This window comes from Abramis brama (assembly GCF_963993115.1).
Source record: "Abramis brama genome assembly, chromosome: 8".
NCBI classification, from domain to species: domain Eukaryota; kingdom Metazoa; phylum Chordata; class Actinopteri; order Cypriniformes; family Leuciscidae; genus Abramis; species Abramis brama.
Window position 1 is genome coordinate 44,702,155 of NC_139970.1, and position 105,000 is coordinate 44,807,154.

General features: G+C 37.7%; 3 protein-coding genes across 4 annotated transcripts; 1 reads left to right on the forward strand and 2 right to left on the reverse strand.

The window, feature by feature from the left end:
- Window positions 1-2,813: 2,813 nt before the first annotated feature.
- mospd2 (motile sperm domain containing 2) lies at window positions 2,814-37,252 on the reverse strand. The gene is made up of 15 exons (XM_084122872.1): window positions 36,896-37,252; window positions 36,750-36,807; window positions 35,307-35,462; window positions 33,876-33,962; window positions 33,487-33,641; window positions 31,008-31,068; window positions 30,346-30,384; window positions 29,971-30,095; window positions 28,683-28,856; window positions 16,789-16,904; window positions 12,247-12,340; window positions 10,538-10,634; window positions 9,336-9,459; window positions 4,264-4,366; window positions 2,814-3,494 (listed from the first exon to the last, which is right to left on the reverse strand). Exons 1-15 carry the CDS (start codon window positions 36,926-36,928, stop codon window positions 3,354-3,356), a joined length of 1,563 nt encoding a protein of 520 aa, XP_083978998.1. The 5' UTR covers window positions 36,929-37,252; the 3' UTR covers window positions 2,814-3,353.
- Window positions 37,220-47,981, forward strand: fancb (FA complementation group B). 2 transcript variants are annotated; one of them, XM_084122871.1, is made up of 10 exons: window positions 37,220-37,324; window positions 39,187-40,106; window positions 41,752-41,907; window positions 42,855-42,947; window positions 43,743-43,871; window positions 44,689-44,867; window positions 46,070-46,428; window positions 46,574-46,802; window positions 46,899-47,289; window positions 47,668-47,981. In XM_084122871.1, exons 2-9 carry the CDS (start codon window positions 39,222-39,224, stop codon window positions 47,287-47,289), a joined length of 2,421 nt encoding a protein of 806 aa, XP_083978997.1. In that variant the 5' UTR covers window positions 37,220-37,324; window positions 39,187-39,221; the 3' UTR covers window positions 47,668-47,981. The 2 variants fall into 2 exon arrangements, with proteins under 2 accessions (XP_083978997.1, XP_083978996.1); XM_084122870.1 differs by having other exon boundaries at window positions 46,899-47,285.
- A 4,163-nt stretch (window positions 47,982-52,144) lies between these two features.
- Window positions 52,145-75,768, reverse strand: glra2 (glycine receptor, alpha 2). The gene is made up of 9 exons (XM_084122875.1): window positions 75,434-75,768; window positions 72,097-72,230; window positions 68,227-68,294; window positions 63,402-63,625; window positions 60,608-60,690; window positions 59,706-59,843; window positions 59,288-59,502; window positions 56,462-56,611; window positions 52,145-52,659 (listed from the first exon to the last, which is right to left on the reverse strand). The coding sequence occupies exons 1-9, from the start codon at window positions 75,499-75,501 to the stop codon at window positions 52,420-52,422; spliced, it is 1,320 nt and encodes a 439-aa protein (XP_083979001.1). The 5' UTR covers window positions 75,502-75,768; the 3' UTR covers window positions 52,145-52,419.
- Between the last annotated feature and the right edge of the window lie 29,232 nt (window positions 75,769-105,000).

Genomic DNA, 105,000 nt, shown 5'->3' on the forward strand with positions numbered 1-105,000 from the left:
TTGTTTCTTGAAATAAACTTTAACAGAAATAAAAATGAAATAATAATTTTTAATAATTTTAACGGAAATAACTTATTTTATTTCAGCTAGCTGCCAAGGCAACATTTATCATTTTTATTTATTTTAAAATTTGATTTACTGTAATCAAATTAAATTAAAACCAATTAGCAATATTTAAAAATAAAAACAAATAAAATGACAAAAGCATATTACGAAATTACTTAAACTAAAATTAGCATAACTAAAAATAGAAAAATAAAAGCTAATTTAAAATATTCATAAAACTAAAATAACACTGTCAATAATTAGCAAAATAGCCATTAGTGCCGTGATTTTTTTTTTTAATAACCATATTTAAAAAACTAATGAAAATAACAAAAACACAACAACATTACTAAAACTTTAAAATGAAAATATAAAAATAAAGACAAATTCAATTTTAAAGGGGTGGTATAATGCCCTTTTCACAAGATGTAAAATAAGTCTCTGATGTCCCCAGAGTGTGTGTGTGAAGTTTCAGCTCAAAATACCCCACAGATATTTTTATATAGCATGTTAAAATTGTCACTTTTTGAAGGCGAGCAAAAACGTGTGGTTTTGTGTGTGTCCCTTTAAATGCAAATGAGCTGCTGATAGAGGGCGGAGCTTCAACAGTTTGTGTGTGTGTGTGTTAGCAGCTCTGATGACCTCTTCTCAACATGGACTCCCCCCCTTTGTTGCGTGTTCCCGGGGGCGGGGTTTATGTACATTTTAGGGTTGGTGATGTCACTAACCCGGGAGGAAGCTCAGTGTAGTCTCTACCAGCCGTTTGTTGTAGTCCTTAAAAAGCGATTTCTTAACAAGCAAATATCTCCCTTTGCTTTGAACTTTGAGCGTTGTAACTTTGCAGATGTTGTTTATGCTCAAACAGCAACATTACACACTAACTAAAGTTAGAAAAGTCAAATCATAATCAACCTCACTCTTTTTTTTTTTTAACCCTTTTATAGCAGCTTCATGCATTCTTTTCCGTGTAATAGCGCCCCCTACCGTATAACAGTGAAAACACGGATCGCCGGAAAATGTCATCAGTGGCGGGAAAGGGTTAAAAAAAACTAATATCTAAAACAACACTTGTTCCCGGGAAACACGTGCTGATGTGTCGCCAGGGCAACAGCTGCTAATATGAGCCATGATTACAGGAGTCTCTCATTAACTCTCTATTGATCCGCGACTCGAGTGAATCAGTTTAATCAGAAGAACAGCAGGACTGAACAGTAATCAGCGAGGAAATCAAGAGAAGAAGAACAGCGTTATAAAACACACTGTTGTGATTATGTCTTCTGATTGGCCAATGCACTGATTCCAGTGGCGATCAACACTTTAATATTTCTGTTTAGGACTGAGAAATGATCAATCACATCCAAAATAAGTTTGTGTTTACATAATAATATATATATTTAATATATAAATATATATTTTTTATATATAAATACACACGTATGCATGTATACATTTAAGAAATATTTGCATGTATATACTGTATATATTATTTATATTATATAAATATATGTATTTTATATATAAATAAAGAAAAAACTTAAATATATACATGTGTGTGTATTTATATATACAAAATAATTATACACAGCACACACACATATATTATGTAAACAAACTTTTATTTTGGATGCGATTAATCGTTTTACAGTCCTATTATGAAGTTTTCGATCAAAGAATTGGGTTTTGGCGACCTTTTTATTTGTTAAATATTAACCCTGTAAAGTCTGACTTGAAAATAATAGTCAGAAATATATACATATATTTTTTAAACTTTTTTTAGACAAAATTGCACTTGTTATGCATCATATCAGGCTTTTATGGCTCATATAGCGAGAATATGGAGGACATTTTATTTAGAGCCTCAAGCTGAGCAAAAATAAGCTGTTTTCTGCAGAAACTGATATTAATGTGAAATGCTGATGCTTGTGATGTACATCAGGGAGATCTTTATAACAGTAAAGCAGGACTGCAGGAGATCCAGTGCAACGTTTCGATCGTTTGTGGGATGCATAGGGTTAAGAAAAACACATTTATTCCAGTGCAACCAGTGTCGTTTTATATGTGAAAATGTAGTTTGGGATTTCCAGGAGCTGCTCAAACTTGACCTCTGACCTTTTGACCCCAAACACTGCAGTCTCTGCTCTCATTGGCTCACTGTACGTGACGAATCATAACGACTCCAGATAATGAGATATAATATATTTGAACACTTTTAAAACATGTTTTATTATTATTGGGAATCAAAACACTAGTGTTCGCTTCACAGAATCAAATGATGAATCCCAGAAATGATCACTTCATGTCACAACAAAACACTTACGATCTTCAGGTTTTCCAGGTTATTAATTAAAAAAATACAATAACTACAGAAAGGATAATATCAAAACAAACTATAATTTCTTCTTCTGTAATATGAATTAATCTGACAATAATAACAGGATTTAATAGAGTTATCACACAGAAATGGCCCAGTTTAAAAAACCTTGAATATTTAGCTGATGAGAATCCATTAAATTACACTGTAAATTATTTGCCAAGAAAGTTTCTGTATTTTATTTACTGTAATTGTGCTGTAATATGATTTATTAAAAAATGTATTTGACTTTGTTCTTTATTCTACGAATGTTCTATACTTTATTATACTTCCTATAATAATAATAATAGCACATGGGCTGATGCATCATCATTCAACGTTTATCTAAATATGCTACAATTTAAAAGTAAATATATTCATTTTATCGAGGCACAAAAAGCACACAGAACAGTGACGATAAGTGTCGACAAAAAGTGTCATTTATTATTTATACAATCATACTTTTATAAAATACTATATATATATATTAAAAATCGAGTTAATTACATTTGCATGATGCTGAGAATTTTACACAACGTGTTTTATAAATTAATCTGGTGTGTTCACTGAGAGTGAGAGATAAAAACACATGATGTTGTTTTAGCTCAGTCGTTTCGGACCGGTTCTGATGACATCATCGTGGTGTTCTGGGTAAAAGCGCACAGTGACCCGATATATATAAAAAAATCAAACTGAGTTAATTACATTTGCATGATGGTGTTTTATAAATTAAACTGGTGTATTCTCTGAGAGCGAGTGATAAAAACACATGATATGATGTCATCCGGGACCGGTTCTGATGACATCGTCATGGTGGTGTTCTGGGTAAGAGCGCGCAGTGATGACATCATCATGGTGGTGTTCTGGGTAAGAGCGCGCAGTGATGACATCATCATGGTGGTGTTCTGGGTAAGAGCGCGCAGTGACCCGACGCGGTTCAGTCCTGGTCCGGCCGGCCTCACGACGTCCACAGTGAGTAGGCCGTGGTGCAGCTGAGGGCCAGGAGGAACGCCAGCAGAACCAGCAGAACCTTCTGCATCCACACACACCAGTCCAGCTTCTGCTCCAGCCGAGAGTTCGTCAGCATCAGGCGCATCAGCTGAGGACACATGCGGCGCAGGGTTAATGCTGGAGCATGGGGCATGTTAACTCTTCCTTCTCTCGGGTCGTTTTCACCACAAACTCATTAAAAAAAAAAAAAGTTACAAATGGAGTGTTCATCAGAGGGTCCAAGACTTGTGTCGCACTTGAACCACGAATAAACCAAAAAAAATTTTTTTTATGTATTCGAGGAGTTTTGTGGTTGAAATTTAAAAAAAAGTAACAAATCCTTCCCTCAGGTCAATGACCCCCTTAGGAATGAAGGAATGCGAGGAATGCTTCGGTACACATAGAAAAACAAATGTCTGCATGTGTATCTGAATGCACACTGAAGAGAACTGACTTTAGGACCCAGAGGAACAGCTCATTTGCTCCATATAGAGATATAAGCCCATCTAGAGTCATGAAATATCATGTTATATTATTATTTTCCCACAAGAGGTCAAAGACTCCCAATGTAAGATATTTAGAGCTGAATTAAGAGTTATTTTGAATTTAAGTTGAAAGAATGTGAGGATTGTGCTTAAATTACTATGTATTTATTGATCAAATCTAGTAATTTAAAGGTAAATAAATGAAAAAATCTTTTAAAAAAAATGCATAATTTTTTTTTAATCAGAATTAACTAAAATTAGCTTTCTGGAAAAAAAAAAATTGGTTTAATTTTAGGGCGAGGGAAAGATAATCAATTATTAACCAAAAAACACCCAAAATAACCTTTCGCCTTGGAGTGGCGAAGTAAATGGAGTGAGTGTTGAAGATCTCACCATCGTCTGCAGATCCTGATGCTCATTGGTGGACGTCACTGACGAACTATCAAATGAATTGCTCAGAATAGACTTGGGACTCTCGAGGACGTGACAGCGCAGCCTGTGGGAAACATGGGAAACGGCGTATTAATATAGTTGAACTTGTGGTTAAAGCAGCGAGAGCGTCACTGAACAGCGTCTCATTGCAAAAGGCCTCAATATGCATCGATAATGATATTTATGCATTTGTTCTGACATAACTGCTGCTGCATTCCCAGTCTGATCGCATCCACCCACTCAATCTCCAGTTGAAGATCGACGGGAAATATAGAGCAACTACAAACCGGGCTAAGGTGAAGCTGGCTTCGTGTGAAGGGAGCCCACTAAGCAACTGGCTCGACACATAGGCTAATTTCTTAGCGAATGTGCTGGTGTCGCCCAGCCCACAACTCTTAATCTGTCAGCGAGGCACTCGTGTCAATGCCCAGGAAGGAGCAACACTCTCTCTATGGAGGAGCTCACTACCCAGGTGGGCACGGTGCATCTTGGGAAAAACTCACCAAGATGATGGCAAGCACAAATTTGTTAGTGGGCCAACCTCTGCATAGAAACCGCCTTCCCTTCTGCTGGTTTCCGAAACAGACGAGAGCTGGAGGAGGTCCTGAGACTTTGCATTCTGTCCTGAATAACCGCAAGGGAGGAACAGAGGAAAGTCAGGGCTGGGTCCGCCTCCTCTGGGACAGCGCTTGCAGGCTCACCACCCGGTCCCGTCTTAAGGGAGAGGTCGGAGCCTTGGGCACATATCCAGGCCGGGGTCTCAATTAATGAGAGTTAGCCGGCCCGAAACCAGGCACGATTCGTTGACCAAAAATGTGTGCAGGTCCCCTACCTTCTCGATAGAGCAAGCAAGCAGGAAAACTGTTTCTTTAAAAACAGATTTTTTAACTCAGCTACCTGCAGTGCTCAGGGGAGGTCTCAGAGTGCAGTAGCACTGGAGATAGGCCCCAAGAAGGTAAGAAGATTCATCTCCTTGCACCGCTCAGGAACCCGACGATCAAGTCGTACTTCCTATAGCTCTACTGCATCCTGATGTACTTTAAGGGCAACATACATTTTGAGGGTGAAGCGGAACAGCCACGCTCCGACCCTTCTTCTGCAGGAAGGAAGCACAGTGATCGAACACTCTCGGGGTCTTCCCGTGAGAAGAACACCAACAACGAACAGGTTCTACTTTAGATCGTAAGCAAGCCTCATTTTTCTAGAGGGAGCTCTCGCAGAAGTGTTAGTATCTACATTCCTTTTAGAGGTAGATAGCTGAACCACCGCAACAGAACCTGGATTTCTCCGGTTCAGTGCGGGTGCCAACGGTGCCCCATCCATGAGAAGTCTCAGAGGAATGAGTCAGGAAGGCTGTCTGAGGAACTAAAGGCAACTAAAGAACCTGCTCCTCTGACCTGACTTAGCACAGTGATGTGCAGGAGGGCTCACTGGGGTTTTTATTAACACACTTTATGTAGACCCTGGCGTCAGCTGTGAGCCTGTGTCTCCGTGTTTAAGGGAGTAAGCGACTAACAAGGGAACAAATCAGAGCGTCTGCAACAGATGTAACTGTGCGGCCCTGAAGATATCCGGACAGCTGGACCGCCTGGGGATGGAGTCTCCACTCTCTTCGGCAACAGGCTGTCGTGAGGCCACCTGGGCGGCACTATTGAGCAGGCCAGAACCTAAGTGGAAGAAGCGACCTCAGAAGCTTCTGACTCCATAGGAGGAGGTGGCGGGTGTGTTGTGCATGCGAGGGAAGCGTATGAGCAATGGTCGCTGTACTGGGCAGTGCCCGTTATATATGGCCCTTAAGCTAGAGTTTAGTAGACACTTGTTCTAGGAGCGATTAGCCCGGAGAACAAAAAGGTCTGAACACTGCTAAAGGTTTGGCAGCAGACCGGGTGTTGTTAACACACGGCCACGGCCACCTAGGGACTCGGCCATGAAGTCAGTGCTGAAGCGGTCATCATATGGAGGAAACCATTTATATGCGGCTGCGTCTACCATATGCCCCAGGAGCCTCTCAAGTTTATTCAGTGGGACCCTTTCTCACTTCTAAGCACAGACTGGACACATTTCAATTGAGAAACATGTAAACCAAGTTCACCTCCGTAACGGAAAATAGCTCCTCAGTCCGTAGACGAGTACTCCTTTCCAGTTGCCTTGAAACCCAACTGGCTATGTAGCACTCGAAGGGAGGGACTTGTACCTAGACTTTGACCCCTCAACACAAGACTACAGGATGACCCGTGTTTGTGGAGGAGTGGATATCTGAAGTACGCGTCCTTCAGGTCCCACGCTGCAGACCATTCATAGGGATGAGCATTAGTAATGCGTACTGCGTAATAACTTGAACGGAGGCTTAAAAAAGGGCCCGAATCAAGCACACAGACCCCTAATGGTCTAACTCACTATAGTTTGAGTACAATGAAGAACAGGCCTCACTTAGAACCTATTTTCATATCGGTTGGAGGAACGGCTCGATCGCAACCTTCACCAGTAGGAAGCAATGACCGCACACACAGCAGCACAATCTGAACACAGTCTGTGCCGGACGAACTGAATCGTCTTAGCCGAGTCTGATGATTCGAGTCGGTCGGGAGCGCTTTTCAGTGCTACAACGGACCGACACAGGGAACCCAATGCATCAGAGACGTACTCAGAGTGAGGCAGCGGGTTAGAGACAGGGACCAGCTTGGAAGGCCCGAAGGCAGCCCAAAGCAGGGTCTGAGTTGTAAACACCTGTCTCAAGGTAGCGGCAGGGAGTGCGTGAGAAGGCGTGACCAGGTCCTCGAACGCACTCAATGCCAGCTAATGAAGCCGAGTCTGTAGGTACAGGAGAACCGCTGGATCAGCCAGGAGCACCGTCAAGTGCTACAACTGGCGAAGCAGCGGAACCGGAGATACCACAGACTTCAGGCAACAAACAGGGACCCAGCTCGAAAGGCCCGAAGGCGGCCCGAGACAGGGTCTGAGTGTGTAGTGCGACTCTTACCTGTCTCTAGTTGATCTCAGAGAATGCGTGAGAAGGCGATACCGGGTCCTCGAACCGCACCCAACTGCTGGCTGGTGAACAAAAGGTAGCTGAAGGTTGCAAGGCTGCCCAGGGTCACACACCAACAACTAACCTCTTTTGGACTCAGAAAACAGAGGAAACTGCTCTTTCTTTGAAAATGTAGGTTGCCGGGATGTAGGTTGTAGGTTGAAAATGCCGGGAGCCAGCGGCGGAACAGTCATACACAAACAAAGACTCCTCACGGTCCTCCACCGGGAGAAGGGAGCGGATCGGTACCATCTCCAAGAGCTCTCACTCCATCTCTGAGTGGCCCGCTTCAGGAGCGCCTGCGCTTGCGCTTACCTCCTGACTTGGTACCGTCTGCGACCGGGTCCACGCTGAGATCTGGGTGGAGGCTGATGCGATGACTCAGTGGGAGCAGAGGCGGAGGATCTGCCCCGGGCGGACGGGTGGAGGCAGCAGCGGGCCGCCGGGGCAGGATGTACCGAAGCTTCAACCTTCGTACCCTGGAGGGCAAGATCAGTTGCAGTGCAGAGCTCATCCACGAGCTCACTGTCTGAACCACCCTTGTGCATATCCATGAGTGCCTGGGCCTGGTGGACCTGCAGCAACGCCATGGCATGCACTGGCATGCAGTGAAGATGCAGCTTGCCCACAGGCTTTGTAAGCTTTGCCTGTAAGGACAGATGAAAACTTACAGGCCTTAGAGGGGAGACGAGGATCCCCCTTCCATGAGGTAGTGGTCACAGCTGGACACAGCTGCATCGCGACAGACCGCTCCACTAGAGGGATATCCTTGTAACCCTTTGCCGCACCTCCATCAAGCGTAGTGAGGGAGGAGGAACTACTAAGGCGGTTTCTGGCAGAGAAAGGTTCCGTCCACGACCTAGTAAGCTCCTCATGCACTTCAGGGAAGAAAGGAACTGGGGCAGCGGGCTCAGCCAGGCTCGCCCCGAGAAACCAATCATCCAACCGAGACGGTTCGGGACACGGTGGAGAATTCCAGACGAACCCTATCGCCTCGGCGGCCCTTTTCAGCACAGCTGACATCTCAGGATCTGGCTCAGGCAGCGTTGCCTTCCCAGAGGGGGGCAACAGAGCCGAGTCGTCATCTCCAGAGCCCAGCTCTCCCTCCGATGCTGCGATGGACATCCTGTCCTCTGGAGGGGCCCCGAATGAACCGGCTGGTCGGTCCACTACAGAGGGACCAGCACATTCCCCGGGGAGCTTCACCGGCTGCGGTGTAAGAGAGGAGGGAGGGATCCACGGGGCTTTGCCGGGCGGATTTTCCCTCACCGTAATCCTCAGATCACCCAAACCATGCGGCACTCCAGGCTTCCCCTGGGAAGTTGACCCAGCCCTACCAAACCAAATTGTGCAGCCCTAATTCTTTGAGAAGTTGTTCTGTGCATATAAATACAAACCCTTTCGCCTAATTCACTACATGTGCATTTGTTCACCTTGACATTTGTTCATGAATATGGCAAACCAAAAATTATTCAGACACCAGATATCATTTGATATTGCTTCACTAGTGTGATCAGGACACTATAGTTCATTTATGTAAGTGAGGAGAGCAAAATAAAGTAAACTGTGACATTTTATAAACAAATATTCTTCATACAGCGACTACCAGTGACATTTATAAACATGTGGGACTGTAAAAATGATTCGGACACTTTGAGCTGATCATGTTCTGCTGAAGTGTGTTTTCTTTAATTGCTAATGCTCTTTTTACACACAGACTGAACAAAATGAAGCATTGCTTGGTGATTGGTTTAGCTAAACTGGTATTATCTAATTGTGTAGTTAAATTTAACAGCTGACAGATATTCAACATAATTCATGTGTGAGACAGTCTAACAGAAGGACGGACAAAACCAGTCAAATATCAACTGAGTTCTGCTCATATTTTAGTACCATTTTCTAAACTATAGTGAATAAACTGTGATAATGTGAGAAATGTTGAAGGATTCTGAATAAAATTTTGGTTTGACTGTGTGTGTGCGTTTGTGTGTGTGTCAGACGTCACCTGTGCTCCATGATTTTGGCTTTTGAAACCTCCTTCCAGAACTGAGATAACTCTGGGACTCCGGTGCCGCTCTCCGTTTCTGCTGCCATGACCAGGAACCGGTCCTGAGGAGACGCCTGGAAGCCTGACACACACACACACACACACACACACACACACACACACACACACACACACACACACACACACACACACACACACACACACACACACACATCAATCGATGCCGCAGTAGATAAAACACTATTCAAAATGATGTCTTATTAGATTTATTTCATGCACATTGCGTTGTTAATGTGAAAAATGCTGAAGAAAACCCTCTCAGGTGGAGGCAACAATCGTGCAACGTCACACTTGACCAAACCTGCACATCGGTCAGAGCTGAGTGTGTGAGTGTGTTTCATCAGCTGGAAACACTATTAACAGAGAGCGCTCAGCATGTGAGAGTGTGTGTGTGTGTGTGTGTGTGTGTGTGAAAGCGCTCAGATCAAGCTTTGATCAAGACTTATATTTGCTTGTGCTCGCTTGCACCCTCTTGTGGACACAGGAGACAAAACAGTACTTTTATCCTCTAACATTAATGATTGTCTTTAGAATTCTAATATAATTAGAATTTTGCTAATATTTAAGAAATTCGAATTTAGCTTTTCAGCCACACTGACAGCCCTAGGGTTATGGTTAGGGTTAGGGTTATAGTTAGGGTTAGGGTTAGGGTTAGGATGGATCTCATGTTCAAGTGTTGTTAGCACACATGTCCCATTCCTCTCGCCACTCGTTTAGTAAAGATTCGGAGTCGGTGTGATGGAGTGATTTGACATTTCACTGCTTCCACATAATAGCCTCATCTGCAGCGATATCAGCATGTTCATTTCTTGATGAGACTGACCAGGGCGCATTACGACTGAAGTGGAATCCGTATGTTCGTTTGGCCGGAAGCTAGTTATTAAAAGTTTTAAATAAGAATATTTTTCTTACACAAACTCATGGTTTTGCTTCTGAAGGCCTTTATTAACCCCTCGGTGCCTGTGAAGTTCGTTTATGATGATAGATGCACGTTTATGAGCTTCGATCTGTTGGTTGCGATCCACTGCCATTATTATGCCACTAATTTTCATGTGAAAGTGAACTATCCCTTTAAGACTTCAGACTTCAGAGCGTTTCTGTAATACGCCAGAGCAGAAAGGCCGGTTGTTCATGTTCACCTCCGTGAAGAGAAACCACGATGTCCACACTGGATCCGGGCTCACAGCTGCTGTTACTGGGCTTTACTCGGTACTTCTCTGGAGCCGTGGTCCGTACCTGCACACACACATACACACACACACACAACAAATGAGACCCAATAAAGGGAACTAATAAAGCTACATGAAGCCTGTATTCTGGGAAGGGAACGCTGTCAGAATGTTGTGTAAACAAAAGCCTCTCTTGTAATAGAGCTACTCCTAAATTACACTAAACTAATAAAACAAGAACAGGCTCTGATTGCACAAACAAACACGCACACAGAGACTTATGAACTTCCAAAGAAATGTTCTGCAAAGCGCCTGAGTTTATAACAGTAGAAAAGTGTAGAGAGAGCAATCCCATCATCATCAGAAGTCGAGTCTCTTTCATTTATACAGCGCTTTAACAATAGAGATGTTTCACAGCAGCTTTACAGTGATAACAGGAGATTACAGTAACAGAGATTGTTTAGGCTTTACAGCAGATCTAGAATAAAGTTATTGTCCAGATAAAGTTAGTTTTGATTGATTCACTTCCGTTGTAAAGATCATTAGTTATTAACTTAGCGGCCGCTAACACACACCGCTCTCACAGAGAACTCTTGTGACGTCAGAAACACCAGCGATTTCAAAGCGTGTTTTTGAGACTGTCTTTGGTTCACTGCAGTTTTAAGGGGAAAATACTCAGCAATGGCGTCGACTTATGAATTTACACATGGTTTGTCTTAAAGCACATTAAAAACACCACATAGACACAAACAACATTAAACGCTGGATTTACACCACAGGGGGACTTACATTATTGAAACATTAAAGCGGTGGTATAATGGCCTTTTCACAAGATGTAAAATAAGTCTCTGATGTCCCCAGAGTGTGTGTGTGAAGTTTTAGCTCTAAATACCCCACAGATATTTTTATATAGCATGATAAAATTGTCACTTTTTGAGGTTGAGCAAAAATACACCGTTTAGTGTCTGTTCCTTTAAATGCAAATGAGCTGCTTCTCCCGGTACAGGGGGCGGAGCTACAACAGCTCGTGTCCTTTTACCTCACACACATGCACTGAACATTTCAAACCGGAGTCAGACAATGATGGAGAGACTCAAGAAGAAGAGAAACATGTAGAAGCAACAGGACATTTCTGAATGGTTAGTTGGTGAATTTATGAAACTGATGTGTAGTTATCTTCTAGTCACTGATTAGCATATTCTGTCTTGATAATCTATAAATCGTGTTCCCGGGGGCGGGGTTTATGTAAATTTTAGGGTTGGTGATGTCACTAACCCGGGAGGAATGTGGTGTAGTCTCTACCAGCCGTTTGTTGTAGTCCTTAAAAAGCGATTTCTGTAAAAGCAAATATCTCCCTTTGCTTTGAACTTTGAGCGTCGTAACTTTGCAGATGTTGTTTATGCTAAAGTTAGAAAAGTGAAATCATAATCAACCACCCCTTTAAAGTATTATGCAATCATTTAAGACATTTCTCCTTTTCTTTTAAGAGTAATGGTGTAATATTTATGAATTTGATTGTTTATTGGTTGCGAGTTCGCTTGAAGTGAGACTCCGCCCACACACTCTTCTGATTGGCTGTGATTTGTGATTGATTTAGTCGCTTCTGTTGTGGACAGACGAATTGCTAATCGCGTCATGTCTGGTCGGGATATGCTTTAAAAGTGATGATTGAGTCTCACCTTAAAGGCCACGTGGTTTTTGGTGACGTTGTTGAGGACGATCAAACACCTCTTCTCTGATTCTTTAGCACCGAAGCTGAGCTCCTCTGCTGGACTGGAGGAAAACACACACACACGATTATCAAGAACGCATACACAACCTTTACTAACGGTTAACAGAAGAAAAAAGAGTTGATTCATTTCTGTGAGTCAGTTCAAACTGTCAGTGAATTGATTCAAAACTCTGATTCATTGTCATTTGAGAAATGTTCTCTAAAGTCTCCATGTGTAATTTTTCATATATTGTAAATATTTAGGGACGCACGATATATCGGCCAGTATCGGTATCGGCCGATATCTGTTCATTTTTAATGTTATCATTATCGGCCCAATAGGAAAATTTGTCTGATATATTAAAGCCGATAAATAGTGCATTATTTCCTTCAGCTGAGACGCTTCAGATACGCACTGATCATCATGATGGGTTTGATTTGCTTGAATATGATCGGAATCACTTCAAAAAAGGAAAATACGGTTCAGTGCAACATGTGCAGCGCAAGTCTGTCATATCGGCTACATAATATTATAAGAACATCATTATAATTGTGTGTTTGGGACGTGGCTTTTACTGGTGAGACTTTTTTGGCTCAGGCTCTCAAAAATTACACAAATTTTGATTTAGATTTATCGGCCAATATATCGGTTATCGGCTTTTAAATATAAAGAATTATCGGTATCGGCCAAAACGTTCATATCGGTGCATCCCTATAAATATTGCTGTTCATGACTATTTATTGTGATATTGGTGCATATAAATGAAAATTATTAAATATGATTCTTCCTTTAGTAAAACATGCCTTGATGATTTGAAGTAGATTGTGACAGTATTTTACCTGAACACGAGCGCAGTGTGTAGAGCGCAGTGTGTAGTGTGCAGTGTGTAGAGCGCAGTGTGTAGAGCGAAGTGTGTAGAGTGCAGTGTGTAGAGCGCGGTGTGTAGAGTGCAGTGTGTAGAGTGCAGTGTGTAGAGCGCAGTGTGTAGTGTGCAGTGTGTAGAGCGCAGTGTGTAGAGCGCAGTGTGTAGAGCGCAGTGTGTAGAGCGCAGTGTGTAGAGCGCAGTGTGCGGTGTGTAGTGTGCGGTGTGTAGAGTGCGGTGTGTGGTGTGTAGTGTGCGGTGTGTAGAGTGCGGTGTGTAGAGTGCAGTGTGTGGTGTGTAGAGTGCGGTGTGTAGAGTGCGGTGTGTAGAGTGCAGTGTGTAGAGTGCAGTGTGTAGAGCGCAGTGTGTAGTGTGCAGTGTGTAGAGCGCAGTGTGTAGAGCGCAGTGTGTAGAGCGCAGTGTGTAGAGCGCAGTGTGTAGAGCGCAGTGTGCGGTGTGTAGTGTGCGGTGTGTAGAGTGCGGTGTGTGGTGTGTAGTGTGCGGTGTGTAGAGTGCGGTGTGTAGAGTGCAGTGTGTGGTGTGTAGAGTGCGGTGTGTAGAGTGCAGTGTGTAGAGTGCAGTGTGTAGAGCGCAGTGTGTAGTGTGCAGTGTGTAGAGTGCAGTGTGTGGTGTGTAGAGTGCGGTGTGTAGAGTGCGGTGTGTAGAGTGCGGTGTGTAGAGTGCAGTGTGTAGAGTGCAGTGTGTAGAGCGCAGTGTGTAGAGCGCAGTGTGCGGTGTGTAGTGTGCGGTGTGTAGAGTGCAGTGTGTAGAGTGCAGTGTGTAGAGTGCAGTGTGTGGTGTGTAGAGTGCAGTGTGTAGAGTGCAGTGTGTAGAGCGCAGTGTGTAGAGCGCAGTGTGTAGTGTGCAGTGTGTAGAGTGTAGAGTGCGGTGTGTAGAGCGCAGTGTGCGGTGTGTAGAGCGCAGTGTGCGGTGTGTAGAGCGCAGTGTGTAGTGTGTAGAGCGCAGTGTGTAGTGTGCAGTGTGTAGAGTGTAGAGTGCGGTGTGTAGAGCGCAGTGTGTAGAGTGCAGTGTGTAGAGCGCAGTGTGCGGTGTGTAGAGCGCAGTGTGTAGTGTGCAGTGTGTAGAGTGTAGAGTGCGGTGTGTAGAGCGCAGTGTGTAGAGTGCAGTGTGTAGAGCGCAGTGTGTAGTGTGCAGTGTGTAGAGTGCAGTGTGTGGTGTGTAGAGTGCGGTGTGTAGAGTGCAGTGTGTAGAGTGCAGTGTGTAGAGTGCAGTGTGTAGAGTGCAGTGTGTAGAGCGCAGTGTGTAGAGTGCAGTGTGTAGAGCGCAGTGTGTAGTGTGCAGTGTGTAGAGTGTAGAGTGCGGTGTGTAGAGTGCGGTGTGTAGAGTGCGGTGTGTAGAGTGCAGTGTGTAGAGTGCAGTGTGTAGAGCGCAGTGTGTAGAGTGCGGTGTGTAGAGCGCAGTGTGTAGAGCGCAGTGTGCGGTGTGTAGTGTGCGGTGTGCGGTGTGTAGAGTGCAGTGTGTAGAGTGCAGTGTGTGGTGTGTAGAGTGCAGTGTGTAGAGCGCAGTGTGTAGAGTGCGGTGTGTAGAGTGCAGTGTGTAGAGCGCAGTGTGTAGTGTGCAGTGTGTAGAGTGTAGAGTGCGGTGTGTAGAGCGCAGTGTGCGGTGTGTAGAGCGCAGTGTGTAGTGTGCAGTGTGTAGAGTGTAGAGTGCGGTGTGTAGAGCGCAGTGTGTAGAGTGCAGTGTGTAGAGCGCAGTGTGTAGAGTGCGGTGTGTAGAGTGCGGTGTGTAGAGTGCGGTGTGTAGAGCGCAGTGTGTAGAGTGCAGTGTGTAGAGCGCAGTGTGTAGTGTGCAGTGTGTAGAGTGCAGTGTGTGGTGTGTAGAGTGCGGTGTGTAGAGTGCGGTGTGTAGAGTGCGGTGTGTAGAGTGCAGTGTGTAGAGCGCAGTGTGTAGAGCGCAGTGTGCGGTGTGTGGTGTGCGGTGTGTAGAGTGCAGTGTGTAGAGTGCAGTGTGTAGAGTGCAGTGTGTGGTGTGTAGAGTGCAGTGTGTAGAGTGCAGTGTGTAGAGTGCAGTGTGTAGAGCGCAGTGTGTAGAGCGCAGTGTGTAGTGTGCAGTGTGTAGAGTGTAGAGTGCGGTGTGTAGAGCGCAGTGTGCGGTGTGTAGAGCGCAGTGTGCGGTGTGTAGAGCGCAGTGTGTAGTGTGCAGTGTGTAGAGTGTAGAGTGCGGTGTGTAGAGCGCAGTGTGTAGTGTGCGGTGTGTAGAGCGCAGTGTGCGGTGTGTAGAGCGCAGTGTGTAGTGTGCAGTGTGTAGTGTGCAGTGTGTAGAGTGCAGTGTGTAGAGCGCAGTGTGCGGTGTGTAGAGCGCAGTGTGTAGAGCGCAGTGTGTAGTGTGCAGTGTGCGGTGTGTAGAGGGCAGTGTGTAGTGTGCAGTGTGCGGTGTGTAGAGCGCAGTGTGTAGTGTGCAGTGTGCGGTGTGTAGAGGGCAGTGTGTAGAGTGCAGTGTGTAGAGCGCAGTGTGCGGTGTGTAGTGTGCGGTGTGTAGTGTGCGGTGTGTAGAGTGCAGTGTGTAGTGTGCAGTGTGCGGTGTGTAGAGGGCAGTGTGTAGAGTGCAGTGTGTAGAGCGCAGTGTGTAGAGCGCAGTGTGCGGTGTGTAGTGTGCAGTGTGTAGAGTGCAGTGTGTAGAGTGCAGTGTGCGGTGTGTAGAGGGCAGTGTGTAGAGTGCAGTGTGTAAAGCGCAGTGTGTAGAGCGCAGTGTGCGGTGTGTAGAGCGCAGTGTGTAGAGCGCAGTGTGTAGAGCGCAGTGTGTAGAGCGCAGTGTGCGGTGTGTAGTGTGCGGTGTGTAGAGTGCAGTGTGTAGAGTGCAGTGTGTAGAGCGCAGTGTGCGGTGTGTAGAGCGCAGTGTGTAGAGCGCAGTGTGTAGAGCGCAGTGTGTAGAGCGCAGTGTGCGGTGTGTAGAGTGCAGTGTGTAGAGTGCAGTGTGTAGAGTGCAGTGTGTGGTGTGTAGAGTGCAGTGTGTAGAGTGCAGTGTGTAGAGTGCAGTGTGTAGAGCGCAGTGTGTAGTGTGCAGTGTGTAGAGTGTAGAGTGCGGTGTGTAGAGTGTAGAGTGCGGTGTGTAGAGTGTAGAGTGCGGTGTGTAGAGTGCAGTGTGTAGAGCGCAGTGTGTAGAGCGCAGTGTGTAGTGTGCAGTGTGTAGAGTGTAGAGTGCGGTGTGTAGAGTGCGGTGTGTAGAGTGTAGAGTGCGGTGTGTAGAGTGCAGTGTGTAGAGCGCAGTGTGTAGAGCGCAGTGTGTAGTGTGCAGTGTGTAGAGTGTAGAGTGCGGTGTGTAGAGTGTAGAGTGCGGTGTGTAGAGTGCGGTGTGTAGAGTGCGGTGTGTAGTGTGCGGTGTGTAGAGCGCAGTGTGCGGTGTGTAGAGCGCAGTGTGTAGTGTGCAGTGTGTAGAGCGCAGTGTGCGGTGTGTAGAGCGCAGTGTGTAGTGTGCAGTGTGTAGAGTGTAGAGTGCGGTGTGTAGAGCGCAGTGTGTAGAGTGCAGTGTGTAGAGCGCAGTGTGTAGAGTGCGGTGTGTAGAGTGCAGTGTGTGGTGTGTAGAGCGCAGTGTGTAGAGTGCAGTGTGTAGAGCGCAGTGTGTAGTGTGCAGTGTGTAGAGTGCAGTGTGTGGTGTGTAGAGTGCGGTGTGTAGAGTGCAGTGTGTACCTGATGTGAAGTAATGTGCCCTTGAAAGTGGTTGTGGGTTTTCTCGCCCCTCTCAGTCGTCCAGGTTCTCCTCGGTCGAGATCATCTGACCTTTGACCGTCTTCAATGAAGTTCACCTGCGAAACACACAGAACATGATGACACTGTATTTTCAGAATGTGATGATAATAATGCATGACATCAGGTCCGATTTTTGGTGCATGAATGTGTTCAAATGTGCAAAAAAATCAACAAATTGATGAACTTTAACATTTTACAATCAAGAAATTATACAAAAGGAAGACACTGAAAGAGAGGCTTACAATAAAGATAACTATATATATATATATAATATTTTTTTGAAATAGATAAATAAATAGCTTTTCATTTTTAATGAAAGTTATGGCAACAAAGATGCAACAAAGTTGAACATGTCACAACTTTATACAAATTAACAGTTATGCAACAAGTAAATAGTGAGATCAATGATCAATGCATCACTAAAGTCAAACATTATGCTAATTTCAATGGTTTTATGATTTTATATTATGGTATGCATTATTTTTTATCATTAATGTTTTATACATTAAACTGTGCAATTCATTTGTCAAACATGTTGATCTTAAATATATAATTTGAGTAGCAACATTTATGCAATTAATGACGTCCGTCTTCACCCTTCATTCAAATATTGTTATAGATTTTGTAGTCAAATTGCGTAGTTGTGTTTGGAGTCGATTGTTTTATTAGTGATGAAACGAGACACATTTTTGGCACATGCAAAAATAAGAGAGAACCAACCAAATATTAATAACTGATTATGTAACAGTATTGTTTGCTTTTTCCTGTCAGCTTTTTTTTTCTGTGCTTTTTTTTTTTTTGCATAGTAAAATAAAGCAAAATGTATAATTTTTAATGAGTTATGGCGAGTAAATGAAATGCAACAGAGTTAAACAGGCCACAACTTTACACACATAACGCAACGTGATTCCCAATAGGATCAATGGCATCAGCAACACAAAGCTGAAATCAGAACAAAGGGCCAATGTGAACACGAGGGTCATGTGACTTCACACACACACACACACACACACACACACCACCTAACCCTTGCAGGAACACGGGCCCTCATGTCATGTGACTTCACACACACACACACACACACACACACCACTTAACCCTTGCAGGAACATGGGCCCTCATGTCATGTGACTTCACACACACACACACACAGAGACACAGACACAGACACACACAAACACACACACTGACACACACAGAGACACACACACACAGACACAGACACACACACACACACACATGTGGGAGAAGCGAAACTGCTGAACACACACTTTCTTTGTGCTCGTGCTGCAGAAGTGTGTGAAACAAAGTTGAAGCAAAACACGGCGTGACCGAACCACAGATGCAGTGTGTCGGGGGTTAAAGGGTCAAAGGTCACATCGATTAAACAGGCAGGTTTGATCTGAAATGTTCTGGACTTTATTCAGTGTTTGATTGAAAATGTAAAGAATTAAACAGCTGAAATAATTACATGAAATGTTTTTCACACAAGATCACATCTTACAGTACGTCAGTAAATCAACCAATCATCATTTTATGGGTAACTCTTTTACAATAAGCTCCCATTAGTTAATGCATTGGTTACAGTGTTTAGTTAAAACACTCAAGCTGATCATAGTTAGTTCATTAAACAATATTAACAGACACAACTCTTGATTTTAATAAAATATTCATCAATTTTGGAATTAACATGTGGAATTGCTAGTTCATATTAACTAATGTGAACCTAAAGTGTTACCAGTTAATTGATCATTAGTGATGAAATGATTATATTGTATTATATATAGATATATATATATATATATCCATCTCTGGCAAACAATTGATTGAATCACAGAATCGATCAGAGAAATCACTCATAATAAGAACAAACATTTTCTAAATAAAAACAAAGATCTGATATATGAAATGTTAAAAATGTGGAAAAGTCACATTCAGCTTCATTTGGACGGAGTGTAAGTGCAAAACTGAACCGATCAGTGGGTGTATAATAACAGTAACTGGAGACACAGATGTTAATTATCATAACGATACAGTAATGAAGAAGGCAGTCACATGACAGTGGTGCGCTCTCAGGGCTCCGACACACTCGTGCGCTCGATCGAGTCGCATCAGCTGCGTTTCTGAAAGCACGGGATATGTCCCACAAAACCCTTTACGGCCTTGGAATCGACTGATTCACTGTTTCTGACAGTCAGACTCAGGAAATTTAACCATAATTGTGTTTGAGGAACCAGAATTATGCTTTTAGAATATTTTTTAACAAGCATTAATTGCTTTTTACTGTATTCTATTTTTTAAGCATTACTTATTAAAACAAATCTTTGCTCTGAGTATCTTTAACTACATGCGTTCATAAGAAGAATCGGTAACTACACTGATTTAGGTCTTTTGAGTCTTAAAGTGTTCACTTTAAATAAAAATACAGATATTTTGTGTTCCACAGATGAAAGAAAGTAGTAGTTAATCGAATCATTCATTCAAGAGATTCGTTCAAAAACTCTGATTCATCCAGTAGTGAAACAAGTATTTGAGTGAGTCATTGAATCATTCAAGAGATTCGTTCAAAAACACTGATTCATCCAGTAGTGAAACAAGTATTTGAGTGAGTCATTGAATCATTCAAGAGATTCGTTCAAAAACACTGATTCATCTAGTAATGAAACAAGTGAAGTCTTCATGAATGAGTCATTGAATCATTCATTCAAGAGATTTGTTCAAAAAACACTGATTCATCTAGTAATGAAACAAGTATTTGAGTGAGTCATTGAATCATTCAAGAGATTCGTTCAAAAACACTGATTCATCTAGTAATGAAACAAGTGAAGTCTTCATGAGTGAGTCATTGAATCATTCATTCAAGAGATTTGTTCAAAAAACGCTGATTCATCTAGTAATGAAACAAGTATTTGAGTGAGTCATTGAATCATTCAAGAGATTCGTTCAAAAACACTGATTCATCTAGTAATGAAACAAGTGAAGTCTTCATGAATGAGTCATTGAATCATTCATTCAAGAGATTTGTTTAAAAAACACTGATTCATCTAGTAATGAAACAAGTATTTGAGTGAGTCATTGAATCATTCAAGAGATTCGTTCAAAAACACTGATTCATCTAGTAATGAAACAAGTGAAGTCTTCATGAATGAGTCATTGAATCATTCATTCAAGAGATTTGTTCAAAAAACGCTGATTCATCTACTAATGAAACAAGTATTTGAGTCATTGAATCATTCAAGAGATTTGTTCAAAAACACTGATTCATCTAGTAATGAAACAAGTGAAGTCTTCATGAATGAGTCATTGAATCATTCATTCAAGATATTTGTTCAAAAAACGCTGATTCATCTAGTAATGAAACAAGTATTTGAGTGAGTCATTGAATCATTCATTCAAATTAATTAAACATTTTCTAAATGACTAGCAATAAACATTTTGTCAGAACCTCTAGTAAATTACATGTTATTTTGTTTAGTTGTCTGTTCAGAATCGTGGGAGAATCACATCAAATTCGTGATTCTCAATTTATCCAGGATTGTGCAGGATCTCTTTTTACACATTTGATTCAGACTCGCATCTCAGATAAAACATTTTCATTTTCTGTGACGTTGCAGATCGAAATGAATCTAAATGGTTTCATAATTAACTAATTTTGCAAGATATTTTCGCTGTAGAAATAAAGCTGACTTGATTTGTAGATTCAGAAACGCAGACGCTCAAGAACCGGTTCTCGATCTCCGACAACAGCAAACTTTAGTGTGTTTGAGCCCTTACGAGTTTAACATCAGCACACAAAAATAACAATGTAAAACTGCAACAAAAAAAACTTCATTTAGCTTTGATTGATCAAACCGAACAAACCCCGTAACCAGACGGTAGTTTGTTAAAGAGAAATCAATGGAAGTGATTAAAATCATGTGCAATGCCTCTGAAATGCTTTAAAACATCTGAAACGTGAGCGTGGAACAAACACGAGCGTCTTGAATGGAGTTGAAATGGGATGGACGGATGAATCTGGTTTCGCTCTGGAAACTTCAGGCACTTGAGGGTGTAGAAACATCTACAATGTCTTACCAGTCCTTGTTTTAGACACACAGACAGAGAGGGACATCAGAAAAACATGCTCGAGGATAACGCAGCGCATTGAGGAATCCTCCAAATTCTTAGGGAAACAAGAGTTAAAAGCTGGGAATCAAATCAAACATGAACCTTTGATTCGAAGCAAAATATAATGTTAGGAAACTTGCAGTCGAGAATCAGTTGCTCTGTGGAGAATGACGGGGATTTTACATCGGAGTCGATTAGAGCTGCGCGATACTGGGGAAAACTGACTTTGCGATGTTTTGCTTTTCTGCGATTATATATTGCGAAATGAATATACAGGAATGATGACAATTGTGACTTTATATCTCGCTATTCTGACTTTTATAACTCGCAATTGCGACTTTATATCTCACAATTCTGACTTTATATCACGCAATTCTGACTTTATAACTTGCAATTGCGACTATTTCACGTAATTCTGACTATCACGCAATTCTGACTTTTATAACTCACAATTGCGACTTTATATCACACTATCACCCAATTCTGACTATAACTCGCAATTGTGACTATCACGCAATTCTGACTTTATAACACGCAATTCTGACTTTCACACAATTGTGACTTTACAACACGCAATTCTGACTTTATATTTCGCTATTCTGACTTTACAACACGCAATTGCGACTATCACGCAATTGACTTTTATAACTCGCAATTGCGACTTTATATCTCACAATTCTGACTTTATATCACGCAATTCTGACTTTATAACTTGCAATTGCGACTATTTCACGTAATTCTGACTATCACGCAATTGACTTTTATAACTCGCAATTGCGACTTTATATCTCACAATTCTGACTTTATATCACGCAATTCTGACTTTATAACTTGCAATTGCGACTATTTCACGTAATTCTGACTATCACGCAATTCTGACTTTTATAACTCACAATTGCGACTTTATATCACCCAATTCTGACTATAACTCGCAATTCTGACTTTCACGCAATTCTGACTTTATATCACGCAATTCTGACTTTCACGCAATTCTGACTTTATATCACGCAATTCTGACTTTATAACTTGCAATTGCGACTATTTCACGTAATTCTGACTATCACGCAATTCTGACTTTTATAACTCACAATTGCGACTTTATATCACACTATCACCCAATTCTGACTATAACTCGCAATTCTGACTATCACGCAATTCTGACTTTATCACGCAATTCTGACTTTATAACACGCAATTCTGACTTTCACGCAATTCTGACTTTATATCACGCAATTCTGACTTTATATCACGCAATTCTGACTTTACAACACGCAATTGCGACTATCACGCAATTGACTTTTATAACTCGCAATTGAGACTTTATATCTCACAATTCTGACTTTATATCACGCAATTCTGACTTTATAACCTGCAATTGCGACTATTTCACGTAATTCTGACTATCACGCAATTCTGACTTTTATAACTCACAATTGCGACTTTATATCACACTATCACCTATAACTCGCAATTGTGACTATCACGCAATTCTGACTTTATCACGCAATTCTGACTTTATAACACGCAATTCTGACTTTCACGCAATTCTGACTTTCATGCAATTCTGACATTATAACACGCAATTCTGACTTTATAACACGCAATTCTGACTTTAGATCTCACAATTCTGACTTTATATCATGCAATTCTGACTTTATAACACGCAATTGTGACTTTATATCTCACAATTCTGACTTTATATCATGCAATTCTGACTTTAACACGCAATTGCGACTATATCACGCAATTCTGACTTTATAACTCACAATTGCGACTTTATATCACGCAATTCTGACTTTATAACACGCAATTTTGACTTTCACGCAATTCTGACTTTATATCACGCAATTCTGACTTTATAACTTGCAATTGCGACTATTTCACGTAATTCTGACTATCACGCAATTCTGACTTTTATAACTCACAATTGCGACTTTATATCACCCAATTCTGACTATAACTCGCAATTCTGACTTTCACGCAATTCTGACTTTATATCACGCAATTCTGACTTTCACGCAATTCTGACTTTATAACACGCAATTCTGACTTTATAACTTGCAATTGCGACTATTTCACGTAATTCTGACTATCACGCAATTCTGACTTTTATAACTCACAATTGCGACTTTATATCACACTATCACCCAATTCTGACTATAACTCGCAATTCTGACTATCACGCAATTCTGACTATCACGCAATTCTGACTATCACGCAATTCTGACTTTACAACACGCAATTGCGACTATCACGCAATTGACTTTTATAACTCGCAATTGAGACTTTATATCTCACAATTCTGACTTTATATCACGGAATTCTGACTTTATAACTTGCAATTGCGACTATTTCACGTAATTCTGACTATCACGCAATTCTGACTTTTATAACTCACAATTGCGACTTTATATCACACTATCACCTATAACTCGCAATTCTGACTATCACGCAATTCTGACTTTATAACACGCAATTCTGACTTTCACGCAATTCTGACTTTATAACACGCAATTCTGACTTTCATGCAATTCTGACTTTATAACACGCAATTCTGACTTTATAACACGCAATTCTGACTTTAGATCTCACAATTCTGACTTTATATCATGCAATTCTGACTTTATAACACGCAATTGTGACTTTATATCTCACAATTCTGACTTTATATCATGCAATTCTGACTTTAACACGCAATTGCGACTATATCACGCAATTCTGACTTTATAACACGCAATTTTGACTTTATATCATGCAATTCTGACTTTATAACTCACAATTGCGACTTTATATCTCACTATCACGCAATTTTGACTATAACTCGCAATTGTGACTATATCACGCAATTCTGACTTTATAACTCACAATTGCGACTTTATATCACGCAATTCTGACTTTATAACACGCAATTTTGACTTTATATCACACAATTGCGACTATATATCACGCAATTCTGACTTTATAACATGCAATTTTGACTTTATATCACACAATTGCGACTATCACACAATTGCGACTATATATCACGCAATTCTGACTTTATAACATGCAATTTTGACTTTATATCACACAATTGTGACTATATCACGCAATTCTGACTTTATAACTCACAATTGCGACTTTATATCACGCAATTCTGACTTTATATCACGCAATTCTGACTTTACAACACGCAATTGCGACTATCACGCAATTGACTTTTATAACTCGCAATTGAGACTTTATATCTCACAATTCTGACTTTATATCACGCAATTCTGACTTTATAACCTGCAATTGCGACTATTTCACGTAATTCTGACTATCACGCAATTCTGACTTTTATAACTCACAATTGCGACTTTATATCACACTATCACCTATAACTCGCAATTGTGACTATCACGCAATTCTGACTTTATCACGCAATTCTGACTTTATAACACGCAATTCTGACTTTCACGCAATTCTGACTTTCATGCAATTCTGACATTATAACACGCAATTCTGACTTTATAACACGCAATTCTGACTTTAGATCTCACAATTCTGACTTTATATCATGCAATTCTGACTTTATAACACGCAATTGTGACTTTATATCTCACAATTCTGACTTTATATCATGCAATTCTGACTTTAACACGCAATTGCGACTATATCACGCAATTCTGACTTTATAACTCACAATTGCGACTTTATATCACGCAATTCTGACTTTATAACACGCAATTTTGACTTTCACGCAATTCTGACTTTATATCACGCAATTCTGACTTTATAACTTGCAATTGCGACTATTTCACGTAATTCTGACTATCACGCAATTCTGACTTTTATAACTCACAATTGCGACTTTATATCACCCAATTCTGACTATAACTCGCAATTCTGACTTTCACGCAATTCTGACTTTATATCACGCAATTCTGACTTTCACGCAATTCTGACTTTATAACACGCAATTCTGACTTTATAACTTGCAATTGCGACTATTTCACGTAATTCTGACTATCACGCAATTCTGACTTTTATAACTCACAATTGCGACTTTATATCACACTATCACCCAATTCTGACTATAACTCGCAATTCTGACTATCACGCAATTCTGACTATCACGCAATTCTGACTATCACGCAATTCTGACTTTACAACACGCAATTGCGACTATCACGCAATTGACTTTTATAACTCGCAATTGAGACTTTATATCTCACAATTCTGACTTTATATCACGGAATTCTGACTTTATAACTTGCAATTGCGACTATTTCACGTAATTCTGACTATCACGCAATTCTGACTTTTATAACTCACAATTGCGACTTTATATCACACTATCACCTATAACTCGCAATTCTGACTATCACGCAATTCTGACTTTATAACACGCAATTCTGACTTTCACGCAATTCTGACTTTATAACACGCAATTCTGACTTTCATGCAATTCTGACTTTATAACACGCAATTCTGACTTTATAACACGCAATTCTGACTTTAGATCTCACAATTCTGACTTTATATCATGCAATTCTGACTTTATAACACGCAATTGTGACTTTATATCTCACAATTCTGACTTTATATCATGCAATTCTGACTTTAACACGCAATTGCGACTATATCACGCAATTCTGACTTTATAACACGCAATTTTGACTTTATATCATGCAATTCTGACTTTATAACTCACAATTGCGACTTTATATCTCACTATCACGCAATTTTGACTATAACTCGCAATTGTGACTATATCACGCAATTCTGACTTTATAACTCACAATTGCGACTTTATATCACGCAATTCTGACTTTATAACACGCAATTTTGACTTTATATCACACAATTGCGACTATATATCACGCAATTCTGACTTTATAACATGCAATTTTGACTTTATATCACACAATTGCGACTATCACACAATTGCGACTATATATCACGCAATTCTGACTTTATAACATGCAATTTTGACTTTATATCACACAATTGTGACTATATCACGCAATTCTGACTTTATAACTCACAATTGCGACTTTATATCACGCAATTCTGACTTTATAACACGCAATTTTGACTTTATATCACATAATTGCGACTATATATCACGCAATTCTGACTTTATAACATGCAATTTTGACTTTATATCACACAATTGCGACTATCACACAATTGCGACTATATATCACGCAATTCTGACTTTATAACATGCAATTTTGACTTTATAACACACAATTGCGACTATATCACGCAATTCTGACTTTATAACACGCAATTCTGACTTTATATCACACAATTGAAACTATCACACAATTCTGACTTTATAACACGCAAATGCGACTATTACACAATTCTGACTTTATAACACGCAATTGAGACTTTATATGAGTCAAACCATTCTGAAACCGCTAACGCATATATTTACCTGGATTTGACAATCGCACAAAGCCATATCGCAATATACATATTTTCCCCAATATATCGTGCAGCCTTATGGCCTGTTCACACCCAGGACGATAACTATAACGATAAAGATACAGTTCTAAAAATAGATCATTCTAAATATGAAAAAATAGCAGAGTCCACAGTACAACAACAACGCTAACGGCACAGAGAAACGATATCGTTGGAATCATTTTCAGAAAGATTTTTTCCAGCTGATGAACGATAAAAACATTTACAGCCAATCAGAATCCATCCTGCTTTAAAAAGCTTGAGCATTTACAGAATAAACAGAACAATATCGCTAATATAGTACTGTATCGTTCTTGGTGTAAACGGGCCTTTCCACTGGAAAATGAGTGAAGATCTCAATCACAAATCAATCATCTGAACCGGTGAGCTCATGCTGAGAGTTTGAGAGAGTCACATGATGAATCTGCAGTGATCAATGAGATGTTTGAGCGCATTAGCCGTCGCTATCATAATTAGCATGTTCATTCAACGTGACGTCAATCAACACGTCTGCTAACAGATCCACTAACAGCACCGAAGATTTGATCAGATCAGGGCTGAGTGATGATGACGGATAACAGCACAATGCATCGGCTTTGAAACAGGGTTAGTATCGTAAACCTAAAGCTATTTAAAAAATGTGTTCATTTAAATAAAGCTGCAATAAAATTAAATAAAATATAAATAGTTGAAAAAATGTCAAATTAAAATAAAAATAAATAAAAATTGAGAATAATCTTACACAAGTTTAAGTTGAAGCACTAAAATTATTAACTGGAAATAAAAAAAACTAAAACATAAAAATAAATTAAACCTAAATAAAAAATGTTGCCCTGGCAATAAACTGATATGTTTAATTTGAAGTACTAAAATCATTAACTTGAAATAAATCAACTAATACTAAACTAAAACATAAAAATAAACAAAAGCATATAAAGAAAATCACAAAAATTAACTCTTTCCACACAACTGTTTAAAAAATAAAGTTGCCAGCGTTTTTGATCATTTTCTTTTGTTGTATGAATATCTGAACATGCAATAAATCAAAACAAAGAACAAAAGCCTCAGCTTTTAGACAAAAAAAATCAAAATGTTTTATTCTAGCTTCATGCATTCTTTATTTTATCAACACTTGAATGTGTGGATCAGCTGCATTATTGCTAAAGTTAAAAACAAAATGTTAAATGATTTGTTTGTGTTGTTAATTTTGTTTAATGTTTTAGTAAAAAAAAAAACCACACATGGGTAAATACTGTTATTTATCATTGAACATTTATTGAACATTGTCTAAATGCTGAAAAACATCACACATTTTATTATTATTTTTATTATAAATATTGTCCAGCCCCAGTTAGGAGTCGATTCACCTGATATTAACCTGATCACATGTGATTATCGTCTCACTGAGACAGCGAGAGATTAACAGGGAGAGTGGAGCTTCAGTACACGGTCTCGGCCGCGTTATTAAAGCTGCAGCATCAGCATGCTTTGAGTTGAACTCGCAGACGTTGTTTTGATTTAGAAGCAAATGCATGCGTTATTGCATGATTTAATCAGAAGTATGAGAAGAATGCACAGAAGTTCAAAAAGTAAGCAAATAATCACTGTTAGAAACAGCTGTAAATCAGGCATTGAGGAGTTAAATCTCAGGAAACCGATCAGGAGCATGTCTGGGCCACATTTCAAAATCAAAAGAAAATAAATCATATTTTGCATAATTTTTTTAACATAAGTTAATATGGACTAACTATGAGCAATATAGTTTACAGCATTTATTACCTTTGTTACTGTTAGTTAATAAAGATACAGCTGTTCACTGCTTGTTGATGTTAGTTCACAGTGCATTAACTAATGTTAACAGATGCAACTTTTGATTTTAATAATGTATTAGTAAATCTAGAACACAAACTAAGATTAATAAATGCTGTAGAAGTATTGTTTAACGTTAGTTCATGTTAACAAACCGCATTGTAAAGTTTCACCAGAAAATATTTTGTGCACCTTTTTTTTTTTTTTACCAAGATCAAAAAATGTGCGTTGCAAAAAAACGAAAAAAAAAAAAAAAAAAAAACGTGCAAAATATTATTTCAAGTTCATGTAAAAAAAAAAAAAAAAAAAAAAACGCATTGTAAGGTTTTGCCAGAAATTAAGTTGATATTTTTTGCACTATTTTTGCCTAATTCAAAAGATGCAAAAACGTAAAATGCATTGCAAAATAATCTTGCAAAATATAATTTCTTTGGATTTTTTGGGGAAATGTGACCTAGACGTGAGGAAACGAGGCATACCTTCTTTGGTCTGATGGATTGCTCAGCATTGAAACTGGACTCAAGGGTTTCTTTGGAGTCGGACTCTAAATCCTTGATGTCACTCTCATCCTCGCTGACGATTGGACCGTTTTCACAGATTGGAGACTGGAAGTCGTCGTCCAGGAGAGGCGGATAACTGTACTTGAATTGATCCTATCAGATAAAACAAAAGATATTACCACAAATCTTAAAGCCATATTTAACTTAAAGTCCCCCTGTGGTGTAAATCCAGCGTTTAATGTTGTTTATGTGTCTATGTGGTGTTTTTAATAGACAAACCATGTGTAAAGTCGACACCATTGCTGAGTATTTCCTCCTTAAAACTGCAGTGAACCAAAGACAGTCTCAAAAACACGCTTTGAAATCGCTGGTGTTTCTGACGTCACAAACTACCTTGTAACCAATCAGATCAACGTGTGATCGTCAACCAGTGGATCTCTGAGCTGAGTGAGTGAGTGGAGGCGGGGCTCATTTGCATATTCATAGAACCGCGCATACTAAATGAGGCAAGGGTGTCGAGTTACATTCAAGATATTTTAAGGCATTAAGAATTTTTTGTATAACAATTTTATAACAAAATTCAATAATAAATGTGTGTTTGTGTCTCTTTAATGTGTGCTGACAGATCGCTGTTGAACCGATCATCTCTTCCTCTTTACTACTAATTACAGCAGCAAATAATCATAAATAATAATCATGAATGAACATCAGAAGGAATGGTGAAAGATACAGAACAACTTACTGAAATCAATCATGTCTCGTGTAATCGCTCAATCAGTGTTTGACACACACACACACACACACACACACACACACACACACACACACACACACAAGCTCTTGAAGCTCCGCCCCCTGTGCCAGGAGCAGCAGCTCATTTGCATTTAAAGGGACACACACAAAAACAGTGTGTTTTTGCTCACCCTCAAAAAGTGACAATTTTAACATGCTATAAAAAAATATCTGTGGGGTATTTTGAGCTAAAACTTCACACACACACTCTGGGGACATCAGAGACTTATTTTACATCTTGTAAAAAGGGATTTATAGGACCCCTTTTAAAAAAACGATTCACCGAAGAATCTTTTTTTTTTTGCCCAGCCCTAATAATTAGATAGAAAAATAACTTGCAAAGTCAGATAACTAAAAAGTTTAGATAACTAAAAAAATAACTTGCAAAGTCATTGCAAGCTTGTGAACTGAAATGGAGACGTGACATGTGTGCCAAAGCCCAGTTCAAAGTAATCCTCCTCTTATATTTACGTACCGTTCCTCCCATGTACGGGGGAAGGTGTTCGGGGCCGATGTACGTCTGGATGTCACTCTTGGAGACGAACTTGAGTTTACTGATGGCATCAGGGCCGAGCCACGTCTTCACGATCTTCCAGGCGGCTGCCGCACACAAGACAAGCCCGTCACGTCACATGCATTTATACAGCGCTTTTTACAGTACAGAGTGTTTCAAAGCAGCTTTACAGAGATAACAAAGATACAGAGATAACTTAGTTGCAAAATAATGCACAAAGTTTGTTTCTAGAAGAAAATACACAGTCCAGCTTAAGCAAGTTCAGTGATGGTTCATAGTTAGGACAAATGAACATCATTACAAAGATCTGCCAGTTATCAACCAATCACAACTCACCATTCATGATCCAGGGCATCTCGTACATGATCATTTTGGCTGTGATTAAAACAGAAAATACATAAATGTTTAGACAAACCAAGTGACTGGAAAGTTATATGTAAAATGAGGACATTTTTGGAAATCTCTTTCTATAATACAGGGATTCCCAAACTTATTTCTGTCAGCCAATCCCTTTGAGCTAAAAAGTCCCCTGGGATTTTAAGTTAATATTTCGGTAACGCTTTACAGTAAGGTTCATTAGTCAGTTAACATGAACTAAGAATGAACAATACTTCTACAGCATTTATTAATCTCAATTTCAACATTTACTAATACATTATAAAAATCAAAGGTTGTATTTGTTAACATTAGTTAATGCACTGTGAACTAACATGAACAATGAACAGCTTTATTTTTATTAACTAACATTAACAAAGATTAAAAAATACAGTAACAAATGTATTGCTCATTGTTAGTTCATGTTAGTTAATACATTAATGCTAACTAATGAACCTTAAGTGTAAAGTGTTACCAATATTTCAGTAATTTATCAGCACATCGGCATCTTTTTTAATAAGTTTTATTTTGATTTGTTAAAAGTATTTATTACATTTGATGTAATTATTGGCTTTTCATCAAGTCTGCTATAACAGGAGGTTGAATAAACCGAATACACTCACAAAGAAACTTTGGATAGTACACTTTGAAGCAGTTAATGATGTATTTCACAAAGTCCATATCCTAGAAGAGAAGAACATGGGAAAGAACGTTAGACGCAGCAAGACACAGAGTCGAGAACAGCAGATTTATGTTGCCAGGCGGGATTTATAATCATAAAAAACATATTTAAGTCATAATTTAAGCTGATGGTGGCGCTAGAGAGTTTTAAGCAGAGACCCTAAATTTGGTGTGAACAATATTCAGATCCTTTGCAATAAATGTGCCAAATTTCGTGATGTTTCTCCAAACGGTTCTAGGAGTTTTACATTTTTTCATTGATTTAATGTCTATAATTTATAAATATAATATAAAACATGGATTTTGGGGGAAGGTTTAAGATAAAAAAAAAAAAAGTTTTCGTTTGTAAAGCATTTTATTCACTGGGACTGAAAAAAAAAAAAAAAGATAAATCCAAATTTATCACCAAATGAATTTAATATATCAAGCATTTCTCATTGAATTGTTGGAATGCATTTCAGTGAGAGTGTTTGTTACTGACCCACTTCATAAACCGTTGCCTCATGTTAAACTATAAAGCTGCCATTAATCTAACTGTTAAAGGTCACCATGGGGTCAAATCTAACCGCTAACCCACACAGCTCAACCAGCACTGAATACACACACTGATCAACACGACCAGTGTGTACAACCGGTTAGTCCTTCTGATCTGAACAGATTGTGCAACCCTGGTGTTTACTGAGCGCTCGAGTAACCTTTAGCTCCGTTTGTTGTTGACGCTTACATTTGCTCTCCATATTCGTTCCTGGAAGCAACAACCTTTGCATTACTGACTCTTCAATGAAAGTTTATTACAAGAACACATCAGAATGATTTTTATATGGAAGATTTATTTACTTGGCAAACAACTTCGCCTTTGTTGACTTTGGCTTTTGGCTTGCTTAGTTGAGGACATTTAATATTCAGCAATATTATTGATCTCCTGCACTGAGAACTGAACTGAGCTGGACGATGACATCACGGTTTTCTCCAGAGCAGCGATATATATAAATATATGCACTAAATTAATAACTTTTGTCAAATTTCATTTGAATTTCAACTTGGTATTTTACAGAGAAGCGTTAAACCCTAGTCACCATAATGAAGACACTTCCACACGACAGTCCTTCATATTATAAACATGCAAAACCAATTTACAGTCATATAAGATAAGCATTAATTAAAGCGCACTGTAATTCTGGCATTAGGTTTGATTAGGCTGTGGCTCTGGCTGTTTCTGCGGCAGAAACATGAGGCGAGGAGATTTGCTGTTTGACGGGAAGTTCTCTTGGATTAAGCGAGTTGGATTGACCGAAGAGATTTAAAGGCCACGTTAATCTGCGAAGTGTTAAAGCAGTGAAGGGCGTCTGTCCCTCTGCACCTTCGACTCACACAGCGTATAATCATATTTATATAATACAGATAATGACCTTAAAATGACTGCCAGAGGGTCAATAACGGCCCAAGACTAATCAGGGCAAACGCAAATGTGTTTATGTGAGAAACATCCATGCACTCCTCAGACTTTGGGAGGGAAAAAAACACTAAAACTAATTCTGAAATATTATATTGGGCGGTAACTATTATTTGTGCTTCATGTTCTTTTGAAAGAGGAATACTCTAAATATTAATGTTATTTGTAGTGCCGGGCAACGATTAATCGTGATAATTGTATCCAAAATAAAAGTTTGTTTACACAATAAAAGTTCTGTTTGTGTTTACAAAATGTACTGTGTATATTTTGTATATATAAAAACACACATATGATGTATATATTTAAGAAAAAAGTGTTATTTATATATAAAATATTTATACTTCATATAATATAAATTATTAATTAATTAATTATGTATAACTATATATACAGTACATGCAAATATTTCTTCAATATGTTCTTTTGAAAGAGGAATGCTCTTTGTAGTTCTGGGCAATGATTAATCGCTTCCAAAATAAAAGTTTGTGTTTACATGATATATGTGTGTGTGTGTGTTTATTATTATTTTGTATATATAAATACACACATATGCATGTATATATTTAAAAAAAAAGTGTTATTTATATATAAAATATTTATACTTGCGTTATATATACAGTAGTCAACATTTGTCCTAAGACGAGAACGGGTAATGTTCATAATTCATGTATAACTGTTTTGATCCACTTCAAATGTTGAATACTGTAATATAAATTATGTATAAATATATATACAGTATATACATGCAAATATTTATTTAATATATACATGCATATGTGTATATTTATATATACAAAATAATTATACACAGTACACACACATATATTATGTAAACACACACTTTTATTTTGGATTTGTTTAATCGTTGCCCAGTTATTTGAGTGCAGCATTTTCAGGATTGAAACATTTTTAGACCTGATTTTGGTCATTTTGTTTAATGAGCATGTGGAGTAAAGTGAAGAACTCACTATATTACTGAGTCCGGACTCGGACATGTCGAACACGACCGTCAGTGGCATTCCCGGCTCTCGTTTAGCGTAGCGCTCCAACCAGAACGCCACGTACCTCTTCTTATCCACCGTCGTCTTGGCATCCTTCACGTGGAGTTTCACTCTGAACCAGACTAGATTAAAAAAAAGGAAGATAAAGTTTCAAGGAAGATAAAAATATATATATATATATTGTATGTTTTTGTAGTCAAGTAGATCAAAAATTAAGTAAATCAATAAAATAAATCTATTTTCAAATAATTAAGGCATGATTTCCACAATGTTTTTCACTGAATTTCTCAAAGCTCATTTTATTGCAATTAATAACGGTGTTTATAACATGCAAAGGCGGATTAACCTCGACATACAGAGTTTGTTTCCTTCTCTGTCGTATCCGTGAAGGTAAACCGCACCGCTCTCGAACATCCAGCGGGGAATACTGCTCTCCACCAGATCTACAGGAGGAAGAGGAAAACTAACACTAAATACCATTCATTCTTCACATTTCTTCTCAGTCATCAGAACCGTGTCAGTTTAGCAGCACAGTGAACCTTTGATAAGAGGAAATCGTCGTTGTCATTGGGATCAAGAGGAAAATACTACTATAATAATAATAATAATATGATGATATGGACCAGTATTACAGGATCATTACAGCGGTCAATAATGCTTTCACTGCATCTTTTGATCATGTCCGGCTTATGTTTTCAGAAATAGTTTTTATGGACTTGGAAACTGTCATTAAAATAATTTCACACCACAAAACATCGTATTAATCCTAAAATAAGTTTCATTTTCTTTTTGGTAAATGTGGCCTGGACATGTTTTGACAAGTCGAAAAGTAAATGTTTAGTAAATGTTGAAATTGAGATTAATAAATGCTGTAGAAGTATTGTTCATTCTTAGTTTATGTTAACTGACTAATGAACCTTACTGTAAAGCGTTACCGAAATATTAACTTAAAATCTCATGGGACTTTTTAGCTCAAAGCGATTGGCTGACAGAAATAAGTTTGGGAATCCCTGTATTATAGAAAGAGATTTCCAAAAATGTCCTCATTTTACATATACATATATGTAAACTGAAAGTCATATTTATAACATCGAAAGTCGAAATTATGAATGAGTCAATTATGAGATGAAAAGTCAAAATTATGACATTCTAAGTCATATTTATAACATCGAAACATGAAATTATGACATATTCCAGAAATATTTTTATGGGGTTGGAAACTGTCATTAAAATAGTTTCACACTGCAAAAGTTCGCATTAAATAAGTTTCATTTTCTTTTTGGTAAATGTGGCCTAGACGTGTTTTGACAAGTCGAAATTATGACATACCTATCATATTTATAACATCAAAAGTCGAAATTATGAATGAGTCAATTATGAGATGAAAAGTCAAAATTATGACATTCTAAGTCATATTTATAACATCGAAAGTCGAAATTATGACATATTGAGTCAATTATGAGATGAAAAGTCTAAATTATAACATTCTAAGTCATATTTATAACATCAAAACATGAAATTATGACATATTCCAGAAATGTTTTTATGGGGTTGGAAACTGTCATTAAAATAGTTTCACACTGCAAAAGTTTGCATTAAATAAGTAGAATTGTCGTTTTGGTAAATGTGGCCTAGACGTGTTTGTTTTCACGAGATTCACGCAACAGGAACCGTTGAGCATATGAGTAACTTCCTCATTTCAGCCTGTTTCTGTGAGAAAGCATCACACACACACACACACACACACACACAAACACACAAACACACACACACACACACACACACACCGTTGAGCTGAAACTCTCTCCTCCACTGCAAGCTCTCGTCGATCATCTTCAAGGTGTCGTCCACAACGAAGTGTCTCCACGTGAGGTATCCTTCCAGCAGAGCGTCGTCTCGGAGGAGCTTCTCCACGTCTCGGCTGTCATATTTGTCTTGGGACTCTGTGAGATTGAGTGACAGCAGGGTTTCAATTAGCTGAAGTAAATACACAGACATGCATACATCTGTGTTTATGCATATATATATATATATAATTTATTTATTTTTATTTTTAAGAATGCACAATATATCATCCACCATATCGGTATCGGCCGATATATGCAGATTTTTAATGTTATCGTTATCGGCCCGATAAGAAAATTTGTCCGATATATTAAAGCTGATAAATAATGTATAATTTCCTTCAGCTGAGACGCTTCAGATGCACTGTTCAACATGATGGGTTTGAATTGCTTGAAATATGATTGGAATCACTTTGAAAATGAAAATACAGTAATGTGCAACAAGTGCAGCGCAATCCGTCATATCGGCTACATACAATTATAATGAAAAAACATCATAATAATTGTGAGCTTGGGACATTACTTTTAATCGTGAGACTTTTGTTTTTGTAATCAGGCTCTCAAAATTATAGAAAAATTTGGATTTAGATTTATCGCCCAATATATTGGTTTTCGGCTTTCGAATATAAAGAATTATCGGTTATCGGCCAAAATTTTCATATCGGTGCATCCCTATTTATTTTACACACACACGTCTGTACGCATACAGTACCGGCCAAAAGTTTGGAAACATTACTATTTTTAACGTTTTTGAAATAAGTCATTATGCTCATCAAGCCTGCATTTGTTTGATATATACAGAATACATATAAATAAATACAAATAAAAAAAATTGTATTGTGAAATATTATCACAATTTAAAATAATGGTTTTCTTTTTTAATATACTTTAAAATGTTGCTTTGCATCACAGCAATAAATTATTTTAAACACACTACTCTGACACTGCACAATACAAGTTAACCTGGTTATAAAACTATGTATGAGGAAATGTATGAGAGTAACGTTACATGAGAGTATATTTTCATACTACATCCCAGGAAATGTCATAAATAAACAATATATGCAAATACTGTAAGACTGACTTTTTGCACGTATTGCTGCTTATTCCTCACTAGTGCTACTTAAACAACAGCAAAATAAAAAATCAACATTATGATTAAAACATGAATTTTGACTTCTGACTGACAGTTGAATCCAACAGCTGTGATATCAAATATTAAACATCTGCTCTTATAATGAATGACAAGTGATCCTCAAAAGTCCTAAATGTCATTGTGGATACTTTTTCATATTTAATATCTGAATTAATAAGCAATTATGAGATCAAGACTTCAGTGATGAATGTTATTGTGAAGCTTGAGAACTTAGCGCACTGCTAACTCACCCTCAACATACTCGCTTTTAAACCTCTGTCGTGTTTCTTCGATCTTGCTCTCGATGTCCTTTTGGAGAGAGCGAAATATTATTTATAAATCCATTTCAGATGAGAATAAAACGCGAAATGCTTGTTTTGTTTAGCTGTGTGATTACCTGCTCTGATTCCGTCTGTCCTGCGTCCGCCATGATGGTGCGCACTGTCCGTCAGCAGTGGCCTGGTCTTCAGTGGAACTGACCGCAGACTCCGCGAAACTGGACGCAGGATGACGCCATGTTGGCTCGGAGATGTCAAACTAACCTTTGAACAGGCTTTTGATGCAAGATAAAGTTCCTCTGATGTGCTCTGGCAATTTAAGGCAAATGATTGCATCATTTGCGCAATCTAAAAACAGTAAAAGCCTATGACAACATCACTTATTTGTGAAACGGTGATTGAACTGTAGCACTGTTTCTTTAAGAGATACCCGGAAAACGTGACGTGCTGCAAACACGCGCGCACTTTGAGGAAGAGAAGAAGCGTTTGAGAAAAATACACACACACACATTCATTCCAGAGTAAAACAGTGTGAGAGTCATGCAGAGGTACAGTATGAAACCAGTTTTGTAACATATTATTTCCTGGATTTAATAGTGTATCATATGCGGTATCACATGGAAGCCCATTTCCGCCACATTAGGGGGAAAAGCATTATTTTGTAAACCATTATGACATAAAAAGTCTGAATTAGTGCATACTGAGTCAATTATGAGGTGAAAAGTCGAAATTGTGACATACAACGGCATATTAATAATATAGAAAGTAGAAATTAGTACATACTAAGTCCATTATGAGATGAAAATTCGAAATTGCATCGAAAGTCGAAATTATGACATACTTGGACATATTTATTAACAGAAAGTAGAAATTATGACATACTAAGTCAATTATGAGAATAAAGGTCGAAGTTATTACATACTCAGTCATATTTATAACATAGAAAGTCGAAATTGACATACTAAGCAATATTTATAACATCGAGTTTAAAATATAACATACTAAGTCAATTATGAGATGAAAAGTCGAAATTACGACAAACTAAGTCTTAATTAAAACTTTATGTCATAATTTTGACTTGGTATGTCTAATTTCGACTTTCTATGTCATAATTATGATTTATAAAAGCATGATTTTATTTTCTTATGTGGCGGAAATGGACTTCCACATTAATATTAAAGGCACAATTTTCACTATATCAGTTACAAACTAATTGAAACTAATTTGCACAATTTTTGTAGAAACGATGTATATAAACACTATTAACTGTAACTTAATAGTGCATACAGAATGTTAAATATTCTATATTTGTTATATTTTCAGTATGTAAAATTTTAAAGTCTTTTAAGTTAATTGGTTCATCGTTGCATTGCATTATATGTTAAAATTACAGAGCTTTGATCATTTTCTGACTAAGACATATTATTGATGGATATTGATTTTTATATGCAGTTTATACTATACTGTTATAAAGATCTCATTGATTTACATTACAAGCATTAGAATTTCATATAAATATCAGCATCTGCACCAAAATTGCACATTTTTGAATAAAACCGAGCTGTTTTTTTCCTTCATATTCTCACTATATGAGCCATAAAAGCCTGATATCAAATGTGACACTCAACATAAAAAAAGTGAACTTTACATGAACTCCTTTCAAGATTTCAACCAAATTATCATCATTCTCAATGTTATACTCTAGAGATGCAGCGATTTGAAAATCTTTGCCGATACCAATAACCGATAATTCTTTATATTTGAAAGCCAATAACCGATATATAGGCCGATAAATTTAAATCCAAATTTGATATAATTTTCGAGAGCCTGATTACAAAAACAAAAGTCTCACCATTAAAAGCTAGGCCTATGTCCCAAGTGCACATCTTAAGAATCTCAGTTGAAGGAAATAATACATTATTTATCGGCTTTAATATATCAGACAAATTTTCTTATCAGGCCGATAATGATAACATTAAAAATGAACTTGTATCGGCCGATACCGATATGGTGGCCGATATATCGTGCGTATCATAGAAACTGACTAACTATTTATATTGTATAAATTTTAGATTGTTCGTTGAATTTCTCAGGTTCTTATAGAGCATCTGTATTGTTCCTGCTATATAAACAGTAAATAAATCATTTTTTAGCACTTCGTAGCATTATTTGAAAATGAAACACATTATCAGCATCATTTTAAAACTATTAAAGAATGTAATTAAAATTGACCAAATTGTTGTTGTTGTTGAATATTGCAGTGTTTATTCTAAATGATTTATCGGTGCACATACATCATGCATCCCTTTTACACACAGAACGCTTTGGAAGTGTGTCGTGTTGCAGTGCATTTCCTCTCGAATGTTTTCCATGTTAAAGTTAAGTGTGTTTTCTCTTCTTCCTCCTCCAGCTGATCTCTCCAGTGGTGTTTCGACTGATGAGACGATGGCGGCGGAGCGGCTCGTCTCGACGCTCTCGTTCGGAGGAGAAGTGCTTGCGTTCCAGTGCAAGAGTTCGAGCTCAAAAACCCGAGATCATCGCAGAGGCTCAGAAGTTTCTGTCCTCCGTCTTTCCTTCGATCAAACCTCGCAGAGCTTCTCCGTTACAGATCGTAACACACACCTGATACACAAAGAGAGCTCTTCGGAGACGCACATCGCTCACTGCGCTTCTGCGTTCGACGTGCAACTGAGACAAAAAGTGCCTTGTGTTTTACTGAGAATATGCAAGAAAAGGACATCAGCTTTTAAATACATGCTTTACTCCATCGAAGGAAAGCTTCATGTTGAGTTCGCGTTACCGTACGAGATTAGAGACCATGTTTCGATACTGCAGGGTCCCACGCTGATTTGGAGTCACGAAAACTCAGTTTTCTATGTGTCGTCGCAGAGCGGCGGCGTTAAAGAAGTCCCGATTCCTTTTAAATCGATCGAGTTTATTGGCGAACTTCCTCTTCGTAAAAGAAAAATAGTGGTTCAGGGCACTACGAATGACTCCTCTGATGTGAAAAACACACTTTATTTCATCGAAGACGCCGACGAGCGCTGTGACGCCGCATGTTTCGTGCCGAACGCTTACGTCTCTGTGACGCAGTGCATGATGGTTCTCTCCGCGGAGGAAGACGGCGGGTCGTTTAAGTCACGTGTTCTGGCGGCCACGAGCACGAGACAGCTGGTCCGCTTTGAGGACGGACTCCCTCGGGACGTGTGCGCTCTTCCGTACGAGCATCCGCTGAGCGTTCAGACGGTTCACACGCGGAGGAACGAGTGTCTCTTCGTCGTGAGCTTCAGTCACGGGAACGTCTGCGCCGTGTGGAGCCACACTTTCCAGGTCAGGTTTTTTTTTGTGATTTAAAAGCATTAAAGGTGACATATTATGCCCCCTTTCACAAGATGTAATATACAGTCAAACCAAAATTTATTCAGACAATAAATTTAAATACATTTATTCATAATTCCCCCCAGATCATTTATTACAGCTTGTCAAATTTGCCCCTTTTTGTGTGTGAGCAAAAACAAGCCGTTTTTGTGTGTGTCCCTTTAAATGCAAATGAGCTTTAGCTCCGCCTCCATTCAGAAGAGGGCGGAGTCTTTACACGAGCTTCAGATACTCCGGCAATAACAGAACAGGCCAATCTCACTCATCCAGAATCCCAGAATCACCAGGAGCGAGTGCAGCCTTACGGAGAGACTCAGGAAGAGCTTCTGGATGTTAGTGGAGACATTTCTGTAGTTGTTGTGGAGTTACACTGATCATCTCATCATCATGTTGAGTCCACAGTTCCTGAGGTCTTTATAAGACAGCGGTGACATGTTCTGGTCAATAGTGTTCAGTGCTCGTCTGAGCTCAACCACAGAACAGCTTCAGGCTTTGCTGGATCTTCATCATTGCGTTAGAACTGGTCTCTGTTGTCGTGTGTGAAACCAAATGTCGGCTGGTGTGTGTAAACGTGCAGATTAAGGGCTGGTAATGTTATAATAAGATCCTCTTCATACGTCAGAAGGAGAGCGAAATCTGATCGGCTTATTTTATAACATGCTTGCAGAGAAAATATTATTTGAATTTTTGTAATTATTTTAATTCATATTACAGGATAAGGTTCTTAAAATAGTTTTTTAACCTTATTAAAATTATACAATACTAAACAAAAATATTATTATTTCTGGTACCACTGATTTTAACGGTTTATTATTATTATTATTATCATAACTTACTCTATTATTAAATAATATTTTTATACTTAAAAATAACAGATAATTCAAAATAAATAAAGTATTGTGTGATTTTATTTATTTTTTTAATGTCTATTTATTGTATTATTAATTTATTTTGTTATTTTAAGTAGTTTTTTATATTTTTTTATAACTTTTTATTATTATTATTTTGTATTTATTTTATTTTTTACTATTGATGTCGACCAATATCAGAACTTTTTAGGATTTTATTTATTTTCATGACTTGTTCAGGTCTAGAAATCACACTTCTGAAATCCCCTCATGCGTTGTCCAGGTTTTCCAAAACTGTGGAACATAAAATAAAAGACCAAAATAAAAATGTCAGTCGTTGAGGTCACAAATTAAAATAAGGAGCATGATATAATCTCGATTCTTAGCTGGTTTAGCTTTCTTTTGTCTCATTTTAAATCATTTTAAGTCTTCTTTCGGCCTTAATAAACGATAAACATGAGCAGACTGTGGCTCTGTGAGAGCTTGTCCTGTCAGTCACAGCACAGGAGTTTATACTGTACAGGATTTACTACTAAAACTTGCATTTAAAGGTTAGCGTTTCCACCGGAACATTTCAAAGCAGAGGAAAATGTCAGATTATATATTATCTGTCTCGATGCATCGCAGCGTATGCTAATCCAGGAGCTCTTTCAGGAGACGCGAGGAGCGTCTACACACAAACTGGAGTTAAACTTGTCAGTGTTATGTCTAATGTTTCAGTGTCCTGAAGTGTGTTGTGTGTGTGTCAGGTGGCGTGGTGTTGGACAGGAGTGTGTTCGCTGCTCGTCGACGACTTCGTGAGATGCGGGTCGGATCAGATGCTGCTCGTGTTCGAGGACCAGAATGCACCTGGAGATCTGCTCAGAAACTTCACGCTCACCGATCTGTGCGCCGTCACTTATTCTGTGCGTCAACGGTTTCATTCTTAAGCTTTTGCTTCATGACGCAACGTTTATATTGCACATCCAACTTGCTTAGCCTCTGTAGAGTTTGATAGAATGCACTGATATTTATTAAAGTCCCCCTGTAGTCTATCATCTTATCCCTTAAAACTCATCTTTGATCACCAAAATTACATATTTAAAAGTTTTTTTTTATTGAAAAAAAAGTCTTCGTGTCTTAAAATATCTTGACTGTAACCCGACACCCTCGCCTCATTTAGTATGCGTGGTTCTATGAATATGCAAATGAGCCCCGCCTCCACTCACTCACTCAGCTCAGAGATCCACTGGTTGACGATCACACGTTGATCTGATTGGTTACAAGGTAGTTTGTGACGTCAGAAACACCAGCGATTTCAAAGCGTGTTTTTGAGACTGTCTTTGGTTCACTGCAGTTTTAAGGAGGAAATACTCAGCAATGGTGTCGACTTATGAATTTACACATGGTTTGTCTTAAAGCAAATTAAAAACACCACATAGACACATAAGCAACATTAAACGCTGGATTTACACCACAGGGGGACTTTAAGGAAACTGTCATTTGCAATCATGATAATGAACATTCTGAAACAAATAGTAACATTTAAAAAAGTTCCATGAACAATGTATAAATAACGTTTTAACATGAGAACATTATTAAAGTCCAGATAACTGAAGGAACTTTCTAATAATGTTACTGGAAGAACATGTGTTATTAAACGGCTGCTCTGAAATCATTATTCAGCAGCATTATATGTGTAATCTAACACAAAAACAGGCAATTATGTGACTTTCTGACTCATATTGACACCAGATTGTGTCAATTTGATACAAATTAACCATGTGATAAAGTACAAGACACTGACATTTGAGTTAAATGTATTCTATTAAATGAATGAATTTGCTCTGTTGAAACTGTGAGTGTTTTGCAGAGTGGAGGATCAGACGGAGCAGTCCTGAACACATCAGACACGGCGCAGGAGAACTTCCTTCTCACAGTTCAAGCGCTAGAATCCAGACTGCAGGTGATTCAACTCCACAGACCAGATAACGCTTCAGTGGGGTTCAGTGCACAACTCTAGGGTTCTAGACTCATTTTAAAGAACCCTTTCTATACATGTTTCTAGTGATAAAGTACATTTATGAGCTGTTTAATTCATAAAATTGAATTAAAACCAAATTAACAAACTAAATGGTGGGAACCAATAAAAGGCTTTTCTTATAGACTCTTAATGAGTTTACTTTCTTCTAAAATGCAGATATTATAAGAATTGCTCAAGCAAATATGTGTTATTTCACATAATTTTGTCCATAATACAAGTGTTATAATAGTATCATAGTTTTTATTAATAGTTGCGGCAACACATTTTACAATAAAGTTGCATTAGTAAACATGAAATAAGAATAAAACATACTTCTACAGCATTTATTCATCTTAATCCTAATGTTAATTTAAAGATTTACTTGTGCATTTTTAAGACCCAAAGTTGTATCTGTTATTAGTTAATGCACTGTGAGCTAATGTGAACATGAGCATTTTATTAACATTAACACAGGTTAATAAACGCTGTAAAAAATATATTAATCATTGTTAGTTAATGCATTAACTAATGTTAAAAAATGAGAGCTTGTTGAAAATGTTATAATAGTTTTTATTGAAAAAAAATCCATTTTATTTTTGTTATTTTAGTAATTTTGTTGTGTGTTTTTGCCATTTTATTAGGTTTTGTTTTTTAATATATCTATATAGTTTTAGTAATTTTTATTTTAGTAATTTTGGTAGATCAAGTTTAACTGTTCTTGGTTTGTTCTGACTTTAGAGCGGCGTGAACTTCCTTGAAGACCTTCAGAGAGACGTGGAGGTCAAAGACAGACTCATACTACAGTCTTTAGTGGCCTTGACTGACCTGGTATCAGGACGAGAACATGTGATATTCCCTCCAGAACAGGTTCTTCAACTTTCATAGTAATATCAAAATAAAAATGGATTAAAGAGGACCTGTTATAAAGTGTTTTCAGGCTCTACTAGAACAGGTTTTCCTGCTTGAATGTTGATTATTTTCCTCATATTCTCCATTGTTGCGGCTCCTCTCTTCCCAGTCTGTCAGTAACGCTCTGTTTACTTCCTGTCTCTATGATGCCCCTCCTTCTGAAAAGCACACTGTGCTCTGATTGGTCGGCTGGAGCAGTGTGTTGTGATTGGCCGAGCGCTTCGAGTGTGTTTGGGAAATGCCCCGCCCCTTACCATAACCGCCAGTTTAACACACTACTAACTAGCTCAACCAGGCCCCGCCCCTTTATTCTGCGCATGAATTATTATAATGAGGAATATTGTGACGTGTTCGTTCCCGGAAGAAACTCAAGATACAATGGAGGCGTTTCAGGAGTTCAGAAACACTGACTCTGATATAGAGAATAACTCACTTTTTAATGCTCTAACAGCAACATTACACACTGAAGACAGATGAAAACGTTAAAAATCATAATAAGACCCCTTTAAGACTAGTGAAAGATGTCTTTAACTGGATCTTTAAGGTTGTGATGTTTGATCCACCGCTGAACATCAGAGACAGTGAAGGTTCTGGAAACCGACTTTGTTTCTTGTTGTAATGGAGGGACTTTTTGATGCTCAAACAGCAACATTACACACTGACGACAGATGGACATGAGGAGAAGCAGAATAGATGCTCTTTCAAAAGTGCTGAAATTTAAAGTCAACACTTAAACACACTTTTTATACCCGGTGTGTCTGTATCTGTGCCGTAGGAAGGGCTTGTTTCTCTGTGGGATGAAGATGATGATGCTGGAGATGAAGAGCTTGATGTCTTGGATGATGGGATGGAGACTGAATGTGCCGAAGCTCTTCTGAAGGTGGACAGAGTTTGGCAGAGAGTCATTGGACAGAGTTTGATCGTCGGTGTCGTTCTGAAACCCACGAATAACACGTATGTCACGCGGATCACGAGATTTAAGTCTTTAAGAATCAATCCTAAGATTAATAATCAAGGTGTTTTCTACAATGATTTTCACTAAAGGATGAATCAGATTTAATCTTTTTTTATTTACACTACTGTATGGGGTCGGTAAGATTTTTTCTCTTCTGCTCGACAAAGCTGCATTTATTTGATCAAAAATACAGTAAAAATTGTGAGATATTATTCCAATGTAAATCATCTGTTTTCTATGTGAATATATAGTAAAGTGTAATTTATTCCTGTGATCAAAGCTGAATTTTCAGCATCATTACTCCAGTCTTCAGTGTCACATGATCCTCCAGAAATCACTCTAATATGCCAATAATCTGATAAATTGATGATTTGCAGATTTAGGGCCCTATTTTAACGATCTAAGCTCATGGTCTAAAGCGCAGGGCCCAAGTTCACTTAGAGTGTGTCTGAATCCACTTCTGCTAGTTTAACGACGGGATAAATGGTCGGTGCTCCCGGCGCTGGTCTAAAAGGGTCGTCTCTATTCTCTTAATGAGTAATGGGTGTGTTTTGGGTGTAATGTGCGTTAAACCAATCAGAGTCTCGTCTCCCATTCCCTTTAAATGCCAGCTGCGCTCGCCCATGGAGGATTCGCTGTTTACATGACGGAATCTGATAGTGGAAAGACCGAACGCGTCTCCAGAGCGCAGACGGATCTGCTCGTGCGCGAGGTCAAAGTGCGCAAGCAGAACATCTACGGGACAAGCCGGATTCACCATATCTTTATGCACACAATAATAACATTGTAATCCTTTTATTTTAAATATTTGGCATGTTTGTGTGTTGCTGTGAGTCTGTGTGTGTGTAATAAGCAGAGTGTGTGTGTTGTGGACCCGCCTATAGGCGCACATTACTAACACACTCTTTAAATAACAAAATATATATATATATATACGCAGTCTATTTGTGTTCCTCAAAATAGCAAAGGTCCAACAATGCACCAGAACACACACTCGTTCTCAGACCAGCGGCTCATGGGCCACAAATGCGTTTGCTATTTAAACAGCGCGGCGCAGGACGTGAAAATGAAAACTGCGTCGGGCTGAAACTAGCAAAACACACTTGCGTCGCGCTTGGCGCTGCATTGCTCCGGGTGTAAGATAGGGCCCTGAATGCATCAATATCGAGACGTATAATAACAGCTTTGTCTCTTCCGTCAGGTCTGTAATGAACATGAGCGTTTCAGTCGTGGATTCTGGAGCCGCTCCCGTTATAAACACTAAGATCCTGCGGTTTCCGGAGTCAGATGTGTGTGTTGCTCACGGCCAGTTTGATGAGAAGAAGATCAGGCGCTCCGAATGTCCCGGATCAACACTTGCTCTGGTCGCCGTCACTGATTTGGCTCCTTTATTAACCTCAGGCTGCGTCAGATGTCCCATCATGCTCCATTACAGCACCAGAGAATCATCTGGGTCTTCTCGGGTTTCTCAGTTCTGCGGGCAAATCTCAGTGGATCTCAAAGATATTTCCATGGGGAAGTTTCATCCGCGTCTGTTACAGGACAGCAAACTCAACACAGGTCAGATCATTAAAGGGGTAGTTCACTTCAGAGTTAAAGTTTCCTGATCATTTACTCTCCCTCACGTCATCCAAGATGTTATATATAGTGACTTCAGTGGGGTCCAACGGGTTGAAGGTCCAAAAGTGTGTGTGTGTGTGTTCAGACGAGGCCAGAGAAGACCTGCTCAGTCTGACTGCGCTGTTGGACTCCTGGTTGTTCCTCATCGAGTGTCCGGATCACACGCTGGCGGATGTTCAGGGGTTTCTTCACGAGTCTCTGTGTGTTTCGGTGCTGGACGTCGACCCGCGGGTCATCGCTGACCCGACTGACCTCAGGCTCTTCCACTGGGACCAGAGATCCCCGTTCCAGGCGCTGTTGAGCGTCCAGTGCAGGTGAAGACATCAGTGTGTGTCCGTTCATGAACAACATACTCACGATCTTGAGAACCTCTTTGAAACAGAAATGCGATGTGTTTTCCTCCTCCACAGGGACGATCTGCGTTTGCTGCAGTTCCTGCACTCACTGTGTGACTTCCTGCCTGCGTCGCATCATATCCTGTTTCTGGAGACCCCGAGGTCACGCGGACCCGGGCCGGATCTGGGCCGGACTCTGGAGACGGAGATCAACACTGTAATGCAGGAGCTGTCGCTCGTGCTCCAGTGTGGAGAGAGAGGAATGACGGGACCGGAGGAATCAGACACAGAATCCTCAGAGCCGCTCCAGAGACGGAGGGAGGCGTGGCTTAGGGAACGGGGGCGGGGCCACATGAGGCTCTGCCCCCTGGTGGACGGCTCCGCCTACAGCAGACTCGTGGAGCGGATGATTGACAGGCAGCTGGACGCTGATGAAGTCGCTCTGATGGAAGCGGCTCGTCTGTAGGTAAAGGGACACATCGCTGTCCAGCTTTAAACTTGTAACATTAAATTGCTTTTGAAATAGGAATCGGAATCGCTAAAAATGAAACGATACCCAACCCTAGTAATGACCAATTCAGAAGCTCTACAGAAGACGTCCTTATTCAGATCAGTTCAGGTTCAGCTCTGTCGACAATTACACTTTTTTGATGTTCTTAGGGTCAATTGTAGGGGATAAAATAACAGCATACCAGTTTGAAATGATGAAAGTGTGAGTAAATGTGACAGAATTTACATTTTTAGTTGAATTATTCCTTTTAAAACAACTAGGGAAAGATGCAGGAAAAGCATGAGGAATATCACAAATAATAAAATAACCCATGTTACTTTGCATTTTCTCTAGGAAGGAAAGGAAGGACTGAAGCGGTTGTTCTGCGTGTTCCGGCTCGGTGTCGGTCCAGATTGAGTCTTCTCTTCAGACTCTAATCCTCCAACACTTCAGCTTTTCCACACGACCCCGTCGGTCCTGCAGGGAAACATGTTCAGATCATCCATACGTCTGTCCTTTACCTACAGGAAATATGTGTGTTTACTGTTCACAATAAATAAAAAGCTTTTTGTTTTCCGTTGAAGACCTTATACATGTATTCAAAGTTGTAAAGAAAGCAAATATTATTGGACTACGTTTTACCAAAATATACGGTTTTATTCTTTCTACTTCAGAATGTCTCATTTTATTCAGTGTTGCAAATTTACATATATAAATACCTGTGTGTGTGTGTGTAATATACACATATATACACACACAAACATATATGTACATACATACACACACCTATATAAACACATATATGTACATGCATAGACACCTATAAATATACACTCACAGACATATATGTACATACATACACCTATACACACATCTACATACATACCTATATACAGTATACACACACATATCTACATACATAGAGACCTATATATACATTCATACACACACATATATACATACATACACACATATATGTACATACACACACATATCTACATAGAGACCTATATATACATTCATACACACATATATACATACATACACACATATATGTACATACACACACATATCTACATAGACACCTATATATACATTCATACACACACATATATACATACATACACACATATATGTACATACACACACATATCTACATAGACACCTATATATACATTCATACACACATATCTACATACACACCTATATACAGTATATATATACACACACACACCTATACATAGACACCTATATATACACATTCATACACACACATATATATATATATATTTATTCAAACATATACATACAGATTATTGTAAGCATTACTGTTAAATGCAAACGGTTCTGACTGCAAAAAACTCTGACAGATGTCAGTGTGTTCGGTGCTACTCTGAGTTGATTGCATTAAATATTTGATTATTTTCTGTGTTTGTTTACTGTCGCTATTTCTGTCAGTAATCACCCCCGTGATGTGCTGTTTAATAACAGTCCACATGCGTTTCACTTAATCTGTGCACTTCATTTCATCTGCAGACTCTCTGACACCGACGAGATAACCCGTGTTTTCAGACAGACCACAGCAAATATTCATAATCATCCACTTCAAGTGTCCTCGCAGCTGCCAGCGTTACCATGGCAACCAGCATCCGTCTCCGCCTGGAGATCGTGTCTGAGATCCGTCAGGATGGTGAGTGTGAGGGTCTTGGAACATTTCTATTTTTTGAAGAATTTCTTTGTTGCATTTATTAGTTGAACTTTTAGTTTGACTGTTTAAAGACTATACATTAAAAACATTATATATATATATATGCAACAAAAACACACACACACACATATATATATATATCTGGGACACTATCACTTCAAAAGTTTGGGGTCATTAGTTTTTATTTATTTATTAATTAATACTTTTATTCAGCAAGGACACATAACATTGATCAAAAGTGACAGTAATTTAATTGATCCACTGTATCAAATAAATACCTATAGTTGTGTTTGCTCTCCGTATGCAGTGACGCTTTCCTTCCACGAAATGCGACATACCTCTAGTTTGGTTTATTTCAGCTGCAAAAGAGCTACTGTGTCTAAAGTGCTGGAAACAAATAGTTTCTGTTGCAACTTCGAGTTCTTCTAAGCCATCTGGTAAATAACGACTATATTATGACTGTAAATAACGACTTTATTATGACTGTAAATAACGACTATGATTTTATCACTGTATATAACGACTATCAGTTTTAGTCGACTATCAGTATCAGTTTTAATTGACTAATTAAAGAGTATGCATCAAAAATCTGTATATAATATTTTATTACTTGTATCATGTTTCCAAGATATTGTAATAAATTAAAAATGTATTCTATTTTTTTTTTTTTTTTTTTTGTGTCCTTAATATCACTTTCCATCCAAACACGCCAGAACAAAAAACAAAAAAGCCAGTTCCCTAATGACATTATCCTGCAGGAAGTGACATCATTTTGTTTGTTCGACCTGTTTAATCAAATTATGGCACGGATCAGTTTGAGATCAAAATGAAACTTTGGCTCAACATTGTTCATTTTTCTTTTCATCCTGTAAATAACCAAGTTGTAATACATAAAGTATCTAGTCTAATATATAAATGCTTGAATAATCCAGACACTTTAAACTCTTATCTTGGTGAGCTAGTTTAGCTTACACTCTTAAGAGTTAACAGTAGTTATTTCATCACTAAACTGTTGCAAACTCAGTTTCTCAGCTTGAGTCACAGGATGATGCAACATTGATCACATGATCTGAGAGGATGTAACATTGATGTTCCTCTGCTTTAGTCTGGTGAACCCCTGCTGGAAGATGCTGGAATTACACCATCTCTCTCCATTGACAGCCACTCAAAAGTTTAATTCTGATTAAATAAATTTTTTATGCAACTGCAAAACCACAAATATTTTAGCTGTTTTGAAGGCTCTTAAAAAGTTAAATGGATTAAAGGTTTTTGCAATATTTTTATTACCTAGCAATTTTTTTAAATAATAGGCTCAGTAGACTTGAAATATGAAAAGGTTCTTCAGAATATGCAGCATTTAATAGGCTATGCCATTTGATTATGCGTCACAGCCATGAGAAAACAGACAAATCTACATTGTACCGTACATTAGTGAGAGACAACGTGATAAAGATGCTTTTCATCTGCGATCTTGTGATTGTGTTCTTTAAAATACGAAGAAATTGAGATGACAGTGTGTGTGTGTGTGTGTAAAACACAATATTATATATTTAAATATTATTTTACATTTTAAAATATTAATATAGTATATATAAATATGACACTATTTTGTTTAAATATATATAATGTAATACATATTTAAAAAATCTTATATCAAATTGAAATATATATATATATCAATTTAATTTACTTTTTAAAATATATATTTAAAAAAATATTAGATTGTGAAATCTATATTAAACTATTAATATTGTACAATTTGATATAATATTAATGTATGAATAATATTATATTTAAAAAAAAAATATATATATATAATATTACACTATAATATATGTTATACAGAATATAAAATATATTCATATTAACATAATATTTTAAAATATATTTATACATTAATATATCAAATTGTACAATATTAATATTGTGTAATATAGATTTCACAATCTGATTTTTTATATATATACATATATATATATATATATATATATATATATATATAAATGGATTTTTTTAAATGTAGATAATATGTATTATATATATGTATTTAATATAGTGTAAGAATATATATATATATATATATATACAGTGCAATGCATAAGTTAATACACCCATGCTAAAGTTGACTAAAAAGAGGAATAAAAAATCATATTTTGGAAATTGAACTTAATGCCTTAATTTAAAAAATTAGGAAAAATCCAACCTTTAAGGACACCAATTTTCTTTGTGAATGAATAATGTATCGTAAATAAATAAATGTTCTTCCTTAAAATACATGGTGCATAAGTGAGTACACCCCTATGTTAAATTCCCATAGAGGCAGGCAGATTTTTATTTTTAAGTATTTTTTTATATTTTTTTTTAGGATACTATGCATCCTGATAAAGTTCCCTTGGCCTTTGGAATTAAAATAGCCCCACATCATCACATAGCCTTCACCATACCTAGAGATTGGCATGATTTTATTTCAGTTAGCCTAAAAGCTAGTTTGATTTGCATTGAGAGATGATCTTATGGAAAGTACCCCATGGCAATCTCTAGGTATGGTGAAGGCTATGTGATGATGTGGGGCTATTTTAATTCCAAAGGCCAAGGGAACTTTATCAGGATGCATAGTATCCTAATTTTTTTTTTTTTTAAATACTTAAAAATAAAAATCTGCCTGCCTCTATGGGAATTTAACATAGGGGTGTACTCACTTATGCACCATGTATTTTAAGGAAGAACATTTATTTATTTACGATACATTATTCATTCACAAAGAAAATTGGTGTCCTTAAAGGTTGGATTTTTCCTAATTTTTTTAATTAAGGCATTAAGTTCAATTTCCAAAATATGATTTTTTATTCCTCTTTTTAGTCAACTTTAGCATGGGTGTATTCACTTATGCATTGCACTGTATATATAATATTATAAATATTTATATATTTATATATAATATAGTGTATATATATAGTATATATATATATATAAATCTTATATTAAATTGTAAAATAAATATATAAATATTACAGTAATTTAAATTATTTAAAATTTGATTATATTTCCTGACTTTTCTAACATTTTATAGTAGTAGTAGTAGTAGTAATAGTATTTAATAACATATATTATAATATTTCTTTTGATTTGTGGATGACATATAACCTGAACATTGATGTGTTTAGTGAGATTTCGATATATGGTGCGTGTGTGTGTGTGTGTGTGTGTGTGTGTGTGTGTGTGTGTGTGTAGAAAGAGGAGGAGAGTGACGACTCGATTCATAAAAACTATCAAGATCCAAAAGACAATCATATAAAACAGTGTCTTTCGTATGAAACCTTTCAACAACAACAACAACAACAACAACTGATCACGTGCACATCAGATATTCACGTTAAATCGCTACAAGTCCTCGGTTTTCAGACTTTCCTGGCACTCTCGTGTCGGATGATCTTGTATGTGATCCAGTAAAAGACGTTAAAGATCAGGAACACCATCGGGAACGCGGCTCGGGAAACGGTGTCGATCCGCTTGGCTCGGTCCACAAACTTCTTCCGGTTGGGTTCCGAGTCCTTCGGGATCGACGGCTCCTGAATGGCGTTGGTCGCGGGGCTTTTGCTGTAGCCGAAGTGCAGCCGGCCATCTTGTAACTCTTCCTCCTGTGTGTTCAGGAATAAAGAGGGAATTTGTGTTATAACGGTGTGTGTGTGTGTTATCTCAGAATAAAACATTAATAATTATGGAGATCAGAGATATTGATATTTCAGATTAAACTGTTTTAAAATCGTTCCTGTTTGTATCTTATAATCCAACAGTGTATAAAACAATAGACACAAAATGGCCGCCGCTGCGTTTGTATGAAACGAGAGAGAGCGAGTCCACGATACTGGATGGCATAATTAAATAACTCTACACTAAATATTGATTCGACTGAGTTTTAATATTTTATCAGCTCACCAAACGCAAAACTTCCACGATGAAAACCCGTTCCTAGCGAGTGTGTAGCGAGTGTGTAGCGAGGGTGTAGCGAGTGTGTAGCGAGGGTGTAGCGAGTGTGTAGCGAGTGTGTAGCGAGTGTGTAGAGGGTGTGTAGCGAGTGTGTAGCGAGTGTGTAGAGGGTGTGTAGCGAGTGTGTAGCGAGGGTGTAGAGGGTGTGTAGCGAGTGTGTAGCGAGGGTGTAGCGAGGGTGTAGCGAGTGTGTAGCGAGTGTGTAGAGGGTGTGTAGCGAGTGTGTAGAGGGTGTGTAGCGAGGGTGTAGCGAGTGTGTAGCGGGTGTGTAGAGGGTGTGTAGCGAGGATGTAGCGAGGGTGTAGCGAGGGTGTAGCGAGGGTGTAGCGAGTGTGTAGCGGGTGTGTAGCGAGGGTGTAGCGATTGTGTAGCGAGTGTGTAGCGAGGGTGTAGAGGGTGTGTAGCGAGTGTGTAGCGAGGGTGTAGCGAGGGTGTAGCGAGTGTGTAGAGGGTGTGTAGCGAGTGTGTAGAGGGTGTGTAGCGAGGGTGTAGCGAGTGTGTAGCGAGTGTGTAGCGGGTGTGTAGCGAGTGTGTAGAGGGTGTGTAGCGAGTGTGTAGCGAGTGTGTAGCGAGTGTGTAGCGGGTGTGTAGCGAGTGTGTAGCGGGTGTGTAGCGAGTGTGTAGCGAGTGTGTAGAGGGTGTGTAGCGAGTGTGTAGCGAGTGTGTAGAGGGTGTGTAGCGAGTGTGTAGCGAGGGTGTAGAGGGTGTGTAGCGAGGGTGTAGCGAGTGTGTAGAGGGTGTGTAGAGGGTGTGTAGCGAGGGTGTAGCGGGTGTGTAGAGGGTGTGTAGCGAGGATGTAGCGAGTGTGTAGCGAGGGTGTAGCGAGGGTGTAGCGAGTGTGTAGCGGGTGTGTAGCGAGGGTGTAGCGATTGTGTAGCGAGTGTGTAGAGGGTGTGTAGCGAGGATGTAGCGAGTGTGTAGCGAGTGTGTAGCGAGGGTGTAGCGATTGTGTAGCGAGTGTATAGCGAGGGTGTAGCGAGTGTGTAGCGAGTGTGTAGCGGGTGTGTAGCGAGTGTGTAGCGAGTGTGTAGCGAGGGTGTAGCGAGGGTGTAGCGAGGGTGTAGCGGGTGTGTAGCGAGGGTGTAGCGATTGTGTAGCGAGGGTGTAGCGAGTGTGTAGCGGGTGTGTAGCGAGGGTGTAGCGATTGTGTAGCGATTGTGTAGCGAGTGTGTAGCGAGTGTGTAGCGAGGGTGTAGCGGGTGTGTAGCGAGTGGAGTGTGTAGCGGGTGTGTAGCGAGTGTGTAGCGAGTGTATAGCGAGTGTGTAGCGAGGGTGTAGCGGGTGTGTAGCGGGTGTGTAGCGGGTGTGTAGCGAGTGTGTAGTGAGTGTATAGCGCCGCTGACTTCAGTGACCCGGATAAGCCGGTGTTCCTGTTGTTATCTGGGAATAATACACCGCTGGATGGAGCGATCGACCAATCAGAATCGAGTATTCCACAGAGCCGTGTAATAACGAGCTGTAAAGAACAACTTTAATGAGCGCCTGTAGCGTCTTCATCTTTACTGAGTCAGCCTCAGTGTTTCCGTCAGGAACAGAACGTTTTTCTCAGACATTATTCACTGGCGTATCGTTTTTCTGAACAAGATCAGGATTATTATTGTCTTTCTCCACTGCCATGTTTAAGTCTGGTTTACTGTAATGTCTTCAGGCATTAACTATCATCAACCAGCAACGAGCAATCTACTTTTTACAGACTATCAGTTTTAACATTATTAAGAAGCCTCATATCTCTTTGCCTTGATCATAACACTATTATATGATGCTTTATGTGAGGAACAGACCAAAAGTTATGTTGTTATTCTTTGAAAATGTTTCCTTTATGATCATATATATTCAAATATGTCATATGAAAATACATTACATCAAGTTTGAGCAAGATTTTAAATATATTTATAAAATAAAAATGTATTTTTTATATATATTATGTGCTGTAATTCACAATTTTTTAAAATTGACTTTAGAAGACTAAATCATGTTAAAAAATATGAATTTACTTATTTTATTATAATACACACATATACGTACATAATATATTATCTATATATGTGTATACATACATGCATACACACAAATATATATATATAATGTTATTATATAATATAATTATGTATATAATATTATTTTATAATATATTTATTAAATAAAAAATTATGAATTTAATTCATAATTTATGTGCTGTAATTTATAATATTATAATTATAAAAATATATATTTTTAATTGTATTAAAATATGTCTATTAAATCTTATTTTTATTACAATTACAATTTAAAAAAAAATTATTTAGTTAAAATATATATTATTATTTATTTACCTAGAACATTTAGTATATTAAAGCAGCGTTTTAATTTGTTCATGAACAAATGAAACATTTTTATATACTGAATAATAACAGGTTTTGACCAATGAACATTTTAAACAAAATAAAATAAAATTTAAATAAATCCATGAATCAGTTTCTAATTAATTCACTGAAACAGAGTTTGAATTAATTCATGGAAATAAATCAAACTTACCAACTCTAATGGAGAATTTCAATCAAGTATTAGCATATTACTAATTTTAATTCGCTAATCAATATTTTACCAGCTCTAATTACCATAAATAAACAGCAGTGAAGTCCAACTTTAAAAAAACAAAACCTGAAAATGCATGAATTATCATTTATTATCACTCACACATCAGATGTTTGACTCATATGAAGTCTAATATAGTGCAATAATTTTATGATTGTTTTATGATAGTGTGTTTTTGTACATTTAACTGAAGGGAAAAGAGCTTCTTCTGACTAACATCTCGTTAGCGTTCCAGAGAGGAGTGAATGACGACAAGCTTTAATCACTGGATAAATTATTCCTTTAATGTTATTTTTGTCCCATTGGAGATTCATTTCAGCCCCAAATATGAGCAATTCTTTCACATGTTTGTGAATAATTAACGAGTAAACAAACTGACTGGACGAAACCGCCTCGAGATGTCGAAGTAAGCGGCGATTATGAAGCGTTTGAGTGATTTGTAATTGACTCTGGTGTTAATGCGCCGCTCGTTAAAGCTGGCGACCAGTGTCTTCAGTCACACACTCTTCTTACTCAGTGCAAGTTTGTCTTGTTTCCCGTCCAAATATCAAACAATTCTTAATACCATTAGATATTAAGTCTAGTTTTCTGGGGAAATAAATCAAAATGAAGTGAGTTTTTGCTTAAAACCAGCAAAATGATCCTCCAATGGGGAAAGAAAAATAATCCTAATTTAAACGGAAACAAGATTATTTTTCTTCTTGATTTAAGAATTGTTTGATATTTGGACTGGAAACAAGACTAAAATACTGAGTAAGAAAAGCATGTTTTGCATGCCGTCCTGCAGAACATGAGTGTGTGTGTCGCCTCTGCCTGCACTTGAACATGAGTGTGTGTGTCGCCTCTGCCTGCGCTTGAACATGAGTGTGTGTGTCGCACCTTGGTGTGTCGCCTCTGCCTGCGCTTGAGCCGCAGGAACTCCTTCTGTTGTCTGGAGACGAAGTTCACTCCGGCGTACTCCAGCAGGGCGGCGAACACGAACAGCAAACACACCGCCATCCAGATGTCTATCGCCTTCACATAGGACACCTGAAACACACACACACATCAGATCAGGGGGAAATAGTTATTTATTTATTCATTATAATACTTTTTTATAATATTTTATATATGATTTCAATATTATATATATATATATATATATATATTTTTTTTTTTTTTTTTGTATGTATATATAATTTAATTTTTATTTACTACTTATGCATTTTTATATATAAAATTATATATATATATATATATATTATATGTATATATAATTGTAAAATATGTATTAATATATTTTAATATGTATGTACATGTATGTGTATATACCCTAACCCTATAATTTAAAAATAATTTTTTATTTATGCATTTATATATGTATTATATACACAGTATACATTTACATATAAATACATATATTTATAAAATAATTAAATTTTATGTGTGTGTAAAATTAAATCTATATTTTAATTTTAAATAATTATTTTTTTTATGTATTTTTATATATAAGAATCCAAAAAATATAATATATATATTTCATAATGTATATTTATACAATAAATCAAATATATATATAAATGTTATTTTATTATGCTTATTTAAAAAAATTATTTGTTTTTTTAACTAGAACATTTAATATATACAGTGCAATGCATAAGTTAATACACCCATGCTAAAGTTGACTAAAAAGAGGAATAAAAAATCATATTTTGGAAATTGAACTTAATGCCTTAATTTAAAAAATTAGGAAAAATCCAACCTTTAAGGACACCAATTTTCTTTGTGAATGAATAATGTATCGTAAATAAATAAATGTTCTTCCTTAAAATACATGGTGCATAAGTGAGTACACCCCTATGTTAAATTCCCATAGAGGCAGGCAGATTTTTATTTTTAAGTATTTTTTTATATTTTTTTTTCGGATACTATGCATCCTGATAAAGTTCCCTTGGCCTTTGGAATTAAAATAGCCCCACATCATCACATAGCCTTCACCATACCTAGAGATTGGCATGGGGTACTTTCCATAAGATCATCTCTCAATGCAAATCAAACTAGCTTTTAGGCTAACTGAAATAAAATCATGCCAATCTCTAGGTATGGTGAAGGCTATGTGATGATGTGGGGCTATTTTAATTCCAAAGGCCAAGGGAACTTTATCAGGATGCATAGTATCCTAAAAAAAAATATAAAAAAATACTTAAAAATAAAAATCTGCCTGCCTCTATGGGAATTTAACATAGGGGTGTACTCACTTATGCACCATGTATTTTAAGGAAGAACATTTATTTATTTACGATACATTATTCATTCACAAAGAAAATTGGTGTCCTTAAAGGTTGGATTTTTCCTAATTTTTTAAATTAAGGCATTAAGTTCAATTTCCAAAATATGATTTTTTATTCCTCTTTTTAGTCAACTTTAGCATGGGTGTATTAACTTATGCATTGCACTGTATATATATGATGTACATTTTATTTTATTATGCTTTTTTTATTTAATTTTTAAATGATTTATGTATTTTTAAGTAGAAAATTTAATATTAAAGCAAGGTTGTTGTTATTTTGTAAATTTGAATATACTGAAATAGTAACACAGTCTCTGAAACAGTTCGATCTAATTCACAGAAATGAATCAAATTTACCAATAATGGATCATTTGAAGTTTTATTACAATGATCAATATTTTACCAGCTCTAATTCCCATGAATAAGCCGCAGAACAGTCCAACTTTAAATAAACAAAACCTGAAAATGCATGAATTATCACTTATTTCCAGGTTTACTATGAACTGCCGATGTTCAGTGTATCAGGTTAAAGTAGAGCGACACACTAAATCTCTCACTGATTTACATATCGAGTCACATGATCCTGCCGTACGTCTGGAGAAACAACAGCGCCGTCATTAGAGCAATAAAACAGGAGCAGGGATTATGGGATTATTGGCTGTCTATTAATGAGCGCTTTCATTTCCACATAATAATGCGAGTATCAGATTATCATAACTCGACGAGTTTGAAGCTGAAGTTTAAAGATGTGTTTCTGAGAGCCGCTTCTCTCAGGAAAGGTCATTTGCATTATGTGTTGTGGAACAGATAATTGTGTGATCCAGCTTTTGTTGTTGTGAATCAGGACTCTTTCCTTTTGATATTAATAGTCGCTGACGTCACGCAACTCTTGATGATGCGGTGATTCATCTCCATAAACCGGATCTCGTTTACATTACTGGAGAAACACTGATGATGTGATCCTGATGTTGAGAATAACTGGTGTTATTATTTTATTTTATTAGTATTTAATTCACCGTTTACTGAATATAACATTAGTTTTATTCATTTTAAAATATATGACAGTTATTCTGATTCAAGGATTCAAGATTATTAAAACAATAATGATGTGTAAACAATATATCAATTGTATACATCATCATTATTGTGTTAATAATGTTGAATCAGAATAAGTTCCTCTTGCAGCTTCTCTTCTCTGATGAAGTGGGCGGGGCTATAACCTGTCACTCACATGAGATCAGCCAATAGCAAACCACAACCATCCAATCAATTCCCCACAGACACAATCAAGCCCCGCCCACTTCTGATCTCGAGAGGCGTTTCACTGGGATATACGACACTATAGAGAAGTAAAGACGAGTGCAACAAATGAAACCTCTCTGTATATCGTTCCAGACCCTCATATTTCTGGCTGTGAAGTGAGTGACGGGTCTGACCTTCGGCAGCGAGGCCCGTGACCCCGAGCTCTGGGTCGTCATGGTGAGGACCGTGGTGATGCCGAGCGCGACCCGGGCCGGAGCCGCGTCCATGTTGATCCAGAAGGAGACCCAGGAGAGGATGACGATGAGGAGGCTGGGGATGTACATCTGGATCAGGTAATACCCCATCTGCCTCTCCAGGTGGAACTTCACCTCGATGCACGTGAACTTCCCTGAACACCAGCAACGGCTCACATCAGTGTTTATATCTGAACCACAACCCTTTATCCTGTGCTTCTGTGATGACGTGGATTATTGTAAGACAGAGATAACAATACTGTGTGGTTGAAAACACTGTTCAGGCTCAGATCTGAATGTTCCTGTGTTTAACAGACTCTGGTCCAGTGTGATCAGTCATGAGTGTGTGTCTTCTGACCTGTGTTATAGTGTTTGGTGCAGTAGCCCAGGTCCTTCTCGTCTCTGATGAGGAACTGTGGTAAAGTCAGACCATCAGCCACCTGAACCGGACCTTGATCCAGCCACTCGAATATCAGGTCGTTCATGGTGTATCCGACTGGAGAACAGAAACACGGATTCAGAGCCAGAATGTACATGAGTGGTGCTTGCAGTGGCAACACTCGCCACTCGGTTGCTAGGGTGTTTCTAGTGGGTTGCTAAGGTGTTCTGGGTGGTTGCTAGGGTATTCTGACTGGTTGGTATGGTGTTGCTAGATGGTTGCTAGGGTATCCTGGGTGGTTGCTAGGGTGTTGCTATGCGGTTGCTAGGGTTTTCTGGGTGGTTGCTAGGCTGTTGCTATGCGGTTGCTAGGGTTTTCTGGTGGTTGCTAGGCTGTTGCTATGCGGTTTCTAGGGTTTTCTGGGTGGTTGCTAGGGTGTTGCTACGGTGTTCTGGGTGATTGTTAAGTGGTTGCTAGGGTATTCTGGCTGGTTGGTATGGTGTTGCTAGGTGGTTGCTAGGGTATCCTGGGTGGTTGCTTGGGTGTTGCTAGGTGGTTGCTAAGGTGTTTTGGGTGGTTGCTAAGATATTCTGGGTGGTTGCTAGGGTGTTGCTAGGCTGTTGCTATGCGGTTGCTAGGGTTTCTGGGTGGTTGCTAGGGTGTTGCTAAGGTGTTCTGGGTGGTTGCTAAGGTGTTTTGGGTGGTTGCTAAGATATCCTGGGTGGTTGCTAGGGTTTTCTGGGTGGTTTCTAGGGTGTTGATATGCTAGGGTGTTGCTATGCGGTTGCTAAGGTTTTCTGGGTGGTTGCTAGGGTGTTGCTATGGTGTTCTGGGTGGTTACTAGAGAGAGAGAGAGATAAAGACACTCCTGAGGGACTCACAGCTCTCCAGCTGCATGGTACAGGTCTGGACGTCCATCGGGAAGTTCTTCAGATCCATCGGACAGGACAGGATTAACGTCAGCCTGTGAACAACGGACACAGTCAACACTGCAAAAAAGGATTTTCTTACTCAGTATTTTTGTCTTGTTTCCAGTCCAAATATCTTAAAATTCTTAAATCAAGCGGCATTTACTAGATGAGTAAAATGCCATCAGACATTATGTCTAGCATAATCTTAATGAGTGAGTTTTTGCTTAAAACAAGCTAAATGATCTGCCAATGGAGTAAGAAAAATAATCTTTTCCATGTGAATTAACATTATTTCTCTTACCGCATTGGCAGATAATATTGCTTGTTTAAAAAAAAACTCACTTTATTTAGATTTTTCCCCCAGAAAACAGTATCTTATGGCATTTTACTACTTTAGTAAATGCATCTTGATTTAAGAATGTTTGATATTTGGACTGGAAACAAGACAAACACACTGAGGAAGAAAAGCATGTTTTGCAGTGAAGGCGCTTGTATTTCTATGCAGCTTGACAGTGATGAACAGAATCAGTGATGCTGCTCTAAACAGATTCGGATCAATTAACTGATTCAATTCAGTCCAACAATTCATCAATTATGAAACGAATTTGCAAATGTTAGTTCAATGCAGTTAAAGCATTAGTTCACTTCAGAATTAAAATATCCTGATAATTTACTCTCGCTCCACGTCATCCAAGATGTTCACGTGTTTCTTTCTTCAGTGGAAAAGAAATGAAGGTTTTTGAGGAAAACGTTCCAGGAGTTTTCTCCGTACAATGGACTTCAGTGGGGTCCAACGGGCTGAAGGTCCACATGTGAGATCTATATGAAGCGTCACCTGGAAGCTGAAGCGACACTATGACTTATGCATGAATTCAGACACTGACGAGGAGCTGATGTGTGCAGATTTATATAAATAGACCATCATTTATGAAAACTAGGACAGCGTCATATCAGCTTATTTGCACAACAGAACGTAACAGAGGTTCTGTGTTTCTCCAGACGCGTGTGGATTTACAATCAGAGCGACAGAAATCTCCTGAAGAGCAGAAGAAGAAAGCGTGTTCGAGAGCTAAACCTGATGACACCAAGAAAGCTAACAGCAAGTGACACTGAATTAAAAGTGAAATTGTATTTTCTTGTAAAACACTCCTATGAAAAATAACTTTACAGTAGAGCTCAATCAGAACGATTTATGAATAGTTTATGTCAGAATTTAAAACTTTATTTTAAATACATAAAACAAAAATCATTGTAGTCCAGTGTTATTTTAGTATTATTTATAGACTATTGTAGTATTAATTAATATTTTTAATTAACATTTATTTTTTTATGTGGTATTGTCATTTTTATTCATTTTTTTTTATTGTATATTTACATCAGTTTTAGTAATTATAGTTTTTCATATAATAATTACTATATTAAAAACTATAATTTCAATGTATAATTTCTATAATTTAACTAAAAATTTTAATTCTGGTAGTTGCCATGGCAACAAAGTTTTTTTTAAATTTGAATATTTAGTGTATTCATTTTATTTCAATTGCAATTTTTGCAAAGGACAAAACTAATATATGACAGTAATATCCAGTGATGCAAACTACTTTCAGGCAAAAACTACAAATCAAATTTCATATTTTTTTTCATGTGATTCATAAATGAATGTGACGAAACAAGAAGCGTCAGACATGAATGTGTGCATGTTTTAAAATAAAATATTTTTTGCAAATAGTTACATCACAACTACAATTAGATTGTTCCATTATGGCCTTGTTTTTTCCATTTATTTCAATCATTACATTTTATGCATGTTTTACTTAATATCAGACTCTTGCATTGCTCTCACTGTGTGTGTGTGTGTGTGTGTGTGTGTGTGTGTGTGTGTGCTCTATTTTTGCGACGTGATTAATAATAATAATGTTAATTAATAATGTCTTTATATCTGATCAGTGCCGAGAGTTAAAGAATAAACCGCTTGATTATCAGTATTAGCAATGGATTTGACAAATTACGTGATATTATTTGGTTTGTGTTACTCTAAAACTTTAATATTGTTATATTGTTATATTTTATAAGTGAGGTTTACTTAATTATCCAGACACATCATTTATTAGAAAAGAGTATCAAATATGATCATCAGGCTTTTAAGGAAGATTTATTTGTTCGTCTCTCGATCATCATTGCATTGTTTTTAAACTACAGAGATTTGATCATTTAAATATCATCTGACTAAGACATATTATTACCAGATATTAATATTTATATGCATTTTATGTAACTATCAGCTATACTGTTATAAAGATCTCATTGATTTACATTACAATAGTCAGAATTTCATATAAATTTCAGCATCTGCAGAAAATTGCATATTTTTGCTCAGTTTGAGGCTCTGAATAAAACTGAGCTGTTTTATCCATATTCTCACTATATGAGCCATAAAAGCCTGATGTATCAGATATGATTATTAACAAAAACACACATGCAGACTCTTTCTTTTATACTGTATTTTGGCTCAGTAATGGGTTCCATTTCATAAAAGATTTTTTTTTTCTATTGTGTCATTTGATCAAACAAGGCGAATTACTTGATAAAATCAGAGCAGATTTAAAGACACGTGAAGCACGAGCTGAAGGAGGACGTCTGTACAATTAAAGACTTTTACCTGATAAAACAGTGTGAAGTATCAGTCAGACACAGGAGGACTGGAGAGATTGTGTGTTTTGATAATTTAAAGATCCGGTATATTCAAGCGCTGAGATCTTCATACCTGATGCTGTACAGGACGGTTCCGTCTTTAAAGATCCTCAGGAGCTTGTTGTCCGTCGTGACGTCGTGGAAATTGGCTCCTTTCTCGTTGGCGAAGAACAGGTCTGGTTTCCAGATGGAGTCCAGCATGGACGGGTCCAGATCCAGAGACGAGTCCGGATACTCGCTGTACGCCAGTCGAGGGTCGTTCCACTTCTGCCGGAGGAAGATGTTCACCCTGTAGTCCTGAGACACGTACAGCCACACCAAACATTACTCGCACACCAGATATCATTTCACTAGTGTGATCAGGACACTATAGTCCATTTCTGTAAGTGAGGAGAGCAAAATAAAGTAAACTCTGACATATTATACCCAAATATTCTTCATACAGCGACTACCAGTAAAATGTGGGACTAAAAATGATTCGGACACTTTGAGCTGATCATGTTTTGCTGAAGTGTGTTTTCTTTAATTGCTAATGCTCTTTTTACACACAGACTGAACACAATGAAGCATTGCTTGGTGATTGGTTGAGCTAAACTGGTATTATCTAATTGTGTAGTTAAATTTAACAGCTGACAGATATTCAACATAATTCATGTGTGAGACAGTCTAACAGAAGGACGGACAAAACCAGTCAAATATCAACTGAGTTCTGCTCATATTTTATTACCATTTTCTAAACTATAGCGAATAAACTGAGATAATGTTGAAGGTGTCTGAATAGATTGTGGTTTGACTGTACGTTTGCTCTGACCTTCACACACTCTTAGAAATAAAGGGTCTTTATTGGCATCAGTGAAGATCCTTTAACATCCGTGGAACCTTTTAAGAAGTGCTCACTTCTTCGGGGAACCAGAAATGGTTCTTACTGTGAAAACCCCTTTATATTTAAGAGTGCATGAAGCTGAAGGTCATTTGTGCTTATAGTGGAGGAATTAAATGATATTCAGTCTAACTAGAATGGAAGTAAATGGGGTCATTTTTAATTAGGGGCCGAGCAGCAGTTCTATTGTAATCGTTAGTGTTCCCATTATTAGTCTTCTTCCGCTCTTGAAGTCTACAGAACCGCTTGCAGGAAAGTTATGAAATTTGGCACACAGATAGAGGACAGTCTGAACTGTCACCATACCAAATTTGCAGTCTGTAACTCAATCCCTCTAGCGCCACCAACTGTCCAAATTTTGCACTCACGTTTATGCTAATAACTTTTGAACTATAAGGGCTAGAAACAAAATTCTACTTTTTCAGACTCCGCCATTTTGATTTTCTTTAATAACCTACTTTTTCAAACTCCTCCTAGACCGTTCATCTTCAAATCATGCCAGCAAAAAGTTATGGAATTCAAGTTGATTCGTCAAACCGTTCTTGAATAACACACGAACAAATTTGACGAAGAATTAACACGCAGTAATGGACGCAAGGTTATATCTCCGCAACGCTTTAGCGTATTCTGACCAAACTTGGTGTGTGTTTGGACAACCATGACCTGAAGCTACCTGCACAGTTTCGACACAGTGCCACCTAGTGGTCAGGAGATATGAAAATGGCTCTTTTTGCTTATAACTTCGAATGGGTTTGGCCAAAACTCACAAAACGGGTCTCTTTAGATTCGGTGCAGCATGCCGAGTCGAACAACGCCCAACTTTCCCATATCGACAATTTTGGGCATCGGCCATTTTTTACAATGCATTTATAAAAAATGCTATTTTATGAACATGCGATTTTTTGGCGTATCGTTACGAATCTCGGAATATGTCTTCGGCACCATGCCCTGACAGCACTCAAAACATTTTGGGACAGCGCCACCTTTTGGTCAAAAGATATAAAGAAATTTCCAAAATTATAATAACTTTTTATTAAATTGGCCTATTGTAATGAAACTGGTTTTGCCATAGTCGGCCTAACTTCCTGTCCGCCATTTTGATTTCCTCTAAAAACGTATGTTTTCGAACTCCTAGACCGTTGGTCCGATTTTCATCAAATTCGAGTCAGATTATCTTCAGATCCATGCCGGCAAAGATTTATGGATTTCGTGTCTATATAGTTTTCGTATACCAAAGACCTTTCATATACCATTTCGTATAACAAAGTTGATGGCATGATGCCAAACCAACTCTGAGGCTTTTTCTCTGCAATGATTTGGTATATTGACACCAAACTTTGCATGTGTCATTGTCACCTCATTCTGACCACAAGACATCAATTTGGTCCCAGCGCCACCTATTGGTCGGAAGTGATAAACCATTAAATCATATGACTAGTGACTGTATTTGTGATTTTTCAGCCATTCTGCCTGAAATAATCTTAATACGTATTTAATTTCTCATTATTGCAGCTGGTCTGATGCTCCCAGCTATGCTAGCATGACTTATCGTGCCTTCTTTGTGCTTGGCCCATTAACGGCTGCTTGCAGCTATATTTTCATGTTGACTTTGTGATTCAGAAAACACCCAAGAGACGCTTCATGGCTGGCATGCAGACAGAAGATCAGCAGACCTTCTGGTAAAATAAAAGCCTCTAACAGCATTTGTGAATGAGCATTTGTGCTTTCATGCACGACATTTCATAAAAGACCGCCATCAATAACAAAACATGCATTGCTAAAAATGGTCCTCTTCTCTGAACGAACGACATGATTTAAACGTGCATTGCAAAGCCATTCAGTGACTTTATAAACATTTCTGTGTTTTTGTTAAAAGTTTAGCCATAGAAATCCCTTCAAGGTTTTCATGAGATGAAGCTCTGAATGAATGAATTAGCAAGACCTTTTGTTCCACTCGAGCATATTGTAACATTACAAAAAGATTCACCCAAATTAATTAGCTGCGTATGTAATAACCAAGATAAATAATGTACTCATAAAAACATAAAACGGGTGTGTGTGTTTTAAATTACTGGTATAAATGAGTAGTTACATTTGTTTATCATTTGGATACAATAAACATTTTTTGCTCAGAAATTGCTAGGAAAAAAAGGCAAATAACACATTGAATTAAATATAACATTTTGAAGTAGAAATACTTAAGCTTACTCCAGTAATCTGTGCAAAATCATTTTTTACAGCGTAAATGCTAAAACACTTTTTTCAAAGATGTCGCTTTTGTCCGAATTCATTTTTAATTTCTCTGTACTGTTCATTAATGATTGGTTGCTGTAAAACATGTAAACAAAATTAGCATTTGATCAAAGCAGCTTCTCTCTTGTTTGTGCTTGATATCCACTTGAGACGTCGGGATTTTGGGCTGCAGTAATATTCCTTGGAAAAGAAAAATGAGGCTTGACTCCAGATTTGGGAATTGTTTACCCCTGAAGCGTCTGAATATCTCCAAACATTAAACTAATCAATCTGAATTGCAGGCCTGCTAGCGAATCGAGAGGATCGTTTGCCATTTGATTAATTAAAACAAAACAGATTGAACGGGAAACGTCTGGGGAATGATTTGGAACAAAGTTACTAGAGTCTCGATTAACCGTTTCCGTAATCTTGCTTATTTCCAAATGTAAGTGGGATTTAATTGGATTTTATCCAGTTTATTGAGAAGTACATTCTGATTAAACTTTATGAAGACAATTGCACAAAAAAAACATGTTAGTAGTAAATTGAGCGTTTAGCCATGCTTCCATCCACCTATTTTTATGTGCGTTTTGGGATATTGCATAAAAAAATTGGATGGAAAAGCATATATTCTAAAAATGTGCATAAAATAATGACTTTTTATTCAATAAGAAGACATGCGCATAAACTACGATGGAAACATATTTACTGAATAAATCCCTCAATAACCTCATGTGACTGCCCAGCGGAGGCTGTGATTGGATAGCTGGAGTAACCAGTGATATTGATATGTTCAGATATTGAGTGTTTGAGTCGTCATGTCTTCATGCCAAGCAGAGATTCATGCATTTCATAATTATCATACAAACTGTTCACACTGAACACACATTAGCCGTGTTTCCATCCAACTATTTTCATGCAAATTTGGGATATTGTTTAAAAAAGAAATGCTGGATGCACTGTAAAAAGTGTTCAGTTCACTTACTTAAAAAAAAATGTAGTAAACCCATTGCCTTAAAATTATTAAATAAATAAATGTAATGCTTAATTGAAAAAATTAAGTTATGTGAACTTGACAATTCCACATTACTTAATTTTTTTGATTAAGCATTAAGTTTATTTAGGCTACTTAATAATTATAAAGCAACAGGTTTCTTCAATTTTTTTTAAGTTAAGTGAACTGAACAGTTTTTACAGTGTGGAAAGTGCATAAATTAAAACAAAAACAAAAAACTAGAAACAATTGTTGGAAAAACATTGATCAAATAAATCCCACAATGTGCAACAATAACCCCATGTGACGATAAACTCAGCGTCAGCTGTGATTGGATAACTGGAGTAACCAGTGGACCAATGGCGTCGCAGCGTCTCTAATGTTGGTTTGGTGTTTCTGAAACGCTGGAGTGGAAGTGTGTGATGAGAATGATTTGGTGTAACTCCCTGCAGAAGCGTCTCACACACACGAGTGTGTTCCCGAACACCAGCATCCGAACGCTAGAGAACATGACAGCGTTTACTGAGTTTCGTCTGACGCTCGAGACACTCGTTTATGATGGAGGGAGAAACAGCCATTAAAGCAACTAACAGTTTATTACTGATATTTTGCAGCAGTTTCCCAGCAAGTGTCGATTTTGTTCTCTTTGTTCTTTTATGCAATATTCCAACTTATTTAAATTTGCACCTGTGGATGGAAACTGAGCTAATGCCATGTTGAGTTCAGAGGCAATACTCCTGTCCGTTTGTGTTTTTAGCAAAGTAAAGGCGTAAACCACAGATACACACTCACCATAGTCGTCTCCGTCACTGAGCCGAAGCTGTTGATGAATATATTGCATGTGACGTTCACAGGTGGACCTGCAGGAACACATGATGTTACAAACCAAAGAACTGCAACATATTAAGACAAAATTCACCATTCAAGCCTATAGCTGACATATACAACCATTCAAAATGTATCTTTTCTTGATCAAAATGTGATAAAAAATACAGTAAAAATTGTGAAATATTATTATAATGTAAATCATCTGTTTTCTATGTGAATATATAGTAAAGTGTAATTTATTCCTGTGATCAAAGCTGAATTTTCAGCATCATTACTCCAGTCTTCAGTGTCACATGATCCTTCAGAAATCACTCTAATATGAGGATTTGATGATCAAGAAACATTTATGATTATTATCAGTGTTGAAAATATTTTTTTTTATGAAAACTGCCATAAATTTAATTTTTCAGGATTCGTTGATGACTAGAAAGTTCAAAAGAACAGCATTTATTTGAAATAGAATCTTTTATAACATTATAATTGTTACATTATACTGTCACTTTTATATTTAACTCTATTCTGTGCTTCACTTTGATCTTCTGAACAGTTTGAGTTTGAGGCTTGTATTAAAGCATCTCATGTTTCTGCCTCTTTAATCAATAACTTTGTTTTATCTCTCATTTGGAAATCACATCAGATGAAAGCTTCTGATAAACAAATCAATGGAAATATTGCTCTGAATGTTTTTTTTTCTCTCAATCAGAATAAACATAATTTCAAGAGAACAATCATTAAAGTTTAATGCAAGAAATAAAACACAGTAAATATCTATTTAAAAATGATCATGATAATGTACTGTAAAAAATATTTTTGAAGTTATCGTTGGAAAATACTAGTTTTTCTACATAATTTCACATTTAAATCAAAGTGTTACTTGCTGTTTTTTTAAGTGAAAATTATTTCTACACCAAACTCTTTTCAGAGAATATCTCTCCGCTAATCTCTAGATCATATATAGCCTGTCATTCTTGTGGAAAATCATGAAAGGAGTTTATTAAAGTACTCTAGGTGCAGGTTACTAAAAATACTCCTTTAGATGCGCCTCTGAGGTATTCTGAACCTCGTGAATGTTTTCTAACAAGATTGCATTTTAATCACCCCTGGGCTTAAGCTGGACTGTGACGCTATTTTCTTCTGGAAACAGACTTTGTTGCATTATTTTCCTGTTATCTCTGTAAAGCTGCTTTGAAACACTCTGTGTTGTAGAAAGCGCTGTATAAATAAAGGTAACTTGACTCAAACATTCATCCGTGCCAAAAGAACAGAAGCGGCCGCTCGCCTGTGACAGACATAATCAGATTCAACTTTAATAGCAACAACTAAAGCCAGGTGTGTGTGTGTGTGTGAGGAAGAGTTCTGCTTCTCCTCATGTTCATCTGTGTTTAGTGTGTAATGTTGATGTTCGAGCATCAAAAAGTCCCTCCATTACAACAAGAAACAAAGTCGGTTTCCAGAACCTTCACTGTCTCTGATGTTCAGCGGTGGATCAAACATCACGACCTTAAAGATCCAGTTAAAGACATCTTTCACTAGTCTTAAAGGGTTAAAGGGGTCTTATTATGATTTTTAACGTTTTCATCTGTCTTTAGTGTGTAATGTTGCTGTTTATTCTCTATATCAGAGTCAGTGTTTCTGAACTCCTGAAACGCCTCCATTGTAGTCTTGAGTTTCTTCCGGGAACGAACACGTCACAATATTCCTCATTATAATAATTAATGCGCAGAATAAAGGGGCGGGGCCTGGTTGAGCTAGTTAGTAGTGTGTTAAACTGGCGGTTATGGTAAGGGGCGGGGCATTTCCCAAACACACTCGAAGCGCTCGACCAATCACAACACACTGCTCCAGCCGACCAATCAGAGCACAGTGTGCTTTTCAGAAGGAGGGGCTTCATAGAGACAGCAAGTGAACAGAGCGTTACTGACAGACTGGGAAGAGAGGAGCCGCAACAATGGAGAATATGAGGAGAATAATCAACATTCAAGCAGGAAAACCTGTTCTAGAGCTCAAAAACAGCATCAATATTTGTAATATCCTCTTTAAATAATACATCAGAAGAACTCCACTGTGTTCTTTAGCCTGTCCTCTGGTTTGACAGGCACCAAAAAAACATTTTATACTTTAACCAAAGTACCACCAGCTTCCAGTAACCTTCTCAATATTGCATGGGCAGATGAATGTGGAATATAGTTGTGCGGATTTCTGCAATGATGCTTTTATGTTGTTTTATGGTGTGTTTGGGAACACGTTACAATAAGGTTTCATTAATGAACAACACTTCTACAGTATTTATTAATCTTAACTCAGCATTTACTCATCTTCACCCTTTATTCAAATATTATTATAGATTATGTGGTCATATTGTGTAGTTGTGCTTGTTTTATTAGTGATAATAATGCAATGAAACATGACGAATTGTGCAACATCATTTTTGTCCAGGCAAAGAAATTATGAACATGCAAAAATGAGAGAATCAACCAAATATTAATAACTGATTATGTTGTATTCAATGTTTGCTTTTTCCTCTCGGCTTTTTGTTTCTCTGTGCATTTTTTTGCATCGTAAAATAAAACATTTATCTGTAGTTTGACTAATAATTTTGTTCACCTTCACCAAGTTTAGTGTTTGTTCTTCCCTCATATTTAAAAATATCAAATGTTTTCCTTATATTTTGATGGTTTGATCAAACTCATTAAAAAATATCCTAAATGCTTTAAAAATGTTATTTCTTATTGTTGGTTCATGTTAGTTCATGCATTAATCTGTGATAATAAACTAGACCTTTTTGTGGGTTTTCCGTTTAAAACAAAACAAATGAAAAGTGAATCTGTTAATAATCTGTCCCGGTCATATTTCACCCAAAACTAATAAATTATATTTTGCATAATGAAAGGAAGCCTTTAGTTTTTTCTGCATTGTGACATTAATTTAATCAATTATGCACATTTCATCCAAAATTCTTGTTGCTGTAATTGAACAAAAAATCAGTTTAATATGAAAAAAAGTCATTTACATTATGGTTGTATGTGTTGCACTAAATAAATCATTAAAGCAAATTAGGGAAAATATGTAAAGAAAAATATAACTATGCATTCACTTATAAGTTTATTTTTACTAACATTGAACATTCTTAAAAAATTCTTCTTTTGTGTTTCACAGAAATAAATAACAGCATATGGATTTGGAGTGACATCATGAGGGTGAGTAAATAATTACATAATTATATATTTCTATCACTATTGTTCAAAAGTTTGGGGTCAGTATTTTTATTTATTTATTCTATTCATCAAGGATGCATTAAATTGATCAAAAGTGACACTAAAGACATTTATAATGTTACAAAAGATTCTGTTTCAAATAAATGCTGTTCTTTTGAAAATTGAAATGAATTTTTCATTGAATGAAAATGAAAATCCTTTTTAAAATGTGAAAAATATGAACTGTTTTCAACACTGATAATAATCATAAATGTTTCTTGATCATCAGATCATCATATTAGAGTGATTTCTGAAGGATCATGTGACACTGAAGACTGGAGTAATGATGCTGAAAATTCAGCTTTGATCACAGGAATAAATTACACTTTACTATATATTCACATAGAAAACAGATGATTTACATTGGAATAATATTTCACAATTTTTACAGGTTTTATGTATTTTTAATCTTTTGAACAGTAGTGTGTGTGAATATATATATATGTTGGCTCTTTGACGAATGTTAAATGTATGTGTAGAAATACCTGTAAATCAGTCTGAAACTCTTGATGTCTGAAAGCAGCATCAGAATGTTTGACTGATTCACATTCAGGAGATTGTAATCCAGAACTGAACCTGCCTTTGAAGTTGGGTCGAATCCGCGCATCATATCCCGAAGTTCGGCCCATCAGTTTGTCCAGGAAATCAGAAGGCGACATCGCAGATGAAGATTCCCGAGCGAACAGTCTCTCGTTCTCTTGACCTGCCGTTATCCTGAGACACGGAGTCAGTAAACATGACTAAACATTCACTAAACATCAGTAAACATCAGTAAACATTCACTAAACATCAGTAAACATTCACAAACATTCACTAAACATCAGTAAACATTCACAAACATTCATTAAACATCAATAAACATCAGTAAACATTAGTAAACATTCACAAACATTCACTAAACATCAGTAAACATTCACAAACATTCACTAAACATCAGTAAACATTCACAAACATTCATTAAACATCAATAAACATCAGTAAACATTAGTAAACATTCACAAACATTCACTAAACATCAGTAAACATTCACAAACATTCACTAAACATCAATAAACATCAGTAAACATTAGTAAACATTCACAAACATTCACTAAACATCAGTAAACATTCACAAACATTCACTAAACATCAGTAAACATTCACAAACATTCACTAAACATCAATAAACATCAGTAAACATTAGTAAACATTCACAAACATTCATTAAACATCAGTAAACATTAGTAAACATTAGTAAACATTCACAAACATTCACTAAACATCAGTAAACATTCACAAACATTCACTAAACATCAATAAACATCAGTAAACATTAGTAAACATTCACAAACATTCACTAAACATCAGTAAACATTCACAAACATTCACTAAACATCAGTAAACATTCACAAACATTCACTAAACATCAATAAACATCAGTAAACATTAGTAAACATTCACAAACATTCATTAAACATCAGTAAACATTCACAAACATTCACTAAACATCAATAAACATCAGTAAACATTAGTAAACATTCACAAACATTCACTAAACATCCGTAAACATTCACTAAACATTCATTAAACATCAGTAAACATTCACAAACATTCATTAAACATCAATAAACATCAGTAAACATTAGTAAACATTCACAAACATTCATTAAACATCAGTAAACATTCACTAAACATCAGTAAACATTCACTAAACATCAGTAAACATTCACAAACATTCATTAAACATCAGTAAACATTCACTAAACATCAGTAAACATTCACAAACATTCATTAAACATCAGTAAACATGACTAAACATCAGTAAACATGACTAAACATCAGTAAACATGACTAAACATCAGTAAACATGACTAAACATTCATTAAACATCAGTAAACATTCACTAAACATCAGTAAACATGACTAAACATCAGTAAACATGACTAAACATTCATTAAACATCAGTAAACATGACTAAACATCAGTAAACATGACTAAACATTCACTAAATATCCGTAAACATTCACTAAACATTCATTAAACATCAGTAAACATTCACTGCTGTTCTACTGCAAACACTGTTCTGTATGTTCTGGATATAATTTATGGTTGGGGGGGGGGGGCATCACTAGAATAGAATAAAGTAGAATTCAAGAAAATATTGATATTTTTTCAATGTCATATCAAGGCACACAAATAACAGAATAAATATTCTGCATAACAGAATTAAATGAGGCTATACAGCGGGGCTAGTGGGGCTAGTTGTCACAGTGGGGCTAGTTGTCACAGCGGGGCTAGTTGTCACAGTGGGGCTAGTTGTCACAGTGGGGCTAGTTGTCACAGCGGGCGGGGCTAGTTGTCACAGCGGGGCTAGTTGTCACAGTGGGGCTAGTTGTCACAGTGGGGCTAGTTGTCACAGCGGGGCTAGTTGTCACAGCGGGGCTAGTTGTCACACTTTCAGGCAATATTTTTCAGGGAAGGTTTATTTTTGAATGTCAGTTTCTGTTTAGACACACATACATAAAAATGTCCACCGTTGTTTCCAGGAAATAAGAAACAGGCATTTAACACGGTGGGGCATGTTGTCACACTATTCACACACACACACCAAAAAAACAAAAAACATAATTAATAAAAAAAAGTGACACAACTTGACATTTTAAGAGAAATACCTCACCTTCATTAAATAGTGACAATGTATGTAAATGTAGTTTTATTTGTTTACTTATTAACCAACATATATTACAAAAATATGCTACAGAATTCACAAAAATAATAAAAATTTGCTTTGAAATAAATGTTTGAAACCAACAAACAAAAGCCCTGCTATAGAGAAAGTAAGCGTTGGTTTGACTGGACTTTTTGATATTTTCTTTGACATTCTAATTTTCCACCTTATGCTTTTTAACATAAATGTTCTTTGTTTGACATTGATTATTCCGTGAAGAACCTTTCAAATCTGTGGAACCTTTCAAATGCACAAAAGGCTCTTTATAGTGGGAAAAGGGTTCTTTAGATTATTAAAATGTAGGGAAAAAGCAGTACTATTCAATTAAAGGATCTTTACGGAACCAAAAATGTTTATTATATGTATACAGTCAAACCAAACATTACTCAGACACCAGATATAATGTTTTATATCATTTCACTAGTGTGATCAGGACACTATAGTTCATTTCTGTAAGTGAGGAGAGCAAAATAAAGTAAACTGTGACATATTATACCCAAATATTCTTCATACAGCGACTACCAGTGACATTAATAAACATTTGGGACCAGAAATGATTCGGACACTTTGAGCTGATCATGTTTTGCTGAAGTGTGTTTTCTTTAATTGCTAATGCTCTTTTTACACACAGACTGAACACAATGAAGCATTGCTTGGTGATTGGTTGAGCTAAACTGGTATTATCTAATTGTGTAGTTAAATTTAACAGCTGACAGATATTCAACATAATTCATGTGTGAGACAGTCTAACAGAAGGACGGACAAAACCAGTCAAATATCAACTGAGTTCTGCTCATATTTTATCACCATTTTCTAAACTATAGCGAATAAACTGTGATGATGTGAGAAATGTTGAAGGTGTGGGAATAAATTTTCGTTTTCTGTTGGAACCAACAAGACGATCTAGATTATGATTAGACCTGTGACAACTAGCCCCGGTCTCCTTTAACATTACAGGAACAGAATGGAATCCTCATCTCTGGTTGTAACTGTAACTTCCGATTCTTCTTTGATGTTTTCTTTGCCGTTCTCATTTTCATTCGAGCATTCTTTAATTGCCATGGCAACGCACGTCAGCATCCGCGCACAAGAGAACGAGCCGAAACGCTCTTATAAACGATATGTATACTAATATACGGCTAATGTTGACTAATATATGACTAATGTTGCTTTGACAGTCGCGTCTGGAAGTAATAACTGAAGTACATACCTGAAGTTGTGCATTCCTATCAAACACGCGAGTAAAGTTGAGAGGAGTTTCACAGAAGGGCGAGTCATTCCCGAACACCCGTCGTGTTTTCTCCAGAACTAAAGCACAGTTTTCCTCAGGTGAACCCAGAACCACTTCAGCCCAGATTCTCATGGTTTATCCGACACCGAGACGCACCGCGTCCACGAAAAAACCCGCAAAGCTCCCAAAATCATTCCGCGCTTGAAGGAAACACCATTAGAGATGACAAGAGAAATCCTGCTTGTGATGAAACGGTGTGTGTGTGTGTGTGTGTGTGTGTCGAGTGTGTCAGTGCTGGAGCATCTCTTTAAATCACAGGCGCGCGCGGGGTTCAGCACTCGGGCAGCTCCGCGCCTCTCTCTGCGCATGCGCAACTGTTTCAAAGTGGCAGATCGTGAGTGGATTTTGATCAGGGAGGGACATTGGAATATTATTAGGGTACGAATTTTGGAGGGTTTCGTTAAAGCTTGAACCAGGATCTTCATATACAAGAGATTTGCGCTTGTTTTTAATTCCCTATAGTGTCTATATCCGAGTGCTTCGCGAACAAGAACAAATGTAGGCGGAGCTTGATTATGTCTGTTGGGAATTGAATGGATGATTGGATGGTTGTGGTTTGCTATTGGTGGATCTCATGAGAGTGAGAGGTTGCCCCGCCCTCGTCATCAGCGAAGAGAAGAGATTTCACTGTTATTCTTATTCTGAAGATTATTAACACAATAATGATGTGCACCTATAAATCATTTAGAATAAACACTGCAATATTCCATAAAAAACAATTATTAATTGTTATTCAGTAATTCGCACACTGATTCGATTCACTTAAACATATGTTTTTGTACATAAAAATGAATAAATATCATATATTCTCTATTTGCAGGTAAAGTAGGCTAGTCATCTTAAAAATTAAAAATAAAATATTAAGAATATTGTGCTCAACCTCCATATTTCATTATTGTTTTCTTCTTCTTTTTTTATATCTATCAAATTAAAAAGGAAATAAACAATAGGCTCACCAGCACACACCTCTTGGGAATTTAGCGGGAACCCAGGTTGCCTTGGAAACAGATTCACTTAGCACATGATTGCAGATGCTAAAAGGTTGAGCTTGTTGCTGAGTGACAGACGGGGTCACGCCTGTGTGACCGACAGAATCACATTAGGAAAGCGGTTTCTCGTGTTTCGTCGTGCAGACACCTGTTATATCTGAGAGTCTATATGGGGAAAGTTATCAAATCTGGAGATGGATTTTTATTCGTTTGTTTGTTTGTTTGTTTGTTTTAATTGACACTGTGTTTCTGTTCATTAACCTTAAACAACCTGTTAGCTATATTACTTGGTGGAAGAATTGACTATTATCATTATCAAATATAACTTATTATGTCTTGTTTTATATCGTATTGCCGTTTTTATGTAAAAAAATAAAATAAAAAGCATTTTGTTTGTGTTGTACAGAAGAACAGCCGGTAAAATCACAGAATATGCAGCTTCTCCTGGCTTATTGCTTTATTAAATAACGTCAGATATTAAATCATTTTTTGTCACTCTTAATATAAAAAAAATAAATACAATTAAGCTGGACCAACATAAGAAAATCTAGTTTGACGATTGTAATAAAGTTAAACATACTAGAGAAAATTAATGTAACCTGAATCAAATAAATTGTGTTGACTCAACTCATTTATTTTGAATTGTGTGTAAAATTCAGTCAAATGAAGGGTAATGAATTATTATAATTTTTTTAGTGTGTGAATGTTAAGAAAACATTCCATTCGATACTTTTGCAAACATGATAATGTTATTCCATGAACGATATATAAATAATGTTTTAACATTCTGAGAACAATTGTAATAAAGATAAAAGTATAGAGTAAATGAATTTGACGTAAAACAAATAAATTGTGTTGACCCGACTAAACTAGAAGAACATTTGTCCATAACTTTGAGAGAACCTTGACAGAACATGAATCAGAATGTGTTATTAAACTTCTGCTCTCTGAAATCATTATTCAGCAGCATTATATGTGTAATCTAACACAAAAACATGCAATTATGTGACTTTCTGACTGATTGTTTCATAACTTTGAGAGAACCTTGAACATGAATCAGAATAGCTCTGATGTGTTATTCAACTTCTGCTTTCTGAAATCATTATTTCATTATGACTTTCTGACACCAGATTGTGTCAATTTGATCTAAATTAAGTATGTGATAAAGTATAAGACACTGACATTTGAGACCAGAACCGTTTAGTATCAGGTGGTTTGTATTCTATAGCCTCCAGTTTTCCAGCGGAGCTCGTTGGATATGATTTTAGTGTCGCTTCAGGCACTGAATAATATCAGTTTGCTCTGACAGTCGCTGTCACTGACGCTCCGATGCCGTCCAGACTCATTTACTTCAACAGCTTTAAACCAAACACCGTCTGACCCACAAAACTCCGTTCTCTCACTCCTGTCGTGTGTGTGTGTGTGTGTCAGTCAACAGATCATACGCTCTGTGTGTCAAAGCTTTTGTCCATGACAGAATTACAGTTCATCATTTCAAATCCATATGCCGTTATTTTATCTGGAACGTGAAAGGAGGAGTTTTCCAGGTCATTGTGAATGAATCCCAGCTCACAGAAACATGTTCAGATCATTTCCCATTACACGTTATTTATTAATATTCTCTGTTCATCTTGTCTGTTAAACTTATTTTACTAGAATAGGCCTACTTCTACTCATCTGATCCAATTTTAGTCTTAAAAAAAACTTAAACATTTTATTTAAAGAAAGAATATTCTTTAAACGTTTAAATCGTAATGTAATATTCCATTCTATTCCACAATCTTTTTTTAAACAATTTTATTACATTTTTTGATAAATAAAACTGTCTCTGAATAAATAAGAATGAATAAGAAAGAAAGAAAGAAAGAAAGAAAGAGGAAGGAAGAAACAAAAAATGGAAAGAAGAAAGAAAGAAAGAGGAAGAAGAAAGAAAGATGGAAAGAAAGAGGAAGAAAAAACAAGGAAGGAAGGAAAAAAGAAAGAAAGAAAGAAAGAAAAAACAGAAGGAAGGAAGAAAGAAACGAAGGAAGGAAGGAAAAAAGAAAGAAAGGAGGGAAGGAAGGAACAAAAAACAAAAGGAAGAAAGAAAGAAAGAGGAAGGAAGGAAGGAAGAAAGAAAGAAGGAAATAAAGAAAGGAAGAAAAAAACAGAAGGAAAAAAGAGGAAGGAAGAAAGAAGGAAATAAAGAGGAAGAAAAAACAGAAGGAAAAAAGAAAGAAACGAAGGAAGGAAAAAATAAAGAAAGAAAGAGGAAGGAAGGAAGGAAGGAAGAAGGAAAGAAAGAAAGGAAGAAAAAACAGAAGGAAGGAAGGAAGAAGGAAAGGAAGAAAAAACAGAAGGAAGGAAGGAAGAAACAAAAAACGGAAGAAAGAAAGAAAAAAGAGAAAGAAAGAAAGAAAGAAAGAAAGAAAGAAAGAAAGAAAGAAAGAAAGAATATTCTTTGAACGTTTAAATTATATTGTAACTAAATGTTTTAAGGAAACCTTCCATGTCTCATTCTTCAAACATCACCTGAACGTTCTAGAACGAGTTATACATCTACAGAAACATTAGTCCAGCTGAAACTCTTGATGAGCAGAGAGATCTCTGAATGACGGCAGATATTCACATCACTGCTGTGGTTTGACGAACTCCTCAAAGCAAAAACTGTTGCGGTAGAAATACGAGAAGAGCGACGGGTCATTAATCCTGAGCGATGACCTTTGGTCTGGAGAGGAGGGTCATTACAGACGCCTGAGATCATAAAGCCGTGGACACAGACCGGCCTTTTTAGATATTCTCAGTGGCGGTTCTACATTGAGTTACACCCTGGGCGAGACCCCCTTCGAGCGCCCCCCCCCCCCCCCCCCCCATTTAAAAAAATATATATTTCCCCAGAAAACTATCTTGTCATTTTACCACTTTGTTAAAATAACGTTATGCATCTTTATTTAAGTAAATGTTTGATATTTGGAATGGAAACAAGACAAAAATACTAAGTAAGAAAAGCATTTTTTTGCAGTGTAATAACTGAACTTGTAACAGTTTTGTTGCAAAGAACAATATTATGGTGAAATTAGATTTCGTGTTAGAGTTAAAACGAATTATTAAGCATAGCAAGAATCATAGCAAAAAGGCTAACAAATAAGAGTTATACCCACCAATTAATATTGCCCCTTCATTCATGACATGGTTACCATAATCATACAGAGAAAACATAGTTGCATACCTTTATCTTTCGCTCGTTTCTAAATTGGGCACCTGATGGCTTTGACCTTTCTTGTCCATCTCTTATTTGGCACTCGACATCGACAATCAAAAGATTTCCCCTGATCCCCCCATACCAACTGTCACTCACGAGTCACGACCAGAAGTCAAGACTAAACCAATTCACCTTGGTGGTGGTGGTGACCAAGTAATCGTTTTGTATTACCTAAATTTATTAGCCATTCAGACAATTCAGAAAAACAAAAATGTGCAGGAAATATAGAGGGCTGCATTTACAATATTATGAATGAAATGTGCGTTATTTGGAAGAAAGTCGAGGTGTGACTGACTTAGATAACTACCGGTATATGGATCCCCCCCTTTGTCCGTTCCATTTGGGAGAGACCCAGAGGTGAACTGTCATCCGCGCCCGCGCCTCCGCCTCCGCGCCCCCTCCCCTTTCCCCTTCTCAAACAAACAGCTTCTGTGGCTGTGCACGGCATCTTCTGAGCAAGCACACAGCACAGGGCGCGCAAATTTGCCAATTCCCCACACAGTGAAATGATAGATAATAGAAAACCGCTTCGCGGCGCAGATTTTTTTTTCCTGCTCGTGCCGACGGCGCCGCCCCCCCAAAAATGCCGCCCCGGGCAATTGCCCGGTTCGCCCGTGCCTAAAACCGCTACTGGATATTCTTATGCAATATTGAACTGATGCTGTCATAATCTCAGAGTCTGAAGCTGTAATGAGTGAAACATCACTGAAGGTCCGTGTGTGTGTGTGTGTGTGTGTGTCAGTCCACAGAAATAACATTTCTGCTTTAATATTGCGTGAAAGTGAAGTCGCGTCTTTTCTTCAGTAAATAGAACAAATGTACACAGTAAAAAAATAAAAATACGGTAGCAACATTTTAAGTTTTACAGACTTAACAAAAATTTACAGTAAAAAAACATATTTCATTATCTGATATAATGTTAATCTACCGATCTATTGAAGTACTAATATCTGTTTTGTAATACACTGATATCCACCAATCACAGCGGAGATGAGAGTCACATGATCAACCAAAGCTCATCACAAACAGCTTTTCCACAAGAGAGTTAATATTAATATAGAAGCTGGACAGTGTCACTCACACACACACTAAACACCATCATTCTAACACACACGGCATTATAAAAATGCAATGAATATTAATTTAACAACTTTATATGTGACATAAAACCTAATAGAATTATTATTTTTTTAGTTAAGTCTGTAAAACCTAAAATGTTGCTAACGCATTTTTTACAGTAAATTTAACAGATTTTTTTTTTAATGACAGATGCTGTGTTTCTGCTCAGTAAATCTGACTGAATCCTGATGATTTTGATGATTTAGCCATAGTTTGTGTATATTACTCATTATTAGGGTGTAAGTGTGATTGTCCTCTTTGAATGGTTCTTCAGGACGATGAAGCTCTGATGCCGCAGAAACACATGTGTGAATCAGGCCTGGAGGTCCAGCAGTCAGAACGGATTATTTTACAGTATAGGTGTGAAAAAAAAAAGTTTTATCATTCGCTCACCTGACTGACACATAGATGTTGATATGTGAAATATGCATATAGATCTGGCACACATCTGCTTATGCTAATGACTTTTCAGTGGGAACGGTCATGATAATGACAGATATTATTTCCATAGTTGATTAATCACAGTATACATTGAGACAGTTGTTTTGTATTATACGTTTTCTGAAATGTTATAATAAAGCCAGGTTCAAAATTCACGATTGGTTTTGTTGACATATTGAAGGGTATTCTGGATTTCTCTTTTTATCATATTTCAGAAACAACTGTTGACAGAAACGCTGTGTTCTGCTGCCAGGCCAGTAGATGGCGATGTCACTTTGTAAAGAAAACAGACGTGCCTATAGAATGAATATGTAATACACATGCGCATGACGCCAACGTTTCCACAAATTCACGTTTTTGTAGTTTACACCGAGACAATAACGGTATCGTTTTCAAAAACTTGCACTTTGAAACCCGTGTTCAAAAGTTTGCGTTTTCAGGCCCCAAAACGGCGTTATCGTGAACGCAAAACACGTCTAAAACGGGAAAGAGCTTTGAGATCGACTGTACAACTAGATTTGACAAGAAATGGGGTATATTTTTACAGACTGGCGAAAGCTATAGAACAGAGAAGCGAATGAATCACTGCGATGATCCAGGCAGAGAACGGTGGATTTGCAGTTATTGTGTGTCGTTTTGCTGAATTTAGCGGTAAAATCATTCCCTATATATTTTATTGTTATATATTGTATTGACAACTCATCAATTGAATATTTACCATCATATATTCTACATAATTGGATGTTTTTAAATAAACACTGACTGAAACTATACAAGTTTTCGGGCTGGACGATATGATGATATATATAACATTGATATAAGTGATCATATGGATTTAGATCTATATTGTATAACATGATTCCCGCTATATCCACGATCCCTGGATCTGTGGTGAGTTGTAAGGAACACTAGATCGAGTCCAACCTTCAGTTTAAACTGATAATCGTTTGTTTTACTGGCGTTTCCTCAGTTTCCCCTGTTAACTCCAGTCACTCAGCAGCTCCTGACACTCAGTCCGGATGAAGGAGTGTGTTCCCGCGGGAAACTGACGTCAATGCAAACCCTCTATACGACATGAGGAACGATATCGTTGGAATCTGTTTCAGAACGATTTTTTTTTAGCTGATAATAATAAAAACATTGATAGCCAATCATAATATAGTTATAGTTATCGTTATCACTCCATCACTCCATCACTCTGTCACTCTATCCCTCCATCACTCTATCCCTCCATCAATCTATCACTCCATCACTCTCACTCCATCACTCTATCCCTCCATCAATCTATCACTCCATCACTCTCACTCCATCACTCTATCACTCCATCACTCTATCCCTCCATCACTCTCACTCCATCAATCTATCACTCCATCACTCTCACTCCATCACTCTATCACTCCATCACTCTATCCCTCCATCAATCTATCACTCCATCACTCTCACTCCATCACTCTATCACTCCATCACTCTATCCCTCCATCACTCTCACTCCATCAATCTATCACTCCATCACTCTCACTCCATCACTCTATCACTCCATCACTCTATCCCTCCATCCCTCCATCAATCTAACACTCCATCACTCCATCACTCTATCACTCTATCCCTCCATCACTCTATCACTCTATCCCTCCATCACTCCATCACTCTATCCCTCCATCACTCTATCACTATCCCTCCATCACTCTATCCCTCCATCAATCTAACACTCCATCACTCCATCACTCTATCCCTCCATCCCTCCATCACTCTATCCCTCCATCACTCCATCAATCTAACACTCCATCACTCCATCAATCTAACACTCCATCACTCCATCACTCTATCCCTCCATCACTCCATCCCTCCATCACTCTATCCCTCCATCACTCCATCAATCTAACACTCCATCACTCCATCACTCTATCACTCTATCCCTGCATCACTCTCACTCCATCACTCTATCCCTCCATCACTCTATCCCTCCATCAATCTAACACTCCATCACTCCATCACTCTCACTCATCCCTCCATCCCTCCATCAATCTAACACTCCATCACTCCATCACTCTATCCCTCCATCACTCCATCACTCTAACACTCCATCACTCCATCACTCTATCCCTCCATCAATCTAACACTCCATCACTCTATCCCTCCATCACTCCATCCCTCCATCACTCTATCCCTCCATCACTCTATCACTCTATCACTCCATCACTCCATCACACTATCCCTCCATCACTCCATCACTCTATCACTCCATCACTCCATCACTCTATCCCTCCATCACTCCATCCCTCCATCACTCTATCACTCCATCACTCCATCACTCTATCCCTCCATCACTCTATCACTCCATCACTCCGTCACTCTATCCCTCCATCACTCCATCACACTATCCCTCCATCCCTCCATCACTCTATCACTCCATCACTCCATCACTCTATCACTCCATCACTCCATCACTCTATCCCTCCATCACTCCATCCCTCCATCACTCCATCACTCTATCCCTCCATCACTCCATCACTCTATGCCTCCATCACTCCATCCCTCCATCACTACATCACTCTATCCCTCCATCACTCTATCCCTCCATCACTCCATCACTCCATCACTCCATCACTCTATCACTCCGTCACTCTATCACTCCATCACTCCATCACTCCGTCACTCTATCACTCTATCACTCTATCACTCCATCACTCCGTCACTCTATCACTCTATCACTCCATCCCTCCATTTTTTTTATTTATTATTAGGATCCCCATTAGCTGATGCAACAAAATGCATCCGCTACTCTTCCTGGGGTCCACACAAAAAAAACGCACTACATAATCAATACACAAATTAACATATTACCAAACATACACAATCAATGCACAATCATCCACTGAAACAACAAATTCTCATGAAATACAAATATACATATATACATACATACACACACATATATATATATACACTTACACATACACATATATACACACAAGCACACAAATATACTCTATCTACTAATATAAGCTAACATAAAAAAATCCTTTATTTGTTTTTTAAAACCAATATTATTTTGAGTTTTAACAATATGACCTGGAAGAGAGTTCCATTCAACCATAGCTCTATACAACACTGTACGTTGTTTTGAGTTTGTTCTGGATTTTGGAATAATATATTTACCAATGACGGCATGCCTCGTGGGATATGTATGTACATTAGAACTCAGAGTAAGTTGCCTATACAGACAGTCAGGAGTTTTCCATACATTAATTTTATTTATAAAGCCAAGAAGTGATGCTTTTAACCTCCCATCAACCGTTAACCAGAAGAGTTTGCCGTGCATTTTGTTAACATTAGCCCTTATTGTACAACTAAGGGCTAAACGAGCAGCTCTATTCTGAACCCTCTGTAATTTCCCTAAATTCTTTTTTGTAGTTCCTGACCAAACCACAGAGCAATAATCTAAGTGTGATAACACTAGAGTCTGCAAAACATGTTTAGTTAAATATGGATTTAAAAACGAATAACACCTTTTAATTACAGATATATTTCTCCCCATCTTTTTCACCACTTCTTCTATATGTCTTGACCACGACAAAGTACAGTCTAAGGTTACCCCAAGAAGCTTTATTTCATGTACCTGCTCAACAGCAACATTATTTAGTGCTAAATCCAACATGGGCCTTGTTTTTAATGAACATTTAGTTCCAAATAAGATACTTTTAGTCTTGGCTAAATTTAAAACAAGTTTATTATCAGTAACCCAATTAAATACCATCTGCAACTCATTGTTGAGAGCTGCAGTAATATTTTCTAAAGCTGGTGCAGGCATATAAAGTCCATCACTCTATCACTCCATCCCTCCATCACTCTATCACTCCATCCCTCCATCACTCTATCACTCCATCCCTCCATCACTCTGTTCCTGCATCTGTGGTGAAGAGAGACGAGCAGCCGCTCAGCTTCCAGAACAGTGTTTCTCTGCCGGACTGTCCTAGTTTGAGAATGACAGAATCATCATATTAGTTTGACTGAGACATTTGATGGGCTAAGAATAGAACAGTTATTGTTAGGAATTGATCTATCTATCTATCTATCTATCTATCTATCTATCTATCTATCTGTCATCTATTCATACATCCATCCGTCTATCATTCTATCTATTGTTCTCTCCATCCATTCATCAGTAAATAACATAAAATACAGTAAAGCCGTCTCTGTGTGCAGAGAGAGTGTGTGTGCTGGTACTGTCAGAGTTCTGTCACTTCTGTCTAGTCTATATCTTGGTTTTGTGACAGAGCCTGACACTCCTGTTTTCGTCTTGTCTTGTGTTTTACACTGGCTATGTGCTTTCATGTTGTCATGTTTGGTGAGAGCACATGACTTGTCATGTGTTTCCCTGTGTCATGTGCTCTCCTGTGGATTGTCTAACCCCGTCCATCTCGTTACCTGATTATTGATTAATTTGCCTCACCTGTCCTCCCTCGTTACCTGCTTTGTTTGCTCTCCCTGTGTTTGCAGTGCTTCGCTGATTCGTCGTCGTATGTACACTGTGTGGTCAAGCCAAGCCAGTCTAGTTTTCCCCCTCGGGGAGTTTTCATGGTCTGTTTTGTTTTATTTTATTATCATTAAACACCCATTGTCCTGCACTTGAGTCCTCGCTCCTTTCACCCACCCAAAACCTGACAGGTGCTTTCTCTGCATGGATTAACAGTAAACTGTTTCTGAGATATTCTGCAGTCCTTCAGCCCTCGAGTGTTCATCTTCCTCGATCTGTCAGTGGCTTACAGGAGTCGAGGCGCTGTCAGATTCACACAGGTGCTGTCTTTGGATTGGCCATCATCACAATAGCTTTACCGTTTTTAAAAACGGCAAGATTTGTCACATGAAATAAAACAACCTGGCAAACACATCGCAATGATTGTTTTGATTTAGTTTTGAATGCGATTGAGTTGAACATCCACACCGTCTCATGTTGTTGAACACCAGAGCTTCTCTGACTGTCACTTCTTCTTTATTCCAGGAGCTGAACGTCCAGTTTTAGTGGAATACTGCAGTAAAATGGGTAAATATCTGAAATTGGTCAAATGCGACCTTCAAAACTCCTAAAAGAACAAAGAAATGAACATGTCACTCATACACTTTACAGAGATGTTACCTTAACCACAAATCACATTATTTGTGTGTCATTGCAATCAAGCAGATTCAAAATGTTTTGTGTAAGAAGTAAAAATTACTGGAAAAATGGTGTACAATGTAAAAAATGTTTTCAAAAATTGTAAATAACTCAAAGATTGCCTGAGGACATTTTACAAGAAAATACTCTGTCTTTCTACTACAAAATTGTATTACTTTATTTTTTGTGTTGTTTAACCCCCAATTCCTTGTTTTCACATGGTTTGTTAGTCTATTATGAACACAAGTTAGTTTGTTAGTTATGAACACAAGAAGAATCATTTTCATTTATATGCACCAATGCCTACTAACCTACTAAAGCATTTTAATTCATAGTCATAAACAGCAATATTTACTTACTAAAACATTTTTATATACACTACCGTTCAGTAAGATTTGTTAATGTTTTTGGCAGAAGTCTCGCCTACTTCACCAAAGCTGCATTTATTTGATCAAAAATACAGTAAAAATTGTGAAATATTATTAGAATGTAAAACAGCTGTTTTCTATGTGAATATATAGTAAAGTGTAATTTATTCCTGTGATCAAAGCTGAATTTTCAGCATCATTTACTGTGCATGCATAAACATGCAAATGCATAGGACAGCAAATGTGAGTATTTTCTGTCATCTTTGCATGACTGTGAAATGAGCAAAGTAACATATTTTAGCAACTGTGTGAATGTGAACAGCATAACAGGCACAATACCGCTATAAACATGAATATCTATGGGTTCAATATGCATAACATGGCAAAACTTACATTATTGGTTTTAAATACCTCAGTTTTGACAGTCCACACAACAACGAAAACTGCATTTTCAAATTGATCCACTTTTGGTTTTCAAAAATCTTCGTTTTCATTAATAAAAACGCTGTCTCAGTGTGATGGAAGGCCAAAACGTAGAGAAAAAGATGATTTTTCAAACGAAAACTTATTAGTGTGGACAAGAATTCTTAATTCATGGCCACAATTTACTAAAACGAGGGAACGAATTGTTTAGTCGGCAGAACGAATTAATCATTTATGGTCCTGATTTACTAAAACGAGGGAGCGAATTCTTAATTTATGGTCACGATTTACTAAAAGGAGGACCTATCTCTGAAGTGAGTGAGACTAGAGTCTTTAGGAAACTTTAAGGCCAGAAATGTCATGCCATCATCGAGACTGGGCTTCATCTTCTTGATGAAGAAGGGCCACGGGCTTCAGTGTAGATAAACAGTGTCCTGATAAACACAGTGTCCTGAACTCCTGATTCATTCTCTCAGATGCTGGAAGAGATGAAACACCGTCATCAAGTGCGCTGGAGTTTTGATGGCATAGAGTGCTGTTTTATCTCTCTATAAATAAAGGATGTGTCTTCATTTATAGCAGCCGAAGCTTTAAGAAGCATATATTTCTGAATGTGCAACCGTTCGGAATCAAACCATGTGTTCAATTATTAAGCGAAAAGCATCACTATAAACTTTCAAAAACACGAACCCGTCCACAGAAGCTCTGGGATGATATTTGCACATTCAAATGTGTGTCGTGAAGAATAATTTTATTAACGAAAAAAAATTTTTTTCAGTGAACAGTTGTGCTGAAAAGAGCTGCATAAAGAGTGTGTGTTTGACAGAAATAATAACGGGTTTAGTGTGTAATGCAGCGTTGCTTCTCTTATTTCAAGGACTTTTAGATTTTTAATTGACTAATAAGACTAACATTCATTAAGAACAGGATTGTTTTGCTGTGTAAGTTTGTTGTTTTGATCATAAATCAAATGCTTTTACTGTCATCATGGACTTTCTTTTGTTTCATTTTCCGCTTATGCAACAGTCTCAATATTACAGAATGAAATTAATATTGCAATTAAGAGACTGAAGCCTGTAATTAGAAGCATGATAAAGTAATATCAAGGCTTGCTGTGTTGTTTTTTTGCTATGGATAAATGATCTATTATCTTGATTGCTCCACATTGCTGAGAGTGAATCCCGGTAATGACTGGAAGGATCCCCGCTGTGAGTGTAATGAGGAAAATGACACGGAACACACACGGAAAAAAGATAAATGTAATTCTGTGATCGAGAACATCAGCGGAAAACAATTCTGCAATTACATGTAGTGGCCACTTTATCAGGTGCATCTATCTAATAGCTGTGGGTGGAATGATGAAAATCACAGTATGAGTCGTTATATTACAGCAACACTATATATGGCAACACTTTACAGGAAGGGTCCATTAGTTCTTAAAATATCTTATTTTGTGTCCACAGAACAAAGAATGTCATGTAGATTTTGAATGACGTATGGGAGAGTAAATAATGACAAAGTGTTATATATATATACACACGAGTAGGTGTTTTGAAACCATTATCCATATAAAACCGTCATTTCCAGAGAAAGCATTAAGAAATTACTTCAGATTCAATACATTCGCTGCTTCATCCGTCAACAGTTTTCTATGTGAACTCTTCATTACGCTGTGTCTCAGTCAAACGCTCCGAACAAACATATAATCCTGTGACGCCATTAAAATAAACCATACGCTTGTTTCTGACGCTGGGATCTTCTGAAGTCTCTACAGAGACTCAAACCAGATGTTTAAACTGGACGAACATACTTTCTTCCATTTCAGAAACTGAACACACATCTGTATCAGTGTATCAGCGTCAGTCATTATAATCTGAACACACATCTGTATCAGTGTATCAGCGTCAGTCATTATAATATGAACACACATCTGTATCAGTGTAGACAGCGTCAGTCATTATAATATGAACACACATCTGTATCAGTGTAGACAGCGTCAGTCATTATAATCTGAACACACATCTGTATCAGTGTATCAGCGTCAGTCATTATAATATGAACACACATCTGCATCAGTGTAGACGGCATCAGTCATTATAATCTGAACACACATCTGTATCAGTGTAGACGGCATCAGTCATTATAATATGAACACACATCTGTATCAGTGTAGACGGCGTCAGTCATTATAATATGAACACACATCTGTATCAGTGTAGACAGCGTCAGTCATTATAATCTGAACACACATCTGTATCAGTGTAGACAGCGTCAGTCATTATAATCTGAACACACATCTGTATCAGTGTAGACAGCATCAGTCATTATAATCTGAACACACATCTGTATCAGTGTAGACGGCATCAGTCATTATAATATGAACACACATCTGTATCAGTGTAGACGGCGTCAGTCATTATAATATGAACACACATCTGTATCAGTGTAGACAGCGTCAGTCATTATAATCTGAACACACATCTGCATCAGTGTAGACAGCATCAGTCATTATAATCTGAACACACATCTGTATCAGTGTAGACAGCATCAGTCATTATAATCTGAACACACATCTGTATCAGTGTAGACGGCATCAGTCATTATAATATGAACACACATCTGTATCAGTGTAGACAGAGTCAGTCATTATAATCTAAACACACATCTGTATCAGTGTAGACAGAGTCAGTCATTATAATCTGAACACACATCTGTATCAGTGTAGACAGCGTCAGTCATTATAATCTGAACACACATCTGTATCAGTGTAGACGGCGTCAGTCATTATAATCTGAACACACACCTGTATCAGTGTAGACAGCGTCAGTCATTATAATCTGAACACACATCTGTATCAGTGTAGACAGCGTCAGTCATTATAATATGAACACACATCTGTATCAGTGTAGACAGCGTCAGTCATTATAATCTGAACACACATCTGTATCAGTGTAGACAGCGTCAGTCATTATAATCTGAACACACATCTGTATCAGTGTAGACAGCGTCAGTCATTATAATATGAACACACATCTGTATCAGTGTAGACGGCGTCAGTCATTATAATCTGAACACACACCTGTATCAGTGTATCAGCGTCAGTCATTATAATCTGAACACACATCTGTATCAGTGTAGACAGCGTCAGTCATTATAATATGAACACACATCTGTATCAGTGTAGACAGCGTCAGTCATTATAATCTGAACACACATCTGTATCAGTGTAGACAGCGTCAGTCATTATAATCTGAACACACATCTGTATCAGTGTAGACAGCGTCAGTCATTATAATATGAACACACATCTGTATCAGTGTAGACAGCGTCAGTCATTATAATCTGAACACACATCTGTATCAGTGTAGACAGCGTCAGTCATTATAATATGAACACACATCTGTATCAGTGTAGACAGCGTCAGTCATTATAATCTGAACACACATCTGTATCAGTGTAGACAGCGTCAGTCATTATAATATGAACACACATCTGTATCAGTGTAGACAGAGTCAGTCATTATAATCTAAACACACATCTGTATCAGTGTAGACAGAGTCAGTCATTATAATCTGAACACACATCTGTATCAGTGTAGACAGCGTCAGTCATTATAATCTGAACACACATCTGTATCAGTGTAGACGGCGTCAGTCATTATAATATGAACACACATCTGTATCAGTGTAGACGGCGTCAGTCATTATAATATGAACACACATCTGTATCAGTGTAGACGGCGTCAGTCATTATAATATGAACACACATCTGTATCAGTGTAGACAGCGTCAGTCATTATAATCTGAACACACATCTGTATCAGTGTAGACAGCGTCAGTCATTATAATATGAACACACATCTGTATCAGTGTAGACAGCGTCAGTCATTATAATCTGAACACACATCTGTATCAGTGTAGACAGCGTCAGTCATTATAATCTGAACACACATCTGTATCAGTGTAGACAGCGTCAGTCATTATAATATGAACACACATCTGTATCAGTGTAGACAGCGTCAGTCATTATAATCTGAACACACATCTGTATCAGTGTAGACAGCGTCAGTCATTATAATATGAACACACATCTGTATCAGTGTAGACAGCGTCAGTCATTATAATCTGAACACACATCTGTATCAGTGTAGACAGCGTCAGTCATTATAATATGAACACACATCTGTATCAGTGTAGACAGAGTCAGTCATTATAATCTAAACACACATCTGTATCAGTGTAGACAGAGTCAGTCATTATAATCTGAACACACATCTGTATCAGTGTAGACAGCGTCAGTCATTATAATCTGAACACACATCTGTATCAGTGTAGACGGCGTCAGTCATTATAATATGAACACACATCTGTATCAGTGTAGACGGCGTCAGTCATTATAATATGAACACACATCTGTATCAGTGTAGACGGCGTCAGTCATTATAATATGAACACACATCTGTATCAGTGTAGACAGCGTCAGTCATTATAATCTGAACACACATCTGTATCAGTGTAGACAGCGTCAGTCATTATAATCTGAACACACATCTGTATCAGTGTAGACAGCATCAGTCATTATAATCTGAACACACATCTGTATCAGTGTAGACAGAGTCAGTCATTATAATCTGAACACACATCTGTATCAGTGTAGACAGCATCAGTCATTATAATATGAACACACATCTGTATCAGTGTAGACAGCGTCAGTCATTATAATCTGAACACACATCTGTATCAGTGTAGACGGCGTCAGTCATTATAATATGAACACACATCTGTATCAGTGTAGACGGCGTCAGTCATTATAATATGAACACACATCTGTATCAGTGTAGACAGCGTCAGTCATTATATGAACACACATCTGTATCAGTGTAGACAGCGTCAGTCATTATATGAACACACATCTGTATCAGTGTAGACAGCGTCAGTCATTATAATATGAACACACATCTGTATCAGTGTAGACAGCGTCAGTCATTATATGAACACACATCTGTATCAGTGTAGACGGCGTCAGTCATTATATGAACACACATCTGTATCAGTGTAGACAGAGTCAGTCATTATATGAACACACATCTGTATCAGTGTAGACAGCGTCAGTCATTATAATCTGAACACACATCTGTATCAGTGTAGACAGCGTCAGTCATAATATGAACACACATCTGTATCAGTGTAGACAGCGTCAGTCATTATAATATGAACACACATCTGTATCAGTGTAGACAGCGTCAGTCATTATATGAACACACATCTGTATCAGTGTAGACAGCGTCAGTCATTATATGAACACACATCTGTATCAGTGTAGACAGCGTCAGTCATTATAATCTGAACACACATCTGTATCAGTGTAGACGGCATCAGTCATTATAATCTGAACACACATCTGTATCAGTGTAGACAGCGTCAGTCATTATAATCTGAACACACATCTGTATCAGTGTAGACAGCGTCAGTCATTATAATCTGAACACACATCTGTATCAGTGTAGACAGCGTCAGTCATTATAATCTGAACACACATCTGTATCAGTGTAGACGGCGTCAGTCATTATAATCTGAACACACACCTGTATCAGTGTAGACAGCATCAGTCATTATAATCTGAACACACACCTGTATCAGTGTAGACAGCATCAGTCATTATAATCTGAACACACACCTGTATCAGTGTAGACAGCATCAGTCATTATAATCTGAACACACATCTGTATCAGTGTAGACAGCATCAGTCATTATAATCTGAACACACATCTGTATCAGTGTAGACAGCATCAGTCATTATAATCTGAACACACATCTGTATCAGTGTAGACAGCGTCAGTCATTATAATATCTTCTGTTTTCTTCTGACGCAACGCTCACATCCAGCAAATATCAGCCGTTAAGTGATTGAACGCCAGTGGGCGGAGCCTACGGTGTGATGATGTATAACTATTGGTCGATGTCTTGCTCTGGAGGCGGGCTTATGCAATCTGTCTAATTCTAATTCTCTGTCTTATCCGTCTAATTCTCAATTTGCTTGAGTGACGTCACAAATCCCTCAATTTCAAAACGAGCCGTTTCTAGAGCTTAATTACCGTAAATAAATGCTTTGTTTCGTAACGGAGTTCACTGAAGGCAAGTTTGTGGAGAACCCAAGTGCAGTTTAATAGTAGACAAAACAAGATCAAACATAAAACAAAAGCATGACGTGGCATGAAACTGAAGTCAAGAACATGAACATGGCTGTGGAACCTAAAACAGAGGTGCAGAAAACATGACAAACATGAAACAAGAACATGAAACCAAACCAAAACATGACATGTTTATAATGAGGAGGATATTTTAAGTTCTGAAATTTACAGGATGTTTGGTGCAGAGATCTATAATATGTCAAAAGATCAGAGAAAATGAGATTTCTCATGTCATCACCCCTTTAAACGACGTGTTTCACCACTAGCGCCAGTAAATGGACTAGCAAAAATAAAGGTGGTTTTCAAAAATGTTTACAGAATGAGATTCAAGAGCTCTGAACATATTTTAACCAGCAAAATGACACATTTCATTTTTAGAAATTTTAAAGGGGGTAATGTTGGGGTTTGGTTGCCAAAACACTTGTGAACCCTATGATTAAATAATTCATTAAAGTGGATTTTGGAGTTCATTTCATGCAAAGTATTTTTACATACACTTGACTAAACATATATATATACAGTCAAACCACAATTTATTCAGACTCCTTCAACATTTCTCACATTATCTCAGTTTATTCGCTATAGTTTAGAAAACGGTAATAAAATATGAGCAGAACTCAGTTGATATTTGACTGGTTTTGTCCGTCCTTCTGTTAGACTGTCTCACACATGAATTATGTTGAATATCTGTCAGCTGTTAAATTTAACTACACAATTAGATAATACCAGTTTAGCTCAACCAATCACCAAGCAATGCTTCATTGTGTTCAGTCTGTGTGTAAAAAGAGCATTAGCAATTAAAGAAAACACACTTCAGCAAAACATGATCAGCTCAAAGTGTCCGAATCATTTTTGCTCCCACGTTTTTATGTCACTGGTAGTCACTGTATGAAGAATATTTGGGTATAATATGTCACAGTTTACTTTATTTTGCTCTCCTCACTTACATAATGAACTATAGTGTCCTGATCACACTAGTGAAATGATATAAAACATTATATCTGGTGTGTGAATAATCTTTGGTTTGACTGTATATATATATATATACACACACACACACACACACACACGTGACGTTCCTCTTGTTTAATTTCCTCTCCCGCTGGTTGCCTTGGCAACATCCGGAGCTTGAAGTATATTGTAGATGGCATTAGACAAGCGTCTTTCATTCGCTCGCATTGAGTGTAAGCAAACAGCCGGTTTCTGTTTCTGCATCACAGTCACTTTCCTCTAACAACCGCATTCTGTCATTCATTCACACACAGCTTCCTCAGCTCGAGACTCAGTGTTCACTGAGGGGGAATACAGTAACACTGGCTCCGTTACGCTGCCGTTCGAGAGGAGAAGAGAAGAGAAGTGGAGGCCTTTTGAAGTCCTCGTCTTTCCTGCAGTTGAACAAACATAATGCCATCAGTCAGGAGATGTTCAACCCTCGGGAGCTCTTCTGTCATTTTACGTTTTCTTTTTTTAGAATTGTTTACTTCACCGGAATGGTACGAAACTTGGTAAAGGGTTTGGCACTTGCTATGTGAACAAAAAACAAAATAAATCACAGATATCGTTAAAAAGAGTTAAATGGCCCTTAAAAAATAGTCCCTCTTGTGCTCCTTGCGGAAATTAATTTCCTCTAGTAAGTAAGTAAAATGTATTTATATAGCACATTTATCACAGCAACGCTGACCAAAGCGCTGAACAAAGTCAAAGAATAACATAAAATAAACAAAACATACGATACAATAAAACAATGGAACATAGATAAAATCACAATTTTAAAATGCCTGGGAATAAAAATATGTTTTCAACTTCATTTTAAAGGTTGTGATAGACGTTGCAAGGCGAATGTCCAGTGGAAGTTGGTTCCAGAGACGGGGGCCGCAATAGAAAAAGCCCTATCACCCTTTGTCTTTAGGCGTGAACGAGGGACAACTAGGAGAGCTCTATCAGAAGATCTTAATGATCTGGGAGATGAAAAAGGAATAAGATGATCTGAGAGATAAGATGGCGCTTGACCATTGAGAGCTTTAAAAACAAACAACAACATTTTAAATTGAATTCTGAAATAGACAGGAAGCCAATGAAGAGAGGCCAAAACTGGTGTAATGTGATCTGTTTTCTTTGCCCCAGTCAACAGCCTTGCAGCAGCATTTTGTACCATCTGTAGGCGTGCAATGGATGACTGAGGAAGACCCAAATATAATGAATTGCAGTAGTCGAGGGGGGAGGTCATAAAAGCATGAATGACTTTCTCCAGATCATTAAAAGTTAAAAATGATTTCAGTCTCGAAATTATCCGTAACTGATAAAAACTGTTCTTGACAACTGTATTAATTTGTTTAGTTAAGCAAAGTTCAGAGTCCAGAATGACTCCAAGATTCCTGACCTGGGAGGAGACTGAGGGGAAGTGCTTGCCGAGCTCATTTATGAGACAACTTCTCAACTTAGAGGGGCCAAAGACGATTACTTCCGTTTTATTTTCATTTATTGTCTAAGAAAGTTGCTGGAAAGCCAATTTTTAATGTCCCCAAGGCAGGCCAATAAAGGTTGAATGGTATCACCAGCTTTCAATGGTATGTACAGCTGGGTATCATCCGCATATAAATGAAATGCAACTTTGTGTCTCCTAATAATGTCTCCCAAAGGTCGCATATATAAATTAAAAAGGAGTGGCCCTAAAATGGATCCTTGAGGCACTCCACAGATAATAGGAGCAACAGACGAAGAAAACTTACCCAACTCAACAGAAAAAAACCTGTCTCTTAAGATATGAATTAAACCACTGCAAAGCAATACCCCCAATACCAAACAAATGTTCTAACTGGCAGAGAAGAATATCATGATCAACTGTATCAAAAGCTGCTGTAAGTTCAAGAAGCAGCAGAACTGAATTTTTACCACTATCCGCTGCAAGCAAAATGTCATTGAATACTTTAAGCAAAGCAGACTCAGTGCTATGATGGGCAGAGAAACCAGATTGGAGAGGTTCTGTTAATTTAGCTGCATTCAAAAAGGAAATCAATTGTGAATATACAACTTTTTCTAAAAGTTTAGATAAAAATGAAAGCTTAGAGACAGGCCAATAATTATCAAGACAGTTTTCATCCAAACCCTGTTTCTTGAGCAAAGGTTGAACTACAGCATGTTTAAAAAATTTCGGGACTACCCCAGCACTTAGAGACGAGTTAATCACTGACTGAATGGAAGTACCAATTTCAGAAAAAGAGGCCTTAATAATCTCAGAAGGAATGACATCAAGTGAAGAGGCAGTTTTCTTCATCTTATTGACCAAATCACAAAGTTCCCTCAAAGAAACACTTTGAAAACAAGAAAAAGAAGCCGGACTGCAATCTGATGACTGCAAGGTAAAAGAGGAGCAGATAGCTAACACTTCATCTGAAACAAAACTGTAAAAAATCTTCACAAAGTTTAGTTGAGGGTTCCACATGAAACTGACAACCTGGATTAATTACTGAATTAATCGTGGAGAACAGAGTTCTAGGTCTATGAGAGTGTGTAGTAATTAAATCTGAAAAATACTTAGACCTAGCTGATTTTGCAGCTTTCTGAAAGTTAAATAAACATTCTTTAAAAAACTCACAAGACATAGTTAACGAATCCTGTTTCCATTCCTAAGAGAGCGAGCATTGTCGTCAAGCCAATAATAAGATTTATGTCTGGGTCTCTTTAACTTAAAAGGTGCAATAACATCTAAAATATTAGAACAATTTGTATAGAGAAGAGTAGTCAGTTCATCAGGCCCAGTGGAAGACTCAACAGCATTCAAAATAGATCCTTCAACAGCGTTAGCATGATAGATTTCACTAAACTGAGGAGGAATAGATGAAATTATACAACGAGAGTAATGGCCCAGATGTTTTTCCATAACTGCAGAATTCTCAGCATGGACATTAAAAACAATAGGGCTGTGATCAGAAAAGGAGACATCTTCTATGTTTACATCGTCTACAGCAGTGGTTCTCAATTCCAGTCCTCGTGACCCACTGCTCTGCACATTTTGTATGTCTCTCTTATCTGACACACTCAGTTCAGTTCATGGAGTCTCTCCTAATGAGATGATGATCTGGTTCAGGTGTGTTAAATAAGGGAGACATACAAAATGTGCAGAGCAGTGGGTCACGAGGACTGGAATTGAGAACCACTGGTCTACAGCAACACCATGTGACAAAATAAGGTCCAAAGTGTGACCATGAACATGAGTTGCTCCATTTATATGTTGCCTAAAACCAAAAGATTCCAAAACATTACCAAATTCATTGACCAAGGGTCGACCTGGGCAGCACACATGTATATTAAAATCTCCCAATAATAACAGCTGATCATACGATGGCAAGATATGAGTTACAAATTCACAAAACTCTCGTATAAAACCACTGTCAGGATTAGGTGGCCTATAAATAAGCGCACAGAACACCGCAGTGGAATCAGACGCACAATACATTGTAACTCAAATGATGCATAACTCCCGACAGAAACGGGACGTATGTTGAGGGTTTGTTTAAAAACCATGGCGACCCCACCGCCTTTGCCAGTACATCGTGGTGTACTAATAAAACTACAGTCCGGCGGACAGAGTTCTTCAAAGACAGACGACTCACCAGCAGAAGCCCACGTCTCCGTCAGGAAAAGGATATCCAAGTTGCGTCCAGTATGAAAGTCATTTAAAATAAAAGTCTTGTTGCACACGTTCCTAGCATTAACTAGGGCCATGATGAGATGAAACTGTAGTTCTGAGTTCCGATCCAGTCGAACAAAATCCAGTTGGCGAAGATTTAAATGTTCCACTCCTCTCCGGCGAAGTCGTAAACGCGGCAAAGCGGAGGTAGAAGAATCATCGAAAACGGGAAGATGAAAAGCACATATATAATCCCAGGAGCGTCACGCCAGGTTATGCCCCTCCAAATAAGTTGTATCCAGGGAAAACTGGGTTGAGAATTTTAAGGATGAAGCAATCGCCCGTCTAATTCTCACTCGAACACCACCACGACAACCTCTCTTTCTGCGGCGTTTCCGTACAGGAGGAACACAGCAGGGTAATTGGTAAACGCACTCTGGCGCAGGTTGCTTGGAAGAGGATTGAGAGCAAGAGTAGAGAACTGGGCAGTTTCTCAGGTAACCAGCTTCCATACAACATTTGATGTTAAATAGGGCTTGGCGATCGTAGGTTAGCACTGAGTCTACATGATACCAGTGCAACACCACACAGAGAACAAACAGTACAGGTAACGTTACTACAGACTGAAACACACAAGAGAGACGGCATGCCGAGTGCACTGGCGCCATCTTGGAAATACTGATACAGTACTCTAGTGGAAGCGTTTGGTACTGCAGCCCTAACAAAATATTACTGAAGGCTAATTTTTTGAGATATCAATATCAAATTTGGAAACTTTTAGATTTATGGCTTTGATTTTCTCACAGTTTTAGAGTTAAACATGTTTTGGAACATATACATTTCATAAAAAAATTAAAATAGTATTTTTATGCATATTTCATATAAATTCTTTACATCTTCTAATGTCTTTTTCATTTTTGTAAATCACTTTTTTAAACTTTTTTCACTTCTGCAATAATCTGCTGGTTTCGTCTTTAAAAAGAGACCGAACTTCAGTCTGTGATCCGAAGCGTTTGTCAAGTTTTGAGTTTCATGACATGCTTTTGTTAAATGTTTGATCACGTTTTGATTTGTAAATAAACTGGACTTCATAACGTTACAGCATTCAAGATTTACCACAGTTTAACTTGGAAATTTCATTTTCAGGTCTGTGCTCAAAAAGTGAATAAATGGTTTGTAACTACTGCAATAATATAATTTAGTAGCATGAAATCCCCTAAAAAAAACTAAATATTAAATAAAAAACATTAATGAGCCAAAATATAGTGCATTAAAATAAAACAAAATCGACAATTTCTGACCGCTATACGTGAGGTGTATAAATCAGGTGTTATAAAAGACAGAACCCTTTAAATGTTAGGATGAGGGATCTAAGAGTGAAACCCCTGCTTTAAGATGTCCATGAATCAGCCGAACTTTTATTCGTGACATCAGTTTTTGGTAACCTGATTCTGAAGTAGTCAGGTGTTTTATGAGAGCCTGGTGTTGATTGTGAAGGGGACATGACATTTCTTCATCGTTCACATTACCCAACATGCCTCTGCCATCATCGCAGTGCCATTTATAGAACACCAGCAGGCTGTAAACAGTGTTACCATGGCAACACACACACACACACACACACACACACACACTGATAAAGCAAACTGATCCTCATCTGATGACAAATAGATGTTTAAAGCTGCAGCACAACTCCTTGAGTCTCATTGCTTTGGCTTTCACACCTGAGCTTTTCATGCAGATCTGAGTCCAGTTGGTTTGATCAGTGTGAATGATCTCGGACACACTGCGTGAACACAATGGACTATTTTAAACACTGCAAAAAAAAAAAAGTTTCTAGTGCAAACATCTAAACATTCTGAAATCAAGATACATTTACTGGAGAGGAAGCAAAATGACTGACGATATTAATAATTGTTTACTGAAAAATGCATCAAAAATTAGCGAGTATAGGCTAATGCTTAAAATAAGAAAAAGTATCTGCCATGGAGTCAGAAAAATACATTTAATTCAAACGGAAAACAAGAATATTTTTCTGACCTCATTGATGGATATTTTTAGTTTATTTTAATCATAGTCTTTTTTTCTTTTCTTTTTTTTCAGAAAACAAGTCTTAATATCTTCAGTCATTTTCCTTCTCCAGTAAATGTATCTCGATTTAAGAATGTTTAGATATTTGTGGTGGAAACGAAGACAGAAACACTGAGGAACAACATCATTTTTTGTCTGTAAACAATATCCGTAATCATTTTAGTCTGATCTAAATAATCTGAACGTCACTTTTCAGATTATTTAATGAGCGTCAAAAGTGCAAAGCTTTTCAAGTTATTGAGAAATGAAGCAGATCAAAAACAGAAAAATCTGATCAAAACCTGATGAAGACTCACAAAATATTTATTATTGCTATTTAGTAGGCCTATATATATTTGTATGTTATTATCTGCGTTTCGCATTCACGCAAAATTCAAATTCACGATCGCGTTTTTACCCGCGAAAATTCACAGAACAAATTTAAATGTATCCACACCTTAAAATGATTATGAAAAATGACATTTTAGCACAAACTTTACAATTATAAGTGGACATCGGGGAAGAAAATGTCCCCGTTTAATAATCTGTAGTGGATATTTCGTATGATCGTACGAAACCATAGCTATGAATTTTATTTTATTTTTTTAGAAAAAAATTAAGCCGTCTGGTCGGGTGTGTGAGCATAAGAAAATAAATGAATGCAATAGTTTCCTACAAAGTCGCCACCAATTCGCCAAAATGTAACTGCCACGAGATTGTGTTGTATCTGTGATGTTTGACTAAACTGTCAATCAATTTTATGTGAATCCTGAAATGTAGAAGGAAAGTCAGTAATGTCAGTAAATGTTGTTCTTCCCTCACACACACTAATGGAGAGATGCGCAGTGTTTTACTGCTACTCCTGAGGCATTAATATTTCAGATCCATCAGAGGTAAGTCAAGTTATTCTTGAGAGCAGGGCTTTCAGTCTTTTACCTGCTTCGGATCATCCGAGTGATAAAGCCTGAACCCGTCCCGTTGTGAACTTTGCGCGGGAAATGTTTCCCTCATGCGAAATTACCGATGGCTTGGAGTTCCGATCGATCACATGACTGAGGGGCTGTTTACACGACACCGTTTTCAACTAAAAACGTAAAACTTTTTATGCGTTTTGCCCGTTTGTTTACACGACAACGGTGTTTTGGGTGCCTGAAAAAACAAACTTTTGAAAACGGGTTTCAAAGTGCAAGTTTTTGAAAACGGTCTCCGTGTAAACAACAAAAACACGATTCTCTGAAGAGGATGACGTCATGCACATGCGTATTACGTGTTCAGTCTATAGTGTTTCATCGCCATCTACTGGTCTGACAGTAAATGTGACCACACCTTAAAGTCCCCATAATATCAAAATCAAAGTTTTTGGGCTTTTATTATGAATATGTTAGCCTTACTGTTATCTATAAGCTAGTAGTGTGCTCCAAAACAATTACAAAATTCATATCTAGAAGATATAAACGCTCAAAACTCACAATCTCTCACTTCTGCCAATATGGATCAATGATTTTGATGACATCACTCTGCACTTCAGCTTCTCATCAGATTTTCTGTCCAATCAAATGCTCTCTAGAATCTGAAGCTCCGCCCCCTACATTATAAATCATACGCTGAATCTGTGGCTGAAATCGGTCACTTGTTCACACTATTACTATTTTCTACATGGTGAAGGGCACATAGTGCACTATATAGGGGATAGGGAACGATTCAGACAGTGTAAATATGCTTTTCATTCACATTGCATTTTCCTGCACAGAATGCTATATTCTAAAGCATATGCAGGAGATTAGGAGGAGAAACAGTTAGAGATTAGGAGGCTGAGCTGTGATATAAACTAAACACTATTGGCTAGTTTAAAGGGGGGGAGGAGCTCCTCGATATGCCCCGCCCCGTCTTCCTGTTTCAGTGGAAATTACCTCAACACATTAAATAACTCTGTGTATTTTAAGGCACTTCAGTGGAACTGCGAAGGTGAAATCAGAACAAAACATTTTTCTTGAGAAATCCTATTAGATATTTAGCTAAAAATAGCTATTTTTTTTCACTTTCGTGCATTTTCCTATGAATCACATTTGAATTATGAAATAGTGATTTTGTAAAATAGTTAGCCTTTACATTTCCATGTGAGATTGGCTCAATAAAAACAGCTACTAGAGACAAGTTGTTAAGTAAAAGTTTGAAAAGTTTTGCGTAAAACGATTGTCAGAACGATCCCGTTCACAGGGATTCACAAAAACGATTAAAACCGAACAACCTGATTACATCTATGGCTCATCATTTCTGTGTTTTTTTTTCTCTGTTTATTTTTTTTCTTTGTTCTTCTTTCTATTCTTTTTTATTGATTGTTTTTATTTTTTGTCTTTCATTTAATTTTGTTCAATTATTTTTCTCTTGCATTTTTTTTCTATTTATTTATTTATTTTTCTTTGCTTTTTCCCTTTATTTCTATTTACTTATTTAGTTATTTATTTATTTAATTGACATTCTCGGTATGCAGATTAAAATGCATTTATTTTTAGCTTGGTATAAAACAAGACATGCCGTGCAATATCACTCACCCAATGCCTTCATTTCTGTTTACACAGTCATACAAAAAAAACCCAACTTTTTAAAATGAATTTCACTTATAAAGCTATACTCATTTTTTAATAATTGTAAACATGTTCAGATATCTTGAATTATGTGTATATATGGCTACACAGACAGAAACATTATTCAGGTATTTTAATCCGAGGCTTACAACAAATGATGTTTGAATCTTTCATCTGTTTCCAAACACAGACTGCAGGGAGAGTTATTATTATTATTTCAGGATTCAGGGATTCGTCTCTCGGGACGTTTCTTGTGTCTCGTGTGTTTCGACTCTCAGTCTGAGCGAGACGTTCATCGGTGAGTTTTTCATGATCTCTAAACAATCACACGCTGAGAGCTGTCTATACAGGGATGAAGACTCACATGTTCTGACTCCATCCTGACAGATCTGAATAGTTTGAAAGTTTGAAGGTTGAAAGCTAATAGTTTGAAGGTTAGACAGTGTTGTGAGTGACTGAAGGAGAGTTTCTATGCAGTTTTATGCATAGAAACCATGTTATTACAGTTTTTCTCCATTGGTTTGGCTCATTTCTTGAAACAGAAATGACATTCTCAAAACAACATGGACAAACCTCCAAACCACTTGGCAATTGTTCACAACAGAATTGAATTTCTCATTAATTTCATCAAATTGCAAATGTCTAAGTACATGTCTCAATGTCTCAGTACATCTTTGCAAATGATCAAGTACAGGTAGCCTACATTTAGCACAATTTCCAAGTGAATAGATCTTGTTGATCTAAACTGATTGTTGATTCTCAGTCTAATGGTTGTTCGCTCCAAAACGTGTCAGCGTCATTTCATTGTATAAGTCATCACATGCACAATAGTCTGTTCAATTGTCAAAATTAGTCAAGAACATAATACCATGAATATTATGCTCAAACACTCTCCATCTCCAAGAGAGTGTATATAATCCAAGTCCAAGAGAGAATATATAATATTATTGGCCACCGGGCCACGGTGGATGTCCCAGGCCAGAGAGGGGGCAATATAACTATGTGTGCTGCCATATTTGAGAATGCTGTGGCCACTCACATCCCCAGTCTTGGCCCATACAATACACAGAAGCTCCTCATCTTCTTGGACCGCCTTCATTTTGATTTGATCCCTGAAAATGAGAGAGGTCTCGTAGGGCTACCACTATATGTCATTATATGGGACAATGTGAATTTCCACCGTGGCCCGCTCATCAGGGCCTGGTTCACTATTCATCCAAGGATGGTCATGGTGTTCCTACCACCTTACTCTCCTTTCCTCAGTCCTGTTGAGGAGTATTTCTCCGCTTGGAGGTGGAGAGTGTATGAGCATCGGGCTCAAGATCAGAGGTCCCTGCTCCATGCAATGGACGCTGCGTGTGAGGATATTACAGGAGATCAGTGTAGGGGATGGTTGCGACATGCACGCCTGCTGTATACATTTTCTTTTTACTCTGATGTATGGAAGTTACTTTATGTGTGTGAATGATAATGGTTACAATTTCCTTGGCAGTATGAGTGCAATGTGTGATGTCAAACCTTGGAGGCTACTCTTACCCTAAAATCCTACTATTTTATTTTATTTTTTCAGTTTTATACACAATTGTATTCTGTTAGCTAGACAAAAAACAGTACAGTAACCATTGTCAATGAAGGACTGGGCTAAGACTGAAAGGTGGACATGAGGGATATTTCAATGGTCCTCTGCCATAGTGACAAAACATCTAAACATTTTGACTTGCAGTGCTTACACAATGCCAAAGGGACGAAGCATTTTGGGGGCACTGACTGTTTAAATGAGAAGGAAATGTAGTTTTGACACATGAGTGAACTGTTTTGGGAGAGGTATGAGCTTTTGCAGATGAACCATGGTGTTGTGCCGAACCATCCACGTTATTTTGGCAAAAGCACCAAGAGTGTTGAGAACGTCCAGTCTGTTTCAAGAAATGAGCCAAAGCTATTGAGAAGGATCTTTGCCATTTTCGTGGCACTGACTCTTTATATGGGAAAGGAATTTAGTTTTGAAGCATGAGTGAACAGTTTTGGGAGAGATATGAGCTTTTGCAAGTGAGCTATAGTGTTGTGCTGAACTGTAAGACTGTTTTGCCAAATGATCTTAGAGTTTTGAGAATGTAATTTCTGTTTCAAGAAATGGTCCAAACCAATGGAGAAAAACTGTAATAAAAACTACACAATGGTAAGAGCTGAACTGTTGCTTCATTTATCCAATTTGGAAAAAGTGCTAATTTGGAATTCCACCATGGAAAAAGAGGGCCGGTCTTGGGCCTGAAACTCC

What these genes read in the sequence shown, in the direction of transcription:
- glra2 (XM_084122875.1), bottom strand. Translation starts at nt 75,501, where the DNA reads ATGACTCGCCCTTCTGTGAAACTCCTCTCAACTTTACTCGCGTGTTTG. An exon ending in ACCGTCCTGTACAGCATCAG is followed by an intron (nt 60,691 to 63,401) that starts GTATGAAGATCT and finishes CGTTGTTCACAG; the next exon opens with GCTGACGTTAATCCTGTCCT. An exon ending in CACGGGCCTCGCTGCCGAAG is followed by an intron (nt 56,612 to 59,287) that starts GTCAGACCCGTC and finishes TGTGTGTTTCAG; the next exon opens with GTGTCCTATGTGAAGGCGAT.
- fancb (XM_084122870.1), top strand. Translation starts at nt 39,222, where the DNA reads ATGGCGGCGGAGCGGCTCGTCTCGACGCTCTCGTTCGGAGGAGAAGTG. An exon ending in TGTGCGCCGTCACTTATTCT is followed by an intron (nt 41,908 to 42,854) that starts GTGCGTCAACGG and finishes AGTGTTTTGCAG; the next exon opens with AGTGGAGGATCAGACGGAGC. An exon ending in CTGTTGAGCGTCCAGTGCAG is followed by an intron (nt 46,803 to 46,898) that starts GTGAAGACATCA and finishes CCTCCTCCACAG; the next exon opens with GGACGATCTGCGTTTGCTGC.
- mospd2 (XM_084122872.1), bottom strand. Translation starts at nt 36,928, where the DNA reads ATGGCGGACGCAGGACAGACGGAATCAGAGCAG. An exon ending in GATGCCCTGGATCATGAATG is followed by an intron (nt 30,096 to 30,345) that starts GTGAGTTGTGAT and finishes TGTGTGCGGCAG; the next exon opens with CCGCCTGGAAGATCGTGAAG. An exon ending in AATCCATCAGACCAAAGAAG is followed by an intron (nt 16,905 to 28,682) that starts GTATGCCTCGTT and finishes TGTGTTTCGCAG; the next exon opens with GTGAACTTCATTGAAGACGG.